General features: G+C 36.4%; 4 protein-coding genes and 1 long non-coding RNA gene across 6 annotated transcripts; 2 read left to right on the top strand and 3 right to left on the bottom strand.

Moving 5' to 3' along the window:
- Positions 1-17,248: 17,248 nt before the first annotated feature.
- LOC121467860 lies at positions 17,249-17,568 on the top strand. The gene is made up of 2 exons (XR_005977886.1): positions 17,249-17,396; positions 17,467-17,568. It is a non-coding gene; the product is annotated as an uncharacterized LOC121467860 (long non-coding RNA).
- Positions 17,569-17,837: 269 nt separating this feature from the next.
- LOC108149111 (salivary glue protein Sgs-3-like) lies at positions 17,838-18,475 on the top strand (the record flags this gene model as incomplete). Its single annotated transcript, XM_017276514.2, has 1 exon — positions 17,838-18,475. A coding segment is annotated over one exon (465 nt), but the record flags the coding sequence as incomplete, so codon positions are not given.
- Positions 18,476-23,316: 4,841 nt separating this feature from the next.
- On the bottom strand, positions 23,317-23,958 carry LOC108149185. Its single transcript, XM_017276606.1, has 2 exons — positions 23,882-23,958; positions 23,317-23,821 (listed from the first exon to the last, which is right to left on the bottom strand). Exons 1-2 carry the CDS (start codon positions 23,955-23,957, stop codon positions 23,382-23,384), a joined length of 516 nt encoding a protein of 171 aa, XP_017132095.1. The 5' UTR covers position 23,958; the 3' UTR covers positions 23,317-23,381.
- A 4,111-nt stretch (positions 23,959-28,069) lies between these two features.
- LOC108149513 lies at positions 28,070-31,722 on the bottom strand. Its single transcript, XM_017277143.2, has 4 exons — positions 31,430-31,722; positions 30,307-30,844; positions 29,062-29,930; positions 28,070-28,671 (listed from the first exon to the last, which is right to left on the bottom strand). The coding sequence occupies exons 1-4, from the start codon at positions 31,647-31,649 to the stop codon at positions 28,295-28,297; spliced, it is 2,004 nt and encodes a 667-aa protein (XP_017132632.1). The 5' UTR covers positions 31,650-31,722; the 3' UTR covers positions 28,070-28,294.
- A 22,275-nt stretch (positions 31,723-53,997) lies between these two features.
- LOC108134712 (hemicentin-1) lies at positions 53,998-143,592 on the bottom strand. 2 transcript variants are annotated; one of them, XM_017255110.2, is made up of 10 exons: positions 143,417-143,592; positions 142,258-142,594; positions 100,969-101,167; positions 94,886-95,146; positions 94,629-94,825; positions 72,137-74,326; positions 70,554-71,069; positions 62,533-62,901; positions 55,889-55,935; positions 55,496-55,611 (listed from the first exon to the last, which is right to left on the bottom strand). In XM_017255110.2, exons 2-9 carry the CDS (start codon positions 142,349-142,351, stop codon positions 55,907-55,909), a joined length of 3,855 nt encoding a protein of 1,284 aa, XP_017110599.1. In that variant the 5' UTR covers positions 142,352-142,594; positions 143,417-143,592; the 3' UTR covers positions 55,496-55,611; positions 55,889-55,906. The 2 variants fall into 2 exon arrangements, with proteins under 2 accessions (XP_017110596.1, XP_017110599.1); XM_017255107.2 differs by lacking the exon at positions 55,889-55,935 and having other exon boundaries at positions 53,998-55,611.
- Positions 143,593-144,179: the final 587 nt, after the last annotated feature.

Here is a 144,179-nt window from a genome sequence, read left to right as displayed (position 1 = left end):
TCTTTCTTAATATCCGAAAAAATCGACTTTGCAGAAAAGTGATCAAAAACCTGCAGTTCTAAGTCCATAACTTTTCTATCCCTATAGTATATTCTATCTTCCCGATTTCTTTTATACTTCTCAATCCCTGTTATCAATGGAAATACCCTGCTTTGATTACCCAGTTGATTGGCTCGTTTATGGGAGTTTTAACCACATTTGGATGGACTCAGAACAGGGGCAGGAACATTATCGCAAACCAGCTGCGAAAGCCGAAGGCTCAACACCTGCTGAGGAGTCTTTAGCTGGCAATCCTTAAAGCGTTCCCTGAAACTTTTGCAATGTCCTCCGGGTTATTTATGTCCACAGCTTGACTTAATGACCTCCACTGAGGGAAAAGAAAGGGTCGATAGTGCAGGGAAAATAAGAAAAAAAGGGGGAGAAAAGGGAAGACAAAGCGAGTTGTTAAGTCAAAAGGCGTTGAAGGCACTTTATGAGCCGGCAGTCTGGAGTCCTGGCTGCCACATCCTGAAAGCCGAATCCTGGTCAGTTGCCATGGACTTCGTGGACCTCGGACTATGGACTGTGGACTGTGGACAATCACTGAACAAATCCCAGCCATTGAAATCAATAAAACTTAACGGCTCCGGACGTCGCCGGACGTCGACTACGATTGATGTGCCATAAAAGTCGCAATTGAGTCGCACGCCCGCAGTGAACGGCTTCGGTTGACCATCAGCTGGAAAAGTGGGCGAAAGTCAGGGAAGTCCGGCGAAGAGAAAAGGGGGCACAGAGCCGTAGACAGACAAGGATTCGCAACTGAATCCGAAGGGGAAGGGATGAGGAAAGCGACCGACCGGACGGAAGTGCGTCATCATAAAGAGCTTTCACAGCTCCTGAATTGCGCCAACTGCTTATTGTGGCGCATAATTTATCATTTAACTGCCCAAATAGTTCCGATATATTGAGAATCTTCCAGATCAGGGAATGTTAAGAAGGTTGTTTGGAATTGTAAACTGTGAGAAACAATATTTCAATTATTCGATTATGAGTAAAAAACATATTTTGACACTTAAAACTAAAATCTATCGATATTAGGCCATATATAACACGTGTCTACTTTCTCCCAATGCATTTCTTTAATCGTCTATCTGCTCTGGTTGTCTGTATTACAACCTTGTTCGTCACTCTTTTGACTAATGACCAAGCAAGTGGATGTGCACATATAGGGGGGCAACCTGACAAATTCACCTGCCAATCCCTCTGATATTTATGATTTTAGCCACAAGATGACTCTACTTTGTTTGGCTGCTGCTTTTAATTCATTGATTTTTCTGGTCAGCCATCTAAAGTCTCATACTTCTGAGTTTTGGTATGGAAACGGTTTTTCTGCAGTGTTGTGTAAGCTGTGAGCAGGCGACAAGTCAATTTCTGGTGACTCCCCACTTTGTTATTATGGCAGTTGACGAAATTTATGAACTACACATCCGTTTTGCTGTTTCTTTTTCTGTTTACTTGGCTATAATATCCGTTGTGGCCTCAACTTCGACTTTAACTTGGTCTTTTCCGTGTTTTTTTTTGTGTTACTACTTTTTTTTAGGAAAACTAAGCACGTGCGACAAATGGTAAACGAGGCATATCCCGACACCTGAATAAATGTATGGTATACACAGCTGCGGTCAAAATAATAGTAGTTTTTCAACTTATGAAAATAGCATTCATAGATTTTAATTTTTTTTGTATTTTTTTTAAATTAATTAAACTAATGTGTGTGTGTAATATTAAATTACACATTTATCAAATGTATAATATTTTATAATAGAAATAACATAAGAAATAGATTGATGAACGAGAATTTATAGTTGTTCTCCTAAATTATTCTTAAATAATTTAATACAGAATATTTAAAAGTAATATTCCCTAAATTCATGTCTTATAAAATATATTATTTTATGCTTGTTAAATTATGATTATTATTCCAAAACTCGAATTATTAATTAAAATGTGTTTGTTTGGCTAAAATTATAGACAAGTAGTCCTAGGGCTTAAGCTCATTTTGGGTAGCCCACAGGTTTTTGGCCTAGTTGGCCAAATCTCACACAGCCACATGCAAAAACCAAGGCAACAATTTGGCCACAGACAACGGAAAGAAACATGAAACAAGAGACGTGAGACTAGAGACTGGAGACATAAGACAGCCCCAAGGACGTTCACACCCACACATTGATAAGGCCAAATCAGCTGCGTATGTGTGCGTACGTGTGCAGCCCATTTGATTGCGGAGATTTACGACATAACAATTTATGGAATGACGAAATGATTTCCTGTGTTTTTTACGATTCCAGCAGGGCGTAATAGAACTGGAATGGTATGGCAAGGAACCGAATGAAAGAAATCGCTCAGCCTCAAAACGCCAACGCACTTACAGAGAGAAATGTAAATTACAGACAAATAGTTTAAAATTAAAAAAAAATTTCATTTTAAAGTAATTTTATTACTAAATAAGCCCTGAAGAATAATACAAATAATAATAAAATTAAAAATAACAAAGTGAAAAAAGTTGGATAGAAATAAAGTTTCATAAACATAGCATAAATTTAAAACGCTTTATTAATAAATACTTTTTTATATATATCATAATTCTATTTAGAAAAATATTCGAATTTACCATCATTTTGATATTATAATATAGTCTATTATATAATATAGTATTTTTTTTTTCAAAAATACCAGGTAGGAGCTTAAGGTGTAAGCGTATTGTATTAAGCAATTTAAATAAGGAAACAACATTTTTATGTAAAATAATTAAGTTTCTTTCAATGTGCTCACTAGTCATGCCTCGGGCATGGCCATATCACGCCTTTGCCATATCATTTCAATCAATTTTGAGTCAAGAATTTCTTTTTCGCAGCTCTCTCGATCCGGAACAGTTGGGGGAATCGGGGAATCGAATAAAATTAAAACGTCAGTGGCGTTCGTTCGAGATTGGGAATGTATTTCCTCTGTGTGAGTCAGTGAGCGGTGTATAATGATATACATGCCACGTATGCAATCGAGGGTCGTGCCTAGTCCACTATTGCCCAGCCCCGCGCCCCTTTCCCCTTTTCCAGTCCCGTTTTTTGATAGAAGGCAGGAAGTTCAATCGAATTTCAACGGAAATTGCAGGCATTTCATGAGGTGTGAAATGATTTTATTACATCATTACGTGCAGGGAGAGGCATGGCTTGGAAATCTCCTGCCCATTTCCCTTTTGGAACCCCTTTTTTCTAGCTGTCCTAGTTCTCTTTTCCATGCATTTCTCACTTTCCACCGAAAAGAAATCCGTGCTACACATAGCATAGCATACTTTCCAGCGCTGCGTTGCATGTCGACATTTAATTATGGCCACGTACTGTCCGCGGAGTGTTGCAAATGCTGCACACACGTTCACGTACACATTACCCACACAACCAGGGCAAGGGCACTCACACACACACACACAAGTGGAAATACAGTAGGATTTATTAGAATTATCAAGTTTTAAGGGATTGAATATAATGTGAACTCATGAGGAGAACGGTTATCTAAGTCTTTCAAATATTTTAAATGATTTCAAAAGGGGCGAAGAAAAATAAAATGTCATGTATAAATTACTTACTTTGTTTTGTACTTTATTATGTGGTATAAAATACATAAATTGTAATTAAACCAAATTGCTTCTGAATTGGAAACTCATCAAAGTAATCAAATTAATATTAGCTTGCTTGTATATTTCCTTTGTTTATTCTCAACTAAAGAAACCGCTTCTATAAAATTCATTTGAAAAATATTTTATTCCAAACAGTATTTAAGCTTTTCCCAACCAAAAACAAACGAGCTCGTCTAAAATAAATTTCATTTATTGCATTTTGATATTCAATCATAAATCCCCAACGGAATGCTTCTACATTCTTCGCTGTTCAACAAATTGCAGTTTTATATTCAATTAACAATGTTTCGCTTGCCTAAAATTTGCTTTTCCGCTGGGGCAAAAAACATAAAAAAATACGGAAAATATAGAGCTGAGCAGATGTGTAAATACACGTGAAAATTCTTTATGCTATGCTGCATTCCAATATTGACATTGAACATTGAATATATCGTAGAAACTACGCAATTCAGTTTCTTTATATACATTTTTATGATGTGTACACGCTAGCACAATAAGGCTATTGAAAAAAAAACTTTATTTAGCTAAAATAAAACGCGGTTGAAAATTTCCCATTTACGCCATGAATGGGGAACTTAATTCTAAAACCCTTCATTTTAAAACCCGGATTCGAATTCCAGATCCCACACTATTCACACATTCGGCTCAACAAGATTTTGGCATTATTTTTGGAGAGCCCAGAACTCACCCAACCGCAGTCACTTTTGCAATTAGAGCGTAATTATTTAATAAACCAAATGTGTGTGCATGTGGCTTTTGTCGAGTGTTTGAGTGTTGGCTATTCAATGAATCGAACTGCAAGCATTTCGGTCGAATAGTTTGAATGGGATGTGAGGAGCACTTGGCAAATCGGTAAACGTGACTGAATGCGTCCTAATGTGTGACTAAATGACAAAATATCCTGTCTACGAAGCTCCGGAAATGGCTCTCATTTGGATTGAAAGCTTGTGTGCCTGTATTAAGTAGGTTAGACTTCGGCCTTCACATGTAAGCCAGCCAGAAAAGTATATATGTTCATTCCCAGCATTTCATATGTAAAACATTTTTGCAATTCAATCACACTTTAATACAAGCTGTGTTAATTAGTTTGAAATTATGTTAAATATTTGAAAGGATAACAAAACTGAATAACACATGTTAAAAGCATCGTTTGCAAGCAAATCAAAAAAAAAATGCTTAACATCTGTACTTTAATATGATTTCAGCCGGTAAAAAAAAACAATTATATAAATGGGTGTTGATGGCATCTTTTTCCAAATTTAATGTTGAATAAAAAAATTAAAATTAGTTACTATAAAGCATTGGTGGTTTCCCTCTCTTAAGTTTCAAATAAATAATTTGATTGTATTTCTATACAAAGAAATATAATTTAGTTTGGTATAATGTTTTAAAAGATTATAACACATGTATATTGCTTAGTTAACAAGCAATTAAAAAAAATTGCTTAACATATGTACTTTCATTTTGATTAAAGGTGTTTGCAATAATTTTAATTAATACATGAAGAAGGCATATTTTCCAAAAACGAGTTAATTTAAATATTTTAAAGCTCTCGTCATCTCCTTGTTCTTGCAATTAAAAGTAAATATATTGAATGTATTTCGCTGCGAGTGAACATCTTTATCCCTCCAAGGGATAATGTAATTTTGATTCCTCTTTCTCCGGTTTCGGAAATGCATCCCCTGATTGGCATTCCATTTTCTGCATCTCCTCGAGCATCTCGATTGCAGTGGGATCATTCATTATGCTCATTCCTGAGGCCTGAGTACAACGAGTGTTGCGTTTTGGGTAAATCGCTGAAGGTCGCATGAGGCGTGGCAAAAAGAGGCGTGAGTGTCCTGTGGGCTCTGGGCTGGCAGCCAAGTCTCATGTGCATAATTCAAGTTGTTGCACATGCCACACACGCGGGACACTCGAGAGTCCCGAGCTTCCAGTTGCGAGTCCTGCGCTGCCAGGATGCCAAGTGTCCTTTGGCAGACGCAAGATGAAAGCAAAAGGCGGCTGAAATTAAATTAAAATGAAATGCATGCAAAGTGCCACGGCGACAGCGACAAAAAAAGGGAAGAGAAATGACAGCAGCTGGGTGGCCTTCGTTCTTTTTGTATGCAGTGAGAAAAATCAAGTTTACTCTACAAAATAGGAGTATTTGGAAGTTGTGAATGATTTAAACATAAATTTTCTAATATCAGTGATTTTATTGATTTGTGTACATTTGTTTACACTGATAAAATAAATATCTAGCTATTGAATTCAACATTTTATATAAAATATTAAAATTCATTAAACACAAAATTATGATTTAGATAATTGTTCTAAAATGTATTATATTCAATTTTAAAATTAAATACTTTCAGATCTAACAATTTTTCCAAAAATAGTCAACGAAAATATTGAAAATATAACAAATATTTCCAAAAATAGTCAACGAAAATATTGAAAATATAACAAATATTTCCTAATTTACAAAAAAAAAAATGAAAAACGCAATAAAAATTAAAGCGAAAAATGTTCAAATCGTGTAAGAAGTAATTGGACTTACTACGTTTTTTTTTTTGCTAGTGTATGCATTTTTTTTTCCTTGTAGTCGAGGGTCCTGAGTGTGTACTTTAAGCTTGCAATTAAATTGCAGGGCGAGTCGCACGGGGACTTTCGAAGGAGGCAAAGTGCGGGAAATGCATATGCATTGCAATTAAGCAATCAATGGCATAATTATCGACACATGAGAGTCACTCAATTTATTAACACGCCCCGAGCAACGTGCTGCACCAACAACGATAACAACAGCAACGGCAATCGATTGCCAACTTGTTCAATTTAAAAGCCCAATAAACAAAAGCCACAAAAGATGGCGCTTGCAAAGTGTTGGCTCAGAGTTCAGGGGTCACAAGAAGCCCCTGCAGTCCATTTTACAATCATTTAACAGCCACAGGCCAGACGAAAACTGTCGCGACGTAAATGCGGCCAAAGAAGTGCTCGCCAAATGCTTAAAAATGAAAGATGTGGCTAAAGTCAGCCGACAATAAGTGCAATGTCCTTTTGTGCCACTTGAATAGCTTAAAATAAGTAGGGAATTTGAATAGAAAACTGATCGCAGAATAAAGATAAATGTATGGTTGCTTGAAAATGATGCATGTATGAAAAGCATTTATTTTAAATTTATTTTATTTTAGCAACATAAAACATTTTGGTCATAGTTAAACACATTTCTTTTAATCTCTCATTCATATTGAGTATTTATTGTAATATATTGTTTTATAAGAAATATAAGGAAATGACATTTTTTTCTATTTTCTATTTCTAGGTCATCACATTTTTGGACTTAAGGTAAGTTTATTACTTATTTATTATTGAAATAGTTGCTTTGCTTATAAAATGATAATTTTACACTTTTATTTTATCTCTAAATCCTTTTTTTGGGTTAGTTGGGTGAAAATTTTATTGACTTGCTTTCAATTCAATTTCTATGAACTTTGTTTTATTTTATCCAATTAATACAAATAAAATGTTTGAATAGTTATAATATCTTGTCTGCCTGACAAAGAAATGAACGTTTGGCGGCGTTACAATCTTCAACATACATTTCGCCATTGACAAGCTCTACGCAGTTCTTTAAGTTTCCAGAAGTGTTCGGTTGTTTAGGGCCCCATTTGAAAAATTGAGCTCGTTTTTTGGAAGCTTCAGATACAAAATCGTTAACTTTTTCATTATATATACTCAACCAGTAGTGAGTTCCCTTCGTGAGTCTTGCAGTTATTAAATTCAATTCTTCCTGGTTTTGAATAGTCGACAGGTAATCACCTTTTTCGCGACAGGTAATAGTAGCCCAACTCCAAGTTGGAACCAGATTGTGGTCGGTGTAAATGTAAATGTCAAACCTAATAATACCATTTTAATATCGATTTGGAAATACCTACCATTTTATACAATACTATTAGGGTCACAACATTCTTTGATGAGCAAGATTTATTGAATTCCTTAATCTATTATTATTAAACATACTATCAAATTTTTGGCTTCTTGTTATAATAATCATTTGGCGCATATAGGTTTTCTTTATATTTATAAGACAGTTTTTTTAAAGAAATAGGAACCAACAAACAACCATTTCTATCCGTTGGCTTAAAACCTCTTTGAAATAATCGCATAAAAGGATTTGCACCAGAAAAAGAGCTGAAACTTGAAGCGAGACCTGTTCACAATTCTGTTTTGATAAATTCCTCCTTTCCACGGTCACTTATTCTGGCTTATTGGGGCATTAAAGAACCCGAAGGCCACATTAAGGGATCAAAAATATCCAACCAGCTGTTGGAATTGAATTCGAGTTTAAAGCCTTAATGGCTTGGCTCTTATCTGCGCTAATTACAAGAGAGCAGCCACCAGAACTTGACCCAAATGTTGAAGCAGCAGCGATTGATTTTTCAGCTTTCAGGCAAGGGGAATAAGGGTTATTAAGTCCTCAGCCCCCCACCACCCCCCTGGAAAAGCCATAAATGATGACAATAAAAAGGAAAATATACCAGGCAGCCACGCGTTGCAGCTAAGCTGGCTACAAAAAAAAAATAAGATGGGAACTAGAGCTTTCAATTTGATGACAATTCCGCAGATGATTTGACGGTTGCCTCAGCATTTGGCATTTTTTAATATGATTTTGCTGGTATTTCAGCTTCTGGGTTTGGGTATATAAAAAATCAGACGACGACAGCTGAGCTCATCTCTTTCTTGGGTTTTTCCCGCTTTTCGTTCGTCCCCCATTTGATGTTCAACAATAACAGTTTCTGGTTTGGCTTAAGTTTCAACCCCCCTGAAATGCATTCTGCAACCCTCTGCTTTTATTTCTCATATTACTCGTATTCTTAATCGCATAAATCGTCAAGTATGCGTAATAATCTAATCGTCGTAATTCCTTTTTGGCCGGAAAATCTCTGCAAGAAAATGCGAATATATATATGTATATGTTTCCCTGGGAGAAAATGGGGAGTGGCCTTAGCCTACTTATATGACTTGCGGTCCGGACCAAAATTGAATTATTCGCCCATTTTGTATTTCGCATTTTGCAAATTTTAAATGCTTTTGATGACGTTTTTATTTATACGTTGGCTGTGTGTGTTTATGTGTTTTCCCTTATTTATGTGCCAGATTTCTTTTCTCTGTTTTTCCCCCGCTTAAGAGTCTTAAGTGCCATCTGGGGAAATCATTGCGAGAACATGCCCGAGGTTGGCTTAAATGGAAAATGGCTCTCTGGGAATTCACGGATAATATTTCGAGTCTTTACGAATGCATTCAGTGGGATAATGAGCTAAGATAATCCTTGAATAAGGTGTTTATGAATAGAAAATAGTTAAATAAAAGTAAAATTGAAAGTAATTTAAGCTTGTAATATAGAAAAATGTGCTCTGACAAAACTAAATAAAGCTCTTTAAAAACTTCACTTGCATTTACTCTGCTACTATAATATTTAGTTAAATATTTTTAAAAGCTTATATAAACTGAGCTCTGCAAAACCCGAAGACAATCTTTAAATACGGTTTTTCCATTTACCTTTTTATTCAAAATATTTAAATAAATATTTTATAAAGCTGTTTAAACCAAAATTACATGTACATGGAATAGAATTAAATTTTAAAATCGCAAAGAAAATTCTAAAAAATATTTTGTTACTATAAAGATTAATTAAAAATAAAGCTGTTTGTTCATTGGAGCACAGCAAAAAGCGATTTTAAATTTACATAGATTATATTTTCTTCACCACCTTTAACCTGTGCCAAATTGAATTATTCTATATTCAAATGTAAAGCATTTTCCCATAATTTAATACCCTTGCATCTTTCTATCCTTTTCTGACTCCATTTATTTTGCGGCTCTCATAGATTATTCATCCTTTGTTTAAACTGCAAATGATTTCTTTGCCATGCTTTATAATTAATTGCAAAACGTTCGATTTGCAACGCTAATTGCAACTTTGTATCCATTATGCCCACAGGGGAGTGCCCAAAAGGGGGTGGAAATGGAAATTGAGGGGGTGAAATTGCTGTTGATGATAGGTTGCATTTTCCGACTGATATTTTCGGTTCTCAGTAACAAAGTAAATGAAATTTAGAGCACCCAATGTAAGGGCCCTCTGGGCGTTTGGAAATGCACATGTCGATGGATATCCCGATTCCACACTTTTACCCCTTGAAAAATAGTTCAGTGGCATCCATTTTCCTGTCACTATTTGAGTTGCATTGATTTGTTGACTTTGTCGCTTGCAGCTAATCGTGAACAAATGTACAAAAAGCAAGCAAATTTCTCTAAGGGCATTCGAAAACACAAGTAAGGGTAGTTTAATATGAAATTATTTCCTTAATTTAAAAAAAAATTTTAATTCTATTACAAAGCTGCAGTTTTATTTTATAAATAAAACACATAAACAATTGTTTTTTTTTAAGCAGTAACAAGTAGCTATTGCTATCATAAAATCCAACATTTTTCCTCTTTTTAAATGTTTTCAAATTGTTTTGCAAATAATTGCAAGCTCTGCTATTATTCTGACCGCATCTGTTTATGCATGATGTATTTGCGGAGACAAAAGATTTTTGCCACGCGTTGATTTTGGCTCATAATTAACGCAGAACTTGGGCAAATTGGCAAACAGGACAGCAAGGACATTTTGGCTGTCGAAGACAGACACGCCAAATGAATGACAATTACCTTTGTGCGATTGCCGATGGCAATAAACGTGGGAAAAGGGGTTTGGATTGGAAATGGTGGTTTTCTCACTGCGGCTTGCCGATTGCAAAACACGGGATGAAATATAAATATTTCAATTACGGTTCGAAATTACACAAAAGGGCACATGCGAAGTGTACACAAATCATCATCCAAAATAGACAATATGACAAAAGCAAAAATGCAATTAATATGCTAAATGTAAATTGATATTCAACATGGCAATGATTACACTTGTTTGTGCTTGTTTTTTAATCATAACCATTATGTGGTCCATAATGCAGTATTATGCACCAGTCATGACAATGGTACCGATGACTATAATACGATCAAAAGCATATTACAACAAGCACCGAGCGACAACAAAAACAACAGATACATTTTCCATTCAAAGCCAAAGCTTTTCCAACGTTGGCCACTTTCGGCCGCATCGAATTTTAATAGAATTAAGCTAATTGCCATAGAAAAGCCGCTTGCCCCGGGCCCAAGCACAAAATGCCAATGCGAATGAATCAAATGAAATGGGCAAACTGATTGAAAACTGATTGAAATTCGGTAATGGCCAAATTTTGCCATATTTATGGGTCGAAGAAGCTGTTCTGCAAAGAAAATCCCCTTAAAAACTCTTTTTAAAAGTGAATAGAGTTACATATATATTTTACAGATTCTGATGCTTTAAAATGTTATATCCATGTACTCTATTTCAACTTTGTTAAAAAAATTGTATATATAACAAAATAAATACTTTTAAAATAATGTTAAATTTTACAGTAAAGTTCAATTAATATTCGAAATCTTCAAAATATTGGTGAATTACATAGAAAACTGACTAAGGGAACTCCCCGTGTGGAAAAAACATGTATGGCATGAATCGAGCTAAGCTCAGCAGAAAAAGAAAGCCATTTTCTTTCAGCCAGCGCTATTTTGCAAACATCCCCGTTCGCCTTTAGATTTTATTGAAAGCAAATATTTTGGCAAATTACATTTTGAAGGCTGGACCGGAAAAGACGCGGCGGCTCCAATAACCAAATTCTCATTTCGCTGGCAAACTGGCAAAATAGAAGAGTCAGAGATCCATGGCAGAAGCAATTTGTTTGATTAATTTGAACAACGGGCCAAGGGAGTTGGGGAGCGACCTTCATTATGTAAATTGTATGCGAAATTTAAATAATCATCTGCAATTTAAATGCACAACAACACTTTGGGCCTAGCCCCGACAATTAATCGTTAAAACTCCACCACCCCCACCTCCCCAACCACTTGCCCCATTATATCTCTTCATAAAATATGCCAAATGTGCGCCTTATGTTCATTTTCTATTTTAAGACAGATAATATATATGGCCGCCTGTTAGCATTAACTGCCTACGCATATTCGTAAGCCAGCAGTATCTGTTTCTGCTGTCTGTGTCTGCCATAAATAATTATTCATATTTGTATAAAATACACACAGAATTTAATTAAAAATTGTTTTGCCTCGACCGAAAGGGGAATCATCTACCATCTACCATCACCCACATCCCATCTCCATTTTCATTGGCATAATTCCCTTTGTTTTTTGGACACTTCCTTACACTTGTTTTTCCCCCTTGGTTTTTGTTTACCACACAGAACGATGAAGTTTGTCCAGTCCAGTCGAGTCGAGTGCCATTGCCATTTTGGCTCATAATAAAATTAAAACGAAATGAAACGAGATGAAAAAGTAATAAAGTCCTTATGGAAAATGCCAGCCAAGATGGTCAAAGCTTCTGTTTAAGCTTTCACTTCTGTTTCCACTGCCTTTTCCACTTTTCCACTTCTGTTTCTGTTATTGCCTTGGCTTTGCCATCAAGTTCCCCTTTTGTTTCTGTTGCTGCTTCTGTTTCTGCCATGGCTACAAGCATTGAATAGATGAGAGGAAAGCAACAGACGGTAATGATAAATATCTGGGGAGTGATGTCGAACGGACAGCCAACCCTTCACTTTGCTACCCAGTAATCATAATTGCAGTTAAACAAATGGTATTCGAATTGATGGAAAGAAAAACAGCAAAAAAAAATATTTCTCAGCATATTTATTATTTTTATGCACATATAAGTAGATGTTCCAAATGACGGAGAAGAACACAGCTCGTGATGATCAAAAAATATATATAAATATCTAATCAAGTTCATTAATTACTACCTTATATTTGCTAATACCAAATTTATTTATTCATAGTTTCATTCATACCAAAACAAAGCTATCCTTGATCCTTTAAGATTCTTCATTTTCAATCCCCAAATGATTTTAAACAAACTAGCTTAAAAAATATTATCAAATACCAAAATTCTAGTAATAATATCAATGATATTTTAAATCCTCGCAAATATAATATAAACACATTTTGGTTCATTATATTATCTTCTAAATTATTAAAAACTTCTTATTCGGTTTAGCTTAAGGTCTTTTAGCTATAGTTAATTTATAGTTTGCCTGTACAATTATAATACAATAATCGTATACTGCACTCTTCAAGTTAGTTGATATTCTGATTTTTACTCTGACATTTCTTTTTTCAAGGGTATGTTAATAGTTCGCTCACTATCCTTTCTCCATTAATTAATGTTTGTTGCTAGTTAGGGCATTAACTTGTCTTTGAGCTCTCGTGCACAACATTTCTGAAACGCCGAATCGTGTCCTTCACTCCATATTTTGTGTGTCTGTTTGGGGAAGGGTACTTCCCTTTTTTGATCCCTGTATTGAGGCTTGAGTTTGGGTCTTGTTCTGGCTTCTGCCTGTGCATAATTAAGCGGGAATCGCACTCCATTGTGAAATATACTTGGCCATTGCATTTAAGTGTTTCGGTCGTAAAAGCTTCAAAATGGGGATCCGAAATGGAGAATTCCCGGGAATCGGGAATGAGAGGCCAGACAGAGTGAATTCATTAAACCATTAGCCAGACTCCGGCCGAAATGGAGGCGATTAACGAAAGACGGCATTTCTCCTCCGGCAAAGAGCTGCAAAACTCTGCGAACAAATCAAACGGAAATCAAAACCCAAACAAGTAAATCAAGCAAATCCAAAGCCCCCAAAAAGGGGCGGTTCTATGGAAAAGGGGGCGGAACCGACAGACGCACACAGACTGCGTCATCTGAAAATTGTTGCAATTACGTCGTAGTAAGCAACCAACAATGAGTGGAAAACGAAAATGAAAAGCGTAAGGGAAAACATGACAGCCGAGGGAAAAAGAGAAGCTGCCCGGAATTTCCATAAACACAATGCCAAAATGATGCCCTCCGACCATTCAAATTGGAATCGCCCAGGGTTTCGAAAGAAGCACTCTTCTCAAAGAGTCTCTATGCACTCGAAAAACAAACTATCAATATTTTTACTTAAAATGCCTAAGGTGTAGTTGGAATACTACAATCTATTATAAAGTTTTCATGAAAGAGCTTATGCATTTTACCTACTTTAGATTTAATTACTGAGTCTGAAATGTTATTTAAAGTAAAATATATTTTATTTGCTTAAAATGTAAATAAGTTTGATGTCAAAATAAAATGAAAAGGTTACCTTATCTTACTTCTCTAGTTTGGATGTTTTATTAAAAGTAAAATATATATTAACTGCTTGAAATTAAATAAAAAATATTTATCTTATCTCTTAAGATTTAGACGTGTAAATAATGTGAATGTCAAAATGAAATTGCTATTGCTAAAAATTTTTGTGCTGTGTATTTGTAGAACCACTGGCAATGGCATAAAAGTGCCGTTCACTGCCAGTTGTTGCTACGGTAAATATGAGGGGGGTCGCAAACCCCCACACCCCCTGAATTGTGGGAGGAGGAGGGGCGTGCCAAGGGGTGCATACATTTGCGTGATTTACGAGCTGTCTCATATAGGCCGACGGATCGGTTGGAGATGACTATGACGATGGCGATGACGACGGCAATGACTGCGACCAAACTCCGGGATCAAAGAAAGCTGACCAAATCGAATGGAACATACGACGTGACACGAGCTGATTAAAATGGGGAAGTACTTTGAAATAAAAGAGTATTATCAGTCATCTTGTAATGGCTTTAAGCAAATCAATTTCATCTTATAATATTAAGAGCCCACCTTTGAAGCTTGTGTTTGAAAAGAATGCTTCAAAGTTTAGGTACAACAGAACGAAAAACGAATGCAAATGCCTGTGTGGGCAAAAAGTTTAATTATCTGACTCAAGCGGTCTAAATGGAAACTTTTTAAAAGTGTATTTATTTAGTTTTAATGTTTTATTTAATGTCAGAAGACTATCAAGATATTTTACCTAGTTAGGATGTGTTTATGTTTGATATAAAATACAGCTAGAATCATTGTTTAAGCATATTTGGCTTAAATATGATTATATTTGTAAACCTGCTGGTTCTTATGGGTCCTGTGCTATGTGATTGCCCCATCTCTATTTGCGTTATGAGCTGACACACAATGGCACAATGTTGTCAACGCAATCAGCAGCCCGCACAGTTGTTGCTACTCATGTTGTTCGCCCCTTGTGTTAGTTGTTGCAGAACAGAACTGAACTGAACAGAACAGAATGGGACAGAATGGGCACAAGTGGACAGAGGATAGTTTTCCTCATCGAAGGAGGAGCTCTGGAGCTCTGTGCGTTGTAGATGAACGAATGCGTCATGCTGACCGAATATGGCAACGTGTGTGTGTGTGTGGGTGTGTGTGTGGTGTGCAAGTGGGTTACGAGTTTCAAATTGAATTGTTACCAACACGTGACCGGGCGGACGCCCCGTCAATAAAGTCGGAGTGAATGACAGGCCTACAAACAGTCTACAAGTGGCCACTCCTCTCGTTCCGCATCCCTCAATCCTCATCTCCATCCCAAATCGCCTTCCTTGATGAATGGCATATTAAAAACTGTAGAGCAAATGGTTTACTGCCTTTTGTGGTTTTCACCGCAAAGGTTTTTTCGGGGTTGACCGACCAGCGAAACGCAAAATGTAATTTGCGTAAAATGAGTATGGAATTCTGTGGGAGCGAGCTTAGCTAGTTGATGTGTAGTGTTTGAGGTGAAGGAGTAGCTTGCTCGTTTCAACCGAGTGCTATACACTGCTAGAAAATAATAATCTTACAGACCCCAATTCGAAAATATTTCAGTTTATAAATGATGTACAGCACTATTTACCTTCCGAAAAACTGATATGTTATTATAATAAATGAGAAATAGAATTCTTTCTATTAATTACCTAATAAATAGAATTTGCATAGATATTCTACCAATCTTCCACATATTTAATCATTTAAAAATAAAAAAGACTTCATTATTGATATACTTTTTTAAGTAATGTAATCAATGTGTTGTATATCCCAAAGATGAAAACTATTAAAAACTTTAAACATTGTTTGCAAGCCATTTCAATATATGTTGTTATGTATAAAAGATCAGTAACTTTAAAATGTTTCAAAATTTTTTAGATTTAACAAACTGGGATTTTAAGTTTGTAATTTAAATATTTCAATGCAATTATCTTTCTTAGTTTTCTAAATTAAACAACCATGTTTTTAGGGATTTAAAACTTGAATTTAATCTGTATAAATAATAATGATATTATATTATGTACAAAAAATACAGTAACTTAACTTGTTTTACAATTTTAACAATCTGTTATTTAGGTATTTTGACCTTGGGTTTTAGCTATGTTTATGCTACTGTGCTTCTTAATTTATTTATTAAATTGCTTTTTTTTACTGCATGTGCTTAAATCAAACTTTTAATCTTTGAATGCAACCAGTTGCCCTTTATTTCGCTTTTTTGCGGTGCACTTCCCTGCACGCATTTGTCGAGTGCCTGGCGCAATCAATTCCCAAATCGCATTATGCCGCTGCCAGAAGGGAGCGTCCTGAGGAAAATTGCTTGCTGGCTTTTCTGGCGGTGGTGGCGAAAGTGGTGCGGGGAGCATTCTGGGGAAATGCTCGTCTGGCGACGAGGGGCAGTATCTAAAGTAGGTGGAGCACCGCCACCATCGCCATCGCCATCGACATCCTTCACAGCATTTGGCATTTTATGTGCGTCAACATCAGCAAGTCGCCAAGTGCATTGCGTGCCAAATAGTTTACGTGTCAGTGGCGACAAGAGTTCTCGATGGGTTGGCTTCGGTGGTTTGGGTGGTTTGGTGGTCTGGCGATTTGGAAATTTCTGGTGGTGCATCGCGATGTTGTGTCATTGCGGCTCGCTCTGCCCGTGACAGATGCATCGCAATCGCAATCCCACTACTTTATGGCATTTTGTTGCCCGTTTCTAGTCATCTCGGCATTGTGTCCACACGGCAATTTTCCCTCCACCCAGCATGCAAATGCAAATTCGAATGCCAAGTACTCGAACCCCCAGATCGAAAACTCTTTAGTGTCCGACTTTGTTGTGTCCACAAAATCGAAGGCGTAAGGCACTTTGTTGCACAGTTGTTGAACTGAAATGGCAGCTTATGATTATTTGATTAGTTTTACTTTATGCGGCATTTGTCTTTGGCAGACAAAGTTTTATCGAAGGGATTGATAGTACTTTGTCTATTTTTGTGGCTACTTTATTGTAGCTTAAAATAATTCTGTTTAAGAATGGTTATTTTTATATTTAACGAGAATGATTCTTAAAACCAAGAATTTTATTTTAATATTGGAAAAAAACAAATTTAGCCAACATAGCCAATTTTGGTTAATTAAAAATAGTTTACAATATTTAAAATTCGACCGACTGCGAACAACTCTTCAAACAAAAACCCATCAGAAAAGTAAGTGCTGTGCACGCTACACCAAAACAAACACGGGGCGTATACTTAACCCTGAACTTGAGCAAACTCTGGACGCTATTAGTAAACAGCGCAGGTGAATGCGATCGGAACCAACAGTGCCTGTTTATTTTTAATTACAATTTAGGGGAATGAAACTGACTATAAAATGGGATTGAAGAGCCAAAGAAAGGCATCAGTCAGCGGCTCAGCATTCTCAAGTAAAGATTACCTTACCAACGGAAAAAAGGAATCATCATGAAGCTAACTCTTTGCATTTTGATTGGTAATATTTTATTCGGCACCACTTTTACCCACATATAAGAAAACTTAATATACTTTTTTACAAAAAAAAGCGAGCGCTCTACTGATCGGCTGTTCGGGCTCGGCAGTTCCAGCTTGTGAATGCACGGAGTCCACAACACCCCCTTGTACAACCCCGCCAACAACCACGACAACAACTCCTAAACCAACAACAACAACAACCAAGAAGCCAACAACAACCACAACCAAGAAGCCAACAACAACCACAACAACAACAACAACTTGTAAGCCAACAACAACCACGACAACGACAACCACGACAACAACAACCACGACAACAACAACAACAACTCCTAAGCCAACAACAACCTCATGCGCCACAACAACAACAACAACAACCAAGAAGCCAACGACAACCACAACCAAGAATCCAACAACAACCACAACCAAGAAGCCAACAACAACTACAACCAAGAAGCCAACAACAACCACAACCAAGAAGCCAACAACAACCACAACCAAGAAGCCAACAACAACCACGACCAAGAAGCCAACAACAACCACGACCAAGAAGCCAACAACAACCACAACAAAGAAGCCAACAACAACCACAACAAAGAAGCCAACAACAACTACAACCAAGAAGCCAACAACAACCACAACGAAGAAAGCCACCACCACTAAAAAACCAGCCACAACCACCAAGAAACCGGCAACAACAACCAAGAAACCCAAAACAACCACAAAGAAACCGGCAACAACCACTAAGAAGCCTTCAGGTGGATGCAAGCCATGTGGTCCCGGTGGTGAAGCCTGTGCAGGATGCCCGAATCGGGAGAATCTGTGCCAGGAATTGATTAACCTTCTGAAAAATCTGGATCGCAGGGTCAGGCAGTGTGTCTGCGGAGAACCTGCGTATTTATTGTAGACAAAATTATAACCAAATTGAAGGTAAAAACACCAACGTTTAAAAGAAAACGACCGAGATGAAGATTTAAGAAGGACAATGAACTGAAAACCTGTGCGCATTTTTGTTTTGCTTAGTTTTATTGTTATCGATTGAATAAATTGTTACATTTTTTACGTGCATTTTAAAAGCTATTCAAATTTTTTTTATTTTTTATATATTTACTGCCATCTCTTAAAATAGGGCTTCCCACATTTGCGCTTGATGTCCCATTTTTCGATGTATTTCCGTTTCTATTGACATCAGCGCGTTTTCTCTGCTCAACCACTTGCCAAAATCCATCACTGTTGAATGTCATCATCATCACCATCATCATTGACATCTATTCCGTAGATCCCCGTCCCCAAATCCATCTCTATTCATCTGTCGCCTTCAGTAAGCGTGCACGTTTTATAATTCATTTGCAGTTCCTTCAACAATTTCGTGAATATTTCATTTGGTTTCGTGTGGAACAATTTTTACAGCTCGTTTGTCACTTTCCCACCTCGTATCTCCCACTTTTCCCCATTTTCCCCGTATTCCCGCCTTTTCTCCCGCCCGAGAGCCGCATGCAGCACTGCATGAATAATGCAGTGATCCGATCTGTGGGCGGAATCTGTCACAGATACTCCCAGATGCTCGCCCACTGAACTCCGAACATATGCATACTTATGCATCCGTCAGATACATTTGAATTGACTCGGTTTATTCACCGGCAAGAAGCAAAGACGATTAGCTAATTGACTAATTGTAATTGTATTCATTAGGGTCGAAGGACAGGGGGTTCGGGGGTCGGGAGGTCAGGTATTAGCCATTCATAATCTATCAATTAATTAGGATTCAGGTTGAATTCATTGATTGAAGAATGGAGAATCTATAGTGCTAACTTTGTAATAGAATTTGACTGTGCGTTAATTAGTTAGAACAGTATATACTTGAGAAAAGTTTTTAGAGTAAAATATTTAAAAATAGTTACCTTTTGTATAAAAAGAAATAAGTTCGGGTTTTTAGGGGACTTAACAATAACAATATAATCAGTTATAATAAATTATATTAGTCACAAAGAAGTGCAGAGATTTCTTTTATTCACTTTCACATAGGTTAAATAATCAAACACAATTGAAATATTCGAAAATCTCGTTATATTCTTTAGGTGATAGCTTAATTAACTATTTTGAAGTGCTTCACATTTTTGGCTTTTCTATTCAGTCATTGAGCAACAGCAAAAACCAGTTCAATCCATTAGACGAGCATGTCCACAAAAAGAAAGCCGTGCTTAGGCCTTTTTTAGACCTTTCTACGATATTAAGGAAGAAACAGCATCATTCAACAATGCTCGGATTATTGCGGAGTGCAATACACATCTGTGATTTCTGAGCCAATCACAGTGGCAGATGCACAATACCGGACTCTTAAAATCGAAACGAACCGATAAAAGCCTTTTTGCAGATTTGCATCCTGCCTTCAGTAGCCTTCTCCCAAAACTTTTCATCTTGCTACTAATATTTAACACTAAAAAAAATGTTAAAGAAAATTGGGTTAAAAAGATCATATAAATTATACTTATTATAAAATATAGAATATTCCTGTGAATATTTTTTCAGATTTTAGATTAAGAACAAATGTATTTAATATCATAAAAACTCTATAGAACATATAACAAATTGATCAAACTACTAATAGTTTTAAAATTATAAAATAAGCATATACTTCTTATTAAAACCCTATTTTTTTGCACTTACTACAATTTTATTTAATACCAAAATGTGGAACATAAAAACAAATTGCATCAAATAATAACTTTATGAAAATAAAAATAGAAATTATATTACCTCCTTTTCAAACTGAATTTTAAAATATAATGTATTTTAAAGTTATTAAAAAATCAACTGCTACCCTACCACCAAAAAACCTATTTTCTTAGGTGTACATTTCATTTCACTGTGTCGCCTTGGTTTTGCCAAAGTTGCCGCTCTTACTTTTAATTTCGAATGTTGGCTAAACACAAAGTTTGTCATGGCTTGCCGAAAGGCTTCATCTTCCTGATCCTCCTCCTTCCTTTGCCACCTCCACATCATCTGAACTTCCAGGGTTTTTTGGGGGGGTTTTTGAGGCTCATGTATAATGCATGTGGCTGCAGAAGGACCAAAAACCTCCAGCAATTGTCGATGGCTGTCAACGCAACGCCACGCAACTTCGGTGCGGAGACAATGTAACTCGAAGCTAGGCACAATGTTGCCGAGCTCCAGGGGCGGGTAAGAGGTGGGTGAAAACGGGGGGGGAGCTCCTGTAACAACAACCCACCCAATCCGTCGAGTTGTGCAACAGAAACTGCAATGACTGAACGATTATGCCAATGGCAGGCCATGTCTAAAGCAAACGATTTGTCACAGTGCCAATGAAGTTGAGTCGAGTTCTCCGGCGCAGTTCAGTTCCGTTTTTCGGGGGAAATTGGGAGTTGAGGGGCGTCGGGCTTTATTGCCAATAACAGGGGTTGATGTGGGGTGAAAAGTGGGGGCCAAGCAGAACCGCAAACACTTTACCCCAAAATGCGGTAGCGGGAGATGTTTCTTCTTGGGCCCTGAATGGCAGCAAAGGAAGCTTACACTTGGGGACAACAACTACATTCTAAAATCAGAGAAATCAAAAATTTTGTATCATTATTTAAGGTAAATCTTAGTATTAAAGCACTGCCCCTTAGCCCAATTCTATACCAAACTGATGCTAATGATTTTCTTTAATATGCATTTAACCTGTAGGCATTTAACCAAAATAAAAATTTTTAAATTTTAAAACTGCTTTAAAACAACTGTTTTTTCTTGCAAACAAGAATTTAATTTTGAACATTACACAGAGAAAACAGAGCTCAAAAATTAGAAATTTTGGTTTGGAGATTTGAAAAGTATTTAAAAATCACAACATTTTATTAACAATAAGTAGGAATAAGTTTGTATAAATCGTTCCACTTTTTAAAATGTTTCGACCCTGTTTTTGGACGTAAAACCTTTGCTAGTTTTCTCTGTGTAGTATAGTTTCATTTTAAAATCCCCTCCTTTGCCATTTTTTATTAGTGTACCCAGCACAGCAAGTGGGCGGGTTTTTGTTGAGTGGCCAGCCCGCTTCGATTTCAAAACTCCAGCTGCGACAACTGCAGGAGAGTCCTTCTTCCTGCGTCCTTCGTCCTTTACCCTCTTCCCTTGACTTCCTTTTCCAGCTACTCGAACATGACACCAAGTCCAAAGTCGTTGGCTGTTCATCCTTTTCATCCCGCTGCCACTCCCACTCCCACTTTTCCTTGCCTTTTGCCCAGCTGCAAGTGACAGTAATTGTTTTATTGACATTGATTGACATGGCAGGGAGTGGAGTGGGGTGGTAAAAATGGTTAAAGGAGGTTGTGCAGCGGAGCAGGCAGCATCCTGCAGGATCTGAATCAAGGAAGCTGGTAGCCAAGTCAAGCCAAAGACAAACTGCAATGCCAAATGTAAGTTTCAATCCCAATTTTTGTATCTAGCTACCCTTTTCCCGACCCCCCCACACTCCACATTGGCGAAGCTCAAAAATGAGCAAAAGATTTCAATTTCATTTTGATGGATGGCATTCGGTCCACACACTTTTCATAGTGCACTTTTTGGCTTTTCCTTTCCTTTTGTTTACCCTTGTAAGCTGCTGATTAAACCATGCAATGCTGCAGCTTCTTTTGGCTTCGCCTTTCCCTCGCGTCAGATTTTCCTTCGGCTTTTCCAACTTCTCCAGCAGCAGCTGGTGGTTGGTGGAAAAACAACACATCAATGAATGTGGTGGGCCATTGCAGGCAAGACAATTGTTTGATTTCCGATATGTTTTTGAGAAGTAGCACTGAGCAAATAAACTTACAAGCATTAAAAAGATAAATTAATTTTATTATTCCGATAAAATACTTATTCTCAATATTAATATCTACATTATCAGTACTAAGTAAAATTTTAAATGCTTTTAAAAACTATACATATTATTATTAAATGCAAGGAGTGCTTACAAACACCCACAATAACTGTTCATATTTTAAATTTTACAAACACTTTAACAAACTCATGCATAGTTTTAGGTATATAAAAATATTCGTACCTAAATTTGTATTAATTTTCCATAACAAAAATTATTTGTAAGCTCTAATAAGTATTACTTTTGGTGCAGGGGAAATTTTCAGAAATTCTGCCTTGACTGCACTTTTTATTCGGCTGCGGATGCGAATGCGGATGCGGATTAGTCCTTGTGTAATGCACATCAATCCAGAAGCCAGACCCTGAAAATATTGAAGTTTTCTTCTGCCTTCTGCCTTTGCCCTTCTGCCGTTGATATTCCTCATTCATTTCCAGTTGTTGTCATGGCAGCTATGACTTTGCTTTCCCTCGTTTCTCCTCTTGTTTTTCATATTAATTATGAAAGCGCATTTGGTGAACGGGAAATTTATTTGGCTTACATTTCGATTTCGATTTGGTTTTTCTTTTTTCCTCTGCTTACATCTTTTTTTGCAATATTATTTTTGCTGCCATTTGCGGATACTCAGGGGAGTCGAAGTAGTCGAATTGGATGTGAAATGTGATGCTTAATTAGTTTTTATGCTGCTTGCTGGTGATTACGACGATGATCCTGATCCCAGTAATGACGGCGATGAAAATGGGTAGTGGAAGAGGAAGGCGGTAAAGAGAAGCTTAGTTTTCCTGAGTTTGTTTCATTTGCCTTCACCTGTAAGCAGATTTGAAACAAATTGTATGAAAATAAGTAATACATTTTTATTGATTTTAATTGTACTTCTGTGATTAGAAGAATTTCTTTCATGGCCCTTAAAATTACCTAATTTCTGTTACTTTGGATGATTTCAAACCAATTCTGTGAAAATGGGTAAAGAATTTTGACGGATTTTAGTGGAACCAGAAATTGACTTCTCACTTTAATATAGTATTTGTACATTTAACTCTACTTATTTTTTCAAGTGGCAGAGTAATAAACAAGTGAATATAATGCTGGTGTTTTTATTTGGTGTTTTAAATTGTTAGCTTTTGTACATTAAATTTAATACGCTTATCGAGCCACTAGAACCTCGTATTTGTCATACTTGACAGTACTTCCAGCCACGCGGCACCCCTTCAGGCTGAAAATGAGGGTTCCAGGAAGCTGACCCCTCGGCGTAACCGCGCGACAAACGAAGATCCGCTCATTGATACTAGAGGTTCCAGAAGCCACTAAACCCCGCTCATATTTGCCATCATGGCTGCTTATCCACTCGAAGGAGTAGTGATCCGACGACACCAAGATCTCATAATTTTTCGTGCCTTCATAGGCATACGTGCCGTTGTTCCAAGTCATCTCTCCCGTTTCTGCCTTCACCTGAACTGGAAAAGCTCCAAAATACTTTACGCGTCCTACGTATACGTAATGGCCTTCGGTTGAGACGCCTCCCAGTACAGCGTTTCTGGGAAATGGCAGCGATAGATGTCCAGCTACCCAAGTGTGCTCGGTGTCTGTGGGCACATGGACATGTACATTTAAACCAAATTGAAAAGGAGGTCATTTTAACTTACCAAACTCCTCCGAATTGGCAAAAGTCAACAGAAAAATGACAGCTAGAGCCACAGTCAAACAAATAACTTTGATCATCTTATTGTGCGAAATGTGAGTTTTCTTTACCTGACCGCCTTTTAATAGTAAACTCTTATCTACAAAATAATTTAACTCTTATCGCTATCAGAAATCAAATATAAGAAGCAATTAAAAACAATCAGTGAACTATTATTATTTGTAGGGCAAGTCATGTCATAAAGTTTTATATATAATTTAACAAAACGACCAAGAACACATCATATAACAAGAAAGCAAATAAAAACTCGAAGTTTTTTTGCCCTGGCAATTGAATTGGTAATGAATTGTTTTAGGAAATAAATACTTAATCATTTCAAGACAAATTTTAATAAAGTTTTTAATACCCACTGTAAGGGTATATTAACTATTAAATAATTTGCTTTAATAAGTTGTGTCATGCATATGAATAAAATAACTGTAACCAGTATATAGTTAAGCTTATCCATAGATTCTTTAAATGGGGCATTTTTTTTCTAGTTTTCCCTTTGTGTGTTTATTTAAATGTAGTCACAGTCTTGGGCAAAAATACTGCCTGACACACACAAGAAGTGCAAAAAGATCTGCAGTCGACAACAACTTTGGAAAACTGATAACGGACGGCAACAGGAAATGTCGAGACCAGGCAACAACAACTGCAGTAAAAAGGGGAAGTGGGAAATCGGGGGGAGGTGGTAGGGGGAGGGGTAGAAAACTGGAAACTCTGGTCAAGCTGGCAAAAGGAAATCCAGCAATATACATAATAAAAAAGTTTTTTTTTATATTTTGCCTTCTCAAATGTTACTATAATCTCTTAGCAATAATCTTAATCTTATAATCTTATAAATATTAATTTACAGTTGGAGCCTTAGATAGAAAAAGAACTTGTGTAAAAAAAGAATTAAAAATTTACCAATTAATTAAGTTATTTTAAGATACTCATTTTATTTCTAAAACAATTGAGAACGGGTAAATTGATTTTGTTTTTTTTTAAGAAAAAGAACAAATTATTTATTTTCATACGAGCTTTGATTTTTTTCTCAGCGTGTAAAATCCCAGTGCCAACGATAAAGTTGCAGTCTGGTCCGCCATAACTTGAGTGCATAAATCTTGGCCAGGTTTTGTGTATGGCCTGACGCACCCCTGCAGACCAGTATAACGCCCACTTTTGACCCCCTGAAGCCCAACACAAGGTGACATCTTCGGTGACTGGCACGTTAAAGTAGCCAAATATCAACTCCACTCCACTTTTACTGCTACTTCTACTTCTACTTCCATTTCCACTGACCACTGACCAATGTCCAGACACTGCATAATAAATTGCAGCCGTAGTGTTATAAATATTCGGAGGCCCTCGAGTCCCGGCTCCCATATTCCCCCCTCGATTCTCGATTGGGATCTTAGGAAGGCATTTTGTACATGGAGATTAAAAGGACAAAACTAAAATGCTGACGCAGCTGATAGAAATAAGAAAACAATAAAAACGTAATGCAGAGAAATTTTTATGTCGAGGGGGGTATTGAGGAATGATATATACTCTACCATTGAGGAAAACACCTACTAAAAGTGCACTGTAACTTCCTTATTGCTGTATATATTAATAAAATAATATAAAACAATGGTTCTTATGAATTATTTGACCGTTTCACATTTTTAACAGCTGGTAAAAATTTTTTAAGTGTTTTGAGCCTACTAAATTATTTATTACAAAATTAAGAACATGTTTAAATTGAAAAAATTTTTTAAAGTGTCAGTAAAGTTGTTCATCGATTTTTAGATTATTTGTAATTATTTATATATGTTTGGTGAAGAGTTAATTTAATAAAATTTATAATTTGTTCATAAGGCTTAAATTCTTTTGCTTAAGTTTTAAAAAAAAAAAACATATTTTAATTTAACAGAAGTTTTTCCAAATGTGTCGAAGAAGCCATGGTTTTCTATATCTTAAAACGCAAGCATATTTTCAGGTGGGGTATTTATATACCACGAAAAATTGCTAACTAAAAAGTGCAGTTGCTGTCGCTTTTTTTCCCATAACCCCCTCGTTTTCACCACTTAGTGGACAAGCCCATTAAAGTAAAATAGCCCCCATTTTGAGTGTGGGTTTTCCACCGTGCCGCCAAATATGCGGCGACAACAATAAATTAATGCGATTTATTGCCGCGATAAGAAGGGGACAGTAAGAGGCCTAGGGACTTGGAAGGGAGTACAACAGGGTGTCAAGGGTGCGTCCCTTGTTTTTCAGCACCGTGTGTGGGCTTGTCCGGAATGCGATAGATAAGGGTCACCCCTTAGCCCGCCCCACGCAATTTTCCATGCAAAATTTGTCCCTGGAAATTTACGATGCTCCACAATGCAATGCAGTCAAATAAAATTGTATATATACATCCATAGAGCCCAACCCCTCGATGACTAAACCATCTTTAACCCCTCCAGTTTGCTGATAAGCCGACTTACTTACCATTTAATTAGAGCCTCAATGAGCATTAGGCTAAAAATGCGCCAGAAGCAACTTAAGGCACGCCTCCTGTCTGGCCCATCAAAATGCCATTTTAATTAAAACCAAAAACCCAAAACCCGAAGAGGAAAAAAACCCAGGAAAATTCTCGCCGCCAAATGATGTGTGAGAAGTCGATAGAGAGCGACGGCAGGCGTTAAATCACAATGGCAAACAGGAAGTCAGGGAAAAACAAAAAACTGAAAGTTAGGGAGAACGAGAATTCCCAAAAACCGACAAGGGTGGTGCATGCAAAACGCTGCGGAAAACTCAAGGCTGGAAAATCTTGTGTGAAAATTTGTTGAGCGTGCAAACTTGGTATTTTGTTGGCTTGCGATGGGCCTTTCGGTCTGGGATTCGTCTGGTTGAAGGGCAATAATTGCATGAAATGCCCAGAAAAATATTTCTGCTGAGGGCGGCACAAATTGTTGCTACACTTTGAAAAAGCTTAATTAATTTATATTCGGAATTGGAAATTCGATTGTCGAAAATTAAATTTTAATATTTATTTAAATCTTACTGTGAGTGATGGTGGTTGTCTGAATGTTCTGAATTTAAAATTTAAATGTTGAAAAATAATAAATGATATTTGAATTTGAAAATTTGTATGACCATTTCCAATTCCTAACAAAATGCTTAGTTTGTTTAAAACTAATTAAGGTATCCCCTGTAAAACTTTACGGGTTCGTCTTAAATGTATTGCATTTCTTACTGTGTAGAGGAAGGGGAATGAACGAGGTTGTCTGGTTACTGGTTGTCTGGTTACTGGTAACTGGTCCCGTGCCAGACGCTAAGCTGCCACTAAATCACAACCGAAAGCCGCTGTTAAAACACGAGCCTGCCCCCGAAAAACTCGGAAAACTCGGTTGGTGGTTGCTTTGGCTTGGGTTTTTGGGTTAGGTTATTGGGTTCTTCTTTTTTCTATCGTTTGGCAGCAGTCGGTGGTTGCAACAGCCGCTGGCAGGACACGTGCAACACCCAGATTCCAAGGAGAGGGCAGTGAAAATAGAGGTTATGGGGTTGACTGACTGACTGACGGCAGCATCAGAATCTGCAGGAGAACAGGAACCGGATGGAATTCACAACCGGGGGCTATTTCTTACCAACTGACACTTCCCACAAGATTTGATTATGCTGCTCTGCTCCTTCGAATCTCGTTAAATGCGACCAAAAATGTTTTATTCCCGAGGGTTAATATATACTCAGCTTCAGCTACTTCCCACCTGCGTTTTGCCAATTCAATTTTCCTGCCCCTTTCATAAATACAATATATCCTAATTTGATTGGGTTATTCATAGTTATTTTTGGAGGGGTGTCTGATAAAAGGGGTGTAACCCTTTGGGATTTGTTATTTGTACTTATCAAGAAATGTAAAAGGTAATGTGCAATACTATCTTGAAAGATCCTTAACCTAATTTTCTTGTAAAATAATGATAACAGTCTGCACTCTTACCACTTACTAACTTGTTTAATTAATTTATCATTTTTGCGATTATTTACCTAACCCTTTTTTCTTTACTTCCGAAACTCATAATAATTGTGTTATTTTTAGATTATCAAAAATGACTGAATCCCCTGCTTTTCATTTATTTTTATATTTTTTTAATATATATTTGTATACAATTAAACAAATAATTATCAACGATTTACAAATATATCTGTTTAAGATTTTCTTTTATTTATATCATCCTACACAATAGGCATAAGCAATTATTAGATAGGGAACATCGATTCTCACACTTTTGGTTTATTTGTAGGTCCGCACCCTGATAGACCGTACGTTCAAGCAGATTTCTTTGAATTTCATATATTTTTAACTTCCTATACAATAGGCATAAGTAATTTAGATAGGGGCCTATGTGCTATTTGTAGATCCGCACCCTCATAGACCGGACCCATTGCGTATGTCCACTCCCATTTCCTCGAAATAATCTCCGTCCTCGTTATCTGTATCGCACAACGGCTGATCCATGCTTGTTGTTCCCCTTCTCCGCCGAAATCTTACTGGTTTCTTCAGACTTCCGAAAGCCTTTCGGAAAGTAACGGCCTTCTCGTTGTTGCTTCTGGTACCACTGATTGGGAGTATCCAGCGATGTATGATATTGGCCAGAACAACCACAAGCACAAGGCCGACAAGCATGTACAACACTATTAGGGCTGGGTTGGGTGTACTTTCGTCCGTGCCCATGTGTCCTGCGATGTCCTGCGGATCCACCTTCCAAGTGATACGCTTTCTCGTCTGTTCAGTTGTGCCGAGTCCTGTTGGATTTCAAAAATATTATTTTAAATTGACTTTTTGATGTTTTTTAATTTAGCTACTGATTAAAAACTTGCAAAAACAACACAATTTCTAAAGTAGGATATATATGTACATTTAATCCACCAATGCAAATTTTTTATATTTAAACCTTTTATGGTGTCTCTATTTTATCTTTATAAATTTTTTAACACTCCATTTGAAGTTAAGCTTTGTTGTTCCCTTATCTTCCTTAGTATATAAATTGTTAGTATTGATAAAATTCTTCTAGCGGTATTACACAAAAGTAAATTCTTTGTATTGGATCTGAGTAGTTGTCTTTTTGTCCGATTTATAAATACCAGACCGAAATATTGTTATAAAAGTGTAAGAAGAAAAATAAATATTCTTTCCTGCAATTTTTTGGGTACTGGCTGTTGATGGCGCTTTTGTTGTTGTTGCATCAATCTTTTTGGCTGTGGTTGTTTTTCCTGTCGTTGTTGTTGTTGTGGTTTTCTGTGTTGTCAACACTTTTTTTGTAGTCGTTGTCTTTGGAGTGGTTGAAGTAGTTGTTGTTGTTGTCTTTGGTGTTGTAGAAGTTGTAGTTGTTGTTGATGTTTTCCGTGTTGTTGTTGTCGGCTTTTTGGTGGTTGTTGTCCTTCTTGTGGTTGCTACCTTTGTTGTTGTTGTTGTGGGCCTTGGTGTTGTTGTAGTGGTTGTAGTAGTAGTTGGTGTTGTTGTCCTTCTGGTTGTTGTTGTTGTCGTAGATGTCGTTGTCGTTGCTCTTTTCGTCGATGTTGTTGCTCTTCTTGTGGTTGTTGTAGGTTTCTTTGTAGTGCTAGTGGTTGTTGTAGTGCTCGTTTCTTCTTCGGTCGTTGTATCGAGCCCCTTAGCACACTCGTCGATATAGTTTAGGCAACAGCTGTCAAATATGAGACAAGAATCATCACACCCACAACCCATAATAAAACCCTCTTTGGTGAAGGAGGGACCGGGATTTTCGGATCCGCAACGACCCCTACAGCTCATCATATCCGAAACCAAAGGCATTTCGCTGCTGGCCGTCGGTGGTGGCGGTGGTTCGGTGGTGGTGGTGAATCCAGCCACTCCGCACTCACTGCCCGTCATCAGCTTGACGTCATCGATGGCAATGTCCCCGAATTCCGATCTCGCATCGGTGGCCGTAAAGATCACCTGAAAGTCCTCCTGCATCTCATCTATGGTTATAGTGTGCTCTAGCCAGTTGGGTCCCTGTTGGCCTGACATCTCGAATTTGCTGGAACTGGGGGACCAGATAGTTAATGTTTTATACAAAAATTTACATTTTAAATGTGCGAAAATATTCTTGTTTTCAAAGTAAACCCATTACGTCGACATAAAGCTCTTCATTTTACAGTTTGCGTTATCTTGAAATGAATGTTTTAATAAATAAATACATTATCTAAGTTTTGTGGTCCAAAATGTTTTATCTCCCCGACTTGCTGACTAAGAAAAAGTTTAAATTAAAAATTCGAAAACATGTCATATCTAAGAACTTTCCAGCTAAACTTGTTCTTGCTACGAACTGTTACGTAAATAAGTTTCCCTTTTTATCATTTTGAATGCTTTGCCTTTGCTTTTGCCTTATCGAACTGGGCTTCCGCTGCGGATGAACTTACTTGGCCCTGAAAAGGTTCCACATGTCGGCCATTCGCATGGAGACGGGTTTCACGGACACCACCAGACTATCCACGCCCGCTCCGAACATGAAATAGTGAAACCGGAAGCAGCATGCCGTCTTCAGACTCAGGGATCTGGGATAGATCGGCGACATTAAGTGGTAGCTGCCATAGGCGCCCATCTGGGTCTCCATGCGCATATAGTGTCCGCCGGCGCGGCTCTGGAAGGTGTGATCGTGATGGGGTCCTGTTCGCAGCGAGTGATGGTCATAGACCGCACTGACGCGCCTCCAAGGTTGCCGGTAGGTCACCTCCGCCTCCCAACCGCACTGATCCTCGCTCTCAAAGTCGCACGAATGGTCGCCAGTGTGATTGCTTCTGCGGCAGGTTCCCAACTGGGTGTTCCACTCTTCGCCATTGCAGTAGGCAGTGCGACTACCCACCAACACAAAGCCATCCAGGCACACGATTTCCGCCTTCAAAGGATCACTCAGAACACGTCCATTTTCAGGATCCTTATTCTCCTCACAACCCCTCCCTAAAAATTGGAACAAATTAGGGATGTCAGTGAACAAGAAACTACTCTTTTCGCATTTGGTCAATCAATTTACCATTTCTCAAAAATATTGATAGGTCACACAAGCAATTGAAAATAGGGTATTTTATAAATTTATTGTATTTTTTCAAGCTTAATTTTTTTTAAAGCTTTCCCAACCATAATTTTGAGCATTTTTATAGTAGCTTAAGAATTTTTGGTTATGAAGATTGACTTCACTATTACAAAATTGATAACTACAGTATGTTGAAATTTAATATTCGCATTAGGATTACCAAATAAACAGTTTAAAATTTTCTTGAAGAATATTAACCATTGGAAAGTGTTCTTATACCTTGTTTTTTGTATTGGTATTTCCAATTTGGTAAGTGGCATCATATTAAATTAAAAGTAAAGATTTTTGAACACTTTAAATTGTCTCTTAACTTTTTTTTTGACCGCACCCGTATGCGCACTGTTATTTTTCACATTATCTTCCATTCAATAGTTTTTGCAGGCTTTCCTTACATTTTTATGTTATTTTTATTTGGTCAATGGACCAATTTTGTAAATATTTTTTACACTCACTGGCACAAAAAGGCTTTTCTCCCCGAAGGCGGCCATCTCGGTCGCAATTTTGCAACATACTTCCTTGCAGAGAATAGCCGCGATTGCACCGAAATCTCACAAGACTTCTCCCTCGAAACATAACAAGGCCATTTGCCAATGATACAGATCTTTCACATCGGCCATATGACTGGTCTATACTCAAAATTAAAAGCAGTGAAAGAGTCCAGAGAAATTCCATTACTTCTGCAGTTGATGTTTATATCCTAAAAGTTGACTGAAGACTGAGCGGCGTCCAATGCTCGACTGACTTTCGATTCACTAAGCTATATCTTTGAGACTTCGAAATCCCGACTCGAGAAACAATTGCAGTCGCCACTTAACGCCTGAACTGTGATAACAGCAACCGCAGATAACCACTTTATCGTTTATTCATTATTCTTAGTATTACTTCATTTTGTCTGCTATAATATCTGTCAAAGAATTTTTTATTTTTTGTTTCGCATTCTCATTGTTATATTCATATTTGTATTTATTTGATATAATCTTCCTAGTGCTAATGTATACAAATATTTTTTAAAATTATAAAATATTTGCATAATATGTTGCTTTTGTATCATTTATCTCAAATTGGTCAAGAAAAAATTGAAACATTCTAGTAACTATGATTTATCTTCACCGCCTTAGGTCTTTCCTGTTTTTTAAAAAAATTTCTGGTTAGTATGTGTCAATAGTTTGTCAAAAAAGAGCACCGAATTCTAGACTTTTCTTATGCTGATTTGGATATTTAAGTAGAACTAAATGAGATTCCGAAATTCACTTTTTAGATGTGTAAATTGTAAATCCAAGTCAGACTAATAAAACCATCATTTTGCTTATCTCCTTATTACACCACTAAACTGCGATTGCAGTTTCATCTTGGGTCGCCATTCAAATGCAATTATGCGCATCTCCTGTCGGAACGGAACGTATTGCAGGGAGATGGAACTAAATGGTAGCAGCTTCTTCCTGTCGCCTGGCAGTCTAAATTATGGCCATCTCCTGGAAAATAATTGCCAAGGGGATGGGATCTTTGCTGTGATTTATGTTTACTTCCGCTTAAGTCTCAAACAACTCGCAATCACGACGCTCGCTTTCTCCGCATCTCTCTCCAAAATCTCCCCCACTTTCACCGTGTCGAGATAATCAGTCAATATTGACAACTACTTATTGGCACTTCCGATGAGCGCGGAATGGGGCGGATTGGGTCGGAATGGGGTGGCGAAGGCCACGTGACCGGGGATCAGGAACTGAACGGCCACGTGTCCGACAAAATGCAACGGAAAGTGTACTGAATTCCCGTACTCCGTTTCCCCGATTCTCCGCTCTCCATCAGCAATTCAAATTTCATTCATAATTACAATCAGCGAAACGGGAATGTGGTGAAGGGTGGTGAAATCTAAGGGTGGTTTCAAGCCATCCGACTCTTATCATCGAAGGGTAACTCAGGGACACATGGAGAAAATATCACCTTGATTAAAGTGACACAAAATTGCCACACAAAAAGCAGGGATTTTGTTTGCTAAATATTGTTGATTAACATAATTAATTTAATATCTAAATAATTAGCGTAGCTGTACTTCTAAATGCTTCCCTTTCTTTAGTATAATATAACAGGTCGAAAATGTCATGACAAATTTTAGATGTTAAAATAATTTAAAGATTGCATTTTTAAATTTTATCAACATTTATAATTTTAATAAACTTGTCAACTGGTCAATTTCGAATTCTTGAAGTCAATATAAATCAAGCAAAATAAAATTAATTTCTTTAACTTGAATTTATAAATATCCGGATTTATTTATACAATACTTATATAAATTCATATGAATTTAATTTATTAAGCTTTATTTATAATATCATTCTGGTTTTCGTAAATAATAAATAATTTGTTTTAGTTAAAATAAGTTTTATTAATTTTTCTCCATGTAGCTAGATCGTGAGTTTCAGCCCTCTTAGTGTTTGTTGTTCCTCTAATAAGTTCCCGGCTGCTTAAATATTTGCTCATTATTATTATTATTATTCTCTTATTTGCGGCTCTAGCCACTGTTGCCATGCCGGTGGTTTTGAAACTCCAATATTTGCGCTCAAATTACGGAACCCAGCCACCGACCGACCAGCTGGCTGTCTAGTTGGCAGGCAATGAAAGGGGAATCCCTTTCAGAAGTTCAGGGCGCAAAATCGGTGGCCAGGATTGGCAGCAAATGAGCAGATGTTGCCAAGAAAGGTCGTTGGGTCCAAGGGACAGTCATCAAATGGTTACGGGAAAAGGTATGCCATGGCAATACAGATAATCAAATCACACTGGCCTATTTTTAGCTAACGAATTAATGGCTTATCCAAGCCATAGCTAACGATTTTTTATTCTAAATGAATTTCGGGTGTTATTTTAAATCTTATAGAAATCCAGGTACTTAGGCGACATGAAACGGGGCTCAAGTCTGTTTTACTAGTTCTTGTTTCTGTTGATTTTGTAACAAGCTTGTGTTCTTCGGATATTAATAAATGAATTAATTAAAACATTCAAGTTTATTATTTTTAAGAGTATAACTGTTTCTTATGTTGGGTGTTTCTGGTATGCTATTAGAGAATGCAAAATATGCATATGCTTCAACATATTAATGTCAAGGACTTAGGACTGCAGTTTTCTGGTCAGTTTTCTGCAAATACGATTTTTTCGGATATTAAGAAAGGGGTGACATCATAAAAATTGCAAAAAATCGAGCCGAAATTACAAACCAAGTTTTAAACGCAGATTTTTAGAGGACTAAGCCACAAGACTTTAAGGACATACCACTTCGAGATCGGATGCTTAAAAGAAAAGTTATAGAATTAACAGTGTTGGTTTTGGTCACTTTTCTGGAATTCTATTTTTTGGAAATTGATTAAGGAGTTTTATTGTAAAAACAACAACTCAAAATTTCAACACAAAATTTAAATGCAGAGTTTTAGAGACCTAATCCACAAACCTTTTAAGATATACCACTTAGAAATCGGATGCCGGAAAGAAAAGTTATGGATTTAGAACTGCAGGTTTTTGGTCACTTTTCTGCAAAGTCGATTTTTTCGGAAATTAAGAAATTAACATCATAAAAATTGCAAAAAATCGACCCGAAATTACAAACTAAGTTTTAAATGCAGATTTTTAGAGGACTAAGCCACAAGACTTTAAGGACATACCACTTCGAGATCGGATGCTTAAAAGAAAAGTTATAGAATTAACAGTGTAGGTTATGGTCACTTTTCTGGAATTCTATTTTTGGGAAATTGATTAAGGAATTTTATTGTAAAAACAACAACTCAAAATTTCAACACAAAATTTAAATGCAGAGTTTTAGAGACCTAATCCACAAACCTTTTAAGATATACCACTTAGAAATCGGATGCCGGAAAGAAAAGTTATGGATTTAGAACTGCAGGTTTTTGGTCACTTTTCTGCAAAGTCGATTTTTTCGGAAATTAAGAAAGGGGTTACATCATAAAAATTGCAAAAAATTTAAATGCAGAGTTTTAGAGACCTAATCCACAAACCTTTTAAGATATACCACTTAGAAATCGGATGCCGGAAAGAAAAGTTATGGATTTAGAACTGCAGGTTTTTGGTCACTTTTCTGCAAAGTCGATTTTTTCGGAAATTAAGAAAGGGGTTACATCATAAAAATTGCAAAAAATCGAGCCGAAATTACAAACCAAGTTTTAAACGCAGATTTTTAGAGGACTAAGCCACAAGACTTTAAGGACATACCACTTCGAGATCGGATGCTTAAAAGAAAAGTTATAGAATTAACAGTGTAGGTTTTGGTCACTTTTCTGGAATTCTATTTTTGGGAAATTGATTAAGGAATTTTATTGTAAAAACAACAACTCAAAATTTCAACACAAAATGTAAATGCAGAGTTTTAGAGACCTAATCCACAAACCTTTTAAGATATACCACTTAGAAATCGGATGCCGGAAAGAAAAGTTATGGATTTAGAACTGCAGGTTTTTGGTCACTTTTCTGCAAAGTCGATTTTTTCGGAAATTAAGAAAGGGGTGACATCATAAAAATTGCAAAAAATCGACCCGAAATTACAAACCAAGTTTTAAACGCAGATTTTTAGAGGACTAAGCCACAAGACTTTAAGGACATACCACTTCGAGATCGGATGCTTAAAAGAAAAGTTATAGAATTAACAGTGTTGGTTTTGGTCACTTTTCTGGAATTCTATTTTTTGGAAATTGATTAAGGAGTTTTATTGTAAAAACAACAACTCAAAATTTCAACACAAAATTTAAATGCAGAGTTTTAGAGACCTAATCCACAAACCTTTTAAGATATACCACTTAGAAATTGGATGCCGGAAAGAAAAGTTATGGATTTAGAACTGCAGGTTTTTGGTCACTTTTCTGCAAAGTCGATTTTTTCGGAAATTAAGAAATTAACATCATAAAAATTGCAAAAAATCGACCCGAAATTACAAACTAAGTTTTAAATGCAGATTTTTAGAGGACTAAGCCACAAGACTTTAAGGACATACCACTTCGAGATCGGATGCTTAAAAGAAAAGTTATAGAATTAACAGTGTAGGTTATGGTCACTTTTCTGGAATTCTATTTTTGGGAAATTGATTAAGGAATTTTATTGTAAAAACAACAACTCAAAATTTCAACACAAAATGTAAATGCAGAGTTTTAGAGACCTAATCCACAAACCTTTTAAGATATACCACTTAGAAATCGGATGCCGGAAAGAAAAGTTATGGATTTAGAACTGCAGGTTTTTGGTCACTTTTCTGCAAAGTCGATTTTTTCGGAAATTAAGAAAGGGGTGACATCATAAAAATTGCAAAAAATCGACCCGAAATTACAAACCAAGTTTTAAACGCAGATTTTTAGAGGACTAAGCCACAAGACTTTAAGGACATACCACTTCGAGATCGGATGCTTAAAAGAAAAGTTATAGAATTAACAGTGTTGGTTTTGGTCACTTTTCTGGAATTCTATTTTTTGGAAATTGATTAAGGAGTTTTATTGTAAAAACAACAACTCAAAATTTCAACACAAAATTTAAATGCAGAGTTTTAGAGACCTAATCCACAAACCTTTTAAGATATACCACTTAGAAATTGGATGCCGGAAAGAAAAGTTATGGATTTAGAACTGCAGGTTTTTGGTCACTTTTCTGCAAAGTCGATTTTTTCGGAAATTAAGAAAGGGGTTACATCATAAAAATTGCAAAAAATCGACCCGAAATTACAAACTAAGTTTTAAATGCAGATTTTTAGAGGACTAAGCCACAAGACTTTAAGGACATACCACTTCGAGATCGGATGCTTAAAAGAAAAGTTATAGAATTAACAGTGTAGGTTATGGTCACTTTTCTGGAATTCTATTTTTGGGAAATTGATTAAGGAATTTTATTGTAAAAACAACAACTCAAAATTTTAACACAAAATTTAAATGCAGAGTTTTAGAGACCTAATCCACAAACCTTTTAAGATATACCACTTAGAAATCGGATGCCGGAAAGAAAAGTTATGGATTTAGAATTGCAGGTTTTTGGTCACTTTTCTGCAAAGTCGATTTTTTCGGAAATTAAGAAATTAACATCATAAAAATTGCAAAAAATCGACCCGAAATTACAAACTAAGTTTTAAATGCAGATTTTTAGAGGACTAAGCCACAAGACTTTAAAGACATACCACTTCGAGATCGGATGCTTAAAAGAAAAGTTATAGAATTAACAGTGTAGGTTTTGGTCACTTTTCTGGAATTCTATTTTTGGGAAATTGATTAAGGAGTTTTATTGTAAAAACAACAACTCAAAATTTCAACACAAAATTTAAATGCAGAGTTTTAGAGACCTAATCCACAAACCTTTTAAGATATACCACTAAGAAATTGGATGCCGGAAAGAAAAGTTATGAATTTAGAACTGCAGGTTTTTGGTTACTTTTCTGCAAAGTCGATTTTTTCAGAAATTAAGAAAGAGGTTACATCATAAAAATTGCAAAAAATCGACCCGAAATTACAAACTAAGTTTTAAATGCAGATTTTTAGAGGACTAAGCCACAAGACTTTAAGGACATACCACTTCGAGATCGGATGCTTAAAAGAAAAGTTATAGAATTAACAGTGTAGGCTTTGGTCACTTTTCTGGAATTCTATTTTTGGGAAATTGATTAAGGAATTTTATTGTAAAAACAACAACTCAAAATTTCAACACAAAATTTAAATGCAGAGTTTTAGAGACCTAATCCACAAACCTTTTAAGATATACCACTTAGAAATCGGATGCCGGAAAGAAAAGTTATGGATTTAGAACTGCAGATTTTTGGTCACTTTTCTGCAAAGTCGATTTTTTCGGAAATTAAGAAAGGGGTAACATCATAAAAATTGCAAAAAATCGACCCGAAATTATAAACCAAGTTTTAAACGCAGATTTTTAGAGGACTAAGCCACAAGACTTTAAGGACATACCACTTCGAGATCGGATGCTTAAAAGAAAAGTTATAGAATTAACAGTGTAGGTTTTGGTCACTTTTCTGGAATTCTATTTTTGGGAAATTGATTAAGGAATTTTATTGTAAAAACAACAACTCAAAATTTCAACACAAAATTTAAATGCAGAGTTTTAGAGACCTAATCCACAAACCTTTTAAGATATACCACTTAGAAATCGGATGCCGGAAAGAAAAGTTATGGATTTAGAACTGCAGATTTTTGGTCACTTTTCTGCAAAGTCGATTTTTTCGGAAATTAAGAAAGGGGTAACATCATAAAAATTGCAAAAAATCGACCCGAAATTATAAACCAAGTTTTAAACGCAGATTTTTAGAGGACTAAGCCACAAGACTTTAAGGACATACCACTTCGAGATCGGATGCTTAAAAGAAAAGTTATAGAATTAACAGTGTAGGTTTTGGTCACTTTTCTGGAATTCTATTTTTGGGAAATTGATTAAGGAATTTTATTGTAAAAACAACAACTCAAAATTTCAACACAAAATTTAAATGCAGAGTTTTAGAGACTTAATCCACAAACCTTTTAAGATATACCACTTAGAAATCGGATGCCGGAAAGAAAAGTTATGGATTTAGAACTGCAGGTTTTTGGTCACTTTTCTGCAAAGTCGATTTTTTCGGAAATTAAGAAAGGGGTAACATCAAAAAAATTGCAAAAAATCGACCCGAAATTACAAACTAAGTTTTAAATGCAGATTTTTAGAGGACTAAGCCACAAGACTTTAAGGACATACCACTTCGAGATCGGATGCTTAAAAGAAAAGTTATAGAATTAACAGTGTAGGTTTTGGTCACTTTTCTGGAATTCTATTTTTGGGAAATTGATTAAGGAATTTTATTGTAAAAACAACAACTCAAAATTTCAACACAAAATTTAAATGCAGAGTTTTAGAGACCTAATCCACAAACCTTTTAAGATATACCACTTAGAAATCGGATGCCGGAAAGAAAAGTTATGGATTTAGAACTGCAGGTTTTTGGTCACTTTTCTGCAAAGTCGATTTTTTCGGAAATTAAGAAAGGGGTCACATCATAAAAATTGCAAAAAATCGACCCGAAATTACAAACCAAGTTTTAAACGCAGATTTTTAGAGGACTAAGCCACAAGACTTTAAGGACATACCACTTCGAGATCGGATGCTTAAAAGAAAAGTTATAGAATTAACAGTGTAGGTTTTGGTCACTTTTCTGGAATTCTATTTTTGGGAAATTGATTAAGGAATTTTATTGTAAAAACAACAACTCAAAATTTCAACACAAAATTTAAATGCAGAGTTTTAGAGACCTAATCCACAAACCTTTTAAGATATACCACTTAGAAATCGGATGCCGGAAAGAAAAGTTATGGATTTAGAACTGCAGGTTTTTGGTCACTTTTCTGCAAAGTCGATTTTTTCGGAAATTAAGAAAGGGGTCACATCATAAAAATTGCAAAAAATCGACCCGAAATTACAAACCAAGTTTTAAACGCAGATTTTTAGAGGACTAAGCCACAAGACTTTAAGGACATACCACTTCGAGATCGGATGCTTAAAAGAAAAGTTATAGAATTAACAGTGTAGGTTTTGGTCACTTTTCTGGAATTCTATTTTTGGGAAATTGATTAAGGAGTTTTATTGTAAAAACAACAACTCAAAATTTCAACACAAAATTTAAATGCAGAATTTTAGAGACCTAATCCACAAACCTTTTAAGATATACCACTTAGCAATCGGATGCCGGAAAGAAAAGTTATTGATTTAGAACTACAGGTTTTTGGTCACTTTTCTGCAAAGTCGATTTTTTCGGAAATTAAGAAAGGGGTCACATCATAAAAATTGCAAAAAATCGACCCGAAATTACAAACCAAGTTTTAAACGCAGATTTTTAGAGGACTAAGCCACAAGACTTTAAGGACATACCACTTCGAGATCGGATGCTTAAAAGAAAAGTTATAGAATTAACAGTGTAGGTTTTGGTCACTTTTCTGGAATTCTATTTTTGGGAAATTGATTAAGGAGTTTTATTGTAAAAACAACAACTCAAAATTTCAACACAAAATTTAAATGCAGAGTTTTAGAGACCTAATCCACAAACCTTTTAAGATATACCACTTAGAAATCGGATGCCGGAAAGAAAAGTTATTGATTTAGAACTACAGGTTTTTGGTCACTTTTCTGCAAAGTCGATTTTTTCGGAAATTAAGAAAGGGGTTACATCATAAAAATTGCAAAAAATCGACCCGAAATTACAAACCAAGTTTTAAACGCAGATTTTTAGAGGACTAAGCCACAAGACTTTAAGGACATACCACTTCGAGATCGGATGCTTAAAAGAAAAGTTATAGAATTAACAGTGTAGGTTTTGGTCACTTTTCTGGAATTCTATTTTTGGGAAATTGATTAAGGAATTTTATTGTAAAAACAACAACTCAAAATTTCAAACCAAGTTTTAAACGCAGATTTTTAGAGGACTAAGCCACAAGACTTTAAGGACATACCACTTCGAGATCGGATGCTTAAAAGAAAAGTTATAGAATTAACAGTGTAGGTTTTGGTCACTTTTCTGGAATTCTATTTTTGGGAAATTGATTAAGGAGTTTTATTGTAAAAACAACAACTCAAAATTTCAACACAAAATTTAAATGCAGAATTTTAGAGACCTAATCCACAAACCTTTTAAGATATACCACTTAGAAATCGGATGCCGGAAAGAAAAGTTATTGATTTAGAACTACAGGTTTTTGGTCACTTTTCTGCAAAGTCGATTTTTTCGGAAATTAAGAAAGGGGTTACATCATAAAAATTGCAAAAAATCGACCAGAAATTACAAACCAAGTTTTAAACGCAGATTTTTAGAGGACTAAGCCACAAGACTTTAAGGACATACCACTTCGAGATCGGATGCTTAAAAGAAAAGTTATAGAATTAACAGTGTAGGTTTTGGTCACTTTTCTGGAATTCTATTTTTGGGAAATTGATTAAGGAGTTTTATTGTAAAAACAACAACTCAAAATTTCAACACAATTTTTAAATGCAGAATTTTAGAGACCTAATCCACAAACCTTTTAAGATATACCACTTAGAAATCGGATGCCGGAAAGAAAAGTTATTGATTTAGAACTACAGGTTTTTAATCACTTTTCTGCAAAGTCGATTTTTTCGGAAATTAAGAAAGGGGTTACATCATAAAAATTGCAAAAAATCGACCCGAAATTACAAACCAAGTTTTAAACGCAGATTTTTAGAGGACTAAGCCACAAGACTTTAAGGACATACCACTTCGAGATCGGATGCTTAAAAGAAAAGTTATAGAATTAACAGTGTAGGTTTTGGTCACTTTTCTGGAATTCTATTTTTGGGAAATTGATTAAGGAATTTTATTGTAAAAACAACAACTCAAAATTTCAACACAAAATTTAAATGCAGAGTTTTAGAGACCTAATCCGCAAACCTTTTAAGATATACCACTTAGAAATCGGATGCCGGAAAGAAAAGTTATGGATTTAGAACTGCAGGTTTTTGGTCACTTTTCTGCAAAGTTGATTTTTTCGGAAATTAAGAAAGGGGTAACATCATAAAAATTGCAAAAAATCGACCCGAAATTACAAACTAAGTTTTAAATGCAGATTTTTAGAGGACTAAGCCACAAGACTTTAAGGACATACCACTTCGAGATCGGATGCTTAAAAGAAAAGTTATAGAATTAACAGTGTAGGTTTTGGTCACTTTTCTGGAATTCTATTTTTGGGAAATTGATTAAGGAGTTTTATTGTAAAAACAACAACTCAAAATTTCAACACAAAATTTAAATGCAGAATTTTAGAGACCTAATCCACAAACCTTTTAAGATATACCACTTAGAAATCGGATGCCGGAAAGAAAAGTTATTGATTTAGAACTACAGGTTTTTGGTCACTTTTCTGCAAAGTCGATTTTTTCGGAAATTAAGTAAGGGGTTACATCATAAAAATTGCAAAAAATCGACCCGAAATTACAAACCAAGTTTTAAACGCAGATTTTTAGAGGACTAAGTCACAAGACTTTAAGGACATACCACTTCGAGATCGGATGCTTAAAAGAAAAGTTATAGAATTAACAGTGTAGGTTTTGGTCACTTTTCTGGAGTTCTAATTTTGGGAAATTGATTAAGGAATTTTATTGTAAAAACAACAACTCAAAATTTCAACACAAAATTTAAATGCAGAGTTTTAGAGACCTAATCCACAAACCTTTTAAGATATACCACTTAGAAATCGGATGCCGGAAAGAAAAGTTATGGATTTAGAACTGCAGGTTTTTGGTCACTTTTCTGCAAAGTCGATTTTTTCGGAAATTAAGAAAGGGGTTACATCATAAAAATTGCAAAAAATCGACCCGAAATTACAAACCAAGTTTTAAACGCAGATTTTTAGAGGACTAAGCCATAAGACTTTAAGGACATACCACTTCGAGATCGGATGCTTAAAAGAAAAGTTATAGAATTAACAGTGTAGGTTTTGGTCACTTTTCTGGAATTCTATTTTTGGGAAATTGATTAAGGAGTTTTATTGTAAAAACAACAACTCAAAATTTCAACACAAAATTTAAATGCAGAGTTTTAGAGACCTAATCCACAAACCTTTTAAGATATACCACTTAGAAATCGGATGCCGGAAAGAAAAGTTATTGATTTAGAACTGCAGGTTTTTGGTCACTTTTCTGCAAAGTCGATTTTTTCGGAAATTAAGAAAGGGGTTACATCATAAAAATTGCAAAAAATCGACCCGAAATTACAAACCAAGTTTTAAACGCAGATTTTTAGAGGACTAAGCCACAAGACTTTAAGGACATACCACTTCGAGATCGGATGCTTAAAAGAAAAGTTATAGAATTAACAGTGTAGGTTTTGGTCACATTTCTAGAATTCTATTTTTGGGAAATTGATTAAGGAATTTTATTGTAAAAACAACAACTCAAAATTTCAACACAAAATTTAAATGCAGAGTTTTAGAGACCTAATCCACAAACCTTTTAAGATATACCACTTAGAAATCGGATGCCGGAAAGAAAAGTTATGGATTTAGAACTGCAGGTTTTTGGTCACTTTTCTGCAAAGTCGATTTTTTCGGAAATTAAGAAAGGGGTCACATCATAAAAATTGCAAAAAATCGACCCGAAATTACAAACCAAGTTTTAAACGCAGATTTTTAGAGGACTAAGCCACAAGACTTTAAGGACATACCACTTCGAGATCGGATGCTTAAAAGAAAAGTTATAGAATTAACAGTGTAGGTTTTGGTCACTTTTCTGGAATTCTATTTTTGGGAAATTGATTAAGGAGTTTTATTGTAAAAACAACAACTCAAAATTTCAACACAAAATTTAAATGCAGAATTTTAGAGACCTAATCCACAAACCTTTTAAGATATACCACTTAGCAATCGGATGCCGGAAAGAAAAGTTATTGATTTAGAACTACAGGTTTTTGGTCACTTTTCTGCAAAGTCGATTTTTTCGGAAATTAAGAAAGGGGTTACATCATAAAAATTGCAAAAAATCGACCCGAAATTACAAACCAAGTTTTAAACGCAGATTTTTAGAGGACTAAGCCACAAGACTTTAAGGACATACCACTTCGAGATCGGATGCTTAAAAGAAAAGTTATAGAATTAACAGTGTAGGTTTTGGTCACTTTTCTAGAATTCTATTTTTGGGAAATTGATTAAGGAATTTTATTGTAAAAACAACAACTCAAAATTTCAACACAAAATTTAAATGCAGAGTTTTAGAGACCTAATCCACAAACCTTTTAAGATATACCACTTAGAAATCGGATGCCGGAAAGAAAAGTTATTGATTTAGAACTACAGGTTTTTGGTCACTTTTCTGCAAAGTCGATTTTTTCGGAAATTAAGAAAGGGGTTACATCATAAAAATTGCAAAAAATCGACCCGAAATTACAAACCAAGTTTTAAACGCAGATTTTTAGAGGACTAAGCCACAAGACTTTAAGGACATACCACTTCGAGATCGGATGCTTAAAAGAAAAGTTATAGAATTAACAGTGTAGGTTTTGGTCACTTTTCTGGAATTCTATTTTTGGGAAATTGATTAAGGAATTTTATTGTAAAAACAACAACTCAAAATTTCAAACCAAGTTTTAAACGCAGATTTTTAGAGGACTAAGCCACAAGACTTTAAGGACATACCACTTCGAGATCGGATGCTTAAAAGAAAAGTTATAGAATTAACAGTGTAGGTTTTGGTCACTTTTCTGGAATTCTATTTTTGGGAAATTGATTAAGGAGTTTTATTGTAAAAACAACAACTCAAAATTTCAACACAAAATTTAAATGCAGAATTTTAGAGACCTAATCCACAAACCTTTTAAGATATACCACTTAGAAATCGGATGCCGGAAAGAAAAGTTATTGATTTAGAACTACAGGTTTTTGGTCACTTTTCTGCAAAGTCGATTTTTTCGGAAATTAAGAAAGGGGTTACATCATAAAAATTGCAAAAAATCGACCAGAAATTACAAACCAAGTTTTAAACGCAGATTTTTAGAGGACTAAGCCACAAGACTTTAAGGACATACCACTTCGAGATCGGATGCTTAAAAGAAAAGTTATAGAATTAACAGTGTAGGTTTTGGTCACTTTTCTGGAATTCTATTTTTGGGAAATTGATTAAGGAGTTTTATTGTAAAAACAACAACTCAAAATTTCAACACAATTTTTAAATGCAGAATTTTAGAGACCTAATCCACAAACCTTTTAAGATATACCACTTAGAAATCGGATGCCGGAAAGAAAAGTTATTGATTTAGAACTACAGGTTTTTAATCACTTTTCTGCAAAGTCGATTTTTTCGGAAATTAAGAAAGGGGTTACATCATAAAAATTGCAAAAAATCGACCCGAAATTACAAACCAAGTTTTAAACGCAGATTTTTAGAGGACTAAGCCACAAGACTTTAAGGACATACCACTTCGAGATCGGATGCTTAAAAGAAAAGTTATAGAATTAACAGTGTAGGTTTTGGTCACTTTTCTGGAATTCTATTTTTGGGAAATTGATTAAGGAATTTTATTGTAAAAACAACAACTCAAAATTTCAACACAAAATTTAAATGCAGAGTTTTAGAGACCTAATCCGCAAACCTTTTAAGATATACCACTTAGAAATCGGATGCCGGAAAGAAAAGTTATGGATTTAGAACTGCAGGTTTTTGGTCACTTTTCTGCAAAGTTGATTTTTTCGGAAATTAAGAAAGGGGTAACATCATAAAAATTGCAAAAAATCGACCCGAAATTACAAACTAAGTTTTAAATGCAGATTTTTAGAGGACTAAGCCACAAGACTTTAAGGACATACCACTTCGAGATCGGATGCTTAAAAGAAAAGTTATAGAATTAACAGTGTAGGTTTTGGTCACTTTTCTGGAATTCTATTTTTGGGAAATTGATTAAGGAGTTTTATTGTAAAAACAACAACTCAAAATTTCAACACAAAATTTAAATGCAGAATTTTAGAGACCTAATCCACAAACCTTTTAAGATATACCACTTAGAAATCGGATGCCGGAAAGAAAAGTTATTGATTTAGAACTACAGGTTTTTGGTCACTTTTCTGCAAAGTCGATTTTTTCGGAAATTAAGTAAGGGGTTACATCATAAAAATTGCAAAAAATCGACCCGAAATTACAAACCAAGTTTTAAACGCAGATTTTTAGAGGACTAAGTCACAAGACTTTAAGGACATACCACTTCGAGATCGGATGCTTAAAAGAAAAGTTATAGAATTAACAGTGTAGGTTTTGGTCACTTTTCTGGAGTTCTAATTTTGGGAAATTGATTAAGGAATTTTATTGTAAAAACAACAACTCAAAATTTCAACACAAAATTTAAATGCAGAGTTTTAGAGACCTAATCCACAAACCTTTTAAGATATACCACTTAGAAATCGGATGCCGGAAAGAAAAGTTATGGATTTAGAACTGCAGGTTTTTGGTCACTTTTCTGCAAAGTCGATTTTTTCGGAAATTAAGAAAGGGGTTACATCATAAAAATTGCAAAAAATCGACCCGAAATTACAAACCAAGTTTTAAACGCAGATTTTTAGAGGACTAAGCCATAAGACTTTAAGGACATACCACTTCGAGATCGGATGCTTAAAAGAAAAGTTATAGAATTAACAGTGTAGGTTTTGGTCACTTTTCTGGAATTCTATTTTTGGGAAATTGATTAAGGAGTTTTATTGTAAAAACAACAACTCAAAATTTCAACACAAAATTTAAATGCAGAGTTTTAGAGACCTAATCCACAAACCTTTTAAGATATACCACTTAGAAATCGGATGCCGGAAAGAAAAGTTATTGATTTAGAACTGCAGGTTTTTGGTCACTTTTCTGCAAAGTCGATTTTTTCGGAAATTAAGAAAGGGGTTACATCATAAAAATTGCAAAAAATCGACCCGAAATTACAAACCAAGTTTTAAACGCAGATTTTTAGAGGACTAAGCCACAAGACTTTAAGGACATACCACTTCGAGATCGGATGCTTAAAAGAAAAGTTATAGAATTAACAGTGTAGGTTTTGGTCACATTTCTGGAATTCTATTTTTGGGAAATTGATTAAGGAATTTTATTGTAAAAACAACAACTCAAAATTTCAACACAAAATTTAAATGCAGAGTTTTAGAGACCTAATCCACAAACCTTTTAAGATATACCACTTAGAAATCGGATGCCGGAAAGAAAAGTTATGGATTTAGAACTGCAGGTTTTTGGTCACTTTTCTGCAAAGTCGATTTTTTCGGAAATTAAGAAAGGGGTTACATCATAAAAATTGCAAAAAATCGACCCGAAATTAAAAACCAAGTTTTAAACGCAGATTTTTAGAGGACTAAGCCACAAGACTTTAAAAACATACCACTCCGAGATCGGATGCTTAAAAGAAAAGTTATAGAATTAACAGTGTAGGTTTTGGTCACTTTTCTGGAATTCTATTTTTGGGAAATTGATTAAGGAATTTTATTGTAAAAACAACAACTCAAAATTTCAACACAAAATTTAAATGCAGAGTTTTAGAGACCTAATCCGCAAACCTTTTAAGATATACCACTTAGAAATCGGATGCCGGAAAGAAAAGTTATGGATTTAGAACTGCAGGTTTTTGGTCACTTTTCTGCAAAGTTGATTTTTTCGGAAATTAAGAAAGGGGTAACATCATAAAAATTGCAAAAAATCGACCCGAAATTACAAACTAAGTTTTAAATGCAGATTTTTAGAGGACTAAGCCACAAGACTTTAAGGACATACCACTTCGAGATCGGATGCTTAAAAGAAAAGTTATAGAATTAACAGTGTAGGTTTTGGTCACTTTTCTGGAATTCTATTTTTGGGAAATTGATTAAGGAGTTTTATTGTAAAAACAACAACTCAAAATTTCAACACAAAATTTAAATGCAGAATTTTAGAGACCTAATCCACAAACCTTTTAAGATATACCACTTAGAAATCGGATGCCGGAAAGAAAAGTTATTGATTTAGAACTACAGGTTTTTGGTCACTTTTCTGCAAAGTCGATTTTTTCGGAAATTAAGTAAGGGGTTACATCATAAAAATTGCAAAAAATCGACCCGAAATTACAAACCAAGTTTTAAACGCAGATTTTTAGAGGACTAAGTCACAAGACTTTAAGGACATACCACTTCGAGATCGGATGCTTAAAAGAAAAGTTATAGAATTAACAGTGTAGGTTTTGGTCACTTTTCTGGAGTTCTAATTTTGGGAAATTGATTAAGGAATTTTATTGTAAAAACAACAACTCAAAATTTCAACACAAAATTTAAATGCAGAGTTTTAGAGACCTAATCCACAAACCTTTTAAGATATACCACTTAGAAATCGGATGCCGGAAAGAAAAGTTATGGATTTAGAACTGCAGGTTTTTGGTCACTTTTCTGCAAAGTCGATTTTTTCGGAAATTAAGAAAGGGGTTACATCATAAAAATTGCAAAAAATCGACCCGAAATTACAAACCAAGTTTTAAACGCAGATTTTTAGAGGACTAAGCCATAAGACTTTAAGGACATACCACTTCGAGATCGGATGCTTAAAAGAAAAGTTATAGAATTAACAGTGTAGGTTTTGGTCACTTTTCTGGAATTCTATTTTTGGGAAATTGATTAAGGAGTTTTATTGTAAAAACAACAACTCAAAATTTCAACACAAAATTTAAATGCAGAGTTTTAGAGACCTAATCCACAAACCTTTTAAGATATACCACTTAGAAATCGGATGCCGGAAAGAAAAGTTATTGATTTAGAACTGCAGGTTTTTGGTCACTTTTCTGCAAAGTCGATTTTTTCGGAAATTAAGAAAGGGGTTACATCATAAAAATTGCAAAAAATCGACCCGAAATTAAAAACCAAGTTTTAAACGCAGATTTTTAGAGGACTAAGCCACAAGACTTTAAAAACATACCACTCCGAGATCGGATGCTTAAAAGAAAAGTTATAGAATTAACAGTGTAGGTTTTGGTCACATTTCTGGAATTCTATTTTTGGGAAATTGATTAAGGAATTTTATTGTAAAAATAACAAGTCAAAATTTAAAAACAAAATTTAAATGCAGAGTTTTAGAGACCTAATCCACAAACCTTTTAAGATATACCACTTAGAAATCGGATGCCGGAAAGAAAAGTTATGGATTTAGAACTGCAGGTTTTTGGTCACTTTTCTGCAAAGTCGATTTTTTCGGAAATTAAGAAAGGGGTTACATCATAAAAATTGCAAAAAATCGACCCGAAATTAAAAACCAAGTTTTAAACGCAGATTTTTAGAGGACTAAGCCACAAGACTTTAAAAACATACCACTCCGAGATCGGATGCTTAAAAGAAAAGTTATAGAATTAACAGTTTAGGTTTTGGTCACTATTCTAGAATTATACTTTGTCAAATCGTAAAAATAACAAGTCAAAATTTAAAAACAAAATTTAAATGCAGAGTTTTAGAGTTTCAGTTTACGGCACTAATTAAGTATATGAGTTATTAAATTTAAGTTAAAGCAGAATTGAACTTGCTCACCCCCTTTAACATATGCCAAAATGTAATTGTGTTTCATCGGAACTTTCGCCCCAAGTTGTGTAGGCGAATTTCGCGCCAAAAACTGGCACACACGTTCGAGTTAACGCGATTAATGAGGTGCCTTGTTTCTGAGTTATGCAAGGCCCCAAAAGTGAAAGTTTTCCATGAGTTGGGGCGGCAAACTTGAAAGATTACGTCGATAATTAATAAAATTAAACACAAAAGCACTCAACGAGCTGTCTGTGCCCTCCAAGCCCTACTTATCCTGGAAGTGCGACCGCAGGTTCGGGCGTTTTGCCTTCGACTCGACCGATTTGGGAACGGCGTTTGGAGCCGTGCAACATTAGGCTGCCGCAGGCGTGCCAAGTCGCTCTTTGGTCAGCTTCTGGTCGCATTAATTACAAACCAATGACCGCAGAACACACACAACGAGAATGGCAGATGGGGGAATGGGATATTCCTTCCTGGAATACACTTCCGAATTGCAAAGGTGGAGCTTGGTATTTAAAAAGGAGTCTACTTATAAGGTAATAGCATATCCTACAAAATTTAATAAATGCTTTGTAGCTTAAACTAAACCGAAACAATAAAAAAAATAACAATTGATTGGTAAATAATATTACATCATAGTGCGACTGCTATACTAAACAAAAATATAGTTTTACAGTAGAGGCAAAAAAACCAAAAATATGTTTTGTGAATTTTTAATGGACATTTTGCATTTTGTCTAGAGAATTTAGCACACGAAAAAAGGGTAAAGCTTGAAATAAAATATAAACTAAATAAATATGATTGTTTAACTATTTTAAAGTATGATTCAAATAATCCATTTTAACACTCCTCTTCGTAAGGACTCCAGGTGGCATCCTCTTATGTACCAGGATGACTACTCATCGGGTCTTTAATTTGCGGTAATTTATGAAACTCATTATGTTCGCGGGCGTGCTTTTGACTGCAATCGTGGGATTCGGTTTCTACGCCGACCGGCAATCTCTTGAAAAAGTTGCCATTTCTGATGGCAGTCCGAAAGTTTTCGCGTAATTTCATTTAAAGTCCTCGAAAGTTGCAATTGTTGCTGCGGACGAGGCGGAAGGGGCATTAAGTTTGTGGTTCTGACTGACTGACTGTTTTTCCCGCTCCTAATGGCAGCAGTTGCTCCCTCATTATCCCGCTGATTTTTAGCTCGACTTTTCCGACAGCCCCGCAAATCCGCGAACTTGCACCTACACACATAAATGTGGCATAAATCCAATTAGGCGCCACCGGCAGCGCTTTAATTGACGGCGGTTGCCGCCTACGTGCTGGATGAGCCACCCTTGGTCACGGGCGGGTTAAGGGGGACGCGGACGCGGCCGCCCAGGAGTTAAGGATGGAGCCGAAAGGAGCAGAGTAAATGAATTTCCATATGCCGCTTTTGTTTTAGCCACCGAGATATGAATGAATGAATGAATGACTGCGGTTCGCTTCAGTTCAGTTCAGTGTGGTTCCATGGCTCTGCATGGGCTTATATAGGACAGCTGGCAGCTCCTGTTCCTCTTCTGTGGCCCACATTTTACGAATTGCAGTTAGATCACAGCGAGAAATAGATGGAATTAGTTTAAGTTCCATTTCAAAAGCTCGCACGCACTGCAAGAAACTTTAGGTAAAACCACATATTAAAGTAATTTTTATTTTAAAAATTCATTGGGGCAATTTTAAAAGAAATTAACAAATTAATAAAAAAGGTTTAACTCTTCGATTGGGCCCTATACAGATAATTGCAACGAAGTTATCAGGAACTGATTTTAGACAGTCACTTTTAAACAAATAAACTAAAACATACACATCAACATATTTGTTAGGAAAATAATTAATTTCATTTGTACAACTTTTATTGCTCAATTTTAAGTACATACATAACATTTTTAAATATTTCTTTCTTGTTACTTTACTTGCAGATAATGCCTGGTACTTGTAAATGTAAGAACACTTGAAGGGGTTTATATTTTATTTGAAGGTAAATGAATTAAAACTTATAACTAAGAAATATAATACAAAAAATTACATTTTTCAGGATGCTGCTGCCATCAGGCCTTTAGGCTTTCACTTCACCGACGTTGCACCCTTAATGGACAAGATTCTGACGATGACGACTCCGAAATGGAAGAAGGGCTGACCATTTGAATGAATTCTACAAGTTTGTGGCCAAGGACATGCTTTCCAAGGAAAAAGGGCGGTCAAGTGGATGAGACGCGGCAAATGGCAAATGGTAGGCTATGGAACTTAATTTATTAAAAATCATATAAAATAAAGTATTTTAATTTCTTTCGAACAGATTTTCTATAAAATGTTGCTCGGCAATTGAAGGAAAATTCAGTTTGGACGGCGATCGGTGAACGAGGAACTCCAACCCAGCCTAAATCCTTTTGTGATTGAGGGTTACTTTTATACATTTGTTTGATTGACTAATAAAAGATTAAAGTTGCTTATATAGTCGTTTTTTCATCTGGGGGAAAACAAATCGCATGCTTTAGTTAGCATGGCAAATAACCGCTAAATACAAAAGTTAAAGCTAAGAATCGCATGCGAGAAATTTATACAATTTTGCCTAAAAAAAAGATAAAATAGACTACAAAATAGCTAGAATTGTGAGAAAAATAGCGGAAAAAGCGAGACAAAATAGCTAAAAATAGCCAACAATCGCAATAGCTAGAATTGTGAAAAAATAGCTAATATTGCGAGAAAAAAATATTTGAAAATAGAATACAAAATAGTTAAAATTGTGAGAAAAAAATAGCTAAAATTGCGAAAAAAATAGCTAAAATGCTAGAATTGTGAAAAAATAGCTAAGATTGCGAGATAAAATATTTGAAAATAAAATACAAAATAGTAAGAATTGTGAGAAAAAAAATAGCTAAAATTGCGAGAAAAAAATAGCTAAAATGCGAGAAAAAAAATAGCTAGAAATCGCATGCGATAATGTTGATCTTTAAAGTGGATATTTTCCGCGTTGCCAACCATCGGCCGATCGTCGCAAAAGTCGCGTTGCCAACTACTTTTTCATACCCTAAAAGTAGGCTACAAAATAAAAAAAGTGAATTGCGAAAAAAAAAATAGCTAAAATTGCGAGAAAAAAAATAGCTAAAATGCGAGAAAAAAAATAGCTAGATATCGCATGCGATAATGTTGATCTTTAAAGTCGATATTTTCCGCGTTGCCAACCATCGGCCGATCGTCGCAAAAGTCGCGTTGCCAACTACTTTTTTATACCCTAATAGTATGCTACAAAATAAAAAATATATTTTTTGAATTAATCATTTGCAATAACTACTTGCTGCCTAAAAGTATGCAATATTTTTGGTGCCACAAAAATGCTTTAACTTGAGAAAAAAATTCAATAACCCGGATAACCCACAAGCCTAAAGAAAAGTCCATATTTTACCCAAATCTGAGAACTTTATTACATTTTTATTTAAATTTCAACAAATCTTAACTTCGTTAACTTATTATATTTCACAATTTGCTTAGTCTAATACAATTGCTGGTTGAACTGCCTCTTCTCGGTGATCTTGAACTGCAAAATGATGATTTGCGGCCGCGGCGGTCCGGTTGATGTTGAACAGCTTCGCCTGGAAATCTACGCTGACCTTCCTGGAAGCGTAGTGCGCCTTGTTGCAGATGATATTACAGCAGGAACATGCAGTAGAAAACGATGATGATTGAACTGATGAATGAAAAGGAAGAAAATAAAGCGATTATTAATATAGTTATATACCTATAATATTCAGCATCGTCAACATTATATTTCGAGCTAATAGCTGAAATTTCCCTCGGTTTTTTCGGCTGTCAGCGGTGGTCGAAGTGGGCGACTTTCAGTTCTTACGCAAAACTGCCGAAGTGACACAACCAGGAAAAGCGCAAATGAAGAAAGGGAGGAGGTTTTGAAGGTCCTGCGCTTGGCACTAAATTAAAATGTCAGTGTCGTGTTACTTCCGGCGCCAGGATTGCCCGCCAGGATTGCCAGAGGGCCGGGAGTGCTGCACAGCCACTTAAGTCAAATTGCATGCTATAAATTTGGTGCCAATCAACTTAAACATGGCACATTATGCAACGCCTGCAGCTGCAGCTGGTGCCGCTTCTTTGTTATTAATGCTGATGTCTGCAGCTCCCATTTTTGGGGGTGCTACCAAATTTTCCCCGCCCACAGAATGGATTACACTTGCGTAAAGTTATATATCCTTCCAAATTACCTAAGCCATTTCGATGCTATTGCCAATTAAAACTAATATCTGGATCTGAAAAGATTCGGAAGACCATCCAATCAAAACGCAAAGCATTTAATTTAAATTCTTCGTTTTTTGATGTTTTGCTTTATTTTTACCTTTCGTTTTAAAACTGAATAAAAAAATATTATATGTTTTGTTTTTATGTGTGTGACTGCATGAGAGTGTTTGTGTGTATGCATAAATATTTTAGGTAATGTTTTCTTTTCCGTTTTGTGGGGTGGCAATTTGTTGAATTGAATGAAATCAGAAATGCATACAAAATAGTTAACAAAGTGTTTTATTGTTTGAACAGCCCGAGGGCTGCCAATTCTGTCTCTACTTTTTCGTTTATGTTTTTATCGCTTGTGTTTATGTGTGCCACCTCCATTCACTGCTGTCAGTCAAATCGCAAAATATATATATATTTATAAATATTTTTGCTAAACAAAAAAATCTGGTTTGATTTTTGTTCTCGCTTTTTTGTTGTGTTTTGAAATATATTTTTTATGGATTCCGGTTCGTTTGGGGCTTTTAAATGAAAAATTATGCTTTACTTATTTACAAATAATAAGTAGATGTAAATGTACGTGTATATGTATATATATATAATGTATATCCGCTTATCTGGTTTAGAGTGTATAATTTATATAATAAAGATTCTCGTTTTTGCTCGCATTGTTTATACCTTTGTTTTGTTTTGTTCAATAAACGAGATTTTTCCTTCTTTCTTGTTTGTTTGAAGTTTCTTAATTCGTTTTATTCGCTTTATTTTGTGGCATTTGCTCTTAAACATTTGCTTACTAGTTAAATTCATTTCGAAATTGTTTAAAATTAACTACAATTTAATTTAAGTTGCCGCTGCTGCTTATTTACTTTGCAAGTCAAGTAAATATATACAAATTACATATGTATTTACATTTAAGTCTTAGCTACAAAAAATGTTTTCCTCTCGCTGCTCATTTCGTGTGTGTGTGCCATTGTCAAAAAGTTGCAAAAACACATGTTAAGGTGGATTAAAAACACAACGCAACGCAACGCAATGCACAAACAAAACATTTATATATAACTCAATAGGTCTGCGTGGTTAACATAACTTAATTAATCGTTTTCTAGTTGGCTTAACGATAATTACAATTAAAATTTTGAATTTCAACACAAAGCTTGAACAAATGGAAAACAGAACAGTTGGGTTTTGTTAATTGCTAGATATTGTAAATTAAATTAAAGTTTTATGATTGGAGGATTTGGATTATTTTTGTTGTTTTTCGTTTTTACCTTACTCTTTTTCAATTATTTTCAATAATTTTTTTAAAGTTCTCTGTACTTTCGTATGTTTTTTTTTTTTTTTTTTGTATCATATAACTTACTTAAAGCAACGTTTTTCGTTTTTCTCAGATTTAGTTAAAAATTTAAAATTAATTTAAGGTAAGTTTTGTTTCCTTTTGTTTCGCTTTTTTTATTATTTTTTTCTTGTATTTTTTTTCTGGTTTTGTGGCAGGTCGTACTGTTAATGTATTTATATTACGTTTTTTTCGTGGATCTGTGCTCGCGAATATTGCACAGAACCAACAAGAATCACTTACGAGTTAATTAGCCTAAGCCTAGGTGAAAAGTGAGATTTTGTTTTCGATCAATCGCCTGCCCTCCGAAATTCCGAAATTCCGCCTTACAGTTTAAAGTTCGTTTGTTGCAACTGGGACCTAGATGACCATATTAATATTAACTACTACTTAGCTCTATGTTACCTGGTAAATCGTAACATTTAGTGCTTGTCCAGTGATGGTTTTTTAATCCGTGTGTGTGTGTGTGTGTTTTGGGTTGTATTTCTCTCAGTGTTGTGACAACAAAGTGCTGAACTAGAGCAATGATAGACCGGAACTCTAATGCCTAGGCTATGGTATAAATGTTTTTTGTTGCCAATAAAACTCAACACACGTTCGTCGTCGTATCTCTCTCAAAAACTAAGCTTACATCGAAGTAATATTATTAAAAAGAAGTATTCAAAATGGCCACTTTTCAAAAGATCTGCTTCTGGCAGTCGAGCAGGAAGTTAAAATGAGCATACAAAAAGAAATGATTGGTTTGGAGTTTGGATGATAATGGAATTTAGCGTGTGTTTGTGGTGTTTAGAGAATATTTGAAGTGCTGATTTGATTTCTTCGAATCTTCGAACTAGAATTTCCTAGACAATAATCTCGCGTATGACGCGACGATTTCTGGCATTCGGCGTTGTCGAATATTCGCCCTCGAAGCTGTCGTCGTAGCTGAGGGACATGTGCTGCTGCGGCGGCAGGACCTCGTCCTGTTCCAAGTGCTCCATGTTGTAGGGATTGGGCAGGCCGCTTACGTCGTGATATGGTGAATCTGGGGGAAGAGAATGGAGGAGTGGAGAAAGGGAAAATTGTTTAAATTAGTTTACCAAAACGGGCGGAAAAGCAACAAAGTCATGCTCAAACAATTAAAAACAAAATGCTAATCAAAACAAACACTATGTGCTGGCATAGGCTCAACAAAATCATAGCAAACACGAAATGAAGTCCAGGCAACTTAAAAATTCCGCATCATCACAGTAATGGAAATAATTTTTTTTCTTTTTTTTTTTTGCGGTTTTCATATGATGTCCTTGCCGACTTTAACTTACTTCAGCCTGCGCGCTCCGTTAGAGCGTAACATCCTGTATAATGTCCGCTATAGATTTGATTTCGGTATTTATGTTTTTTGTTTGATTTGTTTTTTGTTTGATTTATGAGTGGGCAAGACATGTGTGAGAGTAGTAGATAAAAATAGCCATGTTAGGGATAAATCAATAAACACTAATGCTTAGGTCTAGCTTAAAATGAACGAAAACCTATATGTATAAATAAAGTTTAAATGCCTAGTTTACTTTATCGAAGCTTTAAATTGTCAGCAACTTTTCGGACCACCAAAAAAGCAATTGTTTTAATTTACCAGCTGATTGCCCCCACTAACGACATTTAATTGCAGCACAGATTGCTGCATTTGTCGCCCCCATCGAAATTGTAAACGAATTAGAGGCATTCGATGAGGGTGGGCTCTGGCTCTCTGTCCCCCGGTAAACAGGGCATTAATTTATAATCAAAGGACTTGGCTGCCGAAACGCTTTGGCAAACATCTTTGTCTGCTACAAATTGTTGCATATTTAAGCGCATCCGCAGCTCTTTTGGCCATGCAAATCCGGCAAAGGATTCAGCACTAACAACCCCCACCACCACGCATTCCCACACTTAAGCCCCCTTTTCATTTTTTTTTTCTGTTCTGCTTTGGATTGCTTTGTGTGCCAAATCGCTGGAAAATTTATTGGAATTTGAATTTCAAAATAAGTAAAAAAGAAAAAAAAAGAGGAGCGAGAACGAAATCGCCGCATCGAAATGCTTTTTTGGCCGAATACCAATGTGTGAATGTCTCACTCCTGGGCTCTTTTTTGTTCACCCGTTTCTGCACAGGAAAAAAAAACAAATTTTACTGTTTGGAATGCTTATCAGTAAGAATAATTTCATTTATATTATATCCACTGTAATAGATTAATTTTTTAGCAAAGTTAAATGGAAAGGAACTAATCACAAAACGAATTAGGATATTGTGTTAAAAATAATTCTTTAAAAAAAAAATACATAATCTACTGCCTATATTTCAAACGTAAACGCTGCATTTTTCTCCCTGTGCTTGCGAATGTAAAACGTAAATCCTTTCTAACAACTGCTCTTTAACATATTCCGTCTCGTCCGACTGGCTTTTGCCCGACAACCAACCGCACCCCCCTCCCCGTTTTCCCCGACTTCTTGGTCGTGTGAAAATTCCTAAGCGCGTTTGTCGCCATCGCCCCATCGCCTAGGATTTCTTGTCTTCTTTTTTTTTTTGCACTCCACTTTGGCATCTGCATAAACTTGACCCAAAAACGTGAAGGGAAAAAAGGGAAAGCCAGCTAGTGAGCGAATCCTTTTTGCCCAACTATTTCCTTTTCGTAGATTTTCAACTGTTCGAAGATTTGGCTCCTGTAGTGGGTTCTCCTTTCCTCCTCTAGCGTCCACACATTTTTATGGCCAATACGTGAGCTGTGGATATTATGCGCATAACTTTATTGTGCCACGCCCATGTAGCCCAAAAACGCCCACCTTCTGGCTAGTGGTTTTTCCTGCTGTTTTTCAATTTCCATTCAGTCCTTTCCTTTCTCTCGCTCAACAACTTAATCGTTTCTGCGTTAAGCATACGCACTGTTGCCTTTTTTGCCCAGCTGTCTTTGCATGCAAATGTGTGTGTGTGTGTGTGTGCATGTGTATGTTGTTTCTAGACTCTTTCTCTTTTGGCCAAGTTTTTTGCTATGCTAAGCTCGTAATAACCCATTCGTTTTTAGTAAATTTTCAGAAACGTCGAAAGTAAACAAATTGCAGATGAGTTCATCCCACCGACACACAAACAAACTGGCTGGCCGGCAACACTTTCTCATGCATAGAAACAAGGGGCTAAAACGCTTATCATTTGTTGCCTTTTTGCCCAGTGGCTTTCTCCTGGCTTTCTCCTGTCTTCCCCCCCTCTGCCCCGAATTCTTTTGGCCCCTCTTCTCATCTCACAAATCCACTTAGTGTGTGTTTAGTGCTGTGGAGTTGTGTTTCGCCTCCTGCTGTTCATGTTTTTTCCACTTTTGTTGCTTAAATCCTGACTCATGTGATTTATGTGATTCCCTTTTCCCACATCCTTGCACTTACTACTACTTCTATTTTGGAAGCCATCCAGAAGACGGGATAAAAAGCGAAAAACCAAGGCCAGGACAAGATACTTATGGCACTTTGAATAAGTTTTCCTGGCATTTATTGCTCAGCCCAAAAGTAAACTGCATTATGGGCTTTTCAGCGAAAGAGATAAGAAGGCAAAAGAGGATACTTCTTCGAAATGGCGAAAACAGATTTGTGCGGATTAAAATCATCAGACAGTTGGCAAAGACAAATCTATGACAAATAAAATAGGAATTATTTGTCTTTGATTTCGATTATTAATTCATTTGCCTTTCCACTCTTTTGCATTTCCAAGGGTTGATTTCAAAATGGGACAAATATTTTTGTATACATTATTAAATCAAATTATTAATTTTCCTTATCATACACTTCCCCCTAATTACATTAGCCAAAAAAATATGTCAAACTTATCCACAGTACATATTTGCCCAAAAGTGTTCCGATATTAATCAAAATCGTTTATGTATATTCATGAAGTAGCAATTTGAATAATCTGCTAAAAGCTCGGAATAATCATCGTCTTGTTCTTCATCTTGTGGTTGGCTTTCACTCCTCCTTTGCCCTAATGATGAATTAAAGCCATTTCCTGTGGGTTACTGTGTGTGTTGCTGTGTGTGCGAGCGTCTGTTTGACAATATCCCAAACAAAGGCGCTCAACCAACTGACACAAAAGTCTGCATAATCAATCAGTCAGTCAGTCGTTGTGTCCGTCTGTCCCCCGAATATTTCCCCCCCTCTCCACCTCTCCTCCTCCGATGTGTGCTCATATATGTTCCAATCTTTATTCTCCGCTCAGCCTTCTTTGCATGTTAACAGATGAGCAAAAAATTTGCTTACGCAGCTTTTTGGCGCCTGCCGCAGACTTCCTTCCGGCCATGGCCAGCACCTCTTTGCCCATCCCCTTCCCTTTCCCCTCCACATCACATGCATTCTCTGATCACTCACTTACACAGCAAGAAAATATTGCTATTTGAATTTTACTTGAAGTTTGCTTAACTCTCTAAACAAATAAAATATATAATATCTGTTTATTTACTTACAACCAACATGTGTGTTTATTTAATCTTTGGCAAAATCACTGGAACTTAATATCTTTAAGCAAACAAACCTAATACTTGTAAAATTAACTTTTTATATTTTATTTTATTTGTAAATTCCAATTCTGAATATATTTGTTAAACGAAACTGCAAGTTAATGTTTACACTTAACAAGTAAAACATATAATAACTCTCTGAAAATTTTTAATTTATTTATTTGCCACTAATTTTTAATTTATGTAATCTTTGCTAAAATCACTAGATATTTAAATATTTTTGGTAACAATCTTGGGGTTTGTAAGTCTGCCGTTCTACAGAAATCACTAGAAACTAATTAAGTAATAGCTTTCTTAATTTTTTTAATTCTCTAAAAATTTCAAAAGTAAAACTAATTTTTTTAAAATTCAATTATACTGAGTAAAAAGGTTGCTATAAATATATATTTCTAAATAGTTTGTTGATTTATTATTTTCTTTTTAAATCAAAAATCAGAATATATTTATCAAGCAATATATTATTTTTCAGTGCACATGACTGCATTTTGGATGGCACAAAAGTCAGATGCCCGAGGAAGGGAAAGCGGGTCGTAGAATGAGCGATGAGGGGTCTCAAATGTGAGTTTGGCAAGTGTAAAAGCTTTTAAACATACAAACACAGACAGAGCCACACACTCGCACACAAGCACACAGACACTTGTACTTACAGGGCGACATTCAGCTGCATTTGCAAGCTGTGCATAAGCTGACATCAATGTAATGAAGATGTATTTGCATATTGTAGCACTGTCAATCTGCTGGCTGCCTTTAACCCTCCTCGTGCCTCTTGTCCTCTTAACCTTCTACATTAACCCTCTTCAGAGGCATTTCCCCCTTAAGTTTGCTTTGCTTTTGATGGCTCTTATGGGGGATATATCCACTATCTGGTAGCTAGTAACTTGCTTCTGATATTTTCCTCTTTCTTCGATAGTGCTGTTGCATTTTATTGACATGCACGAATAGTTTTGCTTTCTTTACATTTATTTTTTTACTTTATATTTTGTTTTATTGTTTCTCTGCGTTGTGCATTTCTTGGCCGAAAAAAACAGCACCAGTTTTCCCTGTGTGAACTTGCATTTTTTCGTGTTTTGGTGCCTTGCGTTTAACCTCAGTTAACAAAAAAAAAATGAATAAAGAGGACATAGAGGAGAGAAGCCTCCAGTGCTTTCTTTTCGCCTTCCTTTTTTATTGCATTTTATGTGCAAAGAGTGAGTGAAAGAAGGGCAGAAAAAAAGACTAACAATATTCAACAGCAACCAGAAACAACAACAACAATAATAACGTCCTGTGAGTTTTGGGCAATAAAAACCGCCCAAGAACAACAAGAAGCTGCTACCAAAAAATGTATTTTTTTTCTTTCGGGCTTTGGTGCTCATAAAGCGTAAAGATAACACACAAACACTCCACTCATAGTTGTGGCCAACACACACACACACTCACAATCCAGCACAACAAAAAAGTGGGGGAATATTACGCATACGACCCGCTGGCGCTTTACAGTCACCACTGCTCTGCTGATCCAACTCAAAAACAACTGTTCATCTTGGGCTTTCATTCGGTTTGGTTCGTTTCGTTTCGGTTCGGTTCGCTTTTTATTATTTAATATTTTAAAACACTTGCGGTGTTATTGGCATCACAATAACACAAACCACAAACAACAAAAACAAAAACAAAATTAAATAAAACGTGTTGAAAAGGGCAATTTTTGTATACCCTTGTGTTATTTTGCTTAGGGAGCAATAACAAAACTTATTTAGATATAAATGTCAACTTGTTGGGGATTTATTAAGAGTTTAAATGAGTTTATGACATTCCATATTTTAAAGAATATTATATTGTTTTTCAAGAAAAACCAATGTTTCTGATTTAATTTTTGACCGAAACCCAATAAGACCAAGTCCAAGTGTTTTACGAATATTAATTTCTTAGCCTGTGTTACTAAAAAAAGCCTGTGCTGTTAAAAAAAAAAAAATTCTTGTAGTATATAAAAACAATGTTATTAAAATATTTTTTAAACTGAAAAACCAATAAATTTACCACCTTAAATAATGCCCACAGTTTTTTTGTTTTAATTTTTTAGATGCAGTTTTTATTTTCTATATTAAGTAATGTTAACGAACAAAGATTGTAACTTTCTTGTAGAGCATACAAGTAATAAAACACGCATAACAACATGGGCCATGCGGCAGAAATGGATTCCGCAAAAATTCGAGCACATACACACTCGCACACCCATAGACAATCCAAAAAACAAGCTGTGTGGGAGCCAAAGGGCATCGCCAACCCCAACCCCAACCATGCCCCCCACATCCTGCCGCCCACTTCAGGTTCTTGTTGATGTTGATGCTTTTGCTGCGGTTGGTGTTCTGTGCCCGACTGAACTTAAAGTAAACTTGGCAAAGACTTTAAGCCAAGTCCAAATGTTCGAACAGCATATTGCCGAATATTATTTATTTGCAAACATGTCCCAATGTCCCGATGTCCCGCTCCCTTTGACCTTTCATAATTAGCATGGAAAAGGGGCGCAAAACATTTTAGACTGCCAGTGCTTAACTTGTCATAACTGAAAGCGAGCCAAAGCCCAAAATGCCAACAGAAATGTTTGCCGCTCTCACTTTTTTGGGTCCACACTTTTTGACATAGGCCAAACAAACCAACTTAGAGAATGTGGAAGCCAGGACCTTACTCTTTTCGGACTAGGACTGACTAAAATGCTAGCAGCTTAATGTGTCAGAAAATAGAAACTTTGGGTCGTTGGGTGGTTGGGTGGTTAGGTTCCTAGCTTGGCTCGGCAAAGTTTATCAATCAAAATTGGGGAAAAGTTGCTCCAACAAATCTCTTCGCAATCTATGTGTAATTTTCTGCTGTTTGCTTTGCTCTCATTATTTCATCGGAATTTATTCACTTCTTGTTCGCTTAGTTTTGATGAATGAGTGAAATTTCTACTAATAACTTTCGTTATCCCATGTTTATTTTCAAAAGTAATTCCATCTTAAGTCTTTCGATCCGATATTTATAGATAAAAAGCCTATTGGCTTTAATTGATCATTGTCATTATTTATCATGTACCTATTTACTGATATGTGTAAACTATCAAGAAAGGTAGCAAAATTATGTAATAGTAGTTGGACTGTCTTTTTTTCAGATTCTGACATTTTCAAAAGTATATATATTTTGAGTACGCGTAACTTTAAGATAATAACTATTTCTCATACACAATAATATTTTCATATAGTCTTTTATATAATTTACACTATGAATAAATCATTTATTTTGAATTTTAAGGCCGAGTTCTCTATAATTCAATCTAGCATTATCTCTTGAATTTTCTAATATACCTATTTGCTGACAATTTGATTTATTTGGCTTTTAAAACAAACACCGACAATTGTTTCAATAAATTTACATTAAGAATAACCCATTTTTATATATTTAATTAATATATGTTGAAGTAAACTCACCTAAATGCTGATCGACTCGCTTCTTGGGCTTCTGCACGGATGCGTAGGGATCGCTGCAGTAGTCCTGCCGGGACGGATTTTGGCTATTGCGCAAATTGTGGTACTCATCGCCCACTTGGCTGGGCGTGGCCGTCAGGTGCGGATAGGGGGCGTAGTCATCGACCGCCCCGTAACCTCCGTGGGTCAACGGATCGTATCCATAGGCGGGCTGCTGCTCCACATACTGATTAAGGGGGGCCTGGACCAAACCCTGTTGGTTGCTCACCGCCGCAGCCGACATCTTCACCTGCCACAGCGAATCCTGCGAGTTGACACTGCCGCCGTTGTTCGAATTGGAGTAGTTGTTCTCCATGTAACCCATGTTCACCCCTGGAAAAAATCGGAAAAACAAATGATGAATGAAATGCATGTTGGCTATCTTTTCACAGAAATGGTTAAAAAAATAAAGAAAACTTTTAAGTGACAAATAAAAGTTTGATATAAAAATGCAATGCATAATCTTCCAGTTAAGTAAAATTTTAAAGAAATTTAAAGGTATTTCAGATTTGCACCATTTAATTTTTGAATTTCTTATAAATTCATTTAAAAACATTTCAATTCTATTATTTACTCAAAATAATACATAAGCAATACAAATAATTAATAATTTACCATTGAATTCCTTTAATGTTTTACTATTTTATTATGATATTTCTTATAATTAAATTTAAAACTATTATTTTCTATATGTATATTTAAAAAAAGGCACCAAGCTGTTTGTTCTTCCAAAATATATATAACCAATTAAATTAGTTAATAATTCACCATTGAGATCCAATTATTTTAATCTCAATCGTACACGCATGTAAAGCATTTACTATTTGGCTCTATGCCAAGAAAAACTTTTGCTCGTTGGCAGTAAAATAAAATTTAATTAAAATTAAGCAAAAGTTTGGTCGCCAAAACAAAGTTAAAGTTCTCTTTTTGGGGGAAAAACTTTTGGGCTGGATTTTTATTGATTAACACATAAAAATGACAGGGGCATAAAATTTATTAACTTCGACTCGCAGACAAGGCGTAATTAATAGTTCATCACATTGCGCATACGCCGCGTGCGCCACTTAAAATCTATTCGAGCATCGTAAACCCTTGAAGAGCCCCAAAATTTTCCCATTTTGACAAATTTTTATGGGGTAACCGGATGGAGGAGCCTTTGTGTCCTTCGACAAGGAGCAGCTGGTGTTCCCATTTTCCCACTTTCTCACTCCTGCCAATCGAGACTTTTCCATTTTCATTCATTGTTCCCTATGCTTGCTGGTGCGTGCTTGCTGCCTGGGCGCATTTATTATTATTTTTATATCGTGATAAATCACTCATAAATATTAAACGCACGCTTGCCGACAAACAAAAACTTTTTTGAATTTTTAGGTGGCTGCGAAAACAGAGTGTGTGTTCCCAAAAGTATACAATCTTTGGAATTTTAGGGGATTTGTCACAGTTGAAAGGATTCGTAGGGCTTTTCATTTTTGTTTGTTCTTGAATTTTTAGAGAATCAGTTTTTGGCTCTTCTATCAAATTTTCTTTTTGAGCATACTAATTTACTTGATTTTACCTATTTTGAAATTTATCTAAGGACTTTATTCTTTTTAAAATTTCTTCATTACTTTTCAAGATGCATTTTCTTTTTGAGTGGGCTCAAAAAGTGCTCAATAAAAATGTTTGATTTCAGTGATTTTCCACAGATTGAGTGCCATATTTTTGAGGTTCTAAAATAGCTAGTGATTTGGGAAATAGCCTTAACCCTGGCACGTTGCGTGTGCCTTTTTTCGGCGACCGTTTTTATGGCAAGTTTGCGCTCATTTCGCGTGTCCTCAGCTGGAACTGCGACTTGGTTTTAGGGCCCCCGATTTTATGCCTCGTTTTGGTGGGCGTGATAATTTTTATGATTAGCCATAAAACTAAAACAGTAATAATATTAACTTCATTTACATTTCATGCGGACAACTTTTGTTTTTTGCTCTTTATTTGCTCAGCCAATTTGCATATTTGCTTGGGTAATTTTATGCCTCAACATTCTGCTTCATATACATTTTCCAATTGCAATGAGGGGGGAGGGGCAGGGTGGGAAAAAAACAGGGACCAAAACTTTTCAATTTGATAAGCATCAAATCTTTTGTCGGCGCGCAACTTTTGATTGCTGAAGTTTGCCAAAAATATTTGACCGAAATAACAAAATTTCCCTCTCCCTCTGGCTGATGAAAATATTTTAATGCATTTCCATTGTCTGGAGGGAAACAACATTTTGCATACTCCTTATTTTTTATTTTCTTAGCAATTAAAGTTTGTCAAAGTTTTGTGCATTGATTTGAGCAAATAACAACAACAGTTGCGGCATAGTTCTGGCCCAGTCACGCCTCCATTTTCCCCAGTTTTTCGCCCCCAAGCCCCAACAGCTTATTATTTAGCCCCGTCCCCTCTCTCTCCACTTGGAAAATCTTTTCATGTAAAAGTGCTTGGGCTGGTGAAAAGTTTTCCCTCTAATTCACTCGACAAACTTTTCAACCGGAAGCGCTTACAATTATGCAACATTTTTGTGCAGCAGCAACACAGCAACAGCAGCAGCAGCAGACGCACAATAAAAACAGTTTCAAATGCCATTAACGGTTAACTAAATAGCAGGCCGTGGCTCCGGCACCAAAGGGTTAAGGATGGTGGCCAACTTTTGCTGCCAGTTACCCGGCTTCTCCAACTGAACCCTAACCATTCCATCCCAACACAACTCAACTCATCCGAACTGAACTCAAGCCCAGTTCGGGATTTTCATGGTGTTCGGGGTGTTAATGGCAGCAGTTCGCTCCTTATCTGGGTTTCTTACTCAACACAGAGAAAAATAATCAGTGAGCTTTACATTTAAAATAGCAGATTGTTAAATTGAAATTCCAAAATGCTTCTTTTAGCTTATATAAATATTACAATTGTACTTGGTAAAAAAAACTAATTATATCTATTTCAGATATCGCAAAATGGTTTTGTTAAATACATTTTAATGCTAGCGTTTGAATGTTTAACTTTTGTTTAGATATTTCGCTGTCTTTAATATTTAATAATTTTAATAATTTTTTTTGGGACTCTTCATGATTTTGAGTTTGAAACCATGGGCTCAATAAATATTCCATTATTGTAAATTCATTTAATTAAGTTTTCACTTCAAGCTACAAGATGTTTTTGCAACTTCTTTGAAACTCAAAAAATGAAAATCTAAGAACCATATGTTGGCCAATTTTATTCTTTTTTTTCTAGCCATGTAGCAACGATTTGCCCTAGGATTTTCTTTACGATTTTCCCCTTTCCCGGATGACCTTTTCCTTGTTGCACCTTTAATTAGCGACGCGACTCAGAGACTTCGAGAGTTGAGAGTTGAGAGTCGGAGGCTGCTTGGCATTTGCCCTAAATGCGCTTAAATGTAGCAGGCACAACACGGCCTGTATTTTGCAGGAAATGGTAGAATGGGAAAAGCGGGGGGTGGGAAATGGTGAAAACGGGGTAGACGCACTAGTGCCGAGTTCCTGCACTTGCCGTGTTGCACTTTTCCGCCGCTCCATCCGCTTTTCCTGCATCCAGCTTCTTTTGTGTGTGCCCAAGTTAGCCCAAAAGTTTGACTCGCGCGCTGCAACAGCTTCAGGTTCTCAGATTTTTGTTTTTTTGTTTTTTTTTTTTGGAGGGGGTAATGAATGAAAAGCCTGTGGGGGCGTGGCAGGGAAAGTGGAGTAACTTTGTTAGCGAAACTCTCTCCGGAATTTTGCCTTGTTGTTCCTGATCAGCTGGGCATGACTGAATTTTTGGCCCAAGAATGTGTGTTGGGCAAAATGCAGCGACAGGTCAAGGGTATTGATGGTTTTTAGAATAATAACTTGAAGCCCTTGCCTTTGTAAGTAGAATTAACCAGCGATTCGCTATTTTTTCCCTGCTATTTCTACATTTAAGCCAATTAGTTGGGCCAGCTGCAAAAAACAAAAGCCCGCAAATTGGAACTCAGAGATGGTGTCTTCAAAATGTTGTTTGTGTGCGCTGTGGGGTTTTGGTTTGTTTTTGGTTTAGTTTGGGTCAGTTGGTTGGCCACTCAGTCAGCTGTGCCAAGGCTGCCGATGACCCCCCTTGAACCCATCGTGTTAGCCCCTCCCCTCACTTACAACTGAATACAAGACAAACATGTTCGAGAGGCAATCACTGCAAAAAAAAAGAATAGCATTGAGTGGAACAAAGAGCACCGAAACACTAAACAAAATTAGTTACTAGATTTTGAAAAAAGTTAAAAATTTTAATACATTTAAAGGCAATAAAAAAGGATTTATCAAATATAGTGTGATTGCTTGCCCCAAATATCTGATTATTTTCTGGTATGCATTGTTGAACTTAAATTTCTTTTATTATATAATTCATTTTTATTTTGCCTGAAGTTTCTTAACAAAATTCTTGCAAAATGTATACTGGTAAACCGTTGATTTTTAAATGGTGGAAGTAAGAAATACATTGTTAAAAGGTATAAAACGATAAATAAATTATTACAAGAATAGGCAGTAATTGTTAAAAAAAAATTTATTATTTTATAAAATTTGATTAATTTGCTTTGTTTTTTAATGTCATCTCAGTTTGAAACCATATTTTTTGGTTAAATTTTACAGTTTTCAAATATGTTTAGAAAATAAAAATATTTTTTTTTTTTTTTGATTTTTCGCCCACTTTTACATATTGCTTTGCCAACCCCCTTTTGGGCTTCGTTTTTAGGGGCACGCCAAACTATTTTGCGGCTATTTGCTTTGCGGGGCTGCATTTTAAGCCCAGCACAGAACAGAGGAGAACAGAACTGTACTGAAACTGAACAGAATGGCACACAGTACCCTCAGAATCGCATTGAAAGCACCCGCGACCAGAGGAATCCCAAACAAACCAAAACCGAACTAAACCAAAGCCAACTAAAACATGGCAGACATTTGTTGGCCCGACGCGCCGGTTCATGGCTTTATTTATTTAGCGCATAAATTTACCAAGCGCGAGATTCCTTCTGTTCTTTTTTTTTTCTTCTTTTTTTTTGGCCCCAGCTATTTTATTTTTATATTTTTATTTTTTCTCCACTCTGTATTTGATGGTTGGTTGCCTCTGCTGTGTGTGTGCGACGACGACATTTGTTTGCATTTATTTGGTTTTCCAAATTCCAGCTGCTTGTTTAGCTCTGCATTTATTTGCGGGAACATGTCCTAGTCGTCGTCTAGCCGTGGGCGAATTCTATATGTATTCCATAAGCACCAGAACCCTACTTTTGATTCTGCGCCAGGAGAGTGCAAGAAACTTTTCAACAAGTCAGAGCCAGATAACTTTAAGGTAGAGGATTTTAAACTACTATTTAATAATATTAAAGAAATATTTTTATTAGAGAAGAACACTTTTTGATACGGGATTATAGTTATTTCTTTCTGAAAATCCAGCTTACATCTAATTGAAAACCCTAATCAATTTATCACATAATCCACTATTGACATATTATTTAAAAAATTCCTTTTTATAACCCTGCACACAATTAGCTTAATTTTTTAATGCTTCTCCAAACGGCAGACTCCCGTCTTCACTCCTTTTATTGGCTGCACTTTCACTTGATTGTTTTTATTGTCGTTGCCGGTTTACATGCAAAGTTCATTAGGTTTTTGGCCTAGGTCGAAAGCAATTGTGGCTATAGCTGAATGGGAGAAGGGGTATCATAGGAGGGCAAACTCAAGGGGTGGCACGCCAAAGGACCTGAATTGGGTGGCCGTTAACGAGCCCGAAAAGTGCAGGCAACTACGAAAACGAACCACCAGAACTCTCAGTCGCAGACAAAGTATAAAATGAAGTGGTTTTTACACAGAAAAAATATTGCAGTCTTTACAAAAAATTCTGCGGGAGAATATAGGTCAATTAATTTCAAAATTTGAACTAGCAATAGTAAATTAGTAATTTAAAGTTAAAAATATGTATTTTTTTATAATAATCATACAATCAAAAAGTAATTTACAGCCATATAGCGGCTATAAAAGCCACCTTAAATGGGATGTTGGTTATACATATTTTGTTAAGAGAAAAATAAGATAGAAAATAAGTGAAAAATACGAATCTTTTGAATAAATTCATTCGTCAAAGTGTTATAAACTATGGATATATCTGTTTAACTTCCAGTTATTATCAAGCATAAAGCGATACAAAAAAATTGGATATATACATTTTTCTCAGTGCCAAATAAGTGGGGAGTTTGGGCTTTTGGTAGAGCATCTGCCAAAGGACATTTTGTTTGGGCGCCGTGTGTTTGGGCTCTTCGCCTGCGGCTGCTCCGCTCCTTAAGCGGCAATTAGCGCTCACAATGCAACCGAGGAGGGGCAGGAAAATGGGGAAAAGGGAGTTTTCCCAACACTCTGCTTCCTTTTGCATTTCGTGCACTTGCAACCCTTTATTATTCATGCCACTTTCACTTGGCAAATTAGCTGTTACTGCAACTCCTTCTTTTTCTCTTTCCACAATCGTTTTTAAATGCAATAAAGTGGCAAAACCACCCCACCCCACTTCTCTCTTCTCTTAACCCCTTAATGCAACGTGGTCCTTGCCAGACTAAGCGCCTTAAAATTTTAATTGGCCTTCGAAAATAATTGAAACACGAAAATGGCAAAGCAAAGTGCTGCTATTTAGAGGCTTAACAACTTAAAAAAGTAAATTTAATTGTACAATGACCAGTTATAGGATAATTTCTGCTATCTTTTTGTGGTTGAAAAAAAGGCATTTCTAATTTGCGCAACGTTTTTTTTTCCTACCCAAGTTGTTGAAAGGTTAAAACCTTCCAAAAGAAACAAATGTGTGTGGTTGAGTGGGCAAAAAAATAAACGAAACGAAACCCTGAACAATTAATAATGAATTGTGTAAAACCGCTGAGGAACAACTGGGTAGGTTTTTTGTTTTTGGTTTTGAACAGCAAGCTTCAGTCCAGTTTTACGCATTCAAACAGAGAACAAGAGTCATGGTGAAAAGAAAACGGGGGGAATCCCCCACTTGAAGGGACTCCAGAAAAATGGGAGGACAAGTGGGCGGAGAGGACGTCACGATGAATGGACGACAGCAACAATTGCAAAATGGAAAGTGTATTACAAAACGCTACAGACCAACAACAAACAGTAAGAGGGGAAAAAAACCGTAGCAGCAAATGTTGGAACGTTTAGAAAAAATTGCTGCTTCAACAAATTTACAACGGAAGTGGAAAGTGCTTTTCCCCCCCTCCCCTCCCCAGTTTTCCAGGTGCGTAGAGGGGGGGCGATGTGTCAGAGCACAAACCGCGCGCTTGATGAATGCTCTCGACGCCATCGATTTGCACTCAACTCCATTTTGCACTTTTCCCATTTTCAGGGGCAGCATAATTTCGGACTAAAAAAAAAAAAAAACACCAGTGAGAAACCACCCTTTGGGTTTTGGGTACCACACATATTTTCCTTTTAAACGTCAGCACGGATTTCATTTTGTGCGGAAGTGTACGTATTTTGTGTGGACAATGAAAAATCACCGCAACCCAAACTGAGGTGAGCACCCCGAAAACTTCTGTATTCTCTGGGCACAAAAAAATAGGGACTGTAAGGACATGTCCCAACCGGAAGTATTTCTCACTTTGGTTTTCGATCTTTTAGTTTTCCTTTTAGCACCTTTAGGTGGGTAACACTTAAAGTTACAAAAAGGTATGAAATGTTTGTACATGGATAAATCTATAATGACAAATATCTTGTAATACGATACTGCATTACATTACATTACAAAAAAGTCCTAATACTCTTAAAAAAATTGACAATTCACAGAAATAAATTATATATGTAGTTTCTATAAACTAGTTGTATATAAATTTATAAATTTTTTTTAAAGAAATTTCAACTCCAAACAAACAATAAACGTTTGAGTTCCTATCCCATTTTTTTTTACATGTAAAGCTATCCTCTTGCTTTAAATTGAAATATAGGTTTATTTATTTTTCTAATACTTACATTCATTTCCGGACATGGTGTGTGTGTTGAGACCAGGTATGCCATTCACGCCGACGCCGCCGCCTCCCATTCCGCCCACGCCCACCACTCCGCTGCCCATGCCGCTGACCACGCTACCGCCCACGCCCACGCCCACCACGCCGCCCCCAAGGCCAACGCCCACCACCCCACTTCCGGGATGGTAGCTATATCCGTTTTGAGTGGCATACAGTGCTGTTTTCTGATCCTCCATGCTCAACGCCAGATCCATCGAATGTTCCAAGGCCTTGTTGTCCAGTCCGGAGGCGGGATAATATGGGGGCGGGGCCTGATTCTGCTGGGCGGCCACAATCGAAGGTCGCACCGAGTCCATCTCGTAATCCTTGGCAGCGGCGCTCTTCTTCGATTGATTCCGCTTGCAGCGACAGAACATCAGGATCAAGCCAGCGAAGAGGGCGAAGACCACGCAGGACACAATTATCGCAATCAGAGTGGGCGTGGCCAGGGCACTAGCCTCCGCGATATACGGTCTGCCAACTATTCGCACAGGGAGAGAAAAAGATAAGTTTAATGATATATAAATATAAAAGCTTATATTAAATCGTGTATTTATGACACCTATAATTCTCTTAACCACGAAAAATATGTTTCTTTAAATATTAGTTCAGCTTTGGCGACTAACTAAGTAGCTATCCAAGAATTATTTATTTTATAAGTGTCTAAAAGTATGCAATAAAATTAGCAACTTCATATTCCGAATGAATCTAACGAACTTTTAAATTAAACGTATTTTATACTGCATACTTTTCGACACCTTTAAAGTGATTTTAAAAACGTAGTGATTTCTGGTAGCAAACCTATTTATTAATGCACATTTTACAATTTACTAAATTAAAACTCTGCCCTCTCGAAGCTTTACCTACCCAAAATCTTAATTTGTTTCTTGTTTTTGACTCTGTAACCGAGAACGAGATGAAATGAAGCCATGAAAAATGCATCGCAAGGAGTTGAAGTGGATGGATGAATGGTTGGCTGAATGGTTGGATGGATGGATGGATGGATGGATGGATGGCTGGTTGGTTGGTTGGTTGGTGGATGGTTGGATAGATGCTTCGCAGTCTGAAAGATGGGTGGCAAGAAGGAGGGTGGAGAGGGGAGGAGACCACAGCGGGATGAGTGATTGATTGTCCGCCGGCTGCCGGTCATTCAAGTACTGCAATTGCTCGTAATGGCTTTGCATATAATGGAAATCATCAGCATTGGCAAGCGTAGCCAGCCAACCAGCCAGCCAGGCAATCTTCGCTATTTTCCTTCACAATACACTATACATTTACCATCCACTTCTACTGCGTGCTATTCAATTCATGAACCTGGCAAACGTTACTCTTTTAAATGATTTTACAAAACGATTAGCGGCTAGGAATATTCGACTTAACTTTGTAATTTTAGTTAAATTTTAAATGTTTATGAAATATTTTTGTTTTGATTTGGAAAATTGATGATGTGTCAATAGATATTGACCCAATAAACATATGCCGCTCAGTAGCTGGCCTCTAACTTTTACGGGTATAAAAAGGTGTATTTAAATGGTAATTTGTACTTACTTTCAGCATCCGTGTAATCGCCGCAGTGCTCTGGATTGGTCCTCAGGCACAATTTAACGCGCACAGTGGGACTATTGTCATCCTCGAGGGCCAGTGAGTTCAGGCTATTGTCATCCTCGTCCTCGCTGATGGTGTGACCCAGGGCACGACCTCCTCCAATTCTTCGGCCTCCGATTATGCGGTCGATGATCTTTTCCTTGTGGGTGGGTCCATTGCCGGACAACTGGAGATTATCCACAGTGGCCACCACCTCCCAGGCGGCCATTGCGGTATCGCCATTGACCATGGACTCGACAACGGCCACCAGGGACAAACAGGTGGCACCCACATCGATGCCCAGAGTTCGAGTGCTGGGTTCATAGGTCACCTGCAACGGTGGCGGAATTCTGCTGACCTTTGTCGTTACCAGGATTTCACTCGAATAGGGTGAATTACTCTTGGGATTCAGCGCCTTCACCTTGAAGGCATAACTCTGATGCTGTTCCAGCGACGTCACCTTGCAGGGAATATCCCGCTGGCAGTCCACCTCCACCCAATCTGAATTCAAGTTGGCCAAATTGGCACAATCCGGTATCAGTTGCTCTTCCCTGGGCATAGCCACACGGCGATAGCTCACAAAGAATTTCGTTTTGCTCAAGCCACCATCGAATCCGGGATCCCAGCTGAGGGAAACATAATTGTGACCCACATCGTTGGCCCTCAAATTGGTGGGCTTCTCCGGCGGTCCTTTCTGCTGCAATCGAATGGGTGCTCGAATTGTGTCCAAAGTATTGGCCACACGACAGGTATACTCTCCATAATCCGAATGGGTCAGCGAATTGATCTTCAACACCGAAGTATAGATATCATTGTTATCGGTGGTTGTGCTTATTTCGTAGTGCCCATCTGATGACATGGTCAAGGGCGAGGGATTATTGCCGAATTGCCATTGAAATTCGGGTTTGGGATAGGCCTGTACTTTGCACACAACCTCAGCGGTTTCTCTGATATCAAATGCCACTTTGTTGTACTGATGCAAGACTATGGGTTCATGTTCTATTCTCAATTGCATGGAAGAGTTGGCTGAGTTTACTTCGTTTTGGTAGAGACAGGTGTAAAGGCCACGATCTCCCGGCACCAAAGCATTTCCATTCGGCCTGGCCTTGCCCCTGAATTTCAGCTGACTTTGCACCGTGACCATGCCATTGAGACCCTGATCTGGATTGGTTTGCACTTCATATAGATTCTCTTCGGGCAGAATTTCGACGGCATCCTTGAGCCACTTAACACTGGGCGCTGGCTTACCCTTGGCACTACACGTCACCGTATAGTCTGTGTCGGCCACTCTTCTCGTCATATGCTGCTGAAGTTTGGCCAAAAACTGCGGTGGCTGATGAATCTCCAGCGATATGGTGGCCATCATTCCTATGCCCAATTCGTTCACAGCATGACAATGATACTTTCCCTCATTGCCCAAATGTGCCTTCGGTATGGAATATTGGGGACCTTGAGCCAGGATTTTCTGCGTGCTGGAGAACTCGCCGTCCATGTCGCGGAACCACCTGTACTGGGGCACAGGCCATCCCGGTGGATTTGCCGAGCAGGTCAGGGTCACTCCATTGCCCACATGAACCACTGGCTTATTGGGCGTTATATAGGCCTGTCCTGGTCGATGACGTACGAGCAGGGCAACCGTGGAATTACCCACCCTTTCGCTACGCTCCATCCCTTGACTTTGCATGATGTTCACAGCTCGACAGATATAGTTGCCAGCATGATCGGCTCGCACTGAAGTCAGGGTTAGAACGTCACCATTATAGCGGAAGTCGGGACTATTCTCCTTCAGCCATTCAATGGTCACTGGAGCAGGATTGGCGGTGACATTGCAACGAATTGTCACCGTGTCACCCTCTTCAGCTTCCCGGGTTTTGGATTCGATGACCACCATGGGGGGATATAGAATATCCAGTATTAGCTCCTGTTCTCCAGTTTTGCCCAGACCATTGTCCGCAATGCAGGTGTATTTGCCAGCATCTTGAACACTCACGCGATGGATCGTGTGAACTAATGAGGAGCTGATGAAGCGTCCATTGCGATTCCAACGGACATTGGGAACCTTTGGCTTGGCATCCACGTTACACTCCAGTTTGGCAGTCCGGTCACGTTCGACCTGCAAAGGATTGTCGGGTCCAACCTCAACTCTGGGGTAATCTGAATGGGGGAGAAAAAAAAGAAGAAAAACAGCGAAAATTAGTCAAGTCACACAGGCAAAATCCAGCAAATCAAAGCAAACCGAAGCTGGATGAAAATTAATAAACACGCAGCATTTTTGGCATAATCAGGCGCCATAATCCAAAACTTCTAATTGAATTAATCAGGGGTAATGAGAGCGAGCGGGAGCTCTAGTCATGATTAGTCTGCTGATTAGACACGAAATTTGTCAATTATTAATTCAACTAATGAAGTGTCTGAAGGTCGGCCAATGCCAAAAATACTGGCAGAGGGTCATTAGCAGACTTCCAAAGAGAAGTGGTGGAGGTATATTAAGATAATTTGTTCTTAAAAGAAGTAGTAACAGAGTTGGAAGGGGTCATTTTATGAGTTTAATTGATATTTTTGGAAATTGTGTTATTTGTTTTAGTTTGGAGTAAAACTTTTTGTTTGTTATCAGTTTCTTGCGGATTGAAGAATAAACCGAGAAAACAGTGTCAAAACATTTTAAATTAAAGTAAACATTTAAGCTCCTATAAAACTATTTTGCTTACTGTTACTTATATATTTGGTTTTAGAAATTTAAATATTGAATTTTAAAGCGATGTTTTTCCATGTAACAGCAAAAATAGTTGCATTTATTCTCACCAAATAATTTTCATATTATAATAAGTTATTCAAATTTGATGAACTCAACTCTTTCTGTCGTAAAATAATTTCCCAACAATTTCTTTTGTTTTAAGAGTGTAAAAAACAAGTTTATAAGCACTCAACCAAAGGAATTTAAATCTTCTGCAGGTAATTTACTTTCCCGTTTTCCAAGCTCCCTCGGAAAACTCCGCCCCTGCACTTGGAGGAATCCGTCTAAGAGTTGGTCCAAGTCTAAGTTCGCGGAGCGGACTACTGCAAGTCATAGTCCAACATTAGCGGCCTCTTATGCACCGCAAATGGCGTGAAATTATGTGGGGGGACCAGGACCAGCGCAACCACTCTGTAATTAACTGCCCTCTGGATAAGTGTCGCCAGCTGCCTAATGACTTTGCCCATAAACCCACTCTTCGCACTCCGCACTCCGCATCCAATTGACAGTCGGCAAAAAGTGGCGGCAGTCTGGAGAACTTTAGTTTGCCGCAATCTCGAGAAACTGGAGCAGGCGACTCACGGTCTTGAACACAAAACCCTTACCCCCTTTTCATCCGTCCATCCATGCGCAATCTCCTCCGGCAAATTATAGTAAATTGCGTGATTCCATCTTGGCTACCTTTTATGAAAGGTCTGAAACGCGGGTTCAGGTGTCTCAGCCTCACAGAGAAAAAACCAAATTAAGTTGTACTTACAACATGTAATTGCTTCCTATGCGGTTTTTATAAATTAAGAAATTTAAAAACCAATTAAGATATGTTTAAGAATTCTTAAAATTTTTCTTTAACTTTATTTAGTTCAAATAAAATTTCTTAGGAGATTTCTTTGTTTAGTATAAAAAAAATACTTAGGAAATTTATTTCTCTGTTGTCATTTAATCATTTCGATTTAAAATTGAGGATTGTTGGCTTTCGTTTATTTTAAATAATACAATACAGCAATCAATAACTGTTTTCTCCCAGTGCACCTTTAAACCAAGCTTACGTCTCAGCTTCTTTTGCGTGTTTATGTGCGTGTAATTACGTTTGATTGTCTGGCTTTGTTCGCCCGCCTGCCGACCATTAAAGCATTGTTTTGTTAGAAATCAAGACCTGCTTCTGTTTCTGTTCCATTTTGTACCACTCTGTTCTTTATATAAAGGGTATATATATATATATATATATATATATAGAACGAACACTCCAGTTCTGTTTGGTCTGGTTTCAGTTTCAGAGTTTGCCGCCGTTTTTGTTTGCATTCTTGCCCGCTAAATGGCTTCAAATTGGCTTAATTGTCACTTTGCGAACATGTTTTACACATTTGGGCCAGAGACCAGGTCGTTTTCTGCACTGCATTCCCCGGATTTTCCGGGCCTTTTTCCGGGCGGGGAAAATGGCGGGGTAGTGACCTGAAAATAGGCCTTTCATTCCCTTGATTACTTTAAAATGGACCCCGGCAAACACAGTCGTCGAGTGAAGTGAAGTTCCTTCAATTATTTCCATAGCCAGCGCTTCGTGTTCATAAATAATCAACCACAGTGAAAGAGACGGGCAGAAGGGAAATGAAAGAGACGTGGGCAAGCAATTTTATGCGTGTTTTGCATATAAATTTCTTGCTCAACGCTCTCGGACATGGTCTTTAAATTATGTACGCAAATAATTGAATTAGTTTACAGACTCAAAAAAATGTAAAAAAAGAAAGAAGCGAAAAAAATGAGGGGACCCCTGAAAATCGTGTTAAAAATATTTTTCCAATCAATTGCCAAATTGTTGCCAGGTTTCTGCCTTTTTCCCCAAGTACCGAGCGACCCAACCATTCAGTTGGAAAATACTATTAACAAACACAAAGGTCCCTCGCCAAAATAACAGATGAAGAGAAAAAGGAAAACCATCTTTTAAGCCGACAGGCCACGTAGAAAAAAATACAACATTTAGTTTAGATCTAAAAATGTACAACAATTTATATGACTAATCCTGAAAGGGAAAAGAAAAATAAACTAATTTAATTGTGAATTTTCACATTCACCTAACTCGATTTCGCAATGCGACAGGGTCTAATGCAATTTATTTAGGGCTCTTCTTAGGAATTAGCAATTAGTTATAAGGTTAAATTGTCCTAATTTTCAAGTGCTTAAGAGAACTGAAAGAATTAAGTGGGCAAATAAGTTAAGGCAAGATAGGCTTGAAATATTAGATTAAAGTGCTTTAAAGTTTTAAACTTCACATATTTTTTATAGCACAGTTAAAACTTACAAATATATATATTATGGCAAATAAAGCTTTGAAAATAGCCATTAAAAGAGCAGTAAAATTAGAGTAAAAACAGCAGCCAGCTAATATTAATTTTAATTTTAATTACCAAGAGGAACGGAAAAAAAGAGAATGGTTCCATTAAAAATAATCGACAAAGCTTTAACTCCCTCAATGGCCGTTGCTTAACTTGGCCAAATCCAATTTTGATGTGTGGGCTGCGGATGGAAAAGGCGGGGAAAAGCGGGTGGAAAAGTGGGAAAATTGAGGAAGGCACGCGCTGAGCCACAGGCCACAAAAGCCAAGACAGCCAAGGCAAAAGCGATTTGATATGACCAACAAGCGCAAAACCAAACCAAACTCGTCCTTGCTCCGCCAAATCACCCGAATTCCCGCCCCCTTTTAACCCACAATTTCCCATCCACAATCCATTCAAGACACGCGAAATTGGCAGGCCAGAAAACATTTGGCCCGAGGTCCAAGATAAATGATAAGGCGACTACGACTTATCCCCCAGTTTTTCCTCCTCTCTTTTTCTTGCTTTCTCCTCGGGCCTTTCTATTCGTGAACTAATGAATGTTAAGTTTTAAAAGATACACAAATTTTCCAGCCAATACCATAAATTTAAGAAGAGCCGAGCCATGGGCAATGAATTTTAAAACTCCCCCCAGCAACAATTACTACTTGAATTTAAGTTGCGAAATGAGTGCAAGTTAAGAAGTTGTTTCGCTTTCATCGTGCAAACTAAATTTATGACTTTCGTATATTGAAAACACGTAAATTGATGAGAATATATTATAATGAGCTTAAATATAGTTTAAAATGTTCAATTACTTTTCAGTATTTCATGATTTATGACTTTAATTTATTAAAAATAGTACATTGAAGAGAAAAGATTATTAAATGCTTAAAGTGTTCAATTACTTTTAAGCTTCTTCTGAAAACTTTATTCCTATACTTTTACTCTGCCTAAAAACCTGGCCACCTAGACAAACAATTAACGCTTAAATTGAAGTAGACAAGTGTCTTAAAATGTTATTGACCCATCGAGAGCTGGCAGAGCTTCCTCTTCCAATCACAGTCTTATCAACAGGAATCTCTCTACCATTCTCCTTTATTCCATCCACATTCACATCCACATACATTCTCCATCGCTTGGTGGCCAGTTGTGTGGCATCTTCAAGTTGATGTTGCCATGATTTTCATCATCTACTAAATGTTTTTCTTTGGCCTTTCAAGTTTTTCTTGTTTCCAAGCTGCCGCTGCTACATATGGATGTGGATCCACGAGCAGCTCCTCCAACTTCTTTCAGCAGCTTCTTCTCCAGCTGCCGATTCCCCTGCTGGACTTGGACTCTTGCCATTCGCATCTTTGCCATCTCCACCAGATGGTTTGCTTTTGTAACTTGTTAGTTTTCTTTAGTGGCCCTACACGGGTTGCTCCATCAGAGACACACACAAGCCAAACAGCTGCGGTCAAAATAAAAGTGCAGGACGAACTAATATTACAACCTGGATTTTAGCTTATTTCAACTAAATTTTATAACACGAATATAGGTTTTGAGTCAATAAAAAAGTAAGAACTAATAATTATAAGCAGGCTAATAACTTTTTTTTTATCAATTTGATTTATTAAAACACCAAAATATTTCAGCGGGATTAGGGGATTTTCTTTAAAAATTTTGTATACGCAATTTTCTTTGTCTGTTTATATACCATATCTTGATATATAAAATAAGTTTTTAAATCTTTAAATCTTTTTATTATTCTTACTCTAAAACTAGTTTCTATATTTAACTCGTGTGTTTATATACCATCTCATAAAATAAAATTGTTTTTATTTAAATATAAAAATTCTTTAATATTTCTTACTGAAAAAATATCACTTAATTGTTGTAGGGGACATATTTTTGAATCATTTATAATATATTTATCTAGATATTAGTAGTTTTTTACTATAACTAAATATTAAATTTTAGTTTTTAACGATTAAATTCACTTCCTATTATTTCAACTGCATCTGTAGCCACGCAAACACACTCCTCGCACTCGCATGGAAACGCTTGTTCCCTGTCTTGTTTTGCTATTAAGTCAAGAATTTTTATAGCATTTAGTTGGAAAGCTGCACATACTTCTACCTACTCCGTATCCATATGGGGCCCCTTTCCCGATTTTTCCCCGCGCCGCCTCCTTCAACTTGAGATACGTACGCATAACTCGTGCCTGCTGTCAGCGCATTTGAGCTATGAGCTCTTGTGGTTTCTTCTTCGGCTTTTTATTAGTTTCTTGTTTGGTTTTCCACCTTTTCCCCTCCCTGCGAGTGGTTTTGGGCCTCGTGTGTGAGCAGCAGAGTGACCGGCACAGCCATTTCTGGCTAACTAGTTACTAAATTGAGCGCATAAACTAAAACAACTGAGGGACGGGCACAAAAAAACAAAAAAAAACATACAGAGAGCCCAGAAACAAGAATAGCAAATAGCAGTAGCAGTAGCAATGGCAGAAGGAAACTCGTTGGCCAGTGCTCATAAATTACAGGAAGACATATTCAACGGAGACAAATAAACAACATCCCCAGTTGGTGGACAGTATTTAGCCAGCACATTAAGTCGGGTAACAAGAAAATCATTTAATTGAACAGCTCAAACCAGTTGGAGATAAAGAGTTTCAGAGGAAACAGGCGGAGATACTCAGAAGCTGTGAATATACATGGCAAAACGGTTTAAAATGTGTCCATAAAAAGTAGAAGCAGCTAAAGACGTCGTTAAAACCAATGACAATTAGTACAGAATATTGATTAAGTGGGGAGAGATGTCAGTAAAAGGATATCAGTTGGTAAATTTATAGGAAATCCAAGGTATAACATGGCAAAAAACTTATTATTGATGAGAAGAAAGATAAAAGTATAGACTTTGATAATTTAATATAAATGTTAGGCTTTCAAAGCCTCAACATGTATCTTTAAAAGTACAAAATGGATCTAATCCATGCGAACGTGCCCAAACCAAACATATATATTCAGCACAAAAACCACAAACTTAAAAACGTGCCTGAAAAAGCAGAACACATAAAAATACTCTCATGATTTTGACCAAAGTGTTTATACTTTTAAAGCGATCACGAAACGGATCAAAGAGAAGCACATACTGAAAGCATACTGAAGATAAAAAGATACAAAAATACATTCATTTTCCGGGCAAAATTTAAGGCTTTTGTTGTTTCAGGTTTCTGTGTCATTTTCTATGGAAAATATCTTCAAAATTCTTTGACTCTCCTCCCACTCAGCGATGAAATGTGCAAAAAGCTTTTGGTGAAAAGCAATAAGAGAGCAGCAGCAAAACCAACTGATAAACGGAGAAATGTTTATTGTACTAAAAATTTTATTGGCCACACACATGCAGATGCCAAATACGGATACAGCAGCTCAAAAGATTCATATATAGTATATATATCTAACAATGGCTGGCCATAAAATAGAATCAAATTGTGCCGACCAAAGCAAATGTTTGGTCAAAAAAAAAACACAGAGACCGGAGAAAAATCAGGCAAAAGATTTATTAAATGTTGCATGACTTTATGGACTCCTCCTCAATTTCCCCAGAGCAAAAAACATATTGATAAACTACAGACAAATAGAAGCTGCTGCAAATGAACGTGTAAACAAACAGATGTATCTTCTGTGCAACGGCGAGAATCAAATGAGCAAACAACACAACACTGTACAACACAACACAACACATAATTGGAAGGCAGTCCAGCAAACTCACACACATTCGCATCTGTCCAGTTTATTTTTATGGCACACAATTTGTGGCAAATCAATGAAAAGTTCCTCTAATTTTATGGGCCTCCACATGTTTTTAGGCGTAAACAATTTCGAATCTTCACCTCTGAGAGAAAAACAGACGCAATCAAAGCTGCCCCAAATTAATTTAAAAGGCAAAAAAAAAAAAATAGAAAAAAAAAGTTTCTGCCTTGCTATTTAAACAACACAAATTTTTGTAAATTGTCTGGTTGGAATTTTAATGGTAAACAACAACAAAAAAGGGAGCTGGCAAATGGAAAATGGGAAAATCCGGGAGGCTGCTTTAAATAGGCAGCAAAATTATTGACAAAGTTTTTCCAGGCGCACACATGGAGATCTGGTTGGGAAAAAAAGAAGGGAAAGGGAATAGGAGAGCCCGCAAACGATGTCATTAGTGTTGGGAAAATTGCTGAGGGAAAATGGGGAGAGGGGCGGGGGGAAAATGTGAGTAGCCGGGCCAAAAAGTAACAGTTAGAGTCGTGGGCCAAAAACTTTTGCTTTTATTTATTTACTTGACGCGCAACAAAACACAGACGCAAAAAAAAAAATAGGTTCTGTAACGAGGGCGAAAAAAAGTAGGTAAACAAAAGTTCTGGATAGGCTGGCGAAAAAATGTAGATGCTCTAAGGGGAGTAGAGAATGTTATATACCCTTGTGGGTGGAAAATTTATTTCAAAGACTACATACACAAATTCAATTTTAAGTTTAACAAGGCAACTTTGACCACAAACCTAATAAAATACTTCATTTAAAACCTTAAATATTTTATGAGCAAATGAAGAGTAGTTTATGGTGTACTATTATACATTTATATTTCATTTTATCTGCTTTAATCTCTATGCCTAGCAACTTTTACTCTTTATCCCTTTGGAGTATTTCAATTAAATTGGGCAAGCGATTTGCACAGCACGTGGAAATAAAAAAGGGAGAGCAAATTTTTGAATGGCGTAATTTTGCAGCTGAAAGAAGAGGGCGATGATGAAGATAATGATGATCATGATCCCAATGATGAAACAGTTGAGCAATTGCAGCAGGCTGCTTTGTTTAACTTTCGAGCGAAATTGTTGTTCGGCCAACATGAAAAGACTGCGGAAAATTGTAGCCGAGAATTGGGCGCAAGACGGAATTATTTGCGAAAAGTAAAGCAAATAAGGGAAGGGGAAATGGGAAATGGTAAAAGGAAAGCAAAAGTTTTCCAGCAAATCGTGCAGGCAACGAAAAAGAAAATTCAGGGTACCCCATCAAATGATAACCTTGCCCTGTAATAAACTCAATTCCCTTGCTTCTTTTTTATTTGCTAATGCAAAAATGGTGAAGGCAAAGTGGCATTGTCCTGTCTTTTGACCTAAATAATTAAATTCATTTGGGGGCGACAAAAATGCGAAGACAAGGAAAACTCCAAGAAAATGGGTGAGAAAACTTTGCTTTTAATGCCTTTCGCTGCAAGTAGCCGCCTTGCATTTTTTTCATTTCATTTCCTTTCCGTTCGTTTCATTTAATTTTATGTTAAATTAATTTGCTGCAAGCAACTCCAGACAGAATTTCATCGCTTTTGTAAATATTTAGTTAATTTGAAGAGATTTCTGGTTCTTTTGTCAGTCCAGCGCAGCAAATTGCATTAGGGCGGAAATGGAAATCTGCAGTGCGTAACTATATCTGTATCTGCCAGTGACACATTTACTTTAATTTCCTTTAGAGGTGTCTGAAAACTGTGGGCGCACACCCACTGATGGAAAAGTTTTCGTCTGACAGGAAGGATGGTTTGGTGTCTGCAGATTGAGATATAAGAGGTTACCGCCGTCTGGTTGCCAGGACAATCCTGAATGGATTTTGCTCTTCTAGTCACTAAACGAGAGTATATGTATATAAATAGGGCTTTTGCTTGGACTACGGACTGAAAACAAAGAAGAGATTATGGCTTAATTGGGACACGTGGGTTGGCTAGCAAGGTAAGTGCGTGTGTTCTATTGTTTTTGGATTTTGGCATCCGTACAATGATTATCCAACCGTTGGAGCTTATGAACGTTAAGTGCTTATACATCATAGACAATTTAATAGGAAATAATTTGTTTGGAGCACAAGTTTAAAACGGATATCATAAAAAATGTATATTTCAAATATGGATTTTTATATGTTCAGTTTACAAGTTCTGTAATATTTCTGATCAGTTTTCAGCACATGCCAGAAACAGCAAGTGAAAACACTCTACAATATCTGCAATTTCCTTGCCTGTCCCACATTTTTCTTTCCAAAAAGAGCATCTATGTATTGTAACACACATTTTTGCTGAATTCCTTTCTTATTTTGCCATTGGTTTTTTAGGGTTTTCAGTCAGTCATGATTGCAACAGCAGCTGTTGCATAGCTGGGGGCTCTTCATCATCGGTGAGTGTGTGTGTATGTGTGTGTGTTGGCAAGAACTTAACCCTCTGGGGACAAAATGCCGGCTGGCTACAAAAAAACACACACAGCCCAGAATGTTATTGTGCTGTTTCAGTTGGTGTGTGTTGTGTTGCGTTGCTCCTCTATTCCTGCTGTTGCTGTTGCCGATGTTGCCGTTGCACTGTTTTTGTTATCAGAGGCCAGCGGGCAAAGTCGGAGCCAAAGTCGCCACCGTTTCTGCCTTTCGGATGCCCCCGGCAGCGTCAGCTGCCATTTGGCTCCCCTTTTCAAGAAGGGAGGATTCTATAGTTCTTGCTCGACCGTATTTGTTGCTGCAAGTCAAGTAGAAGCTGCACTAAATGTAAACAAAGCTTCGGTTACCCCCCGCCCAAAAGCCTTCTATTTCTCCTCCGGCTGCAGCAACAGCAGGCGAAATGTAAATAAAATTTTTAAATTAACTGGCAGTGGCAGCCACGTGTACATGCATTGAAAGAATATCAAAAAAAGTGCTTAACTCAATAAAAATATACAAACGAAATAAGTTTTAGACTTGAATAGTTTAGATAAACAAAGCCAAAATTACTTTGTGTAAATTGTAAATTATATTTTTTTTGCAGTAGAAAAATATTAAAATTAGTGCTTAGCTCAATAAAAATATACAAACGAAATTGTTTAAGACTTGAATGGTTTAGGTAAACAAAGCCAATTGTATTCCCCCTTTTTTTTCCTGTGCACCTCTTTCGCATTTTTCCAGCAATTTCTTTCCGTTCAGTTCAGTTTCAGCTTCAGTTCAGTTGAACTCTGGTTCAGAAGCATCTGCAACTGCCGCATTTGCTGCAGGAAATGTATCTACATATGTAAACGTGCAATATTCAAGATTGTTGTTCATATTGCTGCCAGTTGTTGTTGCTGTTGTTGTTGTTGTTGTCCAACTGCTGCTGTTGGTTGTTTGCCATTTTAGCTTTTGTAAGTTGTTCCATTTGTTCAGCACTTTGCGTAGTTTTCTTGTTGTGCGTTTTTTCATTTTCTATTTTTTGTTGTTGTTGTATTCCATATACTTTTTCTTTTTGGCTTTTCTCCACCCTGCAACCTCGATAGTTTTGCAGTTCGTTCTGCCACATTTGCTGGCTTTATTTGCCTGCAGATTTTTTATACTTTCGTTTACTACTTTGGCTCCATTTGCCCCCCACTGAAATGTCTTATATGTGCGAAACATACGCGACCGCAGTGGTAGAGTAGAGAAACCTCCAGCCAGTTGGCTGTCAATTGTTATGCACTCTACTAACTTTGGCGGGGTATTATCCTTGGAGTTACCACACATGATAATGATGATTTATGACCTCTCTAACTCAAGGGATCTTTGAGGGAACTTGTAGGAGTGCACATTATTCATGTTTTTTTTGCGCTATTCGATTGGGGAGCTTAGAAAATTGGCAGCAAATGTCAGAAAGCAAGAATATAATAGGGATATTAACAGACCTACTTAAGCTAAACTATTTCCGAAGATAAACACAAAAAAATAAAAGGTTTCAATAAAAGATTTTAAGCAAACAAACAAATTAAAAAATTCAGAATTAACTATATTTAATATTCAATTTTAATGCAAAAATTCTGGTAACAGAGTACCAAAACTTTGACCAAAATTCTTCCGAATTTTCATACCACATGCCCCAAAGCAACATGTGTGCCCTAAAAACTTTACTGCTCCAATGTTATGCCACATTCTGCAGCTTCTCCTGCCTCATCGAAAATTCCTTGTTTGCAACTCTTTTACAGGCATAATAAATTTATATGTGTGCCTTGATATGGTTGTAAATATTTTGCAGCTAACCAAAAAAACCCAAAACAATGTAAAAAATCTATTTAATTTAAAATTGTATTTCTGTCTGCAGGGAAAATAAAGAATTTACTGTTTGACTAAATAGTTTTATATGTAGAAATGGTGGAAAAAACCACAAAAAAAAACTTTTAATTAGCTAACAAAATGTTTGAGGCGAATGGAGAAACGGAATATGTGCAAAAATGTAATTATTACGCCATTCATTTCGTAAAACCAATGCAATTCATATTTCTGGTTAGATTTACAATTTAATTTACACGAAAAATGGACAAATCCCGGGGCCAGTTTTAGACAAAGTGCGCCATGCAATTGATGGAAATCAAGTTTCTGTGGACAGATACTGGCAGAAGTACACAATGGAGTCACCGAACAACTAAATCTGCATAGTTTTCAATTGAAAACGGAAATATCTCTGATTTATTTTTGGTTTTGTGCTGCCATTTTCACTGGAAACTTTTCGCAGGCAGTGGAAATCCTATAGGAGCCGGCTTAAAATGGGTTTTCAATGTCCCGTTGATAGGTGCTCGCGGTGAAAAGACTTTTATAAAAACTACCCCGCCTCAATGAGCATTAAATTTGTCAGCCTAAGCTGTCGGGATTGTAATCGTCATAAAGAAAAATCTCACTTTATAGAGGTTAAACAGAAATGAAGCTTTTGCTGCTGATTTGTGGATTTTAAGTGAGTTTATTTCGTTGAATTTTTATTTTTTTTTTTTGTGTCAGTTATAAGTTAAATTAAATTCCTTTTCAACATATATAGTGTTTATTATTGCACTTACTGCTTCAATATAAAGATGTTCAGCTTCTCTTTTCTGATTTTTCTTTGGTTTTTTGAACATAACTGCAGTAATGAGCTTAGCTATTCAACCTAATGAGGTGTGTACAAAAATGAGAGTTCACATGTCCCCAAATAATGAGGATCCTCTTCGGACATTCCATTTTTCCAACTTCGTTATAAAATCACAAAAAAAAAATTGCATAGTTTTTTCAGCGCAAGCTGATCATCAGTTGCATTCGGTTTTTGGGGTCCCACTGCTCAATTCATTAGTCAGTCAGTGGAAAAATATTTGGACGGCAGCTGCAGCTGGAGATGGGCAGAAATACCAGGCACTGACATTCCTATTCCATTTTTTTCTGCTCACCGAATTTTACCATCATTCTGTGGAGCTGCTCTAGTGCGTTAGCAAAAGTCAAATTTGGCACGAAAATTTTGTAAATAAAATTTTTGGTGCGGCTTGTGCAAATTTGCACACATTGCGCAAATTGCATTGCATTCTCTCTTTCAAAAAGGAGATGAGATGGGTGGCATAGAAAGTATGGGTGGGGCAATGAGGGGGAGCACATAGAAAAATGTTAATATCAATAAAACAAAGTTGGAATTATAAATGTCTCAGTTTATTATACTTTTCAGAATAAATCGAAGTATCAAGCATCCAAGTTTTATTATCAAAAGAATAAAAACAAATGAATAAAAAAAACATTAAACTCGCAAGAAAAATATCTGAAACTAGCTTTATAATATATATATGAATGAATATAGAAATTAATTTAAGTCTTTTGGTTTTCGATATTAAAGTTTTGATTTAATTACTCGATGAAGAACAATATTAACTTTCAAGTTTTTAAGATTTAACAAAGTAAGCAGAAAAAACTATTTAGAATGGTGTTAATAAAATTGTGGGTTTAATTTTGCATAATGTTTGGTGAAAAAAATGTTTAAAATTAAGTTTTAGGTATAAACATCTCTGTATAAGATTTTGAGTTTAATTTTTGCATTACTCCAATTTTAGTTTTAAGTCCAAACTTAAACTTTTAAAATAAAGCTACATAACTTTTTCTGTGTGTGCCTGTCTGTTCTGCAAAAGTCAAACAAATGTGCAAAATTAGCATTTTGACATTTCAATTTTGAATATTATTGACATGTTTACGAGTGGGCGGCCATGAGTGTGCGTGTGTCTGTGTGTGTGTGTTTTGGGGGTATGTAGTAGTGTTTTTGGGAGTGGGTGGATTGCTGGTCGGTGATGCCATATTTCCGTAGTTCTCTGAACCGCTTTCATTGAATCGCAAAATTTACTTTAATTAGCAGCAGATATATAATGATCATTGTCACTCCTGTCATCATCAGTTTGGCAGTGGCGTTTGTTTTGCAGTCTATCCAAAACAATGCCGACTCATTGTCCACCCTTTAACCCCTACTGCCATTAAAACCCCTGAAAACCCCTGAAACTCTGAAAAACCCCCTCTAAACCCTAGAATCTGCGACAAGCGACGCGTGCTGTTTGCACTGTTGACATCATACACACATATCCTCATCATCATCATAGCAACAATAGGACCTGATACGGGGGGATATATATCGCCATCATCATGACTAACAATGCAAAGTTTGTTTTGGTCGTTTGGCATATCATCGAACAGAAGAACATAAGCGAAAGGAGAAATAAAACAGAGGCCCGCAGCAAAATTGAAATGTTTTTCCCATTCCATAAAGAGGCTTTATGCGTTTTGCTGTTTGTTCAGTTGTTGTCAGAGCTATATGGTCATATATGTTTTCATGGGGGAGTTACGATATGGTAATTTAATAATACAGGTATCATTCATTCAATTAAATTTGTACTTTTCGGTATTTGTCTACCAAGTAGTTAAATATGCTTTAACCATTTTAAAATACCTTACCACAAATACCTTGTTTTCTCTTTAACATTTTTGTGCCTCCAATTTTAATCGCCTCAAATGTTAAACAAAGAAAACATTTCATGCAACCTTAGCCAACTTTTAAGGCCTAAGCCAACCCCAAATCTTAACCCCCAACGCCCAAAATTTGAAACCGAAACCGATTTCACAACCCTAACCTTGCCCAAACACCCAAAGTGACCTCAACACCCAAAATCGAGGGAAATAAAAATGAAGCGTCAAAATGTGAGGCGGCATTTTTGGTTTCCTTTTTCGGGGGGTATTCTTTTTCCTTGATGGTTAAAGATATATATATTTTTTCGGAAAACTCGCATACTCACATATCCTTCTTAGACATTTTCTTTTTTATTTTTTGAGGGGCAGAGCAATGCACGATTATTTTCTGGAGACGCCTTTTTTGTTTCTGCTCATTGAAGGGGTGGTGGTGGTGGCCAATGGGGGGAGGGGCAAAAAGTCTGACATAATGTGGCCAAATGTGTAGCCAAACAATAAATGAAAATTGTGTGCAATTGTCGTGCCTTTCATGGCAGTCTTTTTCTTTTGTCTTCGTGTCCCTCCGAGTATCCACAATTTCCTCAACTTTGGGAATGTCACTCAGCTTTTGTTTTTCCCCTCCTCGCTTTCCTTCACCCCCCCTGATTGCTCGCTTTTTTTTGTTGCGTTATTATTGTTGAGCCAGTTCCAGTGGCATTTTGAGTTGCCTGCGTGTCTCGCAATGCGCTCGTTATCCTTTTTATTTGAAGTTTGCTTAATGCCAAGTAAATAGTACCCAACATCCACATGTCCTCTCGTTATCCCCGCACTGTCCTACCGCATTGTTTCATCTTTCGCCCCGGCCGCAAATGGCAGATGCTATCCTGTGGCTGTGTTTTTCCGAGTTTTCCGAGCTTTTCCTCCTTTTCATGGCTTGTTGCGGACTGAAGGGCGACCTTTCCGCCCCTCAACTCCCGTTTATTGACGTTAAGTTGGCTGTTACCTATGACCCCATGGACCTCAGACCTTAGATTCTCCAGACTCCAGACTCCAGACTACGGACTTATCTGCCGCATTATCATCATCATCTTCAATTTAATGCGTCGACGATGCCACTCGACAATCTCTTTTTGTCTTTGCGGCACTTCCTGCCAAAGGACATGTTTGCGTTTATTTTCTGGGTATGGTTTTTTTCCGGTTCGTTCTTTTTTTTTCTGGTCCGTACTCTAATGTAATGCCACTTTATATGCCGCAGTTGATGCCTTTAGAGGCTTTTGTGTTTACGCCATGTTAAGCCTCGAATCCTTGAATGCCACAGCCGCAACAACCTCGACCATTTCTATTTTTACACGCAAATAAAAATTGTTTCTGCAAACTAATTTAATTTAGTGCTAAATAGTAAAGCACTCTCTAATCTAAATCAATAAATAAAAATAAACATTTTAATTGGAAATTAGAGGGCCATTCAAGTGCACTAAATTATTTAATTTTTCTTTAGGCATAAATGTTTTTCAAACTCAATATTGAACTTATTTGAACTTTTTTTACATGCAAACTATGTTTAATTAGGCATAAACAGTTGAGAACCCTCTAACGAATATATAAATATACATTTTGGTTGAAAATTAGAGCAATCCACTTGAATTGTCAATTATTTTCAATGCTTTCGCAGAATTTCTTTATGCATACATATCAACAAAGTTTAATTTTAAACCTATTTTATTAATAAATTACATTTAAATGTATATTTTTCAGTAGGTCATAAAGAATTCTACCTCTTTTTTTAAATAAGAAAATATTGCTTCCTGTCTATAATTATTTTTCTGAGTGCGTGCCAGCTTCTTTCCGGCGTTGCATGTGTATTGGCATTTGCTTGGTTGATTTTCATGTTGTCCCGCCTATTTGCCTGTGACAATCTACCAATCTGCCCCCCATCTTTCCACCCGGCACCACCCCGCAATCGGGGTGTTAAGGCCCAAACACAGAGCAAGGTCGTTTCCCGTTTTTCCATATGCCGCATTTACATTTAACATTTCCATTTCCATTTGAGGACGTGCTTCGGTTCGGTTCGGTTCTCTTTGCTTTTGGTTTTGGCTTGGGCTCGGTTCCGTTCAGTTTTCCTCCCGGCTTTTCCTTTTGGCTTTTTTATGCATGATCTCATCGCTGACTGGCAGGTCATGTGACAGGCCTATACTCCTCTTTGAACCCCACTTTTTCCACTTTTCTCGCTTTTCTTTCTTCTCGGGGGGCTAGACAAAAGTTAATTGCCTGACATTAAACTATGGAAAATGATGGACCCCTGGGAAAGGAGTTGGAGTTGGGAAAATTGAGTTTCCTGAGGTTGCAAAAGCCTGCAGCAAGTATCTCTTAATTATGATTTTTAAAAATAATCTCCATTAAGGCTACTCAAGTTACTTTAAACGCTTTACGAACTCTAACAGCTGTATTAAAATGAATTACATTGATGACAAAGTTTGGCATTAAGCTGTTTTTCCACCATTAATTTACTTAATTCTACTATAAAACTATTTAAATAAAATGCTAAGAATGTATTTAAACTTCTTTGACTTAATTTTATGCTAGATGCTAACATCTAATAGTCTTACTTTTTCCTAACCATTAAGCTACTTTTTTGGGAATTTAAATTGACTTAATTCAGTTCTATGAGATAGATATTCCGGTGGACTTGCACTATTAGATGTGCTTCTTTTTCCAAACCATTTACCCCTTCTGTGAAAATTGTCTAAAAATTCCGCCCTATTTCCGGATTTTAGTATTTTTTTTAGCTGGCGCTAAGCCGCCAACAAACTTAAGCGGTTTTCATGCTGAGGACAAAGATTTGACAGCGGCAAAAAAAAAAAAAAAAAAAAAAACCGAATATAAAGCCCCCTGCCTTGTCAGCTTAGAATCAAAAACAAAAGCCCCCCATACTCCCATATATCCCTGTGTAAAGCAGCTGTCTGTTGCTTGCCTACTTTTCGCAGGTGGAAAATGGGAAACTTCTTTCACTTCAGATCCGATTGGCTTCATAATCAGGAATGGAAGAGGCAAAGGAAGAAGCGACCCTTTGGGCAATAGGCAATACATTAGAGCCCCGCCGGCCAGATTAAACTTGACTTTTGCTTCTCTTCCATTTTATCCCGGCTAGGACACTCTCTGAAATTTGAAATTATTGCCATCGTTGATTTTTGTTGGCAATTTTGTCATTTTGCGGTTATTAGCGCGACAATTTCCACTGCTTTACTGCGATTTATGGCCGGCCATTTGGCAATGAGTTATTACCGGAGATTAGGCCAAGAAGAACGTGGCTCATTTTCTGATTAATTTGTAGGTGTCAATGGGCCACAGACAGAGAACCAGAGAAAAGTGAATTTTTATTGCCCAGCGTAAATCACAGTGAAAAAGGATAACAGCCTTTATTCTGCCCTTTCCCTCTGTTGATTTCAATTAAATTGCTTTTGATTTAATTTCAAAGCTCAAACTGTTGGCTAAGCAAACAAAACCAGAGAGTCTAAATGTTTGGGTTTAAATTTTCTGCACCGAGAAAAAAGAGTTTTCATTGAATTAAATGATTTAGTTATGGCTGTCAAAAAAAAAAATTAAATTCTAAGAAATATACTAAATAGTTTGTTAAAAAGTTTCTTAGTATAAAATGTTTAGTGTTTTTTTAAACGAATGTTTAATGAATAAAGTAAAAATTTCAGGTATAGATTATAAACGCTCTTAAAATCACAATATTTGTTTTTGATTTAAAAAACATAAATTAGATATTCTTGAATTACTGTTCTTTTGCACTACAAATTCTAATACATTTTCTCAGTATACAGCCTACATCTGACCTTTCCAAGTCCCCAACTTTTTTCTCTGACTCTACTCCCTTTGGATTTCTGGCCCGCAGCAACCGCAAAATGCCTGAGGGTTGGCAAAAAAGGAAGAGAAAGACAGGCGGGACACAGACAGGACATCATTTCCCTGTTTGATCTACTTCGGGTCCTGTTCTCTGCTTGCTTAAAAACGCATTACTGGAAGGGAAAGTGGGGAAAATGACAAAGGAAACTCCAGTGAAAACCGGAGGTGACCGCAAGTGGAAAATCCTTAGCCACAATCAGAGTTCACATATCCTTTACCGTCTCGATTCGTTTGTGCAACCTTTTTTATTCCTTATTTTTCCTGCAATTACTAAACATCCTGTTGTTCCTAAAATTTCATTAAAAAACTGGTCCAAGCAACAAATCTAAACGCTGGCAATTAATAAACATTTACAATTGCATATCCAACGAAATTTACTTTGCGGTTCTATGGTTTTCTCATTGCCTTTTTTAAATATTTTCGTAATTAAACCATTCTGTTTGCGCCGATTGACTAAACACTTTAGATAAACATAACGAAATTGATGCCTGTATCTATGGGTATTTATTTAACGTGGCTTATGCAAATGTGGGTGGCTGTGGGCGTGGCCCAGAGGCAAACTAATTAATCCGCAAGCGACCTATATATTCCACACACATTCTTACATGTGTATATATTTTTTAGTTTAATAAATCTATCTCGATTGGTTGCAATCTATATTAAGTGGGCGTGGCCGTTTGAAGAGGCGGTTAATTAGCGTTGCTACGGTCAATATGTGTGTAGGTCTAATATATACATATATATAAATGCGTTGGTGTTGATTTGACTCAATCAGGTGGGCATTACTCATACGACATGTGTGACGACGTTGGGGGTTGGCTTTAATGCATTTCCAGCCGCTGTTTCTTGTGTAAAAAACACAATTATTAGTTATGTGCAGTTGTGTGTGCTTTGATTTGTTTAGAGATTTCTAGTTCTATTTGTATGCAGTAGGGTGGAGGATTTATTCAAGTTTTCTTCTTATAGTTGTCATTAATTCATGCTTTAATTCTTAAACTTATTCATTCATTGTATATTAAATTGCTATCCTATTTCTTCTTACTATTTAACTTTGGAATTTATCACTATCTTTTTCCGCAATTAGCGCAGTCTTCTGCCCACTTGTATTTTGTCCGCCCTCCACCACTCATACTAATACGAATACTAACACTGACTCTAGGCCATTACAGCCGCCCTTGCATGTGTGTGTTGTTTTTGAATTAATTACACAGTTGATAGCCATGGCTATAGGTAAGAGTACGGCTATAAAACCAATGGTACAGAGAAAGAAAAATAAAGTTGCATGTTTTAAATATATTTTAAGGGGTGCTCAAAATTGCCCTACAACAGTGCATTTACCAACACAATTAAAAGAAATACGCAGACATGTATGGAATGTGGAATTGGAAAAATATGTTTCATTTATATTAGCGATGAAAAAAAAACTCTATCAGCATCACAAAGAAAATCAAAATATTGTTTGCGTATACTGTGTACAATAGCGAAAATAAATGTACTTTATTTATGCACAATCTTTATTCAATTAAAAAAAAAATACAATATATTTTTTATATGGGATTTAAAATCCTTAGTGACTAGACTTCTAGTTTGAGTGCCCACATGATTTTGTTTCAGTGCACAGGTGTAGGCCCAAACACTCGATTGCCACGCCATGGCGGCCGGGGCAATATTTCACTTTATTTGCCTTTTGATTAGCCCTAATAGCCAGCGTTAACAGCCAGCAGGTCACACACACACACACACTCTTGCACATCCACTAATACACCGCCACTTGTTGCAATAACAAGAAAAACAACAACAGTAGCAACAACAATTTAACAACAACTGCGACGAGTGGCACATAAATTTGTATTCTAATTACTTGCGTTCAGTCAGCAGCAGGTCGTCGGTTCAGGTCAGCATTTGTAATTTATGTGCCTGGCTTTGTTGGCTTTTTAAAAAAGATATATGCGATTATGCGATTGCTGGTCGGTCGTGTTGCTAGTTGCTGGTGTGTATTTTGCGTTTCGTAGCATTGCTGGTTGCATCTAAATACTTTAAACGAAATGTGTCATGTGCATTTGGAGGCAAAATTGCGAAAAACATAGGGTTAAGCGTCTGGGGCTGGCTGTTCATTGTCTCCTTCCTTCATTATGCTAATGTACATAAAATTCAGATGGTGTTACACATACGAGCAAGCTGGTAATTGTAATTGCCGCAAAGCATGCAAATTAAGAGAAGGTCGACTTGGCGGATGGATGACTCCGCCTGGAATCGTTTTAAAAAAAAATATTAATAACCGAGAAGACTCTCCCAAAGTTTCTAATTAGCAATGGTCAAGCGTTGCAATTTATGGGAACTATTTACCATGTCAGAGTGTGGAAATTATTAATGATGCTCAAGTGGCTTGGGTATGAGTAATAGCAAAGATTATCAGGGGAATGGATATATGAGTGTTAACGCTTTATGAACTCTTCACTGATAAAAAAAATTGAACAATAAAAATAAATATCTGACTCTTGATTTCAAATAGTTATATAAAATTAGTATTACATCTTTAAATTAAATACAATGTATACATAATATTTATATGATTTAATATTTAACTATTTAAATTAATGTGGAAACTATTTGATTAGAAATATTTTCTATTTTATTTAAATCCCTTTTTTTAAATCAAAATATTGCTTAAAATTAAATAAAATTTTCATTAAAATTAATTCCAAAAATAGTCAAATAGTTTAATAGATGTTCTTCGTGTATTTGAAGAGTCAGCTATAAATGTTTATATACACCTGATTATGCCATAATGCTTTTTAATAAAAAAACAAAAGTATAAGCAAAGGACTACTCACAGTTAACATTCAAAGTGGCAATCGCCTCCAATCGTTTTCCCTCGTTCATAGCACGATTTCTCACTACACACTTATACTTGGCACCATCATCTTCCCGGCGTGGGATAATGGATAGTGTTGCATTGGTGGGCTGATCCTTGGTGCCGCCCTTTAAAACAGTCGCTGGCAGGGGAGAATTGGAACCCTCGCGATACCAACTTAGTAAACGGTTAAATGTGAGTAAAAATAAATGTAATTAATTAATATGCAAAACATACGTTATGGTGGGATCGGGGGAACCGCCGATGCTGCTGCATGTGAGCTCCATGGGTTTATCTTCGGTGGCCACAGCTATATTTCCGGGCGAGATCACAGGTGGATGCGGTGGTGTGAGGACAGTGAGATTGTGGAACTCCTGATGGACATCCGCACCGGTTCCCTTTGCCTTAATCCGGCACTCGAAGCGTCCATTATCCCGATTATAGGACACATTCTTGATCTGCAGATCGTAAATGCCACGCTCCGGTTGGAAGTCGAGTCTGGAAAATGAAATACAAAATAGTTTTGTAAATAAATAGGTTGTATAGGTTTTAAGTATTTTTACATTTACAAAATCATTTCTATTTTTGTGTTCTTGTGTTTCCTAAGAATATTAAACCTTAAGCTCATAAAAATGTAACCTATAAGCCACTTAATTTGCGCAACGCCCTATAAAGTAAAAAAAAGAAACAAACTTCAAAGCTTAAATGCCAAAATCCAGTCAATCAAATTCCATTTGCCTCAAAATCAATTTATTTTTATTTGAAAACTTCCAGGCTCCCTCGACCCCCCCTTCCCACCACCACTTTCCGCCCTTCAGTAGCCCATCACTAATTGTGCTAATATTGGATTTTCTCACTCTTGTCCTTGATTCGCTTCCTGTTTTCTGCCCGCAGGTAGCCAAACTTTAAACGCTCGTAATATAAATAAATACGAAATGGTAATATTTGACGAAGGAGGCGACAGGACGAGGAGTTTCTGCGTGGAAACGGCGAACGAAGGGAAAGGAACCAACAGCCAACATAAATAAAATCAACGTTCGAATAAATGTTTGCATATTTTTCCTAGACAATTTCCAATAAGAGCCTAAGTCTCTCAGACGCCTGGCAACCCAAGTGAAAGGTAAACAAGCAAAAAACGTAAATTTTCACACAGCTTTCGAAATTTCCCTAATGTTTACCTTATTGTTATTGTTATGTGCCGGACTATTAAGCTCTGAGGGGTTCTTATAGCGTAATTGCTTTGCAGCGCCGTAAACCAAATTAATTGCAAAAATTGTGAAATTGGAAAATCGAAAGATTGTGAGAAAAATTGTAGTTCAAGAAAATTTTGTTTGCCGCTCAAATAAATAAATAAACAAGGCAACACATGCAATCATGTGCAATTTATTTAAACAAGAGAAGCAGTACATTTGTTTTGTTTATCCATAATTCGTATGTGACAATATCGAGAAATTGTTGTTGATTTTGCAATTTTAGCTTTCAAAAACCTTTCGTTTAAATTAAATATTTAAAAATTATTAATTTTATCAAAAGTTTTTGATTTAATTCTTTTTATTTGCCCCATTTGTTCTCCTCAATCTTAAAGCCCAATTATGTTTCTAGTTTGATTTCCAATACATCGAAATTTTACTTCTCTTTCATCTATCAAAATGGAAAAAAAAGAGAAAGGAATGAGACAAGTTTGTCAATTTTCTGTTTTAGGTTCTTGTCAGACATTCATTTTCCCCTCGTTCAGTTTTCCTGTTTTCATTTTGTCAATGTCTTAATATTTCAAGGCCACTTCAGTGTCCTCTTTGCCAGATTTTTTTTATTTGGCGCTGCGATTTTTCACAATTTTTCAATAGGAGATGAGATGATGATGCTGCTGCTGATGATGATTATTTGGTCGTCATCCTCGATGTTTCCTGGGCAACTACTGAAAATTGATGCCGCCCGATTTCGCTTCGCTGAACACTTGGCTTTTACTCGCTGGTCAGTCAGCAGTTTATTAGATTGGCAAACAAGATGCTCATGGTCCCACTCCCATCCCCCAGCAGATACGATTTTCATTTTCCATTTCCCCGAGACTTTTCCGAGTTCATTTGTCAAGCTGCGAGTGGACTTTTGACTGACAACGAAATTGGTTCTCATCTTGAGAATTTTGTGCGAGAATTTTCAGCTTTCCCGAGACATCTTCGAGATTTTAGCACTTTGTGCACTTTTCGTCTAGACACTTTTGCGTTTCTAATTGGTCAGGCTTAGGGCTAAGACTGATTAGCCGCCTGGTCAAATGCTCATTTTATTTACTCACACATTTTACTCGTGTGCTAATTGCTGACAAAAACCGCAGTGGCACTACGGAAAATAAAAAAAAGGAAAATGAAACACTCGTCTGTGTGAAAATTTAATTTGCCAAGCAGCAAACCGCAGCAGGACGAGAAAAAAAAACAGCTGAAGTTGCACAGGACCCTTGCTCTTGAAATCCCTAAATAGAATGCGCAGACGGGCAAAAAAAATGTAGGGGAAAAGGGACATGTACTCGCAAAGAGAATCTATGGGAGTGCATAAAATGTACTCGAAAAAATTTAATGACAAGTAAAATTTGTAATTATATACACCCAAAAAAAAACTAGCTAAACTATAGTTACATGAATTTTAAATAAGATGAATATATTTAATAATAATAATACTTATACTTTAATCCTGCCTGTATTTTATTTTTATGATATACCTATTAAAACTAAACTTTTAGATTTATTTAAAAAGAAAATTCAATTTTTTGCAATTTAATTAATCTTAAATTAAAGGCATTCCTTTGACTAATTTTTAGTCTATATACCTACATTTTTTCCCTTGCAGCAGACAGCAAATTGACTGAACTCCCCACAGACTGAGCCGTTCATCTTCTTTTTGCGCCCAAAAACCGCGTGTCCTTGTCTAGTTTAGTTTTTTTTTATTACTACGAGTATTTTTCTATTTGCAGCTGCTGCTGCTGCTCCTGCCCTTCCTCCCCTTTCCATCTCTCATTTATCTATATTTTTTGGGGCCGAGTCTCTGGCGACTTGCTCATTTGCAGCTGGGATAGAGAGAATTCTCAGGACACGTGCTCGGTGAAAATAAAAAAAGTGCAAATTATAAAAACTGCTGGCAAAGCGCAGTCATCGTCATCGCCGCTCTGGGGAATCCCCTTGATATAACAACCTCCTATCGACAAATGAAAAGCGCTTTAAGCGACCAGCGAAAATAGGGAAACGAACGTCCTTGAGCATAACAAAAAAAAAAAAAAAAAGGACTCCAGGGGGATAAGCTAAAGGCCCCCGGCTGCCTTGTTCTTGTTGCAATTTTCAAGTTTATTCCCAGCAAGTCCTGGTTTTATTCATATTCCCGTATTGCAATTTGTGATTTCTTGTTGCTACCGCAGTGTTGTCCTCAGTTTATAATTTTTTTTTGTACTTTTGTCGCTCCCTCTGGGCAGAAGCAAAAAGTTTTTATTTTTTTATTATTATTATTATGCGAGGACAGCGGATGTCCTTAAACGGCCGCCAATTATTCGGTTGAAAAGAAAAAAATAAAGAATGCTCACAAAATTATAGAAAAGTTCTTTGGGTTAGTGAATGAAAACTCTCAACAATAGTTTACATTGAAAACTTATGATTTACAAACGTTTCTTTTAATATTGTTATTTTTTTTAATGAAGAAGTGAAAGAGAAGTGAAGTTAAAGACCCTTGATCTACAAATGTCCAAAAATCTAATTAAGAGTTTCCTTTTAAAAATAATCATTTATTTTCATTTACTTAACTTATACGTCTTTATTTGTAAATCTCTCACTGATTGCGGTATCCAATTTGTAAATTGATACATTAAATCGAAAACATATTGCAGGAATCCAGTTTATTTCCAGCAATTTATTCAGATTTCAGATAACCTCACAGATTTTTCTTTAGATTTCCCTGCCCAAGTATACAGTGGCAATTTTGTGCTCGCCAAAATCCCTCTACAAGTGAAATTTCGCATTCGAAAGAACGTTTTCCCTTTGTCTCCTGGCGCAATTGCGTTGACTCCTAAATGCCGCATTCATTGTTTCTCAATCTCTGTGAGAAGAGCATTCCCCTGATGTCTCGTTAAATTAAATGTTCAGCGAAATATTAGCCCAGAGCTTTTTTCTTTTTCCCTTCGACCTGTCGCGACATTTTGGCCCAGAGAAGAAAATTCTGTAATTTCTTTTTTTTCCGTATTTTTTCTTTTTGTGTGTTGTGTGTGTGTTGTTTGGCATTGCCAGCAAATTTGCAATAATTTCACTTTTGCACAGATAGGAATTTTTCAGGGGGGTTTTTGGGTTTGGTTACTATCTTAGCCTTCATTATGTGGCCAGTTTTGGTCTCCTTGAGCCGTGTACTCGTGTCCTGATATTTGTCCTTGTTGCCTGCTTGTTTTTGGGGCTCCTTGTTAGCTTTCGGCACAAATTGCAGTAAAAAAATATTTTACAATTTGCTTGGGCCCGGAGCGCGTTTTCTTCGGCCCCTCAACGCCTCTTTATGCTGCTTTTCTATTTGTTGATTTTCTTTTATTATGCTCACAGTAATGCTCTCGAAGTTTAAGAAAAAAAGGTGTGTTAGTTTGTGTAATATAAAAAATATAAATTGTAAGCAAAACAATTTATAATTCTGCTTGTTTTTAAGAAATGTTTATAAATATTGTCCTCTTACAATTTATGATTTGATTGTCGATAATATTTAATTACCTCATGCATTTTTTCTAAAGATTTATTTTTTATTATTATAATTATTGTATTATTTTTTTAAATAAAATCTATTCTAATAATGGTTTCTTTTGTTTGTTGAAATATAAGGTTTTTTTTAACTGTGTGTTAAGTTAGCTTTTCCGTTTTCCGCAGTGCATCCATAAAATGTATATGGCGTAATACAAAATCTGGCTTGTGGCCATTTTATTTGGCAAGCTGTGACCGGAATGAAACGGAACGGGATGGAACGGAAACGCAACGACACGGAATAGAATGGAACGGTCGGAGGGTTGCATTTTCCGCGCAAGAAGAACAAGAGAAGATGGAGGTCCGTGCGCCACAGTTGGCACTTAAAATTTATGCGTTGCCACATAAAGAAACCAAACCGAACATTAAAAAGCAGGCGGCCAACAGGAAACGGAAGTCGCAGGCACCAGGCAAATAAAAATACAATTGAAATCTGGGGGATGGGTGGAAAGGAGGCAATGAAAATGAAACATAAACACAAACAGAAGCACCAATAGGCGGAAGGCCATGTGTGTGAGTATGCATGTCGCAACATGCAACACGCGGCGTTGACATTAAGGATTAGGTTAGGACATGGATACCAGCGATGGAAGACCCTACGGATGTCGTGACTCACGGCTGGCAATTAATCGTACAAATATATTTAAAACATTTTAAAACTAGTATTGCCTATGCAGTAAAAGTGATTATTGATAAACATAACATAGTTCTAATTACAACTAAAGCCAAAACTTAAATTCCAGATAAAAACAAGCTATAAGGTGTTTGCTAAATGATTTAAATAATATCTTATGTAAGTAATGTTTTACATAAAGAACATAATAATACCGAAATAATACCTGATGTTTTAAAATCGCTTTAGTTTTTTAATAAAAAAAAATGCATTTCATTTGAAAACTTTATAAATTTATAAATATTCATAAACCCTTTTTGGCATCCACTTTAAGCCGCTTGGAAAATCCAGGGCTGTGGCTGTGGCCAAGTTCGGACTTAACTGTTTCAGTCAGCCGGCATTTGTTTAAATTGCCAAGAACTTGATTTTAATTAAGTTGCCAGCCCAGTCAGTCACATGCATAAATCGCATTATCCAGGTCGGACACGGGCAGAAAAGGGAGTGTGAAACATTTAATTAACTTAACAAATGGCTGCCAACTGCTGCTGCCAGGATAAACTGTACTTCTCGGTCGGCGAAAGGATAACCGTTAATGCCCCAGAAGGACAGAGGCTTCTGTTTTTCGCCTCCCCATTTCACTTTACGACCCCTCGCACACACTCACACACACATCCATAAAGGACATCAGCTTTATGGACAGCATTTAACATCCCTCAAAGCCAGCCATTCCCGCAATTATCATCCTCGTTGCTAGGTCGCGATTTAATGTCCATTTAGCCCTAGGCATGCAAAAACATCGATTGGCAGCAACGATGGTACCGATACCATCGAAAAGTATTCAAAATCAAGAAATAAAATCTAATCTATATCTAATGTTTATGTAATATATTATTATTACATTATAGATAATTTTATATTAAACTTATCGATAATTCACAATACTATTATCGATTACTCACCTATAGCCGGAACTCAACTGCACATCGCCGATAGCCACATTATCGAATTGGGCAGGATTCGCTGTCCAGCGGGTCCAGAAAAACGAAAAGTCATTCGCCTCATATTTGTCGTTAAACCGGCACTTCAGAGTTAAGTCGGCATTCTCACGTGTATCAATAGATTCGTCGGCCAATATCGTGGAGCTCAGCGCTACAAGAACTGGAAAAAGTGTAAATAAAATTTGATTATAAATTATGTTTTATAATGATTCATAGCTTTAATTGATATTGCTAAATCGATTACATTTTGTCGATTACAAAAGTCCTTTAAAATTCGAATTACGAAATTATGATTAAAACGATTTTGCTATATGTTTCAGAATAAAGAAAACATCTCACCCTGACCCAAAAAATAATTGGTTTCCCACTGCCATAAATAATTTACATTTTTGACCATCACACGAAACAACTTTATCTTATTTTCATAGGGTCTAAACCAAAAAGAATCATAACTTTTCACTCCAATCCCACACCAGCCCAACAAAAAAAAACCGACGACATAAGAACCTTTTCAGTGTTCATGAAATTTTTATCAGCTGTTGCTCATTCTTCGTCCAAACAAAAGAGAAAAATCGGTTTAAAATTAAAGAACCCATAAGAAAAACAAAGGACAACAATTTTTGTTTAATTCTTAATAATGCATTATACCTCAACAACTCAACTTAAAACTTGTCGGGCCACAAAAAAAAGAGGAGAAGAAAATAAAAAGGGATTGCTTGGTAAAAAAAATGAAAACAATTTCGAGAAACTTTTTCATATGCTTAGACGACAAAGTTTGAGATACATTGCCTACCTTTAAGCGCACCTCGAACACATGCGTATCCCAAGGATTCATTCTGCCTTTTTTTCTTTGGCTTTTTGTCTGTGGACCCTTGGCGCATTACTCTTACTTTGGTGCGTAAATTTCAAGTGGAATTTATAGCCGCTTTATATTTGGCATCAAATATGCATGAGGCAGCGTTTAAGTCGCAAAAAAGAGTGTTCAAGGGGCAATAAATTTTTGTATTTTGAAGCTGCAGTTCCAGACTGTTTTTAGTCTGTGCTAAATTTAAGATTGTTTCGCTCTGTCTGCCCCAGAATTCGCATTTGCATTTGCATTAGGGCCAATAAAGTCGTTAAAATGCTCAAGTTACGCACAGGCCATGAAAATCGCATTAAAATTAATTTGGCACTCGTCTGAAGGCCCTTAAATATCCGCATCTAATCCGGCGGATAATGGCATCACACGTCAAGGTGGCAACTCTGGCGGCCAAAAAAGCCTTCACTTCTCATTTTACGCAACCGAGTTTTCTATCTTTTTTGGCCCAGGAATTTATGTCAAAAGTTTCATTTCTTGTTATTTTTATTCCAAGTCCTGGGCGCTGTGCCCATTTCATTCATTTATTCTGTCCGCCTCTGTCTGCCTGCCATTAAAGTTACTTTTGTGGAGCTTTTGGCCTGGTTGTCAACGCATTTCTTTGCTCATTTCACTTGACTGCTTAACGGGAGGAAAACATGGGGAAGCCAGGGGAAAATCAAGGGGAAAATCAGGGGTAAGAGAAAGGGAGAGAGTTAGCGCTGTCCATTTTCGCAGGATGCGTTTCTAATTAAAAACTTTGGATAGAGAGAGAGCGACAGTGTAAGGGACGAAGAAGTTCAGCCTTCTGCACTTAGGCAAATTGCCAGATGTTGTCCTGTTCCACTGAATTATCCATCCGAATACTTTAAGTTAACATTTAAATAGGTTTGAAATGTGCATTTCCATGGGGAACACAAAAACTATTATTTGAACCAATCATAAGCAGATTGAGTGCAACATTTACCACAAGCCAGCTTGAATATTAACTTTGTTATTGTCAAAAAACTCATTGAAAAAGTAAGGTTTTGCTATTTGTCGTTTCAGCTAAACTGTGTATCATCTGATTGGCAAATACTTGTTGTCAATATATAAATATACTTAATTAAAAACGAAGCGTCGCCATATAGATCCTATCAATTGCTTATTAATCGAGATATTTAAAAAAAGAAATGTCCACGGTTCTTTATACTTTCGATTTCGCCTTTTTTATTGTCGGACATTAAGAATTCACGAAATGTTAAGTGCAATTAATGGGGTGAACGCAAAAGTGGTAAAAAGGCGAAACGGCCAACAGACAGCAGCAACTTGCAACTAATTAAATTATCGTTAAAGAAGGCACACGGAGGAAAGGCTGAAAGAAAAATTTCTTATAATTGTTGGAAATTAAAAATAATATGCAAAAGGAGCGGCGAGTGCAAAGGCAGCACAGTGAAAGGTTAAAAAATTCAATTTCCGCTTAGGGCATGGTCAAGAGTTTACAGTTCTATCCCAACTAAGAACTAATGGAGCCAAAAGGACTTATGCAACAGAAAGCACCCAAGATTTTATTTATGTATTAATGAAAATGTGCACATAAACTCAAAGATTGTTCGAATAACTTTGCTCTAAGAACCAAAGAGCCAAGTTTTTAAATGTTTAACAGCAAAAGAAAGTATTATCAGTGTGCATCTTTATACCATTAATAAATAAGAAATAAAACACTGGTTTGTTAAAGGAAAAGGTGAAGTAATTTAAATAGGCTTTTCGAGACTAAAAGTTTAATTTGCTCCTTAAATATTGTAAAATTCTCACACACAAGCTTCTTATATGTTGAAAAACAATTGGTCTAGAAAATTTTACACCACAACAGCTTTTCGCATCATTTAGTTAAATCGTATTTTCATAATTTTCTTCTAAACTGAAACACGTATAAACATTTTCTAAGAAATTTTAAAAGCAATGCAAAGGAAATAATTCGATTCCACTTGAACGGCAAAAGCTGGAAAATTTTCTAGAACCTTTGGTCAACGGCCTTTGCATTGGGCATTGTTGTCTCTTCGGGCCGAGAATTCTCAGGCCAACACCTTTCTGTACAGTGAAGCTTCTGTTGCTGCTGCAGCTTCTACAATACGCAATTATGACGTGGGAATTATATTAAAATGGAAACAATGACGATGGCAAAGGGGCCGAAGCGGCGGGGGTGGACACACACCAAGCTGTGCGCTCTTTTGTGGCTGCCTTTGAGGAAACTCGAGAACCAAGAGAACGTAGTGCCGACAATCTACACAGATAAAAAAAGCAGCTGGATATTAATTTGATTCATATTGTATTGCAAAAATAACTTATATTTTATAAACACAAAATAAGATTCTACGACATAAATTGAAAACTATCTGGTTCGAATTAATTCAAAAACTATTGAAAGAATTGTTTACTGTGCAGAAGACCAAGACTACGGCAGTGAATTTTGCCCTTGTTAATTGCATGTTCTGCATATCACTTATAAATGCACCCACACACACACACACACACAATCACAGCCAGTCAACTTCGCACTTACACAGACACCTTACATGTCAGAAGAAGAAAGAGACGGCAAAATGGCAAACGAGAGAGATGGCTATATGTATGGAAGCTACGCAGAGTTTGGGAAAAGTTTGCCATAATTGGATTTTCAGAGTTAATTACCAGCATTGAATTTGGCCATAAAATGTAAGAAATACCTACGCTCCTCTCCCTGTCTCATTCCATTGCTCCTCTAACCATCTCGCTCACACACTTGATTACAATGTAAGTTGGCATAGATTTTTGATTTTAATTGGAAACAAAAGTTGGTGAAACATTTTGCTTCGAGTTAGGGTATGCTATAGTTGGAAATTGGATACCCAGATTTGTTTACTGTATGATTTAATTTTGTTGTGAGTATAATTCAAATTTCAACTGGAGTTTAAGCTGTATAAAAAAAAACATAATTTTAGTAACATGATAGAAACTAATTAAAATATCTATTTTTTTAGGTAATGAAGTGTACAATTGTTGGTTTTAAAGTCAACAAGCTTCTTAAATTGCAATCAATATCAATATATTCCATAATTTTTTGGACCCTTTCTTTATATTCCTCATGGACTGAGTATCTTTAAGGTAGGTAATACCCTGATTGCATCCACAGGGATAAATAGACACAGAGAGTGCTGTAAAGTTATGCATAATGTGGACACAGCACAGCGAGGAGATGCCAAAGGATGAAGAGCCAAGACCAGTACCAGGTCCAGGACCAGGACCAACAGAAGCTTAGGAATTATGTCTTATTATTTTGCCTGCAGCCTGTGGACGAGGCCAAGAACAATGGCAAATCACACAGTCAGGACGAAAAGCAGGACTCTCGGTTGTTGTGCTGGCACTGCACCAAAGTCGCAATCTCAACGCCTTTTATTTCCTCTGACCCACTCCCTGAATTGTCTTTAATGTCTTTATGCTTTAGCCAAATGTTGGCTGGTCTAGTGAATTCCTTACACAGAAAAAATTATCTTTAAAATGTGTCCTTAATTAGTAGATTGTGATATTAAAATATCTATATTTCTAGATTGTATTTAAGACTAAATTAAATAAAACAAATAACAAAAGAAAAATTGAAAATTTTTGACTGCATAAAAACTTGAATATTTCTTTCTCTGCAATTGAATCCTTGTTCTTTTCATTGGTCCCTGCCAACTTCTGAATCCTTTTGGCCAAAAGTAGAGTCGATAAAAACTGCAAATGCTCCTGCGCTTCTGGCCCATAAAATGCAACATAATTTTCTTATGACTCACACAGATAGACAAAAAGCAGAAAAAATAGCTGCAAGCAAAAAATCAAACCAAACGATTGCAACAAAAAAGTGAGAGGGGGGCTAAAGGTGTTAAGGGGGTAGAGGACTGTGAATCCGCCACTGCTACAATGAATGTTATCTGTTTTAAACGGCACTCCCGCTTATCCTGGCTACCAAAAAGGAAAAACCAAAGCCCAAAATAAAAGCAAAAGCCAAAAGTCTGAGACAGCAAAAGTCAACGAAACGGAAGAAGATTGCATTTTAAAGGCGGCGCAAAACGGGTTGTGTTGGGGGGCTTTGGTGGGTTAAGGTGCGGCAAACTGGTTTTTTCTGTGTCTGCATGGGGAATACAGAGAAATATTGATGGCCAAGTTGCAGGCTTCTTGGGCCAAGAATAATAACAAAAAGAAGAAGCCAAAAGTTTAATAAATTCAGAAATGTTTAAAAGGAATGGCTGGAGACAACGTGACAACATTAAAGTGGCACACTTAAATCACATAAAAAGTAGCAAGTCTTTCTGAGATATAGCGAGATAATAAGCAAGATGTGGTCGATAGAAAAACCACCTCCAATATATCATTTAAGAATTACATTTATTCCCTCAAGATAGGTAAAGTTGTACCACAAAAAATGCACAAGAATAAATTAAGTCAGCATGGGGTGAAGCAAAGAGAAAATCGCATGCTGCAGCTGTTCCAACGCAAATATCGAAAGGTGGCAAAAGGGGAAAAGGGGGCAGCAGGGGTTAAGACATCGGCAGATGGGGACACCATATATCTACCTACCGTTATTTCATTTCAACTTTTGCATGACAATGCGGAAAAGTGGGAGAACAAACTATAAGAAGCTGCAAACGAGAAACTCTCTATGGAGAAAAAAAAAGGGGCACAAGATTCGCAACCAAAGTCGAGGAGATATACAAGTTGTATTTCACAGAGAGAATAATATATGTATATATATATATATATGTGTGTATACTTTTTTTTCTTTTGCAGCGGCTGCGGCGGCATTTATGCGTTTTTGTGCAGCGGGCCCAAATTGCTTTGGCCAAAGTGGAAAAACCAGTTCGAGTTGCAACTTTGGCTGCAAGATACCCACACATGAGAGCCAAAAAAACCCCTTAACCCCCACTCTTAACCCTCTGGTGCGAATGTGAGTGTGCGGTTAACATGGCTTAAGAAACTTTTGTGCCCCCAAAAAAGAAATATAAGCAACAACAGATAAGTTGCAACTTTCGAAAGTTCCACAAGAACTGAAATGTTTTCGTAGCTCTTTATTCCTTGTTGCCTTTTTTCTTGTTTACAAGTGACCTGCTCCTCCTCCACTTTTTCCTTCTTTTTTTTCGCATACATTTCTGCAAGAAGTCGAATGAAAATGCAATTTTTAAAAGCAAAACAAACACTTGTTGATTTGCACCCAAAGTGTAAGGGGAAAAAGGGGGTGTTGAATGCCGAACTGGTGTTGAAATATTAATAAATAAGCCAGGCAACTTTGGCAATTTTCGTGAGCTAGCTCTAGGGTTGCCACCCCCACTTGACAAGCCGCACGCAGAGAAAACCCCGGGTCAAAGGCAGCCGAAATTTTTCTTGCTGCCACAAAAAGTTGCACATGCATGGAAAACACCCTTCATCTTCACTGCTGCCGACCAAATCAAAAGCGGGCCAAGTGCGCCAAACTTTTGCACTCGAAAAAGCCCAGAAAAGAAGCCGAAGAAATGGGGAAAAAAGCAAAAGGAGTACAGGGAAAAGTACACCAAGAATTTTCCTTTTTTTGCTGTTGACTTTTGGGTCAGAGTTTCACCCATTTTCCCATGCTCCTCTCCGCTCTGCGTATCACTTTATCAACACTGGCGAAAATTCAATTTCACTTGCCCATATGCAGGCGGCAGTGGATCCCCCGGGGGCGTGGTACTTATCATATTCGCGCAAACTTTTGGCATTGCAAAGTTCAACACTTTAGCAGGTAGAGTTCATTAAAAATGCATTCGAAAATGAAGGGAAAAACAGGCAGTGAAAAAAGAGATGGTGGCAAACGGTACAGATAAAGAAAATGTAATACTTTTTCTTTATGTTTTAAATTTTGTTGTATTTAAATAGCCAAAATTGTATATTAAACGCTTAGCCAAATATAAAAATTTTTAGTTATTAGTTCTAATTAATGCAGTTTAGGCTTCTTTTAAAGAATTGCGTAATCTTCATGAATGTGCTCAAATATCAACGACCCCCTATTTTTCTTTCACTGGACTTCATAAATTGCCTCCAGCTTTGGTGACCACTTTATCACTTGGCACTCCCCAGATAGACCCACACACACAAAGTGTAAAAAAGAACAGCAGCTGGGCGAAGAAATAGAACAAGTCGAAGAAGTAGTTTCGGTTGAACTGGAAAATACCCCAAGGCAATCTGCAAGATACTTTTGTATCTTTTGTGCTTGCCAGTGCACTGGGATTGCGGTTGTCCGCTGGTAATGACCAGAGCACGTTTTGTTTTCCGGGGCGGCGAAGGGTATAGAACGGGTAGAAATATCTCTGGCAATATTTGAACATTTACGCTTCATCGATTGCACTCCACACACAAATACAGCCGAAAGTATCTGCTAGATAGATACGAATACGAATACCAATATACGATAGCGAGTACGAGAGTGCACAAGGTAGCAAAGTTTGCTGGCCAAACAAATAAACCACCAGAGCGGCCAACAGAAACTTTTGTTTACCCAAGTGCAGGCGGTAACAACCCGCAGTGTTGGTGGGTGCATCATAGAGCTTCTATCTCCGGGCAGTCGAGAAAAAAACGATAAAAAGTCAGCTAAGGAATGGCAGGAAATCCCATTGCTTGACCACCAACTTCAAGTTGTTGACAATCGAGTGGGGATTGGTGAGTGTGGAGTGGGGAGTGGGGAATATTCTTAAAGGGTGGCAAGATTTTCTCATTACCGCCGGGAATCCAGCATTTGATTGCCACTCACACACGTGGACACTTTCCTCCTTAGCTAATTAAAATAATTCACCTGTTTTTCCCTTAATTTTTATTGATTTCTTGAAGCACAGTTTATGTCGCTGTACTCAAGAAAGCAATTTGAGATTTCATTTACCTTCTTTTGATTAATTTAAAATAATTCATATTAAAAAAATACAGAAACGTATACCAAATTTATAATTTAAAATCCACACGAGCATGTGGTAACCGAAAAAAGAACATCAAAAGCGGAAATGGAAGCCCTTATTATTATTGGCCTAATCATAAACAAATAAATTACATTCAAAAATGTATTTATATTTATCTTTCCTTAAGTTATATGCCACACGCTCTTTGGTTCAATTAAAAATCAGCCTTGCATGTCATAAATATTTCTAAATGTTTTGCTTCTGCTTAAACACGTAAAAATCAACAAGAGATGAGCGAAGGCAAAACCTGTCGTATCTCCTCACATGCAAAATATTTTCCCTTTTTCCCACAAAGGAAGCATCATTCTAAGCACACAGGAAACAGGAAAGGCAGGAAAGGAAAACGAAAAGGAAAAAAATGTGAAGGAAAAATCACTGGCAATTTGCATAAGATACAATTGAGTGAGTGTCGTTTCTTTATATTTTCCTTCTCCATTTTTTGTCCTTTCCTGCCGCTTCCTTTTTTCCTGCCGCTGCTGCTTGCCTTTTGCAATATCTTGAAGCTCGTGTAATGAATTATCATATTTCATGTGGAAACAAGTGAGGAGCAACAAGAAGAAGAACAACAACAACAATATTTGTATTCAAATTTGTGCCGCCAAAGTGAAGTTGAGACACAAAAGGGGAGCCAGACTCCAAAAGAAATGCCGCAAAGTATGCCAAAAAAATATATCCACACAGGCAAGAGCAGAAAACCAAGCTCAACCGAAAACAATATTTCATGGAGAACTGCTACGGGAAAATTGATAGTGGGTTTGACCAAAGATTTAAATAACAAAATAAAATAATATTATAAGCTACCAACTTTAAAATAATTAATTTAAATATATATTAACAACAATAAGAAAACAATAACAACAATAAGAAAAAACCTTCCACAATACTTTTTTATCTTTTCATTTATAAAAAAATTATTTTAGATATTAAAAATATTGTTCTAAAAACTATTTGATGTACCATTTCGTCTAGATTGAGTCGCAGTTTGAATCTTCAACATTCCGTGTTGATTTGGGTCGGGACAAGGACTTGGCAGCTTTGGCTTTAGAAAAAAATGTGGGGGAATTTGTGCACCCATAACAGCTGTTTTATCCTGCCTTCTTCTTGAATTTTCTCCTCCGTTTTCATCCTGGAGGATCCTGGGAAATGACACTGGAAATATGTCTGTAAAGCTCGGCTCATCCCTTGCATTGTACCTGGCTTTCGCCTTATAAAGTAAACCATGTCCTGTGTCCATTCCATGGCATTTCATTCATTTGTCCTGCGGCTCTCGACTGAAGCTTAGTGCTAAGTTCTTCGCGTTGTTTCTCTATCTGCATCTGTATCTCAATTTTTGCTGCCCCAACTTTCCCTTTTTTTTGCCTGGTGCAAATTAAATTTTCAACCATGCTGGCTGACACGCCCAAACACACACTCCGCCGCAGCCCCTTTTGAACTCCCTATTTTGTTTTTGACCCGCATTTATTTTTATATACATTTTTTTTATTTTTTTCGCCCTGTAGTTTGGTTACTGACCACTCGACAAGCTTTTCCACGCTTGTTACTCATGCAACTTGGTTTTTGGCCACGGCCGCCATTCACCTCGTGTTTTTGATTCCGAATGCTGTTGCTGCTGGCTGACAAAAGAATTGTGGAGCAGCCCAGCTGCGCCTGGAAAAGCCGGAAAAATCGGTGCGAGGGCGGAGCCAACAGCTGGCGAAAACCACAGCAGTTCATTTGGCCAAGCGCCTTTCGGATTGCCAAATTGCATAACCGAAAAACTCTATTTTAGGAGAAGGAATTTTAGGGCAGGAAATTGTTGTAAAATTTCTAAAATCGTATTAAAAAATTCCATTTAAAAATGTTGTTAAAATTCATTTTGGAATTCCACTTTCATTTGCGTTTTTATAACTTAACAATCTAAGTCCAATCGAAAAACTTGATGGTTTAAATATTAATTTCCCAAATTAATTCAATTTGCAGAGACAAAAATTTCAATTAAAGTGAAAGTTATAAAGGCAGACTAATCCTTTATTCCCAAGCCATAATAAGCAAGAAACATTGGCCAAGAATGTGAAACAAAAAAATGAAGAGAAAAGGAAAACTTCTGGCAAGACTACTGAGTCAGATTTCTTGGCTCAAAGACCATTTTTCCCTGAGATTTTCTCCACTTTTCCCAACTCTGCATGCTCGCTTTGGCAATCTTGGCAAGTTGATTATTTTTTAAAGCATATTTCAAAAAATCTCCTCAGTTTTCTTTCTGTTCTGCTTTTTTTGGCATTTCCCTTCCAGTTGCTTTGCGTTTTGCGAGTCTCGGCGTTAAGTTGGCGCTAAATTAAAAACTTTTGCATTACATATATTGCACGAGAGGATCAGAGTCGTAGTCCCAGAAATGCAGCTGGGAAAAGCTCGCGGGAAACGAAAAGGAAATCGGGGGAAAAACCGGCTCCAGTTCCCTTCTCTAGTGCATTTTTCACTCAACAAAAAGTTTGGCTCGCGCTGTTTTTGCCGCTTGTTTTGCTCAACTTTTGCTGTGCTGCTGCTGTTGCTACTGCTGCTTGTAAAACCAATTCCGAGGAAAATGAAAGTAATTTTTCCCATTTAGCATTAAAATATACATATAATAAAAGTCAGAGGGAGTAGAGAATGCAGAACAAAAAATGCAAGATAAAAGTGAAAAGGGAGCAGCAGAAGAAAACTTCAACAGTTGCGCTGACAGCAACAAAATGTTTGCCATTTAAAATTGCAATGCAATAATACTAAAAATCATCATAAAAATGCAGCAACAAACTATGCTAAAAATGGGTGAAATGATGGAAAAGCGAACAACAAAGCATGGCAACATGGCGTATACGCAATGTGCAACGCTTTTTTCACCGGAAAAACTTCTCCCTGAGAGCATCAAGTAATTAGTTGGTGAAACATAACCAAGGGTTCGAAGGTAACAAGCTGTATCGTAAAGGCATAAATTCAAACTGCTTCAAGTTTACAACTATAAGTAATAAAACTGCTTTTGAAATATGTGGTTACATAGAAAAGTTGGCAAAATTAGTTTTCCAAGTATATGTGGTTTTAAATTATATGCATTTTACATAAGCAGCGTGTTATTGAAAAAGTTACAAGGGCAGGCATTGAAATTATCAAGTTCTTATTTCTAATATTGTTTGAAAGAATGTTCATAATATAGCCTTCTGCGTAGTTTTTTATTAAATCAAATATTTTTTTATTATCAACAAATTAAAAAATATAAAATAAACTATTTTAGAACACATTTTATTACTTGGGATACGTCTCAAATTCATTCCGCCATTTTTCACACCTCTTCCTAAATAAGACAACATTTCTTTTACTGCCGAACATTTGTCAAGTCGCTTTTATCATTGAAAACCACTCGGAAAAACATTCACTAGCCGAGCCTAAAACCCATATATTGGCTCGAAATGGTTCAATAAAGCAACTTTATGGCGTGACATCTTTTCACGCAAATGCTGGCAGGGCTATCTCCATTTTCCCAGCCATTAAGAGCCGCTTACCTTTCGGATTTCCTCGGCTGACCACTCTTGGGCGGCCCGGCTATTAATATTATCTCTATGGCACGCCAAAGCAAAAGTACCACAATAAATTAAAAACAAAATACCCAGCCGAGAAATTAGAACTCCTCGAAAACGAGACCCAAAAACCGAGCCATGAAAAACAAAAATTCAATCCCTCTATCCGGGGCTGAAATCCCCAATTTCTGTGGAAGTCCCGCTGTTGCGACACTCAATAAACCAGCGATAGACATGCCAGTAGAGGGAGATAGCTATGGGTTCAATAGAAAGAGATAGCCATGGTTTAAAGTGAGCGAGATAGGGATAGAAAAGTGGAGCAAATGCATAACAACATTTTCAGTTGTTGGTGTCGCTCTTTTTTGGCAGCTTTTGCAGCAGCTCTTTCCACCGACACAAAAAAAAACAAACACAAAAAAAAAACTACCGGCGACAATAAATTTTCCAACTGTTTTTCCCGTCATGTTCTTCTTGTTGTTGTGCGTCAACTGACCCACATTATTTTTGGGTTCTCCGTATTTGTTCTTTTTTTTCGTTTTTTTTAGCAGTATTTGTATGTCCATGCACTGGGCAGGGATTTGACAAGGGTTAAAGCACAATGACAACAACCGCAGCAGCAACAACAAGTATAATAAAAAAGATCACGACAAAAATTGTAACAAAAATCAACCAACATTGCATTCTCCTGTTTTCGAAACTTAGTTTTATTCCAACTTGGCTCGGGGTCAAGCTCAATTTGTTGGCCAGATAATTTCTTGGATTTGGTGGGGGAATAAAGTTTTTATCATTCAGTAGGTGAGAGCTTATCGATGATTGTGTTGGGACTCTTGAGAAAGTTTTCTATTGACTATACTAGCTTTTATTTCGAATGATTTTGTGAAGCAGAAGATAAAATATGATTAAAAACAAATATTTTAGCCTTAATTTTTAAAATTTAAACATTATTTTCCAATAAATTCACCAAAACTTTTGTCCAAAATCTCTGTCGCCTTTCTTAGATTTAAGACCCTTTTACACTTCTATTAATTGCTGGTCCCCGAATTGAATATGGTTTTCATTTGGCCAAGACCAAATCGGTTTTTAAGCCCCATTTACATTGCCCTTGCATATATGAGCTTTTGGCTTTGTGTTTTTCGCACTCACAATCACAATCCAAATGGGGAGCTTAAAGTCACTGGATTTTTTGCATTTTAATAGCCATTTGCGGCTCTTAAAAGCCCAAAAGCAAATGGGGAAATGGCAATTGTCGGGTCGGATTTTGTTCTTTTTTTTGCTCTCCATTCCTGTTGCACTTACTCATGCTCCTGCTGCTGTTTTTCTTTTCTTTTTTTTATTTCTTGACCCCTTTTGCACCTGTTTAAATAGCCAAGTTAGTTGTGCAGCTAATTAAGTCAAGTTTATGCAAGGAGGGGATCCCCTTTTGACCACCAGTGTTCGCACGTTCTCACCTGGTCAAAGTCCCCTTCATCTAGCCCACATTTTTCTAGTCCTTTTTCATCTGGTTGCGGCGTCTAATGGTTTTGTTTCCCCTTTTTTTTCCTGGGTGGCAAAACCTCTTCTGGTTTTTAATGCTGCTGATTTTCTCCTATTTATACCCCCTTTAATGGACAAAAGTCTAATGAGACTGACAATGATGGATTCTCTCTAGTTAATCGATACGAAATAAGGCGAAAAAGTAACCCTTAACCCCCTGTAAAACTACTTCCCCCTGTCATTATAATGTTAAACTATTTAACGCTTACGCTTTAATCTCAAAGTAAAAAATAAAACACTTTTCCACATCTAGTAGTTGTTTTAAATCAACTTTTGTTTTATGTGAAAATAAAGTAAAACTTTTTAAATTGCTTTATCGCATTAAAACAAAAACCCGCATAGTTCCACTTTAGGTTCATACCTTTATTTAACTATTTATTTTGCCATTTCCAAGACTATTCTGAATCTTTAAGTTAATTTAGGAAATTCACACAGGCTTCGAGCTTCGAACTTTGTTAAAAGCGATTTAAATAAAATATTTATAGAGTCGAGTTGACAGAATGAAGAAGCTTAATCAGCTGATTCGACAAAGAATTATGTGTGAATCTGGATCTCAAAGCTTGGGAAACTTTTGGGCATAAATAAATTGAAATAAAATGGAGACGACACGACACACGCAGACATTTAAATTTGCATATTGCTTTGCTCAACTTTAATTGAAATTCATTTACATTTAAGCCGGCAATTATGTGGATTTTCCCAAGCAAAACAATTTGTAAATGATGCATAAGATAAAAACCCAAAAGCAAAGACAAAAAATCTTGGAAAATTTGCATAAATTAAAACAAAGTGCTGCTGCTGCTGCTGCTGCAGATGAATGACAACTTTATCTTTCCTTCTGAAGCAGGAATTATGAAACTTTAATCTTTTCTGATTTCCTTGTCCAGCAGAAAGTGCTGAAGGTCCTGCTGCACAAATTAGTCAAAAATGTTTTATGCACATTGAGCAAATTGTTTTGTGGTTGTGTAAGACAGCAAAACATATCGCATTTGTGAGTGTAGTGTAGATGTAATCCCATAATCGAAGCAATTTATAAACGTGTGCGCGTTTGTGTTTAAATAAATTGCGTAAGAAACGGACAGACTCTCCATCTAAATATCCGTTGTAATGCAATCAAAAACTTTGCCAAGCGCATTATAAACAACCAGACAAGTGAAGAAAAGTGATGGAAAAGTGATGGAAAAGTGGTGGAAACAGGGGAAAGAGGAGGAAGGGGCAAAGCGACTGACCATGGAAATCTGCTCATTGTGCATGAAGTTTACACGATATTCGCTTTACATCCCATTCACCTGCGCTTGCCACACATGTAACTCCCCTTTTCTCTGCAAATTTTCTTCATGACCAGCTGAGCAGCTGGAAAACCGAAAGTGAACTCTCGGACTTAAGCTCACATAATTTGCTCAACAAATTACAATTACGATCTTGTTTTCAATGGCCAAATATTTAGCCACTTTCACAAATTATTTGCGCTGCTAATAAGGGACTTAACATAATAACTTGGAATCTCCATTGAAATGCACTATGGGCTCTTTGCCCAAATGCTTTGAAAAGCAACAATTAGAACGGGTTGTTGCCGCAAATTTACAAATTATTGGCCAATTGATATAGTTCATTTAAGACTAACGTTAATAATGTTTAAATACTAAATACATTGCAAAAAGGTGTGAAAAATAATTTAAGCAATTAAGAATTTAAGCTTTAAAATAATGTTTTTATATTTAAACTGAAAATACCATAAAATAAAACAATTAGCTTTTGAAACAAGGCCACCATTTGACCGCAAACAGTTTGCGCGAGAAGTGCCAGTTAAAATGAAAAATGATTCAAAAATGTCATTCTTGCATAATTTAATTTGTGAAATATTTCAACAATTACTACGCGAAACGGCAGTTGTGTAATTGTGCATGCGAAATTTGTGCGCCCAAAAGTCAATTTAGTGTAAAATTTGAAATGCTTCGGGTTTGTTTTTTTTCTTTGCAGAATGGCCTAAAAAATAAGCTTGAAACATGTGTTCCAAGATACAAAATGAAAATGAACAGCGCGAAATTTATGCATATTACATATAAGGCTATGTAATTTATCCAAGCGAAATGTTTTTTGCAAGATGTCGAAGAAAACAAGAAGCTGTAACTGAATCAACAATCAAAGTCCGGAATACGCTGAATAAGAACGGAAATTTTAAATAAACAAAAAGTCCCGTGCTCTTGATAAGTAAAATGAATGTAAACATCGGGTTTGAAGTCGGGCAGCAAAATTTTGTGCTGAGCAACTAGAAAAAAGTCTACGTCAAAGTGAAGCGTAATTAAAAAGACCCGAAAAAAACGAAATAAATACGAGAACCGGGAAACGTGAGGAGCATTTTAGTGAGGAGAAAATGTTGCAGCAAATTGAAGGCAGCACGCAGCGAAATGATAAACAACAGGGAGAAAGTGCAAACTCCAAACTGCAGGCCAGACTCGACTCCCGAAAAAGTTGAGACAAAGAGCAAGCCACGTGCCAAAATGTATTGCATACTTTGTGGCGCAGACAACAGCATGCTGCCACGCCCCCAACGCCCATCACTCATGCACTAGCACGTCAAGTGCACTTAGAAAATTATAAGGGACGTGTAAATATTAGACATAAATTGAATTTAAAATCCATACTCCTACGATTTTCTAAATTACCACAATTTAATTAAGTTAAACACTGATTTTCGATTTCTGTAAGAAAGCACCAACATTTGTTTTAAATTCAAATATTTAAGAAAGGGTTTCTAACTCCTAAGAAATTTTTCCAGTGACCTACTGCTTGTGCCAGGGTTGTCATCATCAACAAAGTAATCATGCATCGTCGTCTGGCGTAAAAAAGTTTGCCCAGCTGCCATTTTTTTCGTACCGAACGAACCATCCTTTGTTTTTCTTCCTTTTTTTTTTATTTTAACTTTCTTGTGCTTTTTCTTTTTTCTGCCCTGCTGCTGTACAAAATTTTATTATTAAAATGCAAAATTGAAAATGGCAGCAACGTGCTAGAGAAGTATAGTGAGTTGTGGGCCCCATGTAAGTGATGCGTGACAGGAGACGAGGGGAAAAGAAGGGGGGAAAAGGATAGTCAAGGCTCCACGACGAGGCACTTCAAGCTGCTTTGATATTAAGAAGGAGAAAAGAGCACACTAAGCGTCCTCCTTCCATTGTTGATTCAATTTAAGTTTCACTCAAAGCTATAAACAAAATTGATTTCGTTTAAGCCGCCCCACTTACATAAATGTATAACCTTAATCTTTATACTCCTCTTGTGTCCAATAAAACGGAATCAATGCTTACCTGCAAAGAAAATAAAATAAAGAGTATGTAAGTAAATTGTATCAGATAAAAAGTAAAGTTATTTTTCCTACTTTTCGAATTTGCATTTAATTAAAAGATTACGGAGAAAATAGATGGGTAACCAAAAGTAGGGAAAATAAGAGAACCAAATCGTTGTTTGTCACCTCAAACAGCGAGTGTAAAATTTCATTTAATTACATAAAAATACCCCAAGTGCTTAGTGGTTTTAGAGTGAGACGGTACGAGGGCAAACGAAAGGGACGGCAATACAGCAGGTCTCTGTGTGATTTTGCTTAGCTGACATTGAACAGGAAGCTCGGATTTCAAAACCCCAGATGCAGGCAGAAAACAGCAGAAAAAATGTAATGGGAGACTACATGAAAAATTAGGAGGTGTGGCAACTAGGGTAGGATGATGACCAAAGAAACTGGCGGGGAAAACAAGACCAGGGCTAATAATAACATTTACTTGTGACAGACAAGCTGGCAACAGGATGAAAAAAGTGCAGAAGAAATATGAATATGCACCATAATGCAGTGAGAACACAAAACAGAAAATCCCGAGCCACAAAAGAAAAATTCGATGCAAATAAGGCACTTGGAGAAAATTTAAAGTAGTTAATTTACTGTAAAAAAAAATAATTATTTGTATTCAATAATTTATTTAATGGCATTCCCACAATTTTGTATAACCTTTTAGAAACATTTGGTTAAAAGTGTGATACTTGGAGAAAAATTAAAGTAAAGTACAAAATAGTTATTTGTATTTAAATTTTTTTTTTAATTTTAAACAACCCATCAGTTTTTTTTAATTATTTTAAATTTTTTTGTCACTTTTTTCTCTCTCTGTATAAAGAACAATAAGAACCTGTCACCTAAGACCATGGAATGTTCGATGCGAACCCCAGGGAAAACTCAACAAAAAGAATAGGGCACCGACTCAAGTATATGAAAGAAAAGAAAAAGAGAAGCATCTGCGCACATATTCTTTTGGCCTGCGGTGTCTGTTTGGCGATGACAAAAGTTGATAAACTGGAACAAAGAAATCAACAGAAGGAGCGAGTCCACAGAGAAAACTGCTAACTGCAACAGCAAGTGCAAATTGCTGATAACGATGACGATCCTATCCCTCCTAGTCGCAATAAATATTTATGTGCAACTCTAGGCCACAAATCATTTCAGATTTTCACCCTATCCCCTCTCACCTGGCAATTAAAAAACAATTTCCGGCAGATAGAGGAAAGAACAAAACAAACCCAATCAAGAAAGAGGAGCCGAAATCAAATTAAAATCAAAATTAAATTTCGAAAAAAGGGCAGCGAGCACACGTTTTCGAGAAACACGACAGAGAGATTTTGGGAAAGGTGGGATGGGAAATGTTTGGGATGGGATGGATGGCCTAGCTAAATTTTGGAGAGCCGAAAACGAAATGAGGAATCCCAAACAGAAGCGGCAATAAAGAACAACAATAACTACAAAAAGGGGCAGATGTTTTTTTCTTCAGGCAGCTGAGAAGAAAAAAGAGAGAGGAAGGGCAATGGAAATTGTTTGAACAGGTTTTTGGATATGTTGAATTAATTAAAGTAAATTGGGCATAGGATGTAAAGGTTCGAAAATAAACGGAAAACTTAAAACCCATCAAGAGCAACTATATAAGCGGTCAGCTAATTAGGTATAAATACCCTGGTATTTATATGTCAACAAGAGTATTAATCTATATTTAATTAATTTAATTCATTACATTGTTACATACATTTATAATATAATTTCGAAGTTTAAAATACCAATTAAACCTACATTACCTCCTTAACTTTCTTATACCTATTTAAAGACAAACCATAAGTCCCTTTTTCCCTTTTAAAGTCCTTAAGATTTACTTTTCTTTCCAGTTTCTTTTTTCCTTGTCTTCTATGGTTATTTATCATATTTTTTTCATAAGATACCGATACTCGGAAGTCGCGAAAGCCCCAATAACATTGCAGCAGGCAAATATTTAGCAGCACCCAGCTAAGATTTTAAAAACACAAAAAAAATGATGCTGATGATGAAGATGATTATAAAGAGTTCCTGGAAGGGTGTATCCTATACTGCCCCGTTTTTTTTTCTTGTTTAAGCCCTTCTTCATCGCTTCCATACCCTTCGCCACCCCTTCTTCACCACCTATCCCCTCCTTCATCACACCCTCTCTTTCCCTACTTCACCACTTATGCTCCCCATCCGTAACCACTATAAAACTGAAGCGAAAAATTCCACAGGCAGATGTTTTTGCCAGAGCAGCATATATAAAAAAAACTTAATTACACTACAGATTGGCACTTTAAAGCTGAGATTGAAGGCCGAAACGGGAACAAAAAGGAGATATATAAAAGTGGGTACGTACCACACTTTAAATAACTTTAAGGGAAGCAGCTGCTGCTCCTTTTTATGTTAAATTACGAAATTACAAAAAAAAAAAAAAAAAAACAGGTAAGAAAGCTGCAACGAAAAATGCAACTGCCTCAGTTGCTGCTGCTGTGTTTTTTAGTGTTGCTGCTGAGCTGCAATGTTGTTGTGTTGCTGCTGCTGTGCTGCATCATCAACGAATCTTAATAAACGCCGGCGACAACAGCAGCAGCATCAGCAACAGCAGCAACAACAATTTATGTTTGTCTCCTTCGCTGGCATTTTTTTTAACAATTTGTTGGTTTGTAGTCGTCTTTTTCTTTGGCTTGAACGTTTTTTAGGTCAACGAAATGCCAACAGATGAGGAAGAAGCAGCAGCAGCAGCAGCAGCAGCAGCTGGAGAAGAGGAAGAGACCACGATGCGAGCAAACATAAATAAAAAAAAAGAGAGTTGGGGGTTCAAGAAGAAGTGGCAGCTGGAAACAGGTAGGTAAAAGACGAAGACCTAACAAAAAGTCATGTCATGAAGCATGTTTGTAGTACACAGAGAAAAAATTATATGTACCAAAAAAATAATTGTTAAAATACATAAGACAAAATCGCATTTGAGTTACAAAATGGTTTAAACAAATTTGTTATATATTTCTAGTCAAATAAATAAAAAATACAGACTAAGAATTAGAAAAAAGATTCACCTCAACATTTTTTTTTAAATTCAAATTTTTTCTTTACTTTTGCTGTATAATTTTATAAAATATATTTATGCGAGCTTAGACATATGACCTTATATAAGTTCTATATTACAAAAGACAATTGTATTATCAAATAAATTTTTTTTAGTGTTTAGCTGTTGTTGTATCTGTTGTTGAACCCACTGTTGTTGTTGTTTTTATTTCTCCTTTTTGTCTGTTGGTCGTCTATAAATCTCTTGGAGAATACTATAGAACAGAAAGCCAAGAGGTAAAGGAACGACCAAAAAGCGAGAAAAGAGAAGACCATGATAGAGAAGCGATAAAGTCATTTGCATAGTTCAACAACAACAGCAGCGAAGATATAGAAGCTGAAGAAGAAGCAGCATCTCTCCACACCTACAACAAATAGAGAAAAATAATCAAAAAAAAAAAAAACCAAAAGAAGTCCCAAAGAGCACGATAACCTTTCGAAAATCAAATTAGAAGTTAAATAAATACAGAGGAAACGGGCAACACAAAAGGCCAGCAATAATCAAATTTAATCAAAAATTGGGATAGTTGAAATTGGAGAAAAATAAAAAAACAAATAAACTAAAAGGTAAATACAAACTTTCTAAAGGCAGGAACACCGACTGGGATGAGAAAGTTTTAGTGGCTATTTAAGATTAATTCTTAAATAAAAAGGAATGTATGATTTCATAATTTATAAAAAAGTCTCAGAAAAATTAAATTTAAATCCTTAATTTAATGCTTGTCATTTTTCCACATGCTGCCCAAATGCTTGCTACTTTTAACTTAGCCATTCTATTGAAAATTCATCCCACGATTAATCCATCATAATCATGTTCTATAAGTTAGCCCCCAGGCTCCTGCATCCCACTCCACTTTTAATAGCCCGTTTCTAATTTGTTTCTTATGTGTGTGCGGTTTTATTTGGTCGCTCGGTGCGTGATATTCCGTATGCCACCATCAAAAACCATCAGAGAAGATGTCTGAAAGCCGTCACAACTCATGGCAACCCATTGCCTCACTCAGCGTTATTATTTCTCCACTTTTTGTATTTTTTTCTTTATTTTTTTTTTTTGCTATGTCTTTTTTATGACGTTTCATCTTACACACACGAAAAAATAACCGGAAAAATGCATGAGAAGTAGTCGCATGTGTATGGCTAAAATTTAAAGATGATATTTTATATTTTAATGGTACTTCAATACCAGAGGTAGTATAAAATTTGAAAGAGGTTTGAAGTCATTGAAAAGCTGTTTAGTTGCAAGTTTTTGTAAAAAGATGTACATTAAATGTTTGAAAAATATTAGGTTCAACAACTTTTTAGTATAGGTTTAAAATACCCTCTTGTGCCATCTTGTTTTGATTTTCTTATGTCATATTTTCTGTTGTTATATTGTGTTGAAGTTTTTATAGTCTAGAGCATTAAAATCTTCGTCGTATATGATACTTCTGTTATAGACACAAAGCTTGCCTTTTGTTTTGTTTGGGGGACGGGTTTTCAGCGATTATGAAACCGCCAGATTATAAGCCAATGTCTCAAATTTGATATTTACGGCTCAAATCTCATATATGCAAACCAAAGAGCAGGTGTAACCGAAATCATCATTAACAAAAGAAGTCGAACGAGGCAACCAAAAAGAGCAAAATAGAAAAAGAAAAAAAAAAGAGCTCAAAGACGCTTACGCTTAAAGTTAATTAGTCATTTTATGGCTCCACGAGATATTTTTGGTCATCGACTGTCTCTAATGGGAATTTTATAGAATTATGTAAATTCAGGCAATTCCGATTCTGACCTGCTGCTGATAGCCATTTGATGGGTCACACAGAGACAAAAGGCCAAAAAAGAATATCCAAGAATTCCCAGTGCGAGGCTAATGCTAATTGCGCCTTAAAGTCCCCCGAAAGAAATGGAAATATAAATTTATAATTTATGGGAGAATTTATTTTGAAGCGGCGACTTGCCCGGGGAATTAGTTACAAATTAGAAAATGATGTGGCTGTGTCCTCCGTTGTCTCGTGTCCATCATTTTCCCACAAAAAAACAAGGAAAAGCCAAGGCAAACGAAGAGGATACTTGAGTGAGAGGCAGACACTTTGTTATGGCACCCAACAAATCCTTGGGCTACCTGGGATTTTCCCCCACGATTTTCCCCAGCTTTTCCCCTTCTTTTTCTGCAGTTTTGAGGCCCCAGGCTTCATCTTGCTGCTTATCCTTGGCTCAACATCCTTGTCGCTCCATTTGCGCTTAGATTTTCTCGCTTTCACTACGCTTGCTTTTCACTTTTTCTTCACGGTAATTGGGGGGGGAAAGGGTACTATTTTATGCATAGACACTTTTTGTAGGGATTGTAAAAAAGGTATATTGCTCAGGAAGCAATGCTTATTAATTTAATTTTGAATTTTTAAAACAGCGTTATTAATGCTTTTATTAAAATAATTATTAAAGCCACTTAATTTTCTTATTCAACAAATTTTAAATTATAAAATCCTTCATCTTTATAGTTTTTTCGACTTTTCTGCTTTTGGTTTTCCCTTCTTCTAATTTTCTAACTAGCTGTTTCTATTTTAAACCAAATTTAACAACATCGTTTATTGTTACTTTATTTTGTTAAGACATATTATAGCCACTGAATTTTCTTCTTTAATAAGTGTTAAATTATTAAGTTAATAAAATTTTGCTATTTATATTCGGTTTATTCATCATCTTCATATATCTTTCCACAATTTTCTGCTTTATTTTTGCCTTCTAGCTTTGCATTTGGCTGCTCTAAATACTTCCTGAGTGGTATGAATGGCAAACAATCTCTCTGCACCTGTGATTTCGCAGCAGGAGAGTTTTCCACTATCTACTCACGCTTTTCCTTTTCTCCACCTGCCTTTGCTCTAATTTTGCTTTTCCTTTGGATGAGTTGGATGGAGACACCGCAGGCTTTTCTCGGCAGTTTCCACGCGTGGCGTCCGTTTTCCTCTCTGGTTGTTGTTGTGTTTGTTGCACCATCTTCTCGTGTGGCATCCTGGCAAATCTTGCGGATCCTTTGCATTTAATAATTAAAATATCCTGGGCCAACACCAAAATGATTTAAAGTGTCAACGCCTAAACGGCTGGGGCCAGAAAGGGTTTCCTTTCGCAGGATGTCTTGGCCCTTGGTCCGTTTTTCTCGCCCGGCATTTTCCCAGTTTATTTCCCTCGACCCCCAGGATTTTCGCCCGCTTTCCCACCGCTTAGTTTGTTGCCATTTTTAACGCCTTTTTAATTATTTTTCACTTTGGCAAATGAAAATGGTGACAAAGAGAGTTGGGGGCAAAAGTGTCCGGGGAAAATAGTGGAAAATGAGTAGGGTAGAGGTAGAGTTTGCTTACAGGGGTTTTCCTTCGCATTTTCCCCGTGTCCAGCAGCGCTTTTGTAGCTTTTGCCGCTTTTCAACTGTCATCAGTTGCAGTTTTTCAGCAACAAAAGTGGCGAACTCAACTTTAGTTAATTTCGGCTAAGTGCCACGCCTGTTTTTCACGTGTTCGAGTTGACAAACCCCCCGCTTTTCCGCCCATTTACCCCACCATCTCCCATCTCTTTAGCATGCGCTATCCTGAGGTGTTTTTTAATATTTGAATGCACTCGTGTCGACTCTCCCTATCTCTTTCTCTCCTGCACACACACGCAGATGGGTTTCCTCTTCCAGATTTTCCACGCCCCCCACCTCCCCCAATTCAACATCCCATTTTCCTCTTATTATGCACGACGTGAAAAGCGAGAAAAAAGTTTTTTCCTTTCTTTGGCAGACGAACACTTCGAACGCCCACCTGAACGAATTTTCCGACTTGACATGATTTTTCCAGCACCCGCGCCATCACCTTAAAGAGCTCTAATAAGTTCTAGCAATTTTTAACACACTTTTTTTGGTTTAATTAAAAGTTAAATAATACTAAAAAGGGTGTTTTTTTATTTCACAACAAGCGTGACTCATTAAGAGCGACTTTAAAGCCAAGTGTTTAAACAGAAAGTTTCTTTCTGGTCTTTTCGCAATTTTGTGACTCACAATAAGCGGAAATGGCGGCTCGTTTGGTTTTATAATTATAAACTATAATATTATTATGTGTGCCATCTAAAGTTGGTCAAAATAGGCGGCTGACTAAGCGACCAAATATTTTTTTGTTTGCTTTTTATTATTTTTCGGTAGCTTCTGTAAGATTGTAAAGTAGTTTCTTGGGTGGAGTCAAGAGAAGCGCTTATTTTGGTAGCATTTTAATAGCAATGCCAAGTTGACTAAGCCAAAGAACATTTAATCTGCAGTTGATTTTGGATGGATGATTAAAAAGAAAGTTTTTTGGGCTTATTTTGAGTAGTAACAAAAAGGTGTGACATTTTCAATTGTAAAAATAAATGTAATTTATCAAAAAATCATCTTCAATAACTATATAGATATGTTGATGTTTTTATAAAACCAACAAGTCAGTCACTTAAGATACAATACATTTATTCACAAAATAAATCAAAATTAAAGCAGCTGCTATTGCAAGTTTTATTATTTTGATCTGCACTTTATTTCCACTTTATTTGATGTTGTTTTCTTACAATCTGTGCTTATTGCATTCAGTTCTTTATGGTTGCAATTTGATAAACTGAGCTCAAACTCAATTTTTGCAGGTTGCAAACAGAAATCGTATCTCTTGATTTTTATTGTTTTTTTTTTTTCTTGGTTTTTTGAGGTTTTTTATTTGTAAAATTGTGTGTCGTGATCGTTGTAATTGTGTTTGTGTGTCAAACTGCTGGCAGTTACTCACACGCCGAAAGAGACGGGTAGATAGGGAATGAAGGAGATGGCGTCACACAAAATGCACTTGGCCCCAAGATTAGAAAAGTAGGAAAAACTTTAGCAGCTTAGGAGGAAAATTCTACTCAGCATTGTTGCATTGTTTGTGAGGTAGAAGAGATAGGAAAATATTTAGAAAGAGAGACAAATACACAGATAGAGAGGAAAACACCAAATGACATTTGTACACAATAAGAGGAAACATCGTGTGAAAGAGAAAAAACACACAGTCAACAGATTTCTATCAACTTTGGCTCGACTTCTTTATTTCCACAGTCTTTTGGGTTCACCTCTTTTTTTTTAGTGCGTGTGGGAAAACAACATTTTAAAAGCATTTTCTTATCTTGAACCAACAATGCAGGTGAAGTGAAATCTTTTGACAGATGCACTGCAGCAAAAAATGCAACTAAAAAGGTGATAAGAAAAATGATAAGACACAAAATTTAAGTAATGACTTTTAAATGTCAAGTCTTGTACATTTAAATGTTTAGATTTCTTTCAAAACATATTCCATTAAAAATGTAACCGTATATGCATTTTTTTGAACAAATTGTAAACTATATGTTGCAAAAATAATATACGACCAAAATAAAGTCCACCAAAAAAATGGAAGGTAAAAGAAAACGTGATGCACTTTTTATTGTACGTCACCCTCTTTTCCCACTCAATTTTCGGGTGGCCAAAGCATGCATGTCAAATTTGTTGTGTTTGCTTGGAAAAGTCCGGGAAAAGGGGGCATGGCAGGCAAAATTGGCAGTCACCGAAAACACGACATCAAAAAAAAAACTAAATGTGCAGCAGCAGAAAGAAAATTTTACGCGACACGCATTCCGAAAAATGCAAAAATGGGGCCGACAAATAAAAGTGAAAGGGCTAAAACGTGGGTGGTGAAGCGGAGTGGGCGTGGCCCTTGTGAAAATTCGTATGAAATTGTGGTTTTGTATGTGGTTGGGGGAGTGGATGGTGCTCATCAGCTGGCTCCTCCAACAAAACCACCCACTTGGCTTCGAGAGAGCATCGAATGTTGGCAGCCATTTTGAAGGGACATCCTTTTGGCCCCCTTAACACCCACGCACCACCACCCCCTCCTTTTATCACCCACCACCCCAAAATCTACATGTGTCCTGTCCATTGACAGCGACGATTTTTGCCATAATTATTATGATGATGCTTGGCTTTTGGCAAACATGCAACGAAAGGCGGAAAAAGGGTGTTAGAAAGGGTGTTAGAAAGGGGGGTTGAAGGGCTGCAATGGGCGTGGCACAACAAGGACATCGCGAAATGCCATCCATGGCACCCGATGGCCGACAGATGAGCCATTTTATTGCCTGTACATTTGCGGTTTGTTGGTCGCCCAAAAGGGAAAACACACATGGGCGGGGATGGGCGAATTTCCGCAGAGAGGGGGAGGGGGGTCAATTGTTTATGCGCGTATTTGGTGCGTGTTGCAAAACAGAAGAGAAAACATGGGGGTTGGTAATGGGACATTGAGCAGAGTGCATTGCCATTTTGTGATTTGCAGAGCAGTTTCTGGGGGCTAAACTTCTGATTGAAATTCGAATGCAAAATTGAATTAGATTTCTAGGGACTTTTATGGGTAGACAAAATCGTTGAAATGTATTGTCAAAATAGGTTCATATCACTTAAAAAATAAATTTGTTTACCCACATCAAGTCATTTTTATAGTCTGTATCAGAAAATGTATATTTTACTTGGTCATAACAATGTGCCTAACAAAAAAAACAACCAACTTAAAAGGTGTATAAATGTATAATAATTAACTGAAAATGTACAGTTAGTTTGGTTGTTTTCTTTGTATTTTTTCTTTAATTTTGCTTCTAAACTAATTTCCTTTTTTAACCATTAAATAATCATCTAATGGTAAAATAAAGTGCGAAAAAGAATTTTCCCAGCTTGGCACATTTGCAAATGTTCTACGAAACGGAGGAAAGCAGGAAAAGTCATTGCTTATTTTCCGAATGGCAGCAGCAGCAGGGGGGAAAGCGCACTGGATGCATCTGTTTGTGATTTGAAAGACGTCAAAGGGGAAACTCAGGGGGGAAGTGGTGGTGGGGTTGCAAAAAGGAAAAACGCAGAGAGAAGATTGGTAAACTTCCAGGAACGAATGATAGCTGCGCTAATTATTGCGCATCATTGATTCGAGGGCAGTGCTGAGGAGGGTTAAAAGGGGTCGCAAAGGGGGGTCCAGACTCATATCAATGATGGCCACTGTACTGAGATGAAACCGATACCAAACTTCAGCTCTATCTCTTTTACAGCTCTCCTTTTGCAGCGTTTCGAATTTCGAAATTTGAACTCGAAGATAGCTTGTTTTCGAGGGAAAAGTAAAGCAAAAGGGGGGTTATTTGTCATGACTGAAATGAGCTTTACGCATGTGACGAAGATGAGGAGATTGATGTCTGGTTGCCTTCGTTTATAAAGCAGGCGAGCGGGAAAAAAAGAAACTAATTTTTTTGCTACGCCATAATCTGATTTACTCCTCTTTTCCTCTTTTGGTTACACTTGATTAGGATTTATTTATGTTTGTCTGTCTCTTTTTTTTTCTGCCAATTACAATTACATTTGGAGCAGCTGCTGAAAGCTACTTAGCGGAGAGAAAAAGAGACAACTTTTACTTTTTCGCTTTTGTGAGAAATATTTTTAGTTGTTTAGTTATTTCTGTACTCCTATTTAGTTATTTTAGTTGGCACTTTCTTTTCTTTTTTTTTGTGAAAATAATTCATAAATCTTGAAAAAGTATTGTTAATTAAACAAAATGAAATGGAAAAACTTACAACGAAAAAGTCTTTTTTTGCTTTTTATGTTCATTTCACATCATTCAGTGGACTTACCTAAAAAGAGATAAAAAAAATAAATGATTAGTTTATGCTTGTGAAAAATACGATTATTTAATCATTAATTAGTTGCGAATAAAAAGTATATTTATATACTATAAATAAGGAAAGTGAAGGGTGACAAAATGAAGCGTGGTAGAAAGCTCATTAAAAATGTATATTTATTATATAAAATACAAAACAATATTAAGTAAAAACATCTGAAAACTTTTTGTTAAGCTTGACCTTTTAAAAATATATGCATACGAGGCATTTATATGCTAGTATTTATTGCCAATTTATTCTATACATCATCATTGAATTTCTGATTTATTTCCCTTACTTCGTACTAAGTTTATTCGAAATGCCAAGACTGAATGAATAATTATGATGTCAGCGCAATTATCTCTCTAGAAATAATCGATGTTTCTGCATTAATTATAATCACTCACGTTTAGACCAGATATGTATGTGTATCTTGGACTAAAGCTTAATCTTGAGTATGGAACCCACATCAATTATGGGAACTGTCTTTCAGGCCCCGTAAATTTTCGAACGTAAAACACCGAAAAACAATTTACCAGCAATTTTAGCTCGATCTACGGGCGGAACTTTATAAATAGCCAGGAAAACAATGCAACAGGAAGGCAGGAGGGTGTGGATGCATTTTCCCTTCGCTCTGCGGTACATTCCTCAATCAATTTGGTTGGTTTCCTCTGCCGTCTTCCCCCCGCTTTTCTTATTTACATTGCATTAATTAAACATGCCCTGCCACCTACTCAGAGAGATGCCCCGCCCCTTTCTTCCGCCCCCACCCAACTCATCAACTTGGTGTAGATTTTTCAATTCCCTTCGTAAGCACTGTACAAATTTTTAAAATTGGTTACAATTGGAGTATTAAATAATATTTTTATTGAATATCATTTCAATATTATAATATTCTATGATTATATAACGTAAACATAAATTTTAAATATTTTATTTATTTAAAAATCATGTTTGGTTTTAAAAAAAATATATATAAAATGAAATGTTTATATTTTTATTTTTTTAAGTGCACCAGTAGCATCTGCGGCAATCTTCGGTTTATATTTAAATGTCTGTGCAGCAGAGACGCACGTGCAGCACTTCTTGCCTCTCCCTCGCACCCACTATTCCCCTCTCTCTTTCGCCATTCGTCTCTGTCAAGTGGCAGTGCATCTCCCCTCTCCTTTTCCCCCTTGCATCACAGCCCCTCTCTCTTTCGCACCGCCTGTGCCACATTGCAGTTTGTCATTGTAGCAATTTCAATGTTGCGCTTGTCAATTTTGCTGTTTCTCATTCATGCTCCTTCTCCCTTTCTCCCCTTCTCTCTTTCTCTCTCTCACCCTCTCATGTGAGTCCCCCTGATAACATACCCACCCACCACCCACCGCCCTCAGATGGTTTTTCCAGTTATTTTGCCACAGCAGCAGAAAAGCCACTTAAAGTAAGCGGCAGCAACACAAGTTGCATGTTGCTAGTTGCAAGTTGCTGCTGGTTGACTTTTTTCTGGATTTTCTACTTTTGCATTTGAAGAAACAACGTCTTTTTAAAAAAGACTTAAAAAGGTACTACCAAAAAGTAAAATATCCATTATGATATGACTTGTGTTACTAAAATAATGTAATGTAAATATATATCCCATTTTTTTTTATTTTATAAGAGTAAAGTACACAAAAATAGCAAAGTTGACAATTTAGATAAGATCTTGCCGACTCTTCAAATAATTCTTCATTGCTGCACTGCCATTTGTTAATGCTTAACTTCCCCCTCATTTTTTTTCGTGACTGCACACAGACAATTTAATTTCAATGTCGCCGCAATTTAAAAAAGAAATGCAACGAGGGGAAGAAAGTGGGGGCGAAAGGGACAGCGGCTCTCTTTGTCTTTGTCGCAGCGAGTGAGGGAAATAAATAGTTTTGTTTTGACACTCTTAAGGCGAAGATGTCAGCGGCGCATCTCCATCTCCTCCAGCTCCTTTCTCCGCACTTAATTCTCTGATCTTCTCTGTCCAGTCTCCAGCTGGAGCCCACAGACTTTCCACCCTCATCCCAACCCCCCAAATTTCCCCCTCGCTGTTTGTGCGCCTGCATTTGACAAGTGGATTTAGCATGGGTGGCACTCAAACAGCAGAGACTGACACACAAGTCCACCGGAAATTATAAGCGAATTTTTTAATACCCTTTAAATCGATGCTTTCTTTAAAGTTTAAGATTGCATTAAATCACAAAGATTACAAAAAACCTTTTCTAAACATATTTTTATCATAAAAAACAAGACATATACGAATACCACAAGCATATAGCGATATTTTAGTTTTTAGGATTTCATTTTAATGTTTGTTATTGCAATAAATCATAATCCTGGTTGGTTAGTTTTCATATTTAAAATCAAATTATGATTTCAAAGATTATACAAAAACACATTCTGTTTACATATTTATATCATCAGGTTAAAAAAAATGTACGAACGCAAACAAAACATAACGATGTTTTAGTTTTAAGGATTTGATCCTAAAATTCCCCCTTTTCCATTATACCCCTGAAAAAGTTTACTAAAAAATCAAGAGGTAGAGAACTAGGCTTACTAAACTGTTGGCCAACTGTTTTAGGCAGCTGCTGGAAGGCTTCTTGCCACTTTGTGTTTAGTTTTCTTTTTCCCACTTCTCGCTTTTTTTGTTGTTGTTTTTTTGCGGTTTATAGGCGTTTTGATGGGATATGTTTTCCCCATTTGTGTTTGTGTGGGCGTGGCTGGCGCAACAAGTTGACAATTTTGCTGAATTCTGTTTCCTTTTTTCTTTATTTTTCGTTTGTTTTTCTGTTTTTCCAATCTTGCGCTTATTTTTTCGTTGGCTAATGAGTTTTTAAGTGTCACAGGGCGAAGAAGAGAGTCTTCCAGTCTTCAGTCTTCTCCAGTCTTCTCTTCTTCCCGCAATGCTTCGGTGATAAACATAAACTGACTAAGCAAAACCAGCAACAACTACCGTTTTCCCACTGATTCTGAGCCACTTCTTACAACACTTCTTGCATGTTCTTTTATTTTATTTATTTCTCTGCTTGTGACATTCTTTTTACAGTTATAAATCAAGCGCAAGTCACGTACAGTGTTCATTACCTTTGAAGATTACAGTGTGTGTGTTGTTGCAAAAGCAAAAATACTGTTAAGACTGTACTTGCCTTTTTAAGTGGGGCAACATGTGGCCAACGAATTGCTTCTTTATTGGTTAAATTATTTTTAGAGGGTTTATAAAATAATCATTAAAATTGAAATAAACTTAAACTTTAAAATTGTCAAGTCAGCTTAGTACGTTTAGGGACCAAGCCAAAGTGACAAGATTTTAAAACTATACTCAAAAGTAATTAAAGAACTAATAAAAATACTAAATATGTTTGATTTATTTTGTTTCTTAAATGTTATTTTCACCTAAATTATACTGAAAATCTTGATCAACTTTTGTGCTCGTTTATTAATCATTTACAATATTTTCTCCAGGTGCTGCCCTTAATTTTCACACCTTTTCCCGCTTTTCTGCTTGGACAGCTGCACTTCTATACAGGTTCTCCCCCTTCGTGCTTGTGTGCTGTAATAAACCCCATTTACACCGACAATTTTATGCTTTTGTTTATTGTTTGCTTTCTCTCCCAGAGTTCGGGTTCATTTGAAACGAACTAAGACAGGCTGAAATAGCTGAAATGTGGGCCACATGTATAATTAGAAGGTGAGGCACGTCAACGCAATTGTTTGGAGCGCTAAAATGTTTAAGCATTTATACATTCTGCTAATAAACAATAGTAAAGAATACCAAATATCGCAGTTTGTTTATTTATTACTTCACTGGCCACAAAGTGAAAAGTTTTTGCGCTTTTTATATCTCCCTCTTGTCGCTGGGGGCATAAAAATCTACCAACAATGAATTAATTAGCATTCTACTGCAATATTTTTTTACGCATTGCTGTAAAAAGCACAAATGAAAAAATAATAAAACCTCCAAATTGTTTCCAGTTTTTTTCGTTTTTTGTGGCTGAGAACTTGCAAATTTACCAAGAAGACGGCTTTATGGCTGTTGAATTGTTACAAAAATTAATTAAGAACTTAATATTTTAAGCATATTATTTAAGCATTATGAAACAAAACTAATGAAATCAACTTAAAGTTAAAAAAAATCCAATTGCCATTTAAATTTTTGCATTTTATGAATGCTTTCACCATTTTTATTGGATGTGCATTGAATGTTCATTAAATATTCACACAAATCTTTAAAGCTTTTGCCAATTATTTTGTGCATAAAAAGTGCAGATAATTTCTGGCTTTGCCAGTTTAAATTTGCGCAAAAAAATAAAGATTCAAACACCGTAAAGGAAATTTGTATGAATAATTTCGAAATATTTTCATCTGGCCATTTTCAGCTGGCATAATTTAATTATTCTCTGTGCACGCAAAAAACGGACACACTTTCAATACACTTTTAGTTCTAATTAAACAAACAAGATAAACACACATTGAACGCAAATAAAAGGCAAAATAGCACTGTAACATGTTTAATTTATAAATAATTTGCTAACAAACAAGGCAAAACTTTTATCTTGGCAAATAAATAAATTAAATTGTTATGTCTGGCATTAAAAAGGCTAAAGTGTCTGCTGCAAAGTCAATTCATTGAAATTTATCTGGTCTATTAAATATTTATGTAAACATTGACAAACACAACAAAGTGGGCTGAATGGGTGAGTTGAAGGACATTCACAGACTCTGACAAACGCATCAAATTCTGCAAAATTAATTAAAATGCATTTCATTTATGAAAGTTAACAGAAGATATGCCTTAGGGGCAAAATCGACAAGTTTAATACCGTGGAAATATTTCAAAATGGGTTTTAATGGTAACAACATTAATATACTAATAGTATTAATTTTATAAATTGATTTTAAGATATTTAATAGTTACAGTATTTATAAATAATATGATTCTATAACTTTAAAGTTAAAAACCCTTTTACAATCATTATACCATTAAGGTGCTTATAGATAGTGAAGCCACACCACCTTTCACAAATGACAAATTAATTGAAATTAATTCATATTTAATAAGCTTTTGCGGCAGGAAAAAGTGTTCTGCTTAAAGGAAGATTTAATTTTTTAATTTAGTGGATATTTTCGCGCAATCTTATTTGATATTTTTAGCGCGCTTGTGTAATCAATTTTCAATTATGTGCAAAATTAATGACAAACGTTTTGGTGGGATGTTTTTCCCTCCCGTTTAAGCCACCACCACTGGCAGCCGGCAAAGGCAACCCTCTTGCCATTTAACCCTCTGCTATCGTAAACTGACTTTTGATTGATTTTGTGGCACTATTTAAGCGTATTTTAGCTGGAATGTCTTTGGGGCACGCAACAGCGATTTCGCCTCACCCTCTTCGTCCTTGAAGTGTTAAGGATTATGCTAGTTAGCAGGCACATTGAACCCCCTTCCGCTTTTTCATACCGAAAAGCGGACAAAGACAAATTCCTGGGGTAGAGGGAAATCAAAGGACAAACACACAGACAGGAAAGTACTGAAGGGAGGGGAGGGTAAATGAAAAGGGGGCAAACATGTATCGATGACTGCCAAAGTAGGGTGCTTAAATGGGTGGTTTAAGGGTATTTCCCCCCCCCCCACACATTTCCCTAATGGCAATTGACATAATTACGCAAAGTAGTTCCTCTCCATTTCTGAGACTTTGACTACCCCAAGGTAGGCAAAAGTTTTTCAACTTAGATTAGACCTGCCGCACAACACCTACTCTCGTTTCCCTGCAATTTCACCTGCCCTTACCTTCTTTTCCTACCTTTCCCCTCTCAAAAATGGAAATTAGGCTTTAAAATTGCCCTGGAGGCGTCTTTAAAATTTATTGCTGCCTTTGGAGAAACTGAAATTCCCTATCCCAAACCATTACGAAATTTATTCAGACTGCTAGAACATTTTGCAGGGTTTTGGGTTGCCATACACTTGGAAAACCAAGGCCAAATTATTATACACATTAAAAAAAAGAAAATTATATATATTTGCAAATCTAATTCACTTTTTTTAGATTTTTAAATATCGGTTTTTAGCAATAGCAATTTTTCTTTTTTTTATTTTGAGTGTTTTTCTTTCAGCCTTGAGGTAAGTGTAATGAAAATTACTTAAACGAAATAAGAGGGCATGGAAATACAACCTAGAACTTCTAAGCCGAGTTATGCCTGCGTTCGAGCCTGAAGGGAAAAATGTTTGCCAGCCCGAAAAGCAAAAGAAAATCAGCCAAGAACAGAGGTTATAGTAAAGAACAAGAAGCGAAACTGTTTGACTTCACTTTTTGTTTGTTTGTCCTTGAATTTAGCTTTCTATAGCCGCAAAGCCAACTCCCCCTTAACTTATTATTACAAGCACATTTTCATTGCCAGACAAAGAAACAGGACATTTTTGGGGGAGGGCAATAAGGGAAAAACCAAGTCAAATTGGCGCCGAAAAATGTTTCGCATACATTTTGACTGGAAATTGATTTTTTTTCGCCCTCTTCAGCGTTGTCAATTGAATTCATGGCGTTTTATTTGCTTTCTTTATAGTATTTGTATTTTTTCTGGTATTCATTTTTTTTAAGAATCTGAAACTCAAGAAAAGTAAGGAAATATAAAAGAGGGAGGTGTATTTGGCCATCATTTGTCAAAGTCTTTTCCACTTTTGGCAGGTGATTAGCGAAGAGAAATAAATACTTAAAGCTTATTCCGTCAGTTCAGGTGGTTGAGAAATATTTCCCAAATTAAATGTAAAGGACTCAACAAAAAAGTTAGATAAATAAATAATGGAAAAAAGGACATTTAATTAAAATAGTATGTAAATAAATTTGCACAAATCCATTTAACTGCATTAATTATTTACTTTTTTTTTAAATTTCAAAATAAGCATAGATAATTTACACATTAGTGATGAATTTAATGAATGAGGTAAATTCCCTTTGATTTATATGCTTGTCTATTTGCCATCTAAGCTTGTCTCTTATTTTCCTTTTCTATTATAAACATAAATTAAAATTTTATCCGGCTCATAATTTACATTAATCATTTTGATCTTTAAACCCAGCCTAACAACAATTAATAAACGCATTCATAATTCATTTTTAATTTATGGGAGCAACTTTTCTCCACCCAAAATGCTCATCTTCTTACTGTTCTTCCGCATCTTGTGAATTAATTTAACCCTCGACTTGAACTCTCCCCTCCCGGCGATTAAAACTTTAAAGTTTTTAATTAAAAGCACATTGCTCTGTATTTCCATTTATAATTCAAAAATTATCAAGTGAAAAGTGCGGGGATAGGCTGGGTTTTTATACCATTCATAGACTTTTATTGCCATTTCATGCGCTTCAATGAAACTCAATAAAAATACACATTTTTTCCCCCGTTGAAAACGAAAGCCCATAGAAAAAATTTAATAATACAAAAAAAAGGTTTAAATAAATCGAGGCTTGGGATGAAAGATGCAGAGAGTGCAATGAGTGTTATACAATAAATGCAAGCGACAAACAATAGATAGAAAAAATATTGGCGAAATGATTAAAAATGGAAATAAGCAAATGCAATTTTTTACACTTTTCCCGCAGGTTTTTTCCTCCATTCCCGTTTTTTATTTGCCGCTTTCCGTTTGTGTTTTCTGTTTGATTCCGTAGTGAAATCAATTTTGTGCAATGCGTAAAAAAGTAAAAATATTCCGAGTCCAAAGTGAAATTAATAAAACACGTTTGGGGGTTGCCTGATCGATTCGTAAGGGTTGCAATTTATATCCCGATTTTTTTTTTAATTTCCAGTTTAAGAATTTATTATTTGTTCAAATATTTTCATCGTATCTTAATTTCTGTCGGGCAAATGAGCATTACGAGGGGTGTTTTTTATTTTTTTTTTGTATTTCGATGACAGTCGGCAGGCGGATTGCAAATGAGTTTTTTACACTTGAGACGAAATTAAAACTTCAACTGTGGCCAAAGACAAAAACCCTTAAAACACAGCCACCCTTAGGATAAATCCTACCCCTCTTCGCCTCGATTGAACAAATGAAATGGAATGTTTGATTAGAAAAATGTTTTGCATAGCGTAAAATTTTATATTCCTTTTCTCGTCCGTAATGGGCGTGTCAAACGGGGGGCGGTGGCGGGGGGGTTTTAACCCCCGTGTGACGACTTAAACGTTGAAAACGAAATGCGTTTCACAAAAAAAGGTTTTCACAGTTCATTTTGTGTAATTTCTACAATGTTGCTTTGCATTTCTCTCAGACAGAAACAGAAAAGCGACACCCCCTTAGCCCCCTAATCCACCTTAACCCCCTGCTGCCACCCCTTCTCCTTTCGCACAGATGCGCAACCCTAAAAAGGGGAATTGATATGCTTGAGAAACACGGCGAAAGTAACAAAAGCATAGGATTGGATTGGATTGTACCAAAGGGGGATTGCATTTTATTTTTGTATTTTTTAGGTAGTAGAGTGGGTTAAGGGATGCACTGATTTCGGTGTCTTCAATTTTCCAGCAAGGGCTGGGCCGCAGGCAGCCACTGAACCACCGAACCACTGGGAAAACTTTACACATTTTCCACCGCCACCGTTGTTGTTCTTTTCCCTGCTCAACTGCCATTCGAACAAATTCGAGTGCTAAACGATCATTATGAGGTTTTAACCAGACTGGGGGTTGCAGAGGGTTAAGGATTGTGCCTTTAGGATTTGACTGCGAAATTGAAACGTTCGGATGAGGTCTAATTAATCTATTTATTTAGGCGGATGAATTGTGCATTTGAAAAGGAATTTTGAATATTGTATCTCATTTAACCATGAAAATAGAGCTATAATTGAATGTTTTGATGAATTATAAATGAAGAGAAAACGTTCCTGAAAAATATACATTTTTGAAATGTATAAATGACTATAAAAACTGATAGCATCAAAAAATTACAACATTTTCTACATTTTAGTAATATACATATGTTTTTTTAGAGTGCTGAAATATAATCTCACTAATTTCTTAAGTACTTTACAACTCCAAAAGAAAAAAAGGTCTTAGGATAACCCTCTTCACTTCAGACTCATCTCTGTTGATCTAAACTTGACCAACTTGTGCACAGAATTTCCCACCAAACCTTTTTCAACCTGAACCCTACTCTCCCCTTAACACCCTAAAGCCCCATGTCCACTTAACCCGCTAACTCCAATCAACAAAAAAACCAGTGGCGAAAAACAGTCAGCCATAAATTTATCAGCGAAACATGAAACGTGCGAGTGGAGTGGAAAAAAAAAGATACTCAAATGCAGATACAGATACGTTTATTCAGTCTGAGATACTCGGATAGCGATACCCAAAACAGATACAGATACGGATCCAGATAAATATACATGCAAAAGCAATCAGTGTATTGACCACAACGATTTTTGACATGTTACGCATACAAATTAGAGCAGTCTGCCCCTTCATTTTTTTCTCTTTGGCTCATTTGAAAGCGAATAAGCAAAAAAGCAATCCCCAATAAAGAAGCCAACAAAAGGCAGAAAAAAAGGAGAACCGAAAGCAGAAATCAACAAACAGAAGCCAAAGAAAAGTTGAAGCAGTTAAAGAAAGAATTATACATATAAATAAAAACAGCATGGGCAAAAAAAAAACCCGAATGGAAAAAAGTGCTGAAAGGGGGAGAATAAGTAACGCAAAACACGAAAAAAATAAACACACAAAAGAACCCACTACTTGGACGATCAAAAAAATGATCTTAAAAAGGCAGTAGCACAGAATACTGAATAAAAGGTACGAAACTGATATAATAATAATAATTTTTTGCAAAAATAAATGACTAAAAACTAGAATTCTTGACCTTATTTTGTGTTCTATTTATTTTTTTGTTAGCAAAAAGTTTGGAATTCAAAAATAAATACTTTAAACTTTAAATATTTAATTTTTGTAACATTTTATTTAATTTTATTAGTTTTCTAAAAACAAATACTAAGCTTCTATAAGAAGCTTATAAATGTGCAGCAACTTCACTTCAAACCGCAGATTTATTTTTTTATTCAAAATAATTATTCGGTGAATTATAAAAGAGCATTAAAACCCCGGCTTGAAGGCAATAAAACAAGCAAAAAGCTCCTCTTCAATCAAGAAATTCGAAAAGAAATCCAGCAGAGCTTGGCAAAAACTATTGGCATCATCAAGTACCCACAACACAATCCATGCTAATGATCCAAAATGTCTTCAAGACAAATTCCAAATGTCCAACCCAAATTCCAGTAGCCGACGCAATTAGCCAAAGGTGAAAAAGGAGTAGGGGATTTTCAGGTGAGGTTCGCCCAGCAATTCAGGCGTGACAATCGCCGACGAGTTGGTCAAGAAATACCATCACGTCAAGCGCGACCCCCTGTCGTTTTTTTCAGCTACTTCAACCGCGCACAAAGCATTCGGAATGCAAAAAAATTAACAGAAAATAAAAAATAATATGCTAATCAATTAATATCCACAAGCTGTTGAGTCAGAAGCTTCTAGCCAGTATTAGCAAACGTGCAGTAGATGGAATGCAGATGCAAACACAATTACAGAGGTTAATCAACATTTATTGATATTCAAAAGCGATTTTCTTTTAAACGACTCATGCAAATATTTACAAAATTTAATTTTTCACATACACTGCGAGTCGTCAAAGCAAAGATATTAATTGGCTTCTGTTCTGGGGTGTGACAAAAAACTATAAAAACCATTGACATACCACCGATAAAAACGGCAAGCAAAAGAGAGAGAGAGACCCAACAAAACTATAGAAAAATATTTTATTTTCTGCAAATGTTGGCGAAAATTTTTCTGTAACTAAATCCAATGACGAGGTCGTTTGGGGGCTAAACAAAAAAGAGCGCTAGCTTCGCCATCAGTCAGCAAATGTTATTGAATTTTTATCATTTTTATTTGTTATTTTACTGTGTTTCGACTCGCGCGCGTTAGCCGTTTGAGCCACATCATTTAAATGTTGAGGAATTCTGGCTGCATTTCGACTGTGTATGTGGAAGTTGTTTAAACAGCTGCGAGTTTAAATCCACCACCCACCTCAAAGTACAAAAAAAAGAGTGCATAAACATGACTACAAATATACGAACCGAGAGATATAAATTCTCCGCATGCGAGTTATAATTTCCATATGCCAAAGCATCAAAACAAAAACGCGTACTGCATTTTTGTTAGTTTTACTCTACCAAAATAAAACTTTGAGGGATTTCGCAGAGCTCCAGTTGATTAAAGGGGCTAGATAGATATTTCAGGGAGCATATACGAAGTTTTAGGAAGTCTTTAAAGTCACTCAGCCTAGTGATGAACTTATGTACATATATAAAAATCTTTAGTTATATGCTCTTCTTATTTTATGATACAGGGCCTTCCTATTATTTCTTGCTTCTATTTTTTTTCCTACAATTTGTTTCAAAAACTCTACACAATTTGTCTCAATTTAAATAGCCTTTTGAAAATTACCTTTTGAAGAATATTCCCAATAATTGCTGGCATTGCTTGACATTTTTCAACTTTAGTCTGCCATTTCTTTTGTTTATTTTACCTCATACATTTTGCTCATCAATATTTTCACAAAAGACACTGAAATTCCAGCCAACCAAACTAATTTATGGTATACAAAATCCCCTTTGAATCCAATGCCTCTGGCCATCTCTTTTCCAGTTTTCCGTGCAATCCAACTTTGATTTTGCAAATGCAAATTGTGAATATATAAATTTTGCTCTGCAGGAAAAGCGCTTCTCATTTCCACTGCATCTGTTGCAAACCTCCGTCTCTTTCTGCTCCACTTTACCTGTCTCTTTTTTGTCGACAACCCCTTTTCCCCTTTTTTTGGGGTAACACACTTCCGCACACGTCGCTGTATTTTGCACGTAAAAAATGTTTGAAACAAACAAAATATTTGTTTAATTTATTTTAATTTCAAAGTTGCAGCAGTTGCAGATATTTTTGGGCAGCGCAGAAAAGGAGAAAAAGCGTGTGTGTGGTAAAGGATACGGCGTAGTGAAAAATAAAACAACGGCAATAACAACTCCGGAAAAGTGAGAAAAACTAAGCCACAATCATAATTCATGCGCTAAAAACACCAACAGTACAGTAAAGTGGGAAAATGTACGGGGAACAAGAAGTTTTAGGAGCCAGGCACTTGGAAAAGCCAGGAAATGAAATGAATGTGGAAAAACTCAAAGGGAAAGCGGCATGGAACAAAAAGAAGGAAAAAAGGAAAAGGGCGACAGTTAGCAGGTAGACAAACGAAAATAAAAACCAAAGGCAATGGCAAAGGCAAAGGAAATAAACATAAAAACCCCTGAAAACGCACACAAATTGTTGCAAACAACCGTTCGAGCACTTCTTAAGCAATATCCTGCCTTTCTCCCTAAGCATTTGATTGCACTCACACACACTGAATTTTCCAAGGAAAACTCAACAAAATTGGAAGGCACTTCAAGGATCAACAGGAAAAATGTTGAGAAAATCAAGGACCCGGGGGAGAAAAACAAAAGTGCTGCCCAAAAATAAAGAATTGAAATTGGGTAGGAAAAATGGCGGTTTGAAAAACGTGGTTTGATAAAGATATATATATATATATAATATATTATTTAAAAAGCTGAGGTTTTTTTGAAGAGCGGTAATATGCATAATTTGGATATCAAAATCACAAGTAGAAATTAATGTTTTGTCTTATTTCGCATTACCTCTCAATTATTCATGTTAAGCCGCAAAAGTTCTTCAGTTTTATCATTTCTCGTTGCTAATCTTTAAATGTCTTTTTAATGTCAGTGCCAGCAGTTAACCCCTGACCCCCGTAAGTATTCCCTCTCGGCCACTGTCATCAAATCTAATAATGCCCCCGAGTTGAGCAATTCCCCAGAAGCTTGAGGCCAAAAAACCTCCACAGAGAGTTCATTGATTTCTGATGACTTTCTGGTGACTTTTTTGAGTCGCGCGAACTTAACTTTTACGAGTAGTTCCTATAAAAGCGTAAAAAGAACGCGTGTCAGAGGCCCAATTAAGATGTCAAATCAACACGTTTTATTTATTAAATGATTACGCACACACACAGAACACAAACAGAAAATGCGGGAAGCGCCATAAAGTTAATGGTGCAATATATCTTTCAAGGGGGTGGGGTGGAAAACTCAGAGGAACTACCCCCAACTAATCACAGACAAATTAATAAAGGTTGCTCCCCTTTTTTTTTTAGTTCCCTTGACCGATTTACCCGATTGAGTGGATATAATTCATATTTAAATTCAGCCCCAGCTCCTGCATTTTTCTCCACTGGGGTTCTTTAAGTATTAAAAAGCATTTTGTAAGCAAAGTATTATATGTGAGAGGGGAAAAACTTTGTTGAAGCGTGCCAAACTAAAGTTTTCTTATATCCAGCGATGTCACCCCGCTTTCCACCTTCCATTTGTGCCACTTTTCTTGAGGACAGTGAATATAATACAAAGGTTTGTCTTCACTTATAGATATTCTAGTTATGAGAGTTACAATTCAAAAATCTCAACAATATTTGATGTTAAGTATTGATACTTTATTACGATAAATAAATAAATATATATGTTAATATTTAAGTAATAATCCATTTTAGTTCCTTGTTCAGTTTATGGAATAGTGACTGTACTTTAAGTTCAGATTTAATATCGGGGGCTTTTGCTAACAGTAAATGCTGCCAATTGACAGGAGCCAAAGTAAGTGAAACAAAGAAGGGGGTGTGGAAAATCGAGAGGAAAATTGGGGAGGCTTGAGTACCAGATAAAAAACTTAATGCTGACGTCAAGCTGCAACAACAAAGATCAACAAAAAACTAAAGTGACGTCGCAAGGTGACAACAGCAAAGTGCTGGGGAAAATGGGTGAAAAAACGGGGAGCTGTCATAAGCAGGAAAAGTCAAAGGAGGAAGCGAAAGTTTTAATTGATTTGTGATATGCGTGTGCCAAAAATAAAGGAGATACAAGGGATAGGGTGCATGAACAAAACAGTTAGGAAATAGGTCTTGATGAAAGGTTATTAGACCTAAATGTTCATAAAAGACTTCAAGTTATTTATATATGATACGAAAATTGGTCTTTTCTGTAAATAAAGTGTTTGCTTTTTTACAATTTAACAATTAACAGCCAAGTTTTTAAAAACTGTTTAATAAACTTGTTTTTTTTTTTATATTTTTAGTATTACAATTTAATTGGATTGCTAAAATAAAAACAAATAAATATTTCAATAAAATCTTTATGAATGTGTGTTTTTTTTTTCAAAATTAGAAATATAATTTTGGGAGTATTTTACCGTATAAAAACTACAAGCAAATCAAAGTAAACTTACCGATAAGAAAAAAGTTCCAAATATTTAGCGCCGCTTTCCTCGCACTCCCGCTACCGACTATCGCCGTCCCTTTCATGGCCGTCTTTCGCCTCATGTTGTTTATATCTTAAAGTTTTATATGTGTTAATGCTTGATTTTCTTTTTTTTTTGGTTATCCGTTGTTTTTAAGCAAAACAATAGGTTTCTTCCTCTTCTAGCTTCTTTTAGCTTCTGCAGTTGTTGTTGTTGCAACGCCCCATTGCGTTGGTAAATGTTTTTTATTTATAATAATATAATATTTATTATTATTTATTGCACATGAGATTTTTAACGGGTATCCAAAAACGAAGAAGAATAACTGAAAAAGGTTAAGAATGTTGCAGATGATTAGAATTCTTTTCAAGATCTAGCACAGAGTTGGTTTTATTTTCTTTAGTTCAGTGTTTGATTTTTTCACTGTTACTTAGGGTTCGGCAAATAAAAAGATGTTTTTGTTGTATTTGGCACTTTATTTTGGGTTTGTAAAGATTTGCATCAATATCAAGCCTTCAGAACTAGAAAATATTAATTTGTTTCTTTAACTTTTTTAAGTACAACTTCTTGATTATTTCTTTCAATTCCTTTTTGTCACTTGTTTATCTTTATCTTTGCTTCGCCTTTTCCACCTCTCCTTTTTCACAGCTGTAATTGCATTTGTACTTCACACTATTTCGTAGTTGTTGTTTTACTTTAGAGTTGCAACATGGACTTTGTTGTTGCTGTTGTATTTTTGAGCAGGTAAGAAAATCACTTAAAAGGTTTCCAAGAAACCTACACGAACACACATTAACACAAACACACACACACGCAGATGGAAGTAAACCTGTTTTCCAGGTAAATAGGTAGAGGTGTGCAAGTGCGAGCTGGACAGAGAGATCGCAAAAGATCGAGGATGGAAGAGGAGAGGAAGAGCGAGTGAGAGAGAGATGACGCAGATGCTGCGTTTTTTTTTCCTTATTTATTCCAGCTTCTCCGTAGTTTAATCAAGTTTTAACTGTTATTTGTTTAAGATAACTTTTTATTTGTAGTTTATATTCTTGAACATATTTGTTTTTGTTTGTTTCTTGATTGATTTGCTTTGTTTTATGTGCAAATTTAAGCCACACTCACTTTGCACATTAAAATTTGTTTTAATTTTTACCTTAAACTTAGTATTTTCGGTTTACTTTGTGCCAGTATTTCGTAGTTGTTGTTGTTGTTGCTCGCACACACGCGAAAATCGGCGGAAAACGCGGAAAATCGGTGAAAAACGCAGCGACGACGCGCACTCACTTTTCAACGTCCGTTTTCGTCGAGGTTTTTTTCAAACTCAACGGAAAGAGAAACGAAATTTCAAGCCTCAAACCACGCGGTTCGACGTGGATGTTCGATTCGAACACTCAACGGAAAGAGAAACGAAATTTCAAGCAACAAACCACGCGGTTCGACGTGGATGTTCGATTCGAACATGCTTCTGAGCAACAAAAGCGGTTAACAGCGATATTGGACTGGGCTGTAACCGCAGTCAATCGGTTAACAGTGGCTTTGTATGGAGCTAGCATGTGCGAGCAAACCAATTTATCGGTTAACAGAGGTTCGAACCGATTTTAGGTTCGAATGCCGTTTCACTAGAAATAGTCTCATTTTTTCAAGGAACTCTCTTAGAAACATCTCTTTAGACGCGTTAAAATCAAAAAACTTTTAATGAGCAAAAAACATAAAACAATTAAAAACGATCCATAAATCATAAATTTTAATTTTATACTTAAAATCTTTTTTATTTTTTAAATATTTCTATTTTAATTAAAACTTTTCTGCAAAGTTGATTTTTTCGGAAATTAAGAAAGGGGTTACATCATAAAAATTGCTAAAAATCGACCTAAAATTTCAAACCTAGTTTTAAACGCAAATTTTTAGAGCACTTT

The sequence above is a fragment of the Drosophila elegans genome, unplaced genomic scaffold, assembly GCF_018152505.1.
Source record: "Drosophila elegans isolate 14027-0461.03 unplaced genomic scaffold, ASM1815250v1 contig_814, whole genome shotgun sequence".
In the NCBI taxonomy this organism is placed as follows: domain Eukaryota; kingdom Metazoa; phylum Arthropoda; class Insecta; order Diptera; family Drosophilidae; genus Drosophila; species Drosophila elegans.
The sequence above is the reverse complement of the archived record's forward strand: the minus strand, read 5'-3'. Positions and strand labels throughout refer to the sequence as shown.

Excerpts from the sequence above, each read along its gene's own strand:
- LOC108149185 (XM_017276606.1), bottom strand. The coding sequence starts at position 23,957 with ATGATCAAAGTTATTTGTTTGACTGTGGCTCTAGCTGTCATTTTTCTG. Across the intron at positions 23,822-23,881 it reads TGCCAATTCGGAGGAGTTTG|ACACCGAGCACACTTGGGTA; the intron begins GTAAGTTAAAAT and ends ATGTGCCCACAG.
- LOC108149513 (XM_017277143.2), bottom strand. The coding sequence starts at position 31,649 with ATGGAATTTCTCTGGACTCTTTCACTGCTTTTAATTTTGAGTATAGAC. Across the intron at positions 30,845-31,429 it reads AGAAAAGCCTTTTTGTGCCA|GGAGGGGTTGTGAGGAGAAT; the intron begins GTGAGTGTAAAA and ends TCCAATTTTTAG. Across the intron at positions 28,672-29,061 it reads CAGTACCCAAAAAATTGCAG|GACTCGGCACAACTGAACAG; the intron begins GAAAGAATATTT and ends GAAATCCAACAG.
- LOC108134712 (XM_017255107.2), bottom strand. The coding sequence starts at position 142,351 with ATGAGGCGAAAGACGGCCATGAAAGGGACGGCGATAGTCGGTAGCGGG. Across the intron at positions 95,147-100,968 it reads CAGTTGAGTTCCGGCTATAG|ACTCGACTTCCAACCGGAGC; the intron begins GTGAGTAATCGA and ends TTCATTTTCCAG. Across the intron at positions 55,612-62,532 it reads GCGAGTCGATCAGCATTTAG|ATTCACCATATCACGACGTA; the intron begins GTGAGTTTACTT and ends CTCTTCCCCCAG.